The sequence below is a fragment of the Urocitellus parryii genome, chromosome 4 (assembly GCF_045843805.1).
Source record: "Urocitellus parryii isolate mUroPar1 chromosome 4, mUroPar1.hap1, whole genome shotgun sequence".
Classification (NCBI taxonomy): domain Eukaryota; kingdom Metazoa; phylum Chordata; class Mammalia; order Rodentia; family Sciuridae; genus Urocitellus; species Urocitellus parryii.
In genome coordinates this window covers 4,189,856-4,328,723 of record NC_135534.1, presented here as the reverse complement: position 1 = coordinate 4,328,723, position 138,868 = coordinate 4,189,856, and the positions used below count along the sequence as shown (strand labels likewise).

General features: G+C 54.3%; 3 protein-coding genes across 9 annotated transcripts in view; all 3 read left to right on the top strand.

Moving 5' to 3' along the window:
* Positions 1-11,874, top strand: part of Ano1 (anoctamin 1) — a 140,351-nt gene extending 128,477 nt beyond the window's left edge. Inside the window, 4 exon segments of the mRNA XM_077797374.1 lie at positions 3,902-3,954; positions 5,596-5,780; positions 8,402-8,507; positions 10,255-11,874. Of these exon segments, the coding sequence (XP_077653500.1) occupies positions 3,902-3,954; positions 5,596-5,780; positions 8,402-8,507; positions 10,255-10,509 (599 nt within the window). The 3' untranslated portion in view covers positions 10,510-11,874.
* A 6,347-nt stretch (positions 11,875-18,221) lies between these two features.
* Fadd (Fas associated via death domain) lies at positions 18,222-24,584 on the top strand. Of its 2 annotated transcripts, XR_003303074.2 has the most exons (3): positions 18,222-18,572; positions 20,973-22,970; positions 24,270-24,584. XR_003303074.2 is itself a non-coding variant. In XM_026414151.2 (2 exons), the coding sequence occupies exons 1-2, from the start codon at positions 18,287-18,289 to the stop codon at positions 21,311-21,313; spliced, it is 627 nt and encodes a 208-aa protein (XP_026269936.1). In that variant the 5' UTR covers positions 18,222-18,286; the 3' UTR covers positions 21,314-23,044. The 2 variants fall into 2 exon arrangements, 1 of the variants encoding a protein (XP_026269936.1); XM_026414151.2 differs by lacking the exon at positions 24,270-24,584 and having other exon boundaries at positions 20,973-23,044.
* Positions 24,585-47,552: 22,968 nt separating this feature from the next.
* Ppfia1 (PPFI scaffold protein A1) lies at positions 47,553-135,866 on the top strand. Of its 6 annotated transcripts, XM_077797885.1 has the most exons (30): positions 47,553-47,635; positions 48,321-48,584; positions 81,719-81,820; positions 82,147-82,311; positions 82,709-82,783; positions 83,100-83,201; positions 83,635-83,856; positions 85,017-85,163; positions 86,580-86,714; positions 87,855-87,929; positions 88,261-88,344; positions 89,729-89,860; positions 91,018-91,080; positions 92,359-92,438; positions 95,159-95,294; positions 98,201-98,424; positions 100,161-100,392; positions 104,529-104,680; positions 106,149-106,321; positions 106,611-106,704; positions 119,649-119,730; positions 119,828-120,028; positions 122,195-122,257; positions 127,541-127,716; positions 127,796-127,893; positions 129,428-129,603; positions 130,360-130,428; positions 131,486-131,651; positions 133,925-133,994; positions 134,637-135,866. In XM_077797885.1, exons 2-29 carry the CDS (start codon positions 48,321-48,323, stop codon positions 133,981-133,983), a joined length of 3,747 nt encoding a protein of 1,248 aa, XP_077654011.1. In that variant the 5' UTR covers positions 47,553-47,635; the 3' UTR covers positions 133,984-133,994; positions 134,637-135,866. The 6 variants fall into 6 exon arrangements, with proteins under 6 accessions (XP_077654011.1, XP_077654014.1, XP_077654013.1 ...); XM_077797888.1 differs by lacking the exon at positions 87,855-87,929; XM_077797887.1 differs by lacking the exon at positions 122,195-122,257.
* The last annotated feature ends 3,002 nt before the right edge of the window (positions 135,867-138,868 follow it).

The window sequence follows — 138,868 nt, the reverse complement described above, 5'->3', positions numbered from 1 at the left end:
CTGGGTCCTGGGGTGGCCGTCAGAGCCAAGGACATAGGTGAGCGGCTGCGGGACAGGAGGGCGGGGGTCCTGGGGTGGCCGTCAGAGCCAAGGACATAGGTGAGCGGCTGCGGGACAGGAGGGCGGGGGTCCTGGGGTGGCCGTCAGAGCCAAGGACATAGGTGAGCGGCTGCGGGACAGGAGGGCTGGGTCCTGGGGTGGCCGTCAGAGCCAAGGACATAGGTGAGCGGCTGCGGGACGGGCTGGGTCCTGGGGTGGCCGTCAGAGCCAAGGACATAGGTGAGCGGCTGCAGGACGGGCTGGGTCCTGGGGAGGGCGGTGGCCGTCAGAGCCAAGGACATAGGTGAGGGGCTGCGGGACAGGAGGGCGGGGGTCCTGGGGAGGGTGGTGGCCCGGGAGCTGGAGGCTCCTCACGGCCCCATCCTCCACCGTCTCCTAAGATGCTTGGCCTCCCGGGCACTGGGGAAGTGTGGGCGCCTCCAACCCACTGTCACCCACCCAGGAACCATGCCCGTCCCTGCATGACCCTCCACATAGGTCAAGGTCAAGTTCGCGGCTGGGGAGGCACGTGTCAGGTCCCCACAAAGAATGGCCTCGTGGGCCGGGTCAGGGGTGGTGAGTGCCCATCCCCAGAGAGACGGGATGTCAGAGGAGGCAGGGACAGGTCAGGGGAGCCAGTCCTCGGGCTGCAGACCCCAGGCCCCCAGCCGCACCGCCACTCACCTGACCCTGCAGTGAGACGGGTCCTCCCCTGAGCACACAGGTGCCCAAATCGTCTCACCTTTGACAAACTCACAGAGAAGAGCGTCGCTGAGTCTTGAGACAAGCAGGATGGAGTTCCTCGGGGGATGCTATTTCTAATGTTGCCAAAATAAAGCTGGCACCGCGGTGACAGCCTGTGGGCGGGCGCTTGTCACCCACACGCCCTTGTAGAACCACGGAGGGGCCCCTCCAGCCCTGGACGTCAGGCTCGTTCTCCATGGAGGACCCTCAGGTCGCGCTCTGCTCGGGGTTCTGTCCTGCAGTGGGTGGACAGCCCCTTGGTCCACACTTTGGCCTCTGGTGACATGGCCACCCTCTGGTGTGGCCAACCCCCACCAGTGGTGACCTGATCTGTGGGTCCCCACCTCCCGACTCCAGGATAACGTGGTCACTGCATCTCAGAAGGAACCGGCCACATGTTCAGTTCCCACACCCTCAGCTCGGCCATTGCTCCCGGGTCACCAGCAGCCCCCGTTAGTGCTGTGGGGTCTGTGCGAGACTTGGACCCCTGTCGGGCGGGAGATCAGCCAGGGGCACCCCTCGGAGCCCGGACACTGCGGCGTCCTCGTGCCACCTCGTCTGGATGGCGGGGACTCGGCAGACCGCCCCTCATTTTGACCACCCGAGACTGTGTCTACCTCAAGCCCTGTCAAAGGCCAGAAAGCGAACGTCCTAAACTTTGTGGTCCAAAAAGGCGATGGACGCCTCAAGTCTTGGAGCCACCGTTCCCCACGACGTCCCTTCCCGGGGCCCATGGGAAACAGGCTGGACTTGGCCACAGGTGGCGCCCGTCAGGAGCGCAGTAGGCTTGTCCCCAGGGCTCCTCAGCACCCCACCCTGAAGACCAAGAGCACTGTGTCCCAGGTGCACCGTGGGGTCCTCCCGGGAACCTCGGGAGGAAGCCTGAGCAGATCCTGCCTGTCCCCACCCGGGGACACGAGACCCAGGGGATGACAGAGCTTCGCCAGAGAACTGGAGCCACAGCTGGCCTTGTGACCGACCGTCACACCAGAGGCCCAGAGAGGAGCCCTGGGTGCACCCTGGCCGTCCTGGGGACTCTGCAGCTCTGTCCCCCGTGAGGAACGCCCTTCCGGGCCACACTCCTCCCAGCAGCGCCCTCCCGCTGCCCGGGGCCCTGCTTTCCTTTTTCCCAGGGCTCCCCGGCCCACGGTGTGGGGTCCACACAGGGCACCCCCTGGCCAGGGCTGCAGACCTACCTCCAGGAGGCCGGGGGCTCCTCGCTGGCCCGCCCCACCCGGCCCTCCTGCCCACCGCTTCCTGTTGTCATGTATTTGGGCCTGTTGGGTGACCACCTGGGCTGACCACAGGCTGACCCTGGGTTGCCCAGGGACACCCTGAGCTCCGAGCCACCTCCCGGGGAGCCGAGCCCAGGGGTATCCCCCCCAGCACCCACCTGAGGTCTCAACAAGGGCCCGGACTCAGAGCCCAGAGGCCTGTGTTCTTCCTGGACCCAGAGCTACAAGCCCGTTTACGTGTCTCTTGAAACTTGGGAGCCCTAAGTGTTGTATCCCCAGCCTGAGGGGATCTGGTTGGGAGTGAATGCTCTTAAAGGGCTGAAGGGATGCGGCGGGTTCCCCAGGTGCAGAGAACAGAGCTGCGGCGCTCATCCCGGCCTGCAGAGGGCGCCACCCTGGGCCACAAGCTGTTGTCATGGAGACCTGTGGTCATGGAGACAGTGGTGCCCGCCACCTGGACCAGGGCTGAGGATCTTTCAGAAGCAGCAAGTCTGCATTTTTAAGTCATGGGCGAGGCTGATGGAGTGGGCATGCAGCTGGACGGTCCCACCAGCCCCTGCGCTGTCCGTTGGAAAGGGCTTTCTACGCTCAGGCCACTCGGCAAATGCTGACCTGATGGCGCTGACCTGTGGACTGGACGCGGGGTGAAGTCCAGGAGACGCGGGGTGCACTGTCCACAGCCTACCTGGGCCCCTTAGCGGCGGGTGCTGCTGTGTTCCCGCCCGTGACCAAGCGTGGTGACATCACGAGCAGGGCCCAGCCCCCGTGCCGTCCGGCTCACTGCCCCGTGGCCTCCTGCAGGGTGGGTAGCCTAGTGCCACCCCACAGGGCCCATGGCTGCTCCCCCTGTGCCATCAGGAAGCTAAACCGAGGGCCGCCCGCCAGGGGAAGCAGACGAGCCTTGGCGGGCGTCGCGTCTCCAGTGGGCTGTGGCCCAGCCTGAGGGCTGGAGGGGGCGGCAGGGAGTGGGACACTCTGTACCCAGACTGCTGGCCACGTGTGGGCCTGGAGCACCCTGCCCATCACAGAGAGGACCAGGATGGCCCAGCCACTGGCCAGGCTGGGAGGGAGCCCTCTCGGCCCCTCACACGGTGACCTGAGCCCATGGGACATGAGAACCGTGACACTGAACTGTCTCTGCAGACCACCAGGGTGTACCCCAAAAACAGGAGCTGGGGCTGCCGAGCACGCGGCCCCCTGCAGCCTACGCCTGTCAAAGCCGCCTCCCACCTTCTTGTCCACTGGACAGTAACTGCCGGCATGGCCCGCCCAGCCTGTCCGAGAGGGCTGCTCAGAGGTGTCCAGCGCTGGCCCGGGACACGGACCTGGCCTGCTGGGGTGGAGTCGGAGAGCACCCTGGGTGGAGGCGCAGTGCCGGGCCCTGAGCGGGGGCCCTTCCTGGCTCATCTCCATGGGAGGCAGAGAACAGGGTGTCCCCCGCCCTGTTCTGTGGTCCTGTGGTCCATCTGGGACCTGGGGTGACAGAAGCAAGATGGTGTCCAGACGGGGACAGCTCATGCTGCAATGCTGCAGGGTCCTTGGCTATGATCCTCACCCCAAAGCCACTTCGGGCCTGTCCCTGACACCTGCACTGCCCGCGAGCCACAGATCCCAGCCCTGTTGGGTCCTGGCCTCGGGGTTGGCTGGGTGTGGCCCTGGCCCCGAGGGGCCCTGTGACAAGCACGTCTCTCAGAGGCCTCAGTGGCTCAGGGACAGTGGATGGCACCGGCACAGCATGGCCGGCCGTCCCTGGGCTCCCCGGCCTCCCAGACGGTGCCATTGCCACACGCGTCCCTCTGGGTGCCTTGGGGAGCCGGCGCCTGCGTGGCCGCCTGGGCGCTGCCTGTGGGGAGGGGTCTTGAGAGCCGGTTCCTCTTCCCCAGGCATCTGGTACAACATCCTCAGAGGCGTCGGGAAGCTGGCCGTCATCATCAACGTAAGTGACGCTGGGGACCTTGCACACCCAAGTCCTGCCCAGCCGCGGCAGGCCCTGCCCCCCCGAGGCTGAGCTGGGCCCCCACCCCCGGCTGCAGCCCTCGGCTCCTGGGACAGGGTAGCCTCTCTGGAGATGTCCCTGGATCTGGGGCTGGGGACTGTTTCCTGCAAACTTGCAGGGAGGTCCCCCCCCGGCCCACCCTGCCCACCCTGCGCCCCGCACAGACCCGCCCCAGGGTCCTGAGAACAAAGGACCAAGAGGCAGCAGGGAGGCTCAGTGACTGAGACCCAAGATGGAGAGCCAGCAACCTCGCTGCTGCTTTGTGGGGCTGATCACACACGCGCGCACGTACGCACACACACTCACGCGCACACACACGCACACTCATGCACGCACATTCACACACGCATGCACGCACACAGTCACACACGCACATGTGCGCACACCTGCGCACACACACGCTCATGCCCGCTCTTTAAAGAAGGCTGGGGGCAGCTGAGACTGGTGAGGGGAGAAGCCCCTGGGCGTCTCCCCAGCTGTGGACGTTGGTGCCCCTGGGCCTCCTCCTGGCGTGGTGGACCCTCCCTTCCCGGCACACGGTGTGCCCTCCTGGCTTCTCCCACAGAGCCGGCCTGTGGGTGCCGAGTGGCACCACCTGGGTCCCCGCAGTCCTCCCTTTGGCCTCCCGGGAGGTCGGCCGGACCCTGCCTGGGGATTCCCGTGCCCCAGGTCTAGCTCTGTCCCGCTGGCCAGCACCCGTCTCAAAACCCGAGACTGAATCCCGGGCACATGACCCAGGCAGCCACTGAGTGTCCACAGCAGAGGCGCCCAGGGCCCTCGTCCTGCACCCTGCAGCCAGTCTGCCCAGCAGCTGACACCTTGTGAGGGGGAGGGTGCTCCAGGAGCAGGGCCTAGGCCTCCATCCCCACCGGGCGGAGGCACTCTAGCCTCAGAGCCCGGCCTCCCTCCTGCCAGCCGGCTGCTCCCCAGATGGCGGCTTCGAGCCTTTGTTGAGGGGAGGTGAGCACAGGGCACACCGGTGGCTGTCTGTCCCACCTTGGCGAGTGAGCGCAGGGCCCGAGCTTAGGGCTCACCTTGATGGGGCTGGGACCCTGAGGTGCAGCCCGTGTGCTGGAGGGGGTGCTGTGAGCAGGTGAGGACACTGGACAAGTGTTAGCATCTACACTCAGTGGGCTACTAGAAATTTCCAGACCTCTGTTCTCTTTCCCATGCCCACCCACCAGTGCCCACACAGCCCCTGGAGGTGGGGACTATTAGGGCCTATCTGTCTTATAGGAAATACAGCGAGGGCACAGAGAGGGCAAGTGACTTCCCCAGAGCTACACAGCCTATCAGAGGCTGCTGGGCTTCGGGTCCTGCTCTTGGATTACCACGAGAGCAGGCCGTGACGGACTGAGCTGGGCAGAGTGGCACCCAGGAGGCGGGGGGCTGTGCTCAGGGGGTGTCCTCTTTAATAGGAACACAAGAGAGGCACGGAGAGGTTGGGGGATTTGCCACACAGTGGAAGGCAGGCAGCGTGCCCTTCCCTGTGCCCTCCTGCTGCGCCCAGGAGGCTGGCAGGGAGCCGACAGGGCACACCGACCCTCCTGGGGCCCTGCTCACCCGCTGTTCCCGGGCCAGGCCTTCGTGATCTCCTTCACGTCCGACTTCATCCCGCGCCTGGTGTACCTCTACATGTACAGCCAGAACGGGACCATGCATGGCTTCGTCAACCACACGCTCTCCTTCTTCAACGTCAGCGACTTCCAGAACGGCACAGCCCCCAGCGACCCCCTGGACCTGGGCTACGAGGTGCAGATATGCAGGTACCACTCCCAGCGGCTCTCTTTGAAGAGCCAGTTCAGGGGGTTTCTGGGAAACCCAGGTTTGAACCAGGACTCTTTCAGAAGCAAGTCACAGAACCACTCAAACTTGTTTAAAAACACATGCCTGGGGGACATTGGAAGGGGGCAATACACTAGTTAGCTATAATTAAGAGGTCCGTGATAGCTTCAGGTGTGGCTGGATCCAGGAGCTACAGTCTGCCATTAGGCCCCACACTGGCACAGCCTGCTGGATTTGCTTCCTCTGTGTCAGGGTCAGTTTCTGGCAGGCAGACACCCTCCACCAGCAGCTTCTGCCTTACATCTGTCTGCTCGCAGTCCCCACGGGGAGACCTGTTCCAATAGAAAGCCCTGGTGTGAGTCTTGCAGCCTGTCTTGGGCCACATGCCTATCCCTGAACAATAGCCATGGCCAGGGCTCCAGGACTCTCGCTGGCCAGGCCTGGAGAGGGGTGGCAGTCAGGAAATGGGGATCTTAAGGAAACCTGGGGTGTTGTGGCTTGAACAAGGCCCCCTAGGAGGGGCAGGGCAAAGCAGGGGCGTCTGGACAACAGGCTGCCGCTCTTGTTCTCCAGGTCAGGTGCTCAGGGCTCGAAGGGAGAGCAGCTCGGGATGACTGAGGCAGAGCCCAGATGCCCTGCACCAGTGCTGGGGACCTCAGTGCCCGCCCGGGGAGGGACAGAGGGTCCCAGAGGTAGCTTGGCCCCTCTCCTGCCCCTCCTCTGGGGCCTCCGCCTCCACCGCACGCCCCGGAGCTGGCTCTCCTGCCCCCGGCCGTTGAGCACATGGAAGGGGCTGGGAAGGACCGCTGGGGCCCGTGGTGCTGGCAGTCACAGAATAAAATGGACATGCTTATCCCACGTGCCCCTGTCAAGGCAGGGCCTGTGCACTTGGGACCCCCCAGCTGGGTCTGCCAACCAGGGGACCATTTCCAAACACCCGCCCGCGCAGCTGCTTCTGGTGCACAGAGGCGGGTAACGCCCCACGGGCTCTTCAGCCACGCTGGGCCTGTGGACAGCCTTTCCCCAGGATCCTGGGAGGGCTGGGAGCAGGTGCCCAGCATCACCAGAGTCGGAGCCCATGCCGCGGGGCAGGGGAAAGATCAGATCCCGGGCTCAGCTTCCACAAAACGTCCACAAACCGTCAGAAAGCTGAGAGATTTCAAGGGGAGCCGTCTTTAGGCAGGCCTGTCTGTAGGCGTCCAGGGGACCTTAGTCACAAGGAAGTCCCAGGATGACTGGCACCAGCTCGCCACCTGCTGGCCTCCTCCAGAACTGCACCGGGGAGCTGGCAGCCAAGGAGGGCTCTGGGGACCCGGGCACCTGGGTGCAGGAGCTGACTGCAAAGGCTGGCCTCCTGGAGACTGCCAGGGCCACCCTGTCACATGGCACAGCACCTCTTGTGTCCCCGTTGAGATCCCATGCCAGCCGACGCTCAACTCTAGTAGAAGCCCGCTCTAGGCCCGAGGCCTGGTTCACCCATTTCCGTAAGATCAGGCGAGGCGGGCAGCAAGCCAAGGAGGCCAATTTAAAAGGCCACCGAGCGAGGCTTTTTTAGACTCACTGGATCAGTCCACAGAGTGGACAGGAGAGGGTCTGAGATTTTATGGGGCTCACGGCAGGAAGGCGGGGGGCTTGGGAAAGGAAAGAGGATTTTTAGGGTCCCTTGTCTGGCTGGAGTTGGTCAGGGAGCTGGCTGAACTCCAGGATCGGCCGGGGGTCCTGCTGATTGACAGGCGCTAGTCAGGAGATCTCGCTGATTGACAGGCGTTCCGGCCGGCGCCTGACTGATGTTTCTTTCCCTTGCGGGCTGCTTTGTTCTAAGTCACCGCCACCCACCTGACAACTTCTACAAACCGCTACGTGGATGACTGTTTGTGAGAAACTAGTAAGGGGGTGCACCTGGAGTGCCGGTTTCTTCCCGGCCAGTGGCACGTAAGATAGGGCAACAAGAAGACAGGGAGTTTATCCACGTGGACTCTTGCGACAGTCCTGACCGTGGTGAGGATTTCTGGAGAAGCTTAGCTAAGGTGTCTTTTGGGGGCCCTACAGACACAGGTCCCCACAGGCTCGGGGCATCTCCAGGTCTCTGTAGACGAGTTGGGACCGTGGTAGGGCCTCGGGGGACCTGTGTGGGGGCCGGCTCTCCCTGTGGGACACCCAGGGGCACTGTCTGAACCCGACCAGGCGGATGGGGACACGTGTGACTCAGAGCTGCTGAGGGTTGTGCCCCCTGTTGGGGTGCTGGGCCGAACCCTCACTCCCTCGGCCTCAGAGGAGAAGTGGTTTCCAAACCGTGTTCCGTGGACACCTCCTGGAGTTTGGTGGAGGTCAAGGGTGGACTCGAGGGCAGGCCACCCCACTCCCACGTGGGGCCCTGAGGTTTCAGGAGAGATCACTTTTTTTAAAAAGGCTCAACTGTTCCCAAGTCTGGACACTTCTGAAGCAGAGGGACACGGAGCTTACCTCTGGAGGCCACAGCTGGGCCCACAGGGGCACATCCTCCAGCAGGCACAGACGCCCCAGGCCGTGAGCAAGGCCCCCCACCATCCCTCCCGAGCTGCCCAGAGCCCGCGCCACGCCTAAGACCTGCCTCCCCCGACAGGTACAAGGACTACCGCGAGCCCCCGTGGTCGGAACACAAGTACGACGTCTCCAAGGACTTCTGGGCCGTCCTGGCAGCCAGGCTGGCCTTCGTCATCGTCTTCCAGGTGTGTGGCCCTGCCCCCTGGAGGGTTGAGGAGGAGGCACTGGGAGAGGGCCCTGTGCCCACGGTCAATGCCAGGCTCTGGAGACCCCTCCAGGCAGGCGGAGATGCTGCTCTGGGACGCCCGAGAGGGACGCCCGGCCAGCCTCGGCACTCGCAGCCCCCCTGAGGGAACCGGGAGGGATGTGCGCCTGCAGGGCTCTGGGCCCAGCTGGGAGGGTGGGTGGTCCTGAGAGCCTGCAGGAAGGGGAGGCCGCACCCCGTCCTGCCTTGGTCTCCACATTTCAGCACAGTGGCCAGGAGACCAAGGGCTCTCATGACCCTACCCCCAGCAGTAAAGGGACCTGGCCCCTCCAGCCAGTCTCTGGGGAGGGGGACAGAGATGACCCCTGAGGCCAGAGGGCCGTGGAGCAGGCCCCAGACTGGGAGCAGCCAGAGGACTGGCGGCTAAGGTGGCACGGACGCCCCAAGACACGTGGGCACCTCTAAGACTCTAGCCACCTGCGTCCTCGTGGGAGGATGGTCCGGCCAGGAAGGTGGTGGCCCAGAGCCCAGAAACAGGAAGCTCCAGACCTGGGTTCTGCCAGCCCTGCCCTCCACCTGCCCCAGGGTGGGCAGAACCTGCCCTCCACCTGCCCGAGGGGTGGGCAGTCCCTGCACTCCACCTGCCCCAGGGTGGGCAGTCCCTGCACTCCACCTGCCCCAGGGTGGGCAGTCCCTGCACTCCACCTGCCCCAGGGTGGGCAGTCCCTGCACTCCGAGCTCAGAGCCCGTCCCGCCAGAGCCCGGGGCCAGGGTTCCTGGCTGTGGGAGGCCCCTCAGGGAAGGGGCTGAGCAGGAGGCCTTGTGGCCACAGTGGGGGCTGCAGCTGCCAGAAGGGGGGCAGCTGTGGGCCACCGGCCTTGTCCCAACAGGGGCCACTTTCTCAGCTGGAGGGACATTCAACCAACAACAGGATTTCTGGTTTTTCACAAAAACCAACTTAACCCACATCCTAGTCTCCAAAATGTCCCATCCCAGGCAGCCAATGTCAGCCATGGTGACAGTGCAGGGCCGGGGTGCAGCAGAGCCCCTTCCCTAAGGCCCCCAACACTCACGGTTACATTTAGTGGCACGTGAGCCATTTGAAGCCTTCCAGCCGAGGCACCAGAGTTATTCAGGGAAGTTTTCAATCCATATTCACTCAAGAAAGTCCACCCAAGCGGGGCACAGTGGGGCACGGAGGTGCACGCCTGCAATCCCAGCAACTCAGGAGGCTGAGGCAGGAGGATCACAGGTTGGAGGCTAGCCTCAGCAATTTAGTGAGGCCCTGTCTCAAAAAGAATAGACGGGGATGTGGCTCAGTGGTCGAGCACCCCTGAGTCCAATTCCCAGTAACACCGCCCCCCAAGAAAAAAAGTTCCACAGGGATTCCTGGAGGGCCTGTGGGTAATTATTGCCTCACTTAGACCTTCTGGGAAACTGACACCCAGAGCAGCCAAGGGCTGTGCCCAGGCCAGGAGAACAGGGTGGGGCTCTGCCAGGTGGGAGCAGGGAGAGAGGTGGGGCAGGTGACAGGTAGGAGCAGGGAGAGGGGTGGGGCAGGTGACAGGTAGGAGCAGGGAGAGGGGTGGGGCAGGTGACAGGTAGGAGCAGGGAGAGGGGTGGGGCAGGTGCACAGGAAGAGCAGAGAGTGGTCAGGCGGGGCGGACGGGTGGGGCGCCCTTCCCAGTGGCATCCTTCCCGCCCTGTGGTGACGGTCCCCCTTGCAGAACCTGGTCATGTTCATGAGTGACTTTGTGGACTGGGTGATCCCGGACATCCCCAAGGACATCAGCCAGCAGATCCACAAGGAGAAGGTGCTCATGGTGGAGCTGTTCATGAGGGAGGAGCAGGGCAAGCAGCAGCTTCTGGACACGTGGATGGAGAAGGACCGCGACGGCGAGGAGCCCTGCAACCACCACAGTGCCACGCCCCGCCCCGACGGCCTGGGCCCTGGCGGCGCGTACCGCGGGGGCATGCTGTAGCTGCGGCGCTGCGGGCGGCGGCTTCCCGACGGGGGCGCCTGGGGTGGGCGCACTTTGCCCCTCCAGGGCCCTGTGGCTCCCAGGAACATGGAGGGCCACTTTCTGATGGGACATTTTTCTCTCTTCTTTCTGTTTTTCTCCTGTTTTTGCACAAAGCCATTATGCAGGGATTTTTTTTATCGTTAGTATTCAAGGTGAACCCACGTGATGGCTGGTGGTGGGCAACAGCGGGCCAAGGCGGGCGCTTCGCAGGGCCCTCAGCGGGCCAGGGTCCCCTTCGCAGCAGGGAGAGAGCAGAGGCCCTAGAAATCATCTGTTCCTCTGACCGATGCCTTAAGACAGGTGAAAGATGGTCTCCACGGCCTCCGGCCCGAGCTGGAGCCAGGTTTGGGGAAGAACAGAGAGGCTGAGAGGGACTGTGGGCCACAGGTCAGAGAAGCCCAGGACTGTGATCCCGACTCCTTCGGTGAGCACGGAAGCTGAGGCACTCTGCTCAGAGAGGTGCCTGGCCCTGGCCACACAGGGCATGGGGGCTCCCGTCCATCCTTGGAGCCCAGGGGTGCAGGTGTCCTGATTAAGCCATAGCTGACCGGCACCCCGGCGCCAGCCTCACACCCTGGGGTGCTGGGCTGACATCAGTCGATGTCCTTTTGTGAGATGAGACCAGGGTGACAGGGAGGTGGGCAGGGGAGATCACCTCCAAGGTGATCTGAAGGAGGTTCAAGGGCATCACCAAGTCCTAAGGCTTCTGAGAGTCACTCAAAGCTTTAGAATACTTCTTGGTTTTGTTTAGTTGTTTAAAACTAAACTGCGGGATGTGGAGGATTTTTTTTTTTCTGTAGCTCAAGGTGGAAGTTTATTAGTTAACCAAGTATCATTGAGAGGAATTTCAAATACTGTTACTACCAAAGATTTTTATTAATAAAGGCTTCTATTTTGGTAACATTTCTCTATATTTACTCACGGGAATGTCTCTGATGGACAATGATCATTTTAAAAGCTTGTAGATAAAAAAGTTCTCATAAATGATATGAGTGATCTAAATTTGCACTGGTTATACTAACCAATTATCTGAAATGTCTCAAGCACCAAGAAACAAAACGTTTCATCAAGGCCAAGGAGAAAATCTCCATGGTGTGTTTGAGCGTTTCCTGGTGGTGAAATTGACATTCCTGCAGTTGACTGGCGGTGATCGGAGCCCCTCCAGGGGACAGGTCTTCCTTATTTGCTAAAATCAAACTGATGCTTCTATTTTCTCTTGTACAGTAGGAGTTTCAGATGGAGTTTTTGTATATAAATATTGTGTTAAGAATTAGGTGACTACCAAAATTCCTTTTATGGAATCCATTTTTTAAAAAACTGAATGTACACAAATCCACAGAGGACTGTGGCTGAATATTCATTTAAATAAATTTGAAAACACAATGCTCTCCTTACTTGAGTGCTGCCTTCATGACCTGTGCCCCAGGACACTCCAGAGGCTCCCCAAAGTCGGCGACATGTCCTCGCTTGAGGCTGCACGTTTGGGTGTGATTGACCAGGAAGGTGTGTTTCCTGTGCAAGTTGTCCTAGGTGTTCCTGGGACTTCAGCTCCTGCGTGTGTGTCCGCGTGCGAGTGTGGCTGCTCATGTGCGTGCCCAGGCCTGTCTGTGCACACATGTGTGAGTGTGCACCCGCTGGCGTGTTTGTGGCCTTGCCTCTGCTGGACCCGGGCGTGCGCACACGTGCTCGCCTGCACTCTGGGCCTGCGTGCAGCGGCTCGCGTTTGCTTTCGTGGTCTCAGGCTTCGCACCGTGGAACCCACACACCTGCCAGCACTGAGTGCGCACGCACGTCCTGGTGTCCGCTCGCGGGAGGTGTCACGCCAGCTCACCAGGCTCTTGCGGGCTCCTGAATCCACAACCCAGCACTTTGGTACTTAACTCAGTTAAATTTCCCAAACCTTTTGGGGAGCCCCCTGGGATTGCCAGGGTACTCACGAGGGCAAGCGAGGACACTTTAAGCGCCACCCGTGGCCACCATCATGCCAGTAAAGCCTGGCGACGTTTACCCCCAGCACCCGGGAGCCCCGGCCCCGCCGTGGCCTCCGGTGCCCCATAGTACCGGCGCGGAGCTCAAGTCCAGCGCGCCACAGGGGAGGACACGCCAGGTGGGCACTTGCCAGGTAAGGCCGGGACGCAGCGCTCGGGGACACGGCCCTGCGCGGGGAGGGGAGCTGCCAACAGGCACGCCCCTTCCCTCTGGGATGACCCTGCGGAGCGAGTCGGATGCTGGACCAGAAAACTAACCCTGGAACCGAAAGATTGGAGACCGAGGAAGGGATGCTCAGGACAAAGTGGCAAGGGCTCTGAGTGTCAAGAGAGTGGCCTAGTTGGTCAGCAAAGCCCTCACGACTGAGCAAAGAGGGGCCAGAAACAAAGCCCTCAGGTCTGACCTCCTGGGTTCCCCCAAAGAACCGGGTCAGGCAGAGGGAACTGTCGTGCAGAGGTCCTGAGGCAGAGAGTAGGTTCCAGGAGTGGGGGGTGCGGGTGGACGGCTTGCTGATCCGTGTGGCAGCGGGTGGAATAGGAACCGTGGGCCTGGCCGAGGGTTCGCTGCCTTGGCAGCTGTAAGGTAGCCCTTCAGCGGGAGGCAACTCGGAGAAATGTGTAGAGAAATGCAGGCCTGCAGGAGGGCCAGGGCAGAGAGACCTGGGACCTGGCCATGAAAAAGCTTCGGCCAGCCAGTGCCATCATTTTAGATGGGAACAGAGATGGCCAGGGCTCTGCTGCCCACATGGCTACATGACCTTCCTTCCGTCCAGACTCGGGCACCAAGGACCACTGGAGTCTCTACAGCGGGTCCTGGGGCCTCGTGGGTGGGAGGTAGGTCCCAAGGCCTGGACTGGCCCAGCTGCACACAGCCCCGGAAGAGGGATTGAGCCCCAAGGGTGGAGGCTGCTGCAGGAGGCCACCTCCCAAGGTGGGCTCAGCACTTGTTAATTTTTTTAATTTCCCACATATTTTTTAAAATCCAAGGAAATATACATCCAAAATCCAGATTCGCATGTTCTACTGAAAAGCCACCTGATTCTGCCCCCCTGCCATGGTGTCACTCTGGTATCTGACAGCTGTCCTCCAGCTGCCCCACTGCCACCCTCCCCCCCGCCGCCAGGCATGACTGTCCACAGGCTGGGGGACAGCTGGGGCTGGCCCTCCTGGAGTCACCAGCCTTGCTACATAAGCCTTGGGCCAAGGTCCCAGTCCTTGGTTCAGGACCAGCTGTGAGAATCCCTGGAACACCTTAGCCAAGGTCTGTGCCTGGGACAGGGCAGTCCCCACCTAAGGCCGAGATCAGAGCCTGCCCCACACACCCCAACTCCCACATACACTCATCTACAGGTCTCCAGGAACCACGCGTGAGTCCCTAAAATGACCCCACCACAGGGGGTCTGTCACCATGCATCAGACAGTACTCGTGTACCTGTCCACATTGTGTGGACACCACAGGAAAAAAGGAGAATGAACACTTGACAGGCCAGGAGGGGGCACCTGGTACAGCGCCAGGCACAGGCAGGGCCAGGAAGTGCTGGGTGAATAGGGAGGGAGCAGGTGATGGGTGAATGGGTGGGTGGGCGGGTGGATGGGCAGACCAGCAGTGGGTGGGGGTGGAGGGATGACAGATGGATGGGGGATAGCTGGAGGATGGGTGGGTGGGTGGGTGGACAGATGGATGGACAGACAGGTGGGTAGATGGATGGATGAGTGGATGGGTGGATAGATAGATGGATGAGTGGATGGACAGGTGGATGGATGGATGGATAGATGGATAGATGGATGGGTGGATGGGTGGATGGATGAATGGGTGGATGGGAGGATAGATACATGGATGGGTGGATGGACAGGTGGATGGGTGGATGGGTAGATGGACAGGTGGATGGATAGGTGGATGGATGGATGGATAGATGGATAGATGGGTGGGTGGGTGGATGGCTAGATGGGTGGATAGATGGATGGATGGACAGATGGATGAGTGGATGGATGAATGGGTGGATGGACAGGTGATGGATGGATGGGTGGGTGAATGGGTGGGTAGCTGGAGGATGGGTGGATGGGTGGAGGGGGGATGGGTGGATGGATGTATGGGTGGGTAGATGGGTAGATGGGTGCATGGATGGATGGATGGACGGGTGGAAGGCAGACAGACTGGCAATTTGACCTTCCGCCCTTCAGCTGAGTGGACCTCAGGCTCAAGCTAGCCCACGAGCCAATGGAAGGAGCATGGGGGCACGTGGAGGGCTAGCTCCATGCTCACACAGCCCTGCTCGTCACAGCCTGTGGAGAAGGGGGTGTCTGGAAGCCCTGGAAGCCCTGCCTGGGCCAGCACAGGCTCCTTCGGGGTCTCCAGGTGGGACGGTGCGTGCTGCCCCTGCCAGAAGCCTGCCGGGAAGGCGGCCACAGGCAAAGGATGTGTCCAGCAGGCGCTCAGGTCTGACCCCCTCGGTCCCACCAAGGAACTGACTCTGCGGTGTTTGTTCCCCGCTTTCCTCCCCCTCCCCTCCCCTCTTCCCTCTGTCTCCCCCTCACACTTTATCGGTGAGTACAGCAGTCACCAGAGTGTGGCAATTAACTTCTCTGCAACGCAGCGTCTGCAGCCGGGACTGAAGCAGACCGCCGGGGTCCAGAGGTGTCTGCCCTCCCTGTCCCTCCCAGTCACCCCCATGCTGATGTCCAGGGAAGAAACGACCTTGCCTGCTTCTTCCTGCTGGTGGCTGCTGCCCCCTGCTGGCAACCTCGGGAGCTGCTCTTGGGGAGGGACGAGGAGTCGGCAAAGGACCACAAACCCCACAGCTTAAGACAACCCAAAAGCATTACCCTGCGGCTCCGTGGCTGGGATGTCCCGCGTGGGCCTCGCTGGGCTAAAGTCAAGGTGTCAGCAGGGCTGGTTTCCCTGGAGGTCCAGGGTGCAGCCTGTGCCTAGCCTTGCCCAGCTGCGGGGAAGCCCCTCCAACAAAAACCAAAATACTTTTGAAGGAAACGGAGGATTGAGGATCCGTGGATTCTGGAGGCAGTCCCTCTGCAGGAACCAGAGAGACCAAAGCAAACAGAGAAAGAGGCAGGAAGGTCACCCTGGGAGGGGCTGAGGCGGAACGGGGGAACCCGGAAAGGGAGACGCCCGCAAGGTGCTCGCTCTCCTGTCTGCCTTTCTTGGAAAGGCACCAAGTGAGAGAAAAATACACAAACACAACCGTCAAAATCGCGATGTGCAGGCCGGGGCGGAGACCTCTGTGGGGCAGCTTGTGAGTGGCCTTCAGTGACTCACGAGCCCCGAGCCCTATAAAAGTCCCCCCTGCACAGGGTCCACACACTGGAACCACCAGTCCCCCCAGGCTGGAAGGAACCTCACCTCAACCTGCACCTTACCTTAAAGACCAACGTAAAGGGGGTCATGGATTTATGCAATTATACCAGAAAATAGAGAAAAAATGTGGGGGTCTAAGGTTAGGCAAAGAGATCTGAAACTTGCTACCACAATCCATAATGGGAAACAGCAATCAGTCAGACCTTGTCAAAACAGGGAACTTGCACTGTGGAAAGCCACCGGGAAGACAGAGCCGAGCCACAGAGGTGGAGGCCGGGGGGCCGACTGAGGAAGGGGTGTGCCAACAGAGCCCCATCACAGTCCTAGCCTGCAGCTTGTTTGAAAATGTCTTTGAGCGTTGCTTAAAGGCCAGCTGGGTGCTTGGAGCCTCTCCCCTCACAAGAGGCTCCTGGTTCACCTGCTGCCTCCCAAGGCTCGCTCTCAGCCTCCTTCCCGCACTCTTCCACGTCCCACTGCCCCTTAGTGGTGGACACCCTGGACCGAGCCACAGGCCAGTTTCTCTGCCTCTCTCATGGATGACCTGATTCTGTAGGTGCTTAAAATACCATTTATCTGCAGAGGACTCCCAAAATTCAATCTCTGGCCCAGATCTCTGTCCTAACCCTTGACCTGGGCAGCCCCTGCCCAACAGCTCTACCGAAAGGTCTAATAGGCACCTTGTGCCCCTAACCAGCCCTTGCTCTTCCTCCAAGCCTGCCCCACCCCACCCCTTCCCTGCTTCAGTCCAGGAAGGCACCAGCCTTCAAACCCAGCAAAGCCTCCTACTTCCTCTTGGTTACACCCCTGCCCCAAGTGCAAAGAAGACTGGCTGCTGCGTTCTCAAGCTCCTGCTGTGCCTGCACCCCCTGGTCCGGGCACCCGCATCTTTGGTGGGGGTGATTGCAGAGTGTCTTGACTTCTACTGGCTGATCAGAGGGACTCTGTAAAGACGTAATTCAGTGTTCAAAATCCAAAAAGTGGCCAGGCACGGTGGCACACACCTGCGGCTCGGGAGGCTGAGGCAGGAGGATGGTGAGCTCAAAGCCAGCCTCAGCAAAAGTGAGGTGCTAAGCAACTCAGTGAGACCCTGTCTCTAAATAAAATACAAAATTGGGCTGGGGATGTGCTCAGTGGTCAGGGCCCCTGAGTTCAATCCCCAGTACCCCCTCCAAAAAAAAAAAAAATAGCCAAAAAGTGGAAACAAATTAAATCTTCCCCTGAGAGAAATTGTGACTGAGCATGAGTTCAGCCTGGAGAAGGAGGTTCTAAGCTGAACCCGGAAACAGCCGGTCCTCTACCACCAGCAGGCAGATTTACAGACAGAAAGGTCAGCGGTGCTGGGCTGGAGCAGGGAGGGCCCCTGACAGAAAGTGCCGGAGGGGTTCCTGCTGGTGATGGAAATGCTCCAGGATTAGACCACAAGGAACACCTTGAGCCGAACCCTCCCAAGGGGTGAACTCTATGACCTGGATTTTAACCCCACTCAGAAAACGTCAGGGTAACTCAGTTGGTCTCGCCCTTCTGTCCACACTCTGCAGGGAAACTGAGTCCTGGGCCAAGGCCCCTCCTCACTGACACCCTCCTGGCGCCCACCACCTCTCCCCACAAGGCCTGCCTCTTGCTGCTCCTGGGACCTCAGCCCTGTCCCCCTTGGCCGTGTCCCACAGGGAGGCCCCCTCTGCCCGCTGGCCACCATTCTCTCCGGTGGCATTGGGAATGGACACCTAGTATCGGCATGTTTCCGGGGTCCGCTGCGCTCGCTGGCACCTGGAATGGGTGCTCAGAGCAGGGCGACACCTGTGTTGGCTTGTCGCTGGGATGAGGACACTGCACCTCCTCTCTTGTCATTTCTAACCACAGCCACCCCATGTGCAAACACCGCCCGATTGCCTCCCTGGTCCTCAGCTGACCTGGTGCTAGGACAAACCTTTCCCCAGCCCCGACAGAAGGCCTCAGGGATGCTCTCGTGAGTAGCCCTACCTTCAAACCAAAGAAACCTCTCAGTAGTGTTCTTTGGGTTTTCCCCCCACACAGATGTCCCCCGGATCCCTCCAGAACGCACTTCCAAGCTCGGTGAATGTTGGTGTAGAACGGTAACAGGTCTGACGTGACGTGGCCTAGCAACCCTACACCCGGGGCTCGCGGTTGCCGTCCCAGCACACAGCAGGGTTGCGCCGCGCTCGGCAAACCCACCACCTCCCAGACTTGCCCGCGCAGGCTCTCAGGGACCCACAGCCACCCGCAGGGCGCAGGCGCAGAGGCCGCCGCCAGCCCAGGCGGAAAAGGCTTCGGCGCGCGCCCTACGCCTGCGCCAAGCCTAGAGCTCTCGCGAGAAGTTGAGCCGGAAGACTGACGGCGACTTCCGGGTTCGGATCGGAAACCCGAGTGCCGGGGGCTGGGTGGGCGCGGGGCGTGCAGGCTGCTCGCCGGCGCCGCCATGGACCCCTTCCGGGTGCTGCTGCACTCGGTGTCGGCCGACCTGTCCAGCGGCGAGCTGACCGAGCTCAAGTTCCTGTGCCAGGGGCTAGTGGGCAAGAGGAAGCTGGAGCGCGTGCAGCGCGGCCACGAGCTCTTCGAGGTGCTGCTGGAGCAGAAGGACCTGGAGGCCGAGCACACCGGGCTGCTGCGCGACCTGCTGGCCTCGCTGCGGCGCCACGACCTGCTGCAGCGCCTGGACGACTTCGAGGCGGGGGCGGCGGCGGGGGCCGCGCAGGAGGAGGCAGGTGAGCGCCGGGGCCCCGCCGCGGGCGCAGGGCCGGTTCGCCCCTCAGTGGACTCCAAGTCTCTTGGCTCCTGCTCTTTGCCAGGTGTTCTGGGAACCACTCTGGGGCAGGGGTGGCAGATGGGCAAACCCAAACCCAGAGAAGTCAGCCCACCCGAGGTTGCAGGGCCTAGATGCCCACCCCTGGCCTGCAGTGTTTTCCCCACCCCACTTTTTCCAGGTGAATTAGAAAACTCACTGAAGAAAAAGGACCGTGAGTGACCGGGTGGGGTAGAGTGGAGAAAATGGGCAGAGGTCAGATAGCCTGCTGCATCCGGTCGTCCGCCTCCGGCACGGTGCCCCGCTGACCCCCTTCCTGGCCGTGGGAGACCAACACCACCCCTTGGTAGCTCTGACCCAGTGTTCCCACGTGCCACCGACGGCACACTTGACTTGTTCGTTTGTGAGTTAGATACTCTTATTTCCCATCTTTCTAGCCATCTTTCAGAGGAGAGGACAGTGGCTCACAAGTGTAAGTTCTTGCCTAAATGCACAGCTGACAGCAGATCTGGGATGCACCTAAGGCCGTCTGGCCTGGGGTGGGAGGTGCAGGCTGAAGTCTGAAACTGAAACTGGAAGTGCTGTGAGAGCCAAAATGTTTTGAGAAGCCACAAATGGAAATTTTCATGCACAAAGTTATTTACAATGTTGTATAGAGTTACCTTCAGGTTTACATACGAAGCATAGATATGAAAACAAGAATTTCATGTGTGTACTTGGGTCTTCCCCAAGATACCTCATGACACTTACGCAGGTACTCAGAAATCAGATAAGGTTTTTGCCCTACACCGCCTTTTCAAAGGAGTCCGCTCTGAGCAGCCCCTCTCCATTCTCCCCTTTGGCTTGCTGGGGTGCCAGGAGTAAGAGACCAGTGTATACCTAGGGTCCCTCAGCCCCTGAGCCTGGGAGTTTAGTGCTTCAGGGACACCCTGCAGACTACAGGCTGTGGCCTGGAATCAACGGATCAGTCAGTCTGCCTGACAGTGCGTAAACAGGTGACACTGTGGTTGCGCTGCGCTGCGGTGCGCTGCACTGCACTGTCGAGGGCTATCGGTTAGAATTTCATACACACACAGTGTTGGACAAACAGAAAGGATCAGAAAAAATGATGTTTTCAAGGATATTTAGCAATGAGGAAAGTGTTGATAAAGGACAGCCTCAAAAATAGACTCGGTACCTTTTTAGATGACACGTATGTGTCTGTGTTTGATGTTAACTGTAGTCTTGTAATTACTGTGTTGGAGGAAACATACCAGGTCGACAGCAGTTCAGAGTGGGTTGATGCTGTGTGTGGTGCACTTTTTCCTACAAAAGGCAGTTTAACATCATGGACTCTGGCACAGGGTGACAGGGTTTTGAACTGCAGCTCAGTCAGTTTCTAGCTGTGTGACATCAAGATATTCACTTAACATCCCTGTGCCTTAGTTCCTCGTCTTTCCAAATGATCACAGCAACAAGTGCTTTCAGGGGGCTGGAGGAGTGGGCTCACCTGCTGACAGTGAGAGCAGCTGTCTGGTACCCTCCCGCACTGCCTTGTCCTGCCTGCTCCCCTACGCACACACTCCTGAAGCTGCTTATTGGGCTCATAGCGCTCTGCTTTCTGATCTCAGTAGTGGCTTTGCAGCAGGGAGTGGAGTAGCCAGGGACCAAAGTCTAGTGGTCAGTTGGTGTAGCTTCCAAAATAAGAACTAGGGTGTGCACTGTTGTCCCGGGACTGCCATGACAAATTTCACAAGCTTGGAGGGTTAAACTGTAGGAATCTATTATCATGTAATCTAGAGGCCAGAAATCTGCAAAGGTCAGGTGTCGGCAGGGGTCACCCTTGCCTCTCCCAACTTTGGGTGACCCGTCCCTCCTTGCCTCTCCCAACTTTGGGTGACTCCCAGCATCTTTAATCTGTGGCCGCGTCCCTCCAGCTCTCCCTGCATGGTCACTAGATGTAGGGCCCACCCAGATACTCCAGGTGAACTCCTCTCAAGATGTTCCCTTACATCTGCAAGGATCTTTTTTTCCAAATAACATTTTCAATTCCAGGGACTTGAGTAGACATAGCTTCAGGAGATTGCCCTTGGACTCGCTGCAGATTAGGACTGGGAACAGCCCCACTCTCTTCCCAGCTCTCCGCCCCTCAGTTCCCCTGTCCTAAGCAGGCAGCTCACTGAGTCCCACGGGGGCTGCCTTGGGAATTGAGGTCCATCTCAGGCTCTCTGTGACAGTCCCTGAGCTTCTCGGTGGCTTTCACCTCCGTGCAGGCCTTGTGTGTAGGTGATCTGCCTGCTCAGAACTCGGGTCAGCCCAGGGAATCCTGTGGGGGTCAGGGGTGCTCCCCAAACCTCCAGTGAGTCTTGTTCTTTCCCCCCAGATCTGCACGCTGCCTTCAGCATCATATGTGATAATGTGGGGAAAGACTGGAGGAGACTGGCTCGTCACCTTGGAGTTTCTGACGCCAAGATCGATGGAATTGAGGAGCGATACCCCCGCAACCTGGCAGAGCGGGTGCGGGAGTCGCTGAGAGTGTGGAAGAGCAGCGAGCGGGAGAAGGCCACAGTGGCCGGCTTGGTCGAGGCGCTCAGGGCCTGTCGGATGAACCTGGTGGCCGACCTCGTGGAGGAGGAGCAGCTGGCCCGGCGGCTGCAAAACGGGAGTGACGCTGTGTCCCCAGTGCAGTGGGACTCAGACGCTCACACCTCAGAAGCTCCTTGATGGGGCTGCCGTTCTCCTTGGGGACCATGGGAGGGACTTGATTCTCTGTACCATGCCCAGCACTGGGCAGTCCCATCAGGAGCCAGGCAGAGGGCTCCCCCTCAGAGCCATGCTGCAGCTTCACAGTTAAAGCTGCGTTTCCTGAGCCCCTCCTCTGCCAGGCAGAGCCTGGAGTGCGGGTGAGGGAGGGGGCTTCTGTATCTTCACTCAGTGAACGCCAACCAGAGACTCGCAGCTTTGGGCACAAAGGCACTCGTTCAGATTGAGTCCTACCTGTTCTTCAGGTGAGGAAACGGGTTAGAGGGAGGTCAGAACCGGGACAGCGCATCTGGCTCCGGAGAAGGGCCTTCTAACCAGCGTGTCCCACTGTGACTCCACCGTGGACAAAAGGCACATTTTGTCCCATTCTTTGAGGCGACAGGGTAGACCTGGACACCAGCACGAGGTGCTGTCCTGGTCCAGGAGTCAGGACACCTGGCTGACTCACAGAGCGGCAACAGCAGGGCCGTGAGGGTGACCACAGTGACGCCTGTGGAGTGCTCCCAGGAACGTGCACAGCCGAGCTCCGCCAAGTCAGTTCTCGTGAGGAGCCGGTTCCCGGGTCGCAGGTGGCTGTTCTGTGTCAGAATTACCATCCAGGCGGTCATGGCCTAGCAAGGGGCAAGACCCTGGACCTCCAGAGCCCTCCACTGAAGCCAGTGCCTTTACCTGGAGCCCTCCAGGTGCCTCTGGAAACCAGTTAGGTCAAGAGCCTGTTTCCTGAAGAGGTCACGTCACAAAGAACTCCCACTCCCGACGATGACTTTCTCACGTCACGTATTCTGAGGGGGTCGGTCCAGCTCGTGTCAGCAGCTCGTCCTGGGCTCTCCCTGTGGAAATGGCGGCAGGATTATCTCATAGCTCACTCACCACTAGCCAGAGTATTGACCTAAGCCAAAGGTGATCTGCAGAAGGCAGGTCTGCCACCTGTGGGACCTGCCTGTGCCTGCCAGGCATGGTTATGGTTCTGGAATGTTCCCCAGGAGCTCCCACGTTGAAGACTGTTAGCAGTGCCCAGGAGTGGTGCTTTTACCAGGAATGGGTCGGCCAGGCGTGTGGCGCAGGCCTGTCATCCCAGGGACTTGGGCGGCGGAGGCAGGGTTGGAAGCTTGAGACCAGCCTCAGCAACTGAGCAAGGCTCGAAGTGACCGAGGAAGACCCTGTCTTGAACTCAAAGGGTAGGGATGCGACCTGGTGGTTAAGAACCCCGAGTTTGAGACCCAGCACCAAAAAAGAAAAGTGGCACGGATCACGTGGCTTTAACCTCACCAGTGGATTCACCCGTTTAGCGTGTCTAATGGTTGAGGTGTGAAGTGCCCCCAAGCTCCTACGTGAGACAGTGCAGGGAAGTTCAGAGGTGAAATGCACCTAGTCAGTGTGTTGATCCCCTGATAAGGGTTGACTGGGTGGTGACTGTGAGCGGGTCGGGTGTGACAGGACAGGTGGGTCCCTCGAGGTGGGCTTCTGGTTGGTCCTTGGTGAAAGAACTTTCTCTCTGCTTCCTGACTGTCCTCTCCTGAGCCGCCTTCCTCCACCACACTCTTCCACCACGATGTCCTGCCTCACCTCCGCCCAAAGCAGTGGAGTCCGCTGTCTATGGACTGACACCTCCTAAACCGTGAGTGCCAAATAAACTTTTCTTCCTCTAAAATCGTTCTCGTCCCGTCTTTTGGTCGCAGGGCAAAAAAGCTGGACTGAAACACGTTGGTACCGAGAAATGGGTTGTTGCTGTGATTAATGGTTCAGAAGCTTTGGAGCTTTTTGGAATTTGTGGGAGCAATTTGAACAGTTTAGAGATGCAAACTGGAGAAGTTTTAGATTGTTGTAAGCCAGGCTCAATATGCGATTCTGGTGGGAGCTCAGAAAACCAGGATGCCAAGAGGCTGCAGGCAGTGAGCCTGCTCAGGAGGCCTCAGAGCAGGAGGAGGACTCTTGGAAATGGGTCTAGAGACCGTTCACAGGACGCCCTGGCTAGGAAGACATCAGCCTGTGTTCCATGTCCTGAGACTTGGTGAGGTTGAATTCAGTCTGGCAGTAGAAATCTCTAGGCAGCACAGCTTTCGTGTGGAGGCGTGGGTATTGTCGGCAGCTTCTAGCAAGTTTATTGTGAGAATCGGGAACAGAAAGCAAAAAGATTTTAAAAACTTGCAATTTGGCCAGAAAACTTTGAGTAAAACCGAGGTCAAGGAAGGTGTGGTGTTGAACACAATACAGCCGCTAAACACTAAATATTTTACCTAGAAATACTAGGAAAGATGGTTCGAGGGCATCTTAGGAACTGGCAAGATATCACCCATCTGAGGCTCAAGGGTGTAAGAATAAAAATTCCTTTGTTTTGAGACCAGTGGACACCCTGCCTGTACAGGGGCCCTGGGAAGTTTTTCAGCATGCCCAGCCCCCCAGCACTCATGCTGCTGCCGCCAGGATCCCCGGAGGCTTGGCTGCTGCTCGAGGTGGTGGCAGACCTTGGTGTCAGCACGGGGTGCTGGTTCTGCAGGATGCAGGATGCTAGCGTTGGGGTCCTGCAGGCTTCTGCTGAGCTAGCACGTGGGAGGCCAGGCAAGGTGCTGAGGTCAGAGCCCTGTCACTGAGCAGGGACGAGAGGGAGGCTGTGGAAGTGAAGCCAGCGCTGCAGTGAGGACCCCAGGGTAGGCCAGGAGTGGGGACTGTCTACTGAGAAAAGCTGCAGGCAGTGGATAGAGGCAGCCCAGAGGGTCCCCACAGGCTGCGCCTGCTAAGGCCAGGAGCCGCGCCGCACTGGCCCTGTGGAGCCCACATCCTGCCGCCACATGCCTGGGTGCCAGGCGTGGACTCCAGGGACTCGCTTGGTCCCCATCTCTCTGCATCCTCACTCTTTTCTTTGCCATTGTGTATGGGGAGCATTTGACACACTTTTGATTTTTTTTTTTTTTTACAGGCTCACAGCCAGGAGTTTGCCTTAAATCTCCGAGATGCTGAAACTATTAAGAGTGGGGATTCACCAGATGTCGGGGTGCACACCTACAATCCCAGCAGCTTGGGAGGCTGAGGCAGGAGTAGTGCAAGTTCGAGGCCAACCTCAGCAATTTAGGGAGGCCTTAAGTAGTTTAATGAGACCCTGTCTTACAAAAAAAAAATCAAAAAGGGCTGGGGATGTGGCTTAGTGCTGAAGTGCCCTGGATTAATCCCTGGTCCTAAAAAGAAAAAATAAAGCAAAAAGACCTAGGATTCATGGGAGTAGACTGACGTTGCGTTGTGGGGTGAGCGTGCCCTGTTTTTCAGGGCAGGGAGAGTGTTACAGTCTGAACCTCACTAGGTTGCTAAGGCTGACCTCAAACTTGGAATCCTCCTGCCTCAGCCTCCCAAGTCACCAGTATGACGGGCATGCGCCCTGTGCCTGGCCTCGGAGACGGTGTCCGTCCCTGGCCCCTTGCTCTCGATTGCTCCCTCCTGCCTCCCTCCCCGCTGCCCGGAGCTGAGAGCTTTCCCCCACTGTGCCCTCCCGCCATGGTGTTCCCTGGGGGGCAGGTGTTGGGTCATCATGGTAAAAAGCTGACGGACACAGGTGGTGCACCCTGCGGTCGCGCAGTCAGTGAGACCCTGTCTCAGGACTGAAAGGTGGGAGCACCCCGGGCATAGTGCAAAAAATTTTAAGAAGCTGAGTGGCCATTCTTTGTCCCAGTTGTCCATGTATGACCTTGGGGAAGCCACATGTGCCATGCCGTGCCACCTTGGCTTTGGAGGGCTGAGATCTCAGCCAGGGTCCTGCCCCACTAAGCTCTGGGCTCCTGCCCTTGCCCTCTGGGCCTCCCAGGATGCAGTTAGCCCAGGGGAGGAGCAGGACTTTGGAGCAGATCCAGGCTCCCTCCTGGCCTTTGGTGACCTGTCTTGTGACTTGACTCCACCCAGGATGAGGCGTAAGGTGAGTCCCCACACTCAGGTCCTCTGCTGGGCCACGCTGCTGTCCACACTCCCAGGACGGGGAGGAGATGGGCCAGCTCCTGGCAGCAGAGCAGGGAGCTTAGTGACCTGGGGCAGGCTTGCAGAAGACACTGCCCAGGAGGTGGGACTTGGAGCCAGACGGGAGCTTCCCCTTGTGCAGCCACCACCACTGGGTGCTGCAGACACAAGGCTGCACTGAAGGTAGCTGGGCACTAGTCCCCCGGAGGGCGAGTGTTAGGCCCATGTGGCTCTGTGGCAGAGGCTGGCCTGCCTGCCAGAGGCCAAGGGTCCCTCTCCAGAACGGACAGGGAAGCCTGGGAGAGTGTTGACGGGTGACGCTGCCTGCTGCGTTCTCATTCTCTAGAGTGTGCACCACAGGTGGAGAAATCGGTGGCACCTGGCCGGTGTGGGATGGGAGCCATGGCCTGTGGTCTGGCCCGGTTCAGGTCCAGGCTCTGCCCTCGGGGGTCCTAAAGGGCCGGCAGTAAATAGCAGTTGCTTCCCACAATCTGTACGCCTCGTTTCTCAGACACCTTAAAAACGAGGGGTTGGGGGGGCTGGGTTGTGGCTCAGCGGTGGCACTTGTCTTGCCTGTATGAGGCGCTGGGTTCCATCCTCAGTGCCACATAAGGATAATAAAATAAAGGTACTGTGTCCATCTACAACTAAAAAAATAATAATAAAATGAGCAGCAGGTTCTCCCCTGACCCCCGTGGTCAGCCTGGGCAGCTCTGCCTGGTTCTTCAGCCCGAGTCCCCCTCCGTCTGCACCAGCCTCTGACCCACCTGCCACCGTGGCTCTTGTGATTACTTTGAGCATCTGAGTGGCCCAGGATCCTCTCCCCATTTCCACATCCATGACTTTACCCTGTCCCATCAGGCCCTGCTCACAGGCTGGGGACTGGAGCCTGGGCATCGCTGGGGGCCACCAGGCCTCCAACTCCGCCCCTCCCCCCAGTGCCCAGCCTGTCCCCGACCCCGACCTCACCTGCTGCCACACAGGCCTTCCTCTCCTTGGGCTCACTCACTTCCCCCTTGGCAGCAGGGACCCTGGACCTGTCCTCATGGTGGCCTTCCCACCTCTCCTGTCCCCACCACCACCCGGTTCCCAGCAGGGCCTCACCCCTACTCCACCGTCTTGGGGAGGGGCCTCCTAACCCTTCTCCAGTCTCTGCTGCCCTCCTCGATTCCCGCTCATCCCCTCTGGTGGCCAGGACGCAGACCCCTGCCTCGTTCCTGGAAGCCCCCGGCTTCCCCTGCACATTCTAGCTTCATGTTCCTCTTCCCACGGTCACTGCCGAGCCTTCCGGCGGGCCGCTTTCTCACCACATCGTCCCTTGTGGACCAAGTTTGAACCAGATGGTAACTGTGACTAGGGTGGCATGTGCATGTGCCACATGGCCGGCCACTCTGCAGCTGCTGACGCGGAGCCTGCGGTGAAGAGCCATTTCACCTGGGAAGCCCTCCTCTGGAGTCGCGCACTCCATAGAGACCCTTTGGGGAGTCGCAGGTGCCCACCAGAGGGGTCGCCACCAGCAAGAGGCCAAGCAGAAAGCCAAGTGACAGGGTAGCAGTGTGTGTGTGTGTGTGGCCGCCTGAGCCCCCCGGACTCCAGGCCTGCCGGTGGCACACAGTGGGTACGAGGCTTCGATTCTGTCTCACCAAAGTCAGGTTGTGAGCTGGCACAGGGGCACGCTCCCTTGACCCCAGCACCTCAGGAGGCTGAGCAGCAGGTGGAGCACTTGAGGCCAGCTGGGCAGCTGAGGGAGACCCCAGTCAGATAGAATTAAAAGGCACACGGTTAGCAGGCCCGAGGCCCGGGTGCCACCCTCTGCACCACAGAGAAGGAGTGCAGCACTAGTGGGGATAGCCGCCTGGCAACTCGAGTGTGCAGAGCTGGGGACCCATGCAGAGAGCAGGAGGGGGCCGCACCCTGTGCTCAGTCATGTCAGCTGACACCTTCCACAGGCTCCCTCTGCTGCTGGGTGGCTTTGTTGGTGACCGATGGTTGGCGAGGGCCGGAAGCCTACACCTCCTGGTCTGTCTGCGGTAGTGAGGTGTCACCATTAACAAGCACCTGGTCGTCACCAGAAGCTGGGACCATGCTGCTCCTTCCAAAGGGCTTCTGGCTGGAGGAGCCGGGCTGCCCAGGCCCCGCGTCCACCCAGATGAGACCCTCGGCCAAGCCCAGCCCCCTGTCTCAAGATGCCGCTGTGGCGCTAGCCTTGCCCGCTCTGCCCAGCTTGAGGCCCTGGGGCCGTGCCCAGTGCTGCAGCAGCCGGGGGAAGGCACTCTGTCTTAGTGAGGTTCGGCTGGTGGTAAAAAGGTCCTCGGACGCCTGCGCTGAGCTCCCTTCAGGCAGGAAGAGCAAACAGTGCCAGCTTTCACTCCTGGCCAGGAGGGCCGGCCCGAGCACATCCCACAGTGTCTTGGTCCCCAGGGACCACAGTGGCCAGGTCCAGGATTTGCCCTCCACGCTGCCCAGCCCCCGTGAGGCACAGCCAGCCACCCCAAGGATCCCACCTTCCAGGTGGCCTTAGCCCCTCGAAGCCACACCCAGGCAGGGGTGCTGCTGGGTGCCCCGCCTCTCATTCATTCCATGGGTGAACTCTCGGCAGAGGGCACAGGGCACGTAGCCACCTGGCACTGCACCCCTGCCCTCTGGCTGGCCCCTCGCTGGGCCCCTGCTCCAGCGCCACATTTCCTCGCCTCTCAGCCTCCTCCTCCTCCAGGGCTGCTGTGGAGAGGCCCGGGGTGACCAGCCGTGGTGCAGGCCACGCATGTCGTCTGAGGGGCTGCAGGTTTAAAACAACCGACCTTCCGCCAGCCGGGTGTGACGTTTAGGGGCGCAGCTTCACCCCCGGGTCTTGGGAGGCGTCCGATGACTGGGAACCCCCTGCCCTCCCTGAGGAGCCGTGACCAGCTGGCCATGAGTCTGGGGCTTCATAGGGCAGTGGAACAGGCCCCCGTCACCTGGCCCCAGCAATATCCGCAGCTCGGACCAGGGTAGACTCACCTCCGCACAGATCGGAACCTGTGTAGCCAGAAACCTAGATGGCGGCAGGGGAGCCCGGGGAGCAGGAAGGGGCTGATGGGGGTCTCACGGAAGGTGAGCTGGGCTCCGGAGCCTACTGCTTGGGCGGGTCCAGCTCAGCCATGCACCTGGGACAGGTGAACTCCAGGCAGGACTCATCTGAGGAGAGGCCAGAGAGGACAAGAGAACCTGAGGCCTTTTAGCCCAATGACACGGGGCAGGGGAGGGACACGGGGCTTTGGGCCAGGAGGCGGCTCTGGTGGGCACAGTGCTCGGCCACAGGTGCTTTGCCCTTTGTCCCTGCAGGCCCCGTGGGGGTGAGCGGGCGCTGGGCCTGGCTGAGCCCCCTGCCGGGCCGCCCTCCTGTGTTCCTACTGTGTCAGCAGTGGACTCGACTGGGAAGATGTGTTTCCATTAGGTCAGTCCCCAAGTGGGGAAAGAGCCTCCTCACCTCCCTGCCGCCAGAGTAGGCTCCAGACGCACACCAGGTGGCACACCAGGTACGTACGACGGGAAAAGGAGAAGGCAGGACCCGGGAGGAGGAGGCCGTGAAGAACCCGATTCCCACAACTGCTGAGGTTGAGAGGCGGCCCTGGGTTCCACCCCCGGTGCCAGAACCAGAAGGTCACTTGTCAAAAGTATTAAGATTAAATTTAAAGAAAGACGGCCACCCGTGGAAGGCTTGACCACAGACTTTTGGTTGCCAGATGGGGGCAGGAGATCTCCACAAGCACCTACTAAGTGCCAGGGCTGGAGGTCCTCCAGGGCCACAGGACCGAGACATCTCCCTGTAAGCACACAGGCAGATGTGTGGCCACCCGTGGAGGGAAGGTGCCCAGGGCTATGGGGAGACCTGGCCAGGGCTGGGAGTGCTGGCGCTGAGATGCTAGGGCGGGCGGTGGTAGTGGGCAGAGCTGGGCTGGGCAGGAGGAGGCGCTGTCTTTCTGGTGGAGCAGGGGGTGCCCGACCCTGAGCCCAGCCAGGAGGGAGCAGGACCTCTGAAGGGCCCGCAAGGCTGGGCCGTCCGGGGAGGGGCAGGATGGTGCTGGCGCAGCAGGCTGGAGGGCCCCTCCACCGGCTTCAGGAGCCCTCCTCCTCCAGGACTGAGGCGGCCCCCCTCATGGGCACCTTCTTCCCGCTGGGCGGATGCGCCACCCAGCTTGTGGCCTCTGGTAGCTGGAGTGGCCCAGCCAGAGCACCAGGCAGGGCTTGAAGTAGTGGTCAGACAAGCTCTTGTCACGGGCTGGCAGCAGAGATGCCCACTGCCCAGGGCAGCACAGCAGAGGTCTCGAGGTGGCATTTGGTGGCCAGCTTCTGTGGCCAGCGTCAGTGCTTGTCCTGAGAGCCGCTGGAACCAGGGCAGGCCTCCTGCTCTCCTTCCCCAGGGGGCAGCTGCCGGGCATGGGCTCCGTCCTCGGAGTCAGCTGGGGGCTGCGGAGGCTGCGGTGGGCGTGCGAGTCGAGGTTCCTGCGCTGCTGGCTGAGGACGAGGGGCCTGGGGCCTGTGGGAGGCGAGGAGTGGCCCGTGTGATGGTGGGGAGGCTTGGAGTGGGTGTGGGGGCGCCTGGGGCCTCATGACGGAAGGAGGCCAGGACCCAGCCCCCTCCCGGCCTGTAAATGACCCAGGGGACTGCAGCCTGGGCGCCTCGGCCTGCTGGGCCCTTCCTCTCCTCCAGGTCGCCTGTTCTGATCCGATCTGGCCCACACCCTCTAGAGAGGGCGCTCCCCACCCCCGGGCAGTGGCAGCCTTCCTGTGGGGACAGGCCCCGGCCCAGCCCTCCTGTGGAGGCACCTGCACTGGCCGCTGCACAGACCCCTACCTTGCCCCATCTTCTCTAGAAATCCTCCAAGTCACTGGGGCCTCTGTGCCAGGGCTGAGGACAGGTGCCCAGGTTCTGGGTGTGGCTGCCCTGGTCCAAGCTCCTCTCGGGCTTCCCACGGTGACTGCTCTGCTCGGCTTTGGGAGCAGTGGCCAGACCTGATTTGTTGGATCCCTGGGTCGGGCCTCCGGCCCAGGACTCCGTAACAGAGGCAGGTGAGGACAGAGAGAGCCTGAGCAGAGGCCGGTTCCTGACGCGCGGCGTGTGCAGAGGCCCTGCTCCTGTGGGAGGTGCTTGGTGGGTGAGGAGGTGCTGGGGGGTGCGGAGGGTTTCCCGAGTGCGGGCGGGACTGGAAGAGGACATGAGGACCAGGGCCAAGGCAACGAGTGGGGCAGTGGTGACTGGTCCTGCCTGTGCCCTCCCCACCCCACAGCACATGCACCCAGGTTGCCAACGTGGAAAGCCTTCTGGAAATATGCTCAGAGATACCCAGTCCCTCCTCCAGAGTGATTCAGTCCTGGGTGGAGCCAGGACAGGTCACCCACCGCCCTGGGCAGAGGGCCCTTTCCACGCCTCTGCTGAGCACTAGAACTAATTGTCCTGTGTGGCCTCCCACCACCTGCTCAGGCCAGGCCCGCCTTTCCCTCTTCCTTCTTCTCAGGTGGGGGGAGGTGCCCATCAGGCCTAGGCCACAGGGTGGTCTCCTCCTCAGCAGGGTATGGGTGTGGCTCCAGCAGCCACTCCAGGGAGTGCTGAGTGTCTGAGTGAGCCCTGGGCTTCAGCCTGCCTCCTCCAGGGGCCTTGGCATGGGCAGTAGAGCCGTGGGAGTGAGGGTTGGAGCCCATCTGTCTCCTCAGTCTGCTGGGCGCTGCCTCGATTTGTGAATCCGCATGATTCCCAGTCCCCACACGGTCTCACACGCAGCCTGCACCTCCTTGGGGGGCGTGTGCCCCTCTGTGTTCCTGGCAGGCCTGCGGCCCTCACCAGGCTTCCCTGCCCGCCGGAGGGATGGCACTCTGCTGGCCGTGCTGGTCCCACCCCCATTTCCTAGGGTGAGGCAGAGTGCGCCTGCCCCCTGCGTCCTGCTGCCTTGGCACAGAGCGAGGGCAGAGCCGGGCAGAGAGAGGAGCCCGGTGGCGGCTGGCGGTCCTGGTCTGTGCGTGGTCATGGAGGGTGGGGGCGGGGGGGTAAACAAAACTTGGCTCCCAGGCCTAAAGTCCAGGTCTGGAGGGAGAGACCAGCAGGAAAACCATCACCAGCATAGAACAGTCCCGAGAGCTCAGGGGTCTGTCCAGTCTCAGGTGGGGCCCATTCCATCTCCAGGACACCAAAGTGCCTTTTTATAGAGGACCATCGAGTGGGGTTTCACGGTGGGAGCAGGAGTTCTCCAGCTGGTCCAGTGCAGGGAGCCGAAGCGTGGAGGCCAGGGTGGCCGGCCGGCCAGTGGGAAGGGCTCCAGGCAGGTCCAGGAGGAGGTTTGGAGCTGGAGCTGGGAGGGGTCTGGATCCCATCTCTTAGACAATAAGGAGCCATAAAGACATTTTAAGCGGCCAGGGACGGTCGGGCGTGCCCATTCTTCAGGGTCCAGTGCGTGTGTCCTTCTTCAGAAAAGGAGGGACCACGCAGCAGCTTCCCGGGGCTGCGCTGGCCTCCCGCCCAGCCTGGACTCTCGTGTCCTGGGAGGCCGCCCCCCGGTGGTGTGGTTCCCAGGGTTCTTGGGGGCTCGCCCCTTGCTGCAGCTGCAGGACCTGGCCCGGTCCTTCAGGAGGCTGTTTCCCCGCCCGATGGACACAGCAACGGAGGCCTGCGGGGGTCGGCGGCGGGCACGGAGCCACTGTGGGTCACCTGCACCCTCGGCCAGGCCCATGGCCTGGGGTTCCCAGACAGGCATGGCAGGCCTAGAGGGGGCGCAGCTGGGGAAGGGTCACGGTCCACCCAGGCCATAGTCCTGGCAGCTTCCCGTCCCCTCCTGAGGGCCACCCTGGCTCCCACAGGGGGGAGCAGCCTGAAAGCTGGCTGCCGCGTCCATGTCCAAGGGCATCTGCCTGCGACTCCGGGTGCGGGAGGTCAGCCTGCCTGGTCCCCGCACCCGTCCACCTTGGGAAATCTGCCCCTGCACCGTGGCCTGTGGGGGGATGGCTCGGGCCGGCCTCACTCCTTCCCCCAGGTGAGTGCCGGGCACGTCTGCACCCACACAGAGCAGGAGCGGCGTCCCCTCCAAGAGGGAAGAGTGCGGCTTTGTGAGCGGCGGGGACGAAGGGCGCCTGCAGGTGTCACCGACGTGGGGGACTCTGGGGCGCCCCAGCTGAGCACCGGCTGTGCACAGACTCATCCAGGCCAGAGGGTCACCACCACCCCCGGCCTTCAGCCCCTCACAGGCCTGTGCCCCTCCGTCCTGTAGGCAGGGCCCTGCCCAACCTCCTGCCCCCCGAGCTTTCCTGGGTGGCCTGTCCCTGCGTCTCTCCCGAGGCCACGTGCCCAGCCTCCTGGCCTCCCAGGGCCTGCCTGGCTCGGGCCGTCCCTGTCTGTCTCTGGACCACCTGGCTTCCTCCTGGGCTCCTGCTGGGGCTCTCCCTCCCAGACCCCCGCCTTCCAGGGACCAGAGAGCTCCTACCAGTGACCCCTGAGCTGGCCCCCACCCGGGCAAGCTGCCCCTGTGCTTCCCAAACCCTGGGAGTGGACAGTCAAGGGGCCACTTTGGCCTGGACCAGGCCCCCCAGGCCTTCACTCACGTCCTCTCTTACTTAATCTTATTAATTTAACTCAGGTTTCGTGGGGCAAGGACCCAGGTGTCACCCACGCTGCCCAGTGCCGTACCACTGAGCTCCACCCCGGCCCCAAGTTAAGTTAGAAAAGTAACTCTCCATCCCACAGGGAAGGTGCTCTGGGGCAGAGACACCAGTGTCCTGTCCCTGTCCAAGGCTTCCTGCTCCACGCCAGGTCCCCAGGGCTAAGTGGAGCAGACGGCCCCCAAGATTCAAGGGGTGTTCCCAACTTCCCTTCGCAGTGTGGTGTGGCCATTTGACCGAGTTCTAAGTGAGCTGAACTGGTGGTGTGTGGAGCTTCCCAGAAGTGCCCTTAAAGAGAGGGGGTGTGCCCTTCCAAATCCCCTTCTTCCCTTCTACTGGAATGCAAGCATGAAAGCTGGAGCACAGGCAGCTCTGTTGAATAAGGAGGAGGTAAACCAACGAGAAGGTGCCTGGCTCCCTAAGGACCACAGAGCCGCTGTCAGCCCTCGAAGGCCACAGCAGGACTGAGCTGTGCAGGAGAAGGGCAGTTCTTTTACTGAAGACACTGCCTCTTGCGGATTTCAGACGCTTGCCACAAAGCTGACCGTGACTGAAACACAGTCTCCCCTGCAGTGAACGTAAAAATAACGATGGTTGTCATGAAAAAGTGGCGTTCTGGAGCCCTCGGGGGCAGCTTGTCAGAGGGCACAGAGGTCATCCGCCCAGGTGGATTTCCTCAGTTTGTTCTGAGGGACCAGCGGGGGACGGAAAGGCAAAGATGTCCTCACCGTGTGGCTCAAGGTGACAGCGCCAAGCTGCTCGCGGCACTGCGGCACTGCGCCTGTTGTCCCCACTCCCAGGCCCTGCTACCCGCCCATGCCTCCGGCCCCAGCCACTGTGCACCAGTCTCCCTGGGGCAGTAACGAGCATCCGGCGTCCACCAGCAGATGGTGTTGGTCACCGCGCTCAGCCTCTGGGACTCCGTGTCCGGCTTCTCTCTCTGCTCCTCAGCATCACCCAGCCTCCCTGTGGGCCCTCGCCCTGGCCGAGCGCCACGGTCAGCTGGCCGGGGAACCGGGCGTGTGAGCGCCTCAGCTGCCCGCGGTCCTCCTCCCTGTGAAGTGGGGGCACGAGCGCCTTCTTCCAGGGAGTCCACGTGCGTCCAGAGCTTCACGGCCACCACGTCCCTGGGCCACCTGAGGGCAGGGCCGGGAGCTGGCCGCCTGCGACTGCTGCCGACGGAGCCCCAGCCTTGTCCCCTTTATCCAGCAGGTCCCTCCCGCGTCGGGTGGGATGCTGGCCGGCTGTCACGGCCTGACTTCCTGGTGGACTGGCCACCCGTGGATTCACCTTCTGCTCCCACACCCCAGGAGGGAGCTGGGACCAGCTGGGCTCAGGAAACGGATCGCGGGAGGTGACGAGGTGACAGCGAGACAAATGACGGGCACCCCCTGCGCCCCGAGCCACACCCTCGTCTCGGGGCGTGCAGGCTCAGGGTGGGGGACCTGGGACCCGCGCTCTTGCGGCCCTGGAGCTGCACAGCTGTTCCTGATGCTGGCGTCCTGGGGACGGGCCACACCAGGCTCTGAGCCCCGACCAGGAACGAGGCCTCCTGATCCTAGGCCAGAGGGCCCGGGCCCTGCCCCTGCCCCAGCCCCACAGGCCCCGTGAGAGTCAGTCCCAGCCTGGGCGCCCGCGTGTGCCAAGGCCAGCAGGAGGAGTGGCCTGGCCGGCTGTGTGGGCAGGATGGCGTGTTCCTTCCTGGAGCCAGGGAGTGACTAACGCCCTGCAGGAGGACCAGCAGGTAGAGCAGGCCCGTCCCGGGCGGGGCCTCACCAGCTCTCGCTGCACTGCGGCCTGGCGGTGCCACCCCGTCCCAGCACCCAGGGCCTCTCAGCGCCACCCTCCCCAGGCTCCTCCCTGGCCCCCGGACACCTGTGACTGGCTGCCTTCCCGCCTGCGACCCTCCCGCGGGCTGCCCTCCTCACCCCTCCTCCTGGGCGACTTCCCGAGCCTCTTTGGGCCTCCTGTAAGATGCCCCCGGGTCCAGCTCTCTTCAGTGAGCTCCCACCAGGTCTGCGGCGTCTCGGGAGGAGTGGTGGGGACGCTTACTTGTCCCTGTCTGTTCTCTTGTACCTTGAAGTGTCCCGCCATGTGTGAGGGGACATTTAGATTTTATTAGGAGAATAATGACCAACCTGTCACCCCAAGCCGTGAGGACCAAGGGTCAGGCCTGGTGCCCAGGAAAAAGGAGTGCTCACTGAACTCCACCACCTGGGCCGCTGTCCCCCGGCTCCTCCCGGGGCCTCCCCCGTCCAGCCTGGCCTCCTGGAGGGCCCAGGCGACCTGCTGCTCCTCACGCTGCCCACCGTCCGTCCAGCACCCTCCCCTCCACACTCTCGCCCACCCCCTCCCACCGGCGTCCGTCCATCCTCCTCCCCCTGCCGCCCACCGTCCTCCCTGTCCATCACCCACACTTCATCTGCCCAGTCGTGCACCTGCTGTGTGCCGGGGGAGGGGACACAGACCTGCGCCTCATGGAGACCACTTTCAGGTGATGTTCGGGTTCAGATGTGAGTGTCCCCAGAAGCTCCGGAGCCTCAGCCTGCTCAGTGCGTGGGTGGCTGTCAGGGACGGCCGCGGTGACTGTGGGCAGGTGGGGTGTGGCTGGAGGAGGCGGGTCACTGGGGACCTGCCTTGGGGTTTCTATTTTGTCCCTGGTGAGCGGAGCGCTCTCTGCGTCCTGGTGGCCGTGGCCTGAGCTGCTTTCCTCCGACACTGTCCCCCACGGCGTTCTGCCCCGCCTTGGGCCCAGAGCACTGGTCGGCCTCTGTGGCCTGAGACCTCTGACCCGAGACCCCTGAGCCTCTCCTCCTCCGCACTCCTGCTGTCAGGTCTTTGGGTCCCAGTGCTGAGCCCCAACGTGGCCGGGGAGGCCATCAGAGGACCTCTACTCCGAAGTATGCAGCTGTGTCGAGGCCCAGGGTGGAGGAGGCAGGGGCAGGGTGGCAGGCCAGTCTGGAGCGGGGAGCCGAGCAGCGGGGAGCCGGGAGGACCTCAAGGTCCCGGAGGGAATCTGAACTCAGTCCTCAGCGCAGCCTTGGGGCCTGGCACATTCAGGGGTGGGGGGACTGGGGACGTGCCCTGTGTGTAAGGCGCTGGGGAAGCCAGCTGGACAGGAGGTGGGTGTGGGGCACCGCGGGGCCGCGGGCCAGGCCATGGGGGTGTGGGAGGCCCCCAGCTGCTGGTAGATTCTGGGGAGACGGCACCCTCCAACAAGCAGCAGGCCGCGGGTTTCCTTTCTCGGAGCCATCTGAAGGTCATTGCAGACACAATGCTTGGTCCCTGAGGCCTCGGTGTGCCTCCCAAGAATGGGGACGCTTTCCTCCCAGCCACAGAGTGTCACACGTTGGGAATCCAACAGGACGGCATCTGCCCTCTGACCGTGTGGCTCCCGGTGTGTCCTGAGGAAGCTGGGGTCCCTGGCCACCCAGCACCACATTCCCTCTGGCTCCAAGACAGATGGAGCCGGGGAGCCTGAGGGCAGGGCGGAGGGCAGCAGGAGTCTGGTGGCAGTTGGTTCAGTTTGGGCCCCGGTGGTGCCACCCCCCATGAGCCCTGCTGTGGGGGGAGATCTGGGGGGGTTCTGCAAGAGCCCAGTGGGAGGCAGGGTCTGGCAGGCGGGAGGGGCTGCAGGTGGGAAGCTCAGGAGACTGTGGCAGAGGGGACAGAGTGGGGGTCCCGCTGGCTTTCCATGCCACCGAAACAGCGCCCCAAACCAGGAGGCTTGCAGCAGGGATCTGTTCTTTCAGATCTGGAGACGGGTCCCAAATCGTGGAGTGGCAGGCTCCTGGCTCCCTGCAGAGGCTCGGGTCCAGCTGCCTCGTCCACTGTGGCAGCTCTCAGCAGCTCTTGGCAGGCCACTACAACCCCTGCCCCTGTCACGGTGGCCCTGGCCTGGTCCCTGTGTGTTTACCTGGTCCTCTTACAAGGCCACCAGTCGCCGAGTTGGAACCCACCCCTGTGCAGCGTGGCCTCGGCCAAAGCTCTCTCCGCAGACCAGCTCATGTCTGATGCTCCAGGTGGATGTCACGTTGGGGGACACACTCTTCACCCCGGCACAGGGGCCGCAGCATCTCACTGGTCATGGCCACTGGAGAGAGCAGATGGTGGGGACAGGGCTGGTGGCAGTCCTCAGCAGTGTGTCAGGGGTCGCCAGAGGATCAGGCGCCCCACAGGTCCAGCTGACCTGGACTCCTGGACCCCAGGCCTCCTGGGGCACCTGTGCCCAGCCTGGCAGCCTCCCCGCCTCCCCTGGCCGGCCTCCACTGGGCCAACAGAGCCCCTCACTGTACGTGACAAGCGGAGCTCAGCTGGCGGCCTCTGCCCCTTCAGGTGTGCCAGGCCTTCCCCAGCCAGGCCCAGGTGCCCGCAGGTCCAGCCCACAGCACCCTGCTGGCACTGAGGCCTGTGGTCACTCCTACATCACAGGAGAGAAACCTGAGGCCCAGGAGGTGGGGGTCCAGGGTCAGACCCGGAGGGCTGGCCCCTGGCTAGTCACTGCGTGGCTCCAGCACCACCGGGGGACATTCAGGCCAGGCCTGGGCTCTGCTCCCGGGCTCCCTGAAGCTGCCCAGTCTGGCCCTGCCTGGGGCCGTTGCCTGCGCTGCCCTCTGCCTCCTGGGACAGAGCAGGTGTGGGCCTGAGCCCTGGGCCAGCGGCAGGAGGTTCCCGCTGGGATGGCTGCCACTGTCTCCTGCCTGGAGCTCTGCCCCAGCGAGGCCCCCCAGGGGGTGAGCTGCAGGCCGCCTCGGATGCCCACCTGCCCTGCCCTGCCCTCCCGGGGGCCACGCCCGTCCCGCCCACCACTTGGAGGTTTGCTGCTTTGGGTCTGGGTTTTCCTTAGCGGTCTGCATGTCCTTCCCAGGAGAGCCTGGAGCCCATTATTCTTGGGCAAGTCCCTGCGAGGCCAGCGAGGGGCCCTGCCAGCTCCGCTCCCACACAGCCCTCCTGCGCTGAGGCCGCGGGGCGGACACGCCTACAGGTCAGGCCGGGGGAAGGGGCAGGAGGGCTCTTCTCTGTGTCCCCTGGCCTCCCAGAGGCCTCAGGCTGCCCCTCAGGAGAAAGGTGGGAGGGCGGGCTCCCTTCTTGGTTCTTCGGGGCTTTTTGTCTCTGGCTGTGTGAGTCCTGCCCCCAGGACGGGGCCTGGCAGCCTCTGCACTGGCTCGTCCAGCACCTCGTCACATGACCGTCCTGATCCCTCCTCACTGTCCCCCTTGCAGGAAGACCACCCCCGCCCCGCCACAGAGGGCGCCTCCCACTGGGTGCTTCCAGGACCCTACCTCCAGCGCGTCTTCCTCGAGGGCCACCTGTGTGCTCGGCCCCTGGCCTCACAGACCGTCCCATGTAGTGGGATGGGAGAGAACCTGGTCATCTGGCTCCGGGCCCCCCAGGTCTAAGCTCACTGCCCAGGGCCCTGCTTCTCCCTGCCCCACCTGCCCCTGGGCAGGAGCACCCGGGAGGGAGGGGGAGGAGCTGGGCTGGGGCTCCTGGCAGGAGGAGGCCTGGGGAGGAGGCCTGGGGACCCACCTGCCGGGAGCCATCAGCTTCACGGAGGCCGGGGCAGGGTGCTCTGGGCAGGAACAGTGTGGCCCGTTGGAGGGCCACGGGAGGCCCACGCCCGGAGCTGTGAGCTGCAGCTGCCCTCTGCGTGCTCTGGAAGCCTGGGGGTGACCCCACTGGGCCAGCAGCGGCCAGGGAGGTTTCCGTGATGCAGGCCGCCTGACGAGCTGGGCTGAGGGGCAGGGCTCTGGAGACCAGGACCCCCGCCGCCCAGCCGCCTTCCCGCCTCATGGACGCTGCCAGGACTGGGAGGCTCTTCTGGAACGCAGAGGCAGGGACGCAGCCCGTGTCCAGGCGGCAGGAGCCTGCCCCGGCCAGTTCCCGCAGTCGGGCGTCAGTGGTGGAAGCGGGCCAGGGGCCGGGAGGACCTGTTTTTCAGCCACCAGGGACGCGGCAGGGCACCCTGAGCTCTGGCCTTTAAGCAAAAGCCACATCCCCCCGGGGTCCGGGTCACCCACACGGAGGTTCAGGGTGTGTGCAAAATGGTGTCCGGTGCGGCGACAGGACGGTCACTTGTTTCCCTCTGGAAAGGACTCGTCCCCACTAGGACCAGCCGGCTGCCCATCCAGACGGTCCCACGGTGGGTGCCATGGCAGGGACACCGAGGCTCCAGAGCTCTTGGGGAGCTCCTGGGTCCCAGGATGGCACCTGCACAGCTGGCGGGGACTTCCGGGACAGCAGCAGGCCCCTCGATATGCCTGGGCACCTGCTTCATGCCCAGGACCCACACGGATGGACACGCAGACGGACAGACTGTGCCCTGGTCCCGCTCGTGGGGGAGGAGGGGGTCCTGCCTCCAACCCAGGCGGTCCCTGCTGGGCCCCTCTTCTGGGTCCCCTCGCTGGCTGTGTCCTCTCGTGTGCAGTCCTGAGGAAGGCCACGTTTCATCAGAGGCTAAAGGGTCCCCTCCTGTTCCAGAAGCCCCAGCTCCCCGTGCCGTGACCCCCCGGGACAGGCCCTCCGTCGAGTGGCAGCACTGGGTCACCACAGCGTTTCCCAGCTGTCCCTCGGGCCCTGCAGGAGGGACTGTGGCTTGACCCCGCACGGCCCGCACTGCCTCTCCATCCCGGGACCAGCTTCTGGTCTCTGCCTCTGCTGGCCGCGCCCACCCCTGCTTCTTTCCAGGCCTGTTCAGACCCACCCAAGTACAAAGAGGGGCCATGGGCAGCCTGGTGCGTGGACACCTGAAAGTGTGGTGAAGTCTCGGGCCCCAGCAGGCCCCATGTGAGCGCCCCAGGTGAGGAAGCCACTCAGGCCCGCGAGGGCCCAGGCTCAGGCTCAGGCTCTGTCGGTGTGGAACATCTCTCACCGGGTCTCACCAGGGTCGCGCCCTGTGGTGCTGGCTGACGCTGGTCTGCTGTCACACCTTGGGAACAGGGATGTCGTCGGCAGGCGGTGCTGAGGGCGGGCAGGCAGATGACCACTGTGTCCGTGTCAGAGGTGGCACGCCCTGGGCTGCCCCTGTCCCCGATCCTCCCACCTCAGCCTCCCAGTCCTTGGGATCACAGGTGTGTGCCCCTGTGCCGGCTGGAAACAGGGTCTTCCAAGAGGTGACTAGGATAGAGTGAGGTCAGGAGGACGGCCCTCCTCCAGCAGGACTGGGGTCGGTGGAGGAAGAGGCAGCCAGGACACAGACCACAGGGGACACCACGAGGACACAGGGAGACACAGGCCCGTCCACGGCCGGTTCTCACAGGGAACCCTCAGCCTGGGACTCCACCAGCACACGGGTGGCAGAGAGGACCGACACCCAGGCCCAGCGCCACGGCCGGCTGGGCATCGGTCCGTCCAGCCCAGCTGGTCTGTCACCCCCTCTGGTTCCCCCTGGGGGACATTCATCTCCTCCCCTGAGGAACCAGAGGCCATCCTCCTAGGACGCCTCTGGGCCTCAACGGGCTCCCGCCCAGGGCACCTCGCTGGGGGCAGATGTGGATTCCTTGCCCGCTGCTCCGCTCTTCCGCCTGGACCGCGCGTTCTGGCGCCTGGACTTATCGATGTATTCCCAGCGTCTGGCCTGGTGCCCGGCACGCAGCGGCAGCGGCAAGTGAATGAAATGTAAAAATCACTGTCGGAGCTGCGGCTGCCAGGGGAGCTCCGGAGCATCCCGGGGACCTTTCTGCTGCCCAGCGGCAGCCCTGGAAGCCCCCGGAGGCGCTCAGAGCACCTGCACGGGGTCCGCCCCTGGGGGGTCCTCAGGTGGCTCAGGAGGCATAAGCCCCCCTCGCTCTGCCTTCAGAGTGGCTGTAAGCTCGGCTTCCCAGGAGCCAGCGGAGGACTGGGTGTGGCTCGGTGGCCAGTGCTTGCCTAGCAGGTGAGAGGCCGGCGTTCTGTCCCCAGCACCGAAAAAATGACACTTACAGTCACCCAATTCCCAGCTGATGTCAGCCTCCCAGCCGGGGAAAAGAACCGGGTTCTACAAACCTAGGTCATTCCACAGGTTTTCAATACACGGTTGATGGGGACTTTTAAATAACAATGAGTGACCATGAGAAGCGGGTTCGGAGGTTTTCCTTGAATACACACATCGTAGGCGTCTCGTAGGTACGTGGTTTCTACTTACTGCAGACCAACGCATTGTGTAATATGGTATGCTTTCATAACATTCGAGAGCCATGATCTGCTCTAGCATTTGATAATACCAGACATTTAAATAAGGGGACAGTTGCAAAAGAAAAAAATGTCAACTGTTATGAAAATTTAAATGTATGTGATTCTATAAATATCTAATGTTTAAAAGATTAGTTGTCCAATATAATAGTTTTTTTCTTTTTTTTTGTTATGTTTTGGGTACTGAGAAATGAACTCAGAGGCATTTTGCCACTGAATTACATCCTCAGCCCTTTTAAATTTTTTAAAAGAGAGAATATGAATCTTTCTTGTAGATGGACACAACACAATGCCTTTATTTATTTATTTATTTTTTGTGGTGCTGAGAATCGAACCCGGGTCCTGCCCGTGCTAGGGGAGCGCTCTACCGCTGAGCCACAATCCCAGCCCCCCTCAGCCTTTTTAAATTTTTGTTGTTAGACAGGGTCTCACTAAGTTGTGGAGGCTGGCCTCAAACTCACAATCCTCCTGCCTCAGCCTCAGTCTGTGGGGTCACAAGCGTGCACCACCACGCCCGACCCAATCTGATAATCTTGATTTTTGTTTCATGACAAATATTTCAGCTGCAGAAAAATTCCTTAGGAGCTTCCACAGGCACGTTTGAGTTGGGCAATAGGGAGGGTCTAGGTACCTATTTTAATCGTGGTGAAATCCCACCACAAGCATGTTCAGGCTCACAGCTGGTGGCGCTTAGAGCATCCCTGGCCTTGCGCAACCCACCCCAGCTGTCTCCCCCGCCCCCAGCCAGGACCCCCCCACCCTCCTTCAGAGTGGGGACTCCCTCCACAGGAGACCACTAGGTCTGTCCCCTGCTTTGGCTGCTGGGGCTGGAGGTCCGAGGGCCACCTGGGGTTCCTTTTGTAATGCTGAAAGGATTTCACCTTCGTCTGGGAAAGGCCCAGAGCGAGGCTGGGGCTGGTGGTGCCTGCCACTGGGTGTGGGCAGGGCAGAGGCCGGCCTTTCCAGGACCCCTCCTGGACTCCTCTCCCTGGTGGCGCACACACAGGGGTTTGTTTGGTTGGCAAGAAGGGCTCTGAGGCCAGGCCAGACCGTCACCTGCCACAGGGCACGCCCAGGAGCAGGCTGGAGGCTGGCCGGGGCTCTCCAGGGGCTCTTCCCAGCGTCCTCAGCCTTGACCTTGAATGCTGGTGACAGCGTTTTCCAACCTTGTATTTGACTTGACGTCAGTGGATTCCTTTGAACCAGTGACCTCTCCGTGTCCATTGTTAAGTTTAGGTCTCCAAGGAGAGTGGTAACACCTCTCCCTCCCTGCCTCCCTCCCTCCCTCCCTCCTTTTATGGTACTGGGGAATCAACCCAGGGGTGCTCTATCACTGAGCTGTACCCCAGCCCCCTTTTCTCAATCTCTTGCCTTATTTTTTATTGTGATTAGGGTTGGGAAGAACGTAAATGTCCTGAGAAACAGTAGGAAGGAGTTTTATGGAAAGATAAGGAGCAAAGTCGTCCCTCATGATCTCAAGATGGCTGCCACAGCCCCAGTCCTCAAGGGCAGCGTTCCAACGAGAGACTTTCTACTGCTCCCTCTTTTATCAGAGATTAAGATCCCAGAACACCTGTACATTTTCCCTTGGGTATCTATCACTCATGAGAACAGGGTCTCAGCTCCTAGCCTACCAAGGGCAAAGGGAATAAGATGCTGGTGGAGTGGGACAACACTGGTTCCCTTTGGGGCGGGTGGGATGAGCATGAACCCGAGAAACAGGGCTTCCTCTAGTGATGAGCGTCCCACCCCGTAGCAATCGGAGAGGGGCTGCCATCCCTGCTTCACAGCCCGGAGACCGCGGCCACTTGCCTGAGAGGACACAGCCAGCGACGGAGAAAGATGCGGAGCCCAAAGGCCAGTCAGGCAGCTGCCCTCCAGAGAGGTCACCACTGAGTGGACGGCCCCTCCAGAGAGGGCGAGGTGGCCAGAGGGAGCCAGCGGGAGTGCCCCGGAGCCCACAGTGAGCGCTCTTTGACGGGGCGGAGGTGGGGGCCCAGGGAGAGGTGAAGGACACCCAGGTTGGGCCAGGCCAGCTCCACCTGGCCTTCCCTGCGGAGGCTCCTTGGTGAACCCAGTGAAGCTGCCCTGAGCAGCAGGCGGCAGCACGGTTATAGGTAGAGCGAGGCCAGTGCAGCGCCCCCCACTGGGGGCTCGGGGGGCCCAGGAGCGGGCATCTCCTGGCACCGGGCGAGGCACCTGGCGGTGGGTGACAGATCAGATCAGGTGGCGGGAGCCAGATCCGCTCCCCACGGTGGGCACCGGGTTCGGTGCTTGGCAGCTTTGAGGGCCTGGAGACCCTGATGGCTGGAGCCCCTCCCTGCTCCCACAGTCGTGAGCTTGGGTGCAGGCGCTTGGCCCCATCTCCGCTCCGTGGTCTCCCTCGAGAGAGAAGGCAGCTCCGCTGGCCAGGACGGTGAAGCGCTGCAGATGTGCTCTTCCACCCCGCCCAGGGGTGCCCACGTCCTGGGACTGACCCCAACAGAGCCAGGCCCTGACAGATGCCCATGACCCCTGTTCCCACTATTTGACTTACCATGACAACAGAACAGCCACCGAGACCAGGACACTCGGGCCCACGATGTCCCCGGCCCAGCAGCCACCAGGACCTCTGATCCAGGGCTGCCACGTGGGAAGAGTCGAGGACAGCTCCATGGAGACTTGTGCCCGTGACAAAGCGGGGTGAGACCACTCCCTGGTCACTGCAGAGGGCTAGCCCGGCAGTGAGGGACCCCAGGTTCGCTCAGAGCCCCAGTCCCACTCTGCCACACAGTGGCTGAGCCATCTGTCCCCTGAGAGATCCTGTTTGCATCCCTGGGCTTTGGGCTCCTCCTCTTAGGGGCCACATTGTCCAGTGCCCACCCCACTGGGCTTTCCCAGTCCAGAGCAGCGTCACTGCAGACTCCTGTGAGGGAGTTTCTCGGTTCTGGTTGGTCGGTTCTGCATGGTCGGGCCCCTCCCCAACCTCAGCACGGTCCTCCTTCTTGGGCTGCTTATGTCTCAAGAAGGGAGGAGCCTCCTGTGTCCTGCAATGCTCTCGGTTGATAACTGCATTCAACCCTTTTCTGTTGCTATAACAACATGCCCGAGGGTGGATATTTTGTAAAGAAGAGAGGTTGATTTAGCTCACAGTTTCCGAGTAAAGATCTGTAAAGGTTTCATAGTGGGTGGCATTATAGTGATGGGAATGTGTGAAGACACCGCCGGCCAGCCTGGAAGCCAGAGAGTGGGGAAGGGCTTACTCTTTTTTTTCCCCCTGGTACTGGGGGTCAAACCCAGGGCCTCAGGCATGTTAGGCTACGGAGCTCCGTCCCCAACCCTTTCTAAAATTGTATTTTGAGACAGGGTCTTGCTAAGTTGCCCAGACTGCCCTCCCACTTGCCATCCTCCTATTTTGGCCTCTAGAGGAGCGGGGATCGCAGGTGTGTGCCACAGTGCCTGGCTGCTCTTGCTCTTTTTTGTAACAACTCACTGTCTTGGGAACCAACCAGCATCTCAAGAGAACGATGTCACCCCTCCAGCCCCCTCCCCACCTCATCTCCTCCCACTAGCCCCTTTGAAAGATTCCGCCATCTCTGAAGACCACCAGGCAGGGGACTAAGCTTCCAGCACATGACCCTTTGAGGGTCAGACCAAACCAAACCCGCCGTAGCTACACCACCCAGAGGCCTTCCAGAGAGCAGCTGGCGGCCTCTGCGGCAGCCCCTCTGGGAGATGGGACTCGGGTATGTAGTAGATCTGCTTCCTCCGGCCCTGCTGTACAGCGTCTTGAACAGAAGAACTGGACAGAAAGCTTCTCCATCTTCATTGTTTTCTGATAGAGCCTTCTGAGGCTACCACCCAACTCCGAAATGTGCTTCAGACAAAAGCTTTGGGAAAGTGGTTTATTGGGTGGTGTGGAGCAAAGCCATTTCAGCTTCCTGAAGGCAATTCCTCCCCATCTGTCTCGCCTTGGCTTTATCAGAGTAATGTGCTTGGGAGGTTTTCCTAAGGATAAAAATAATGCACATTCACAATGAGGTATCTGGAAGACAGATCAGCATGGAGGAAAGGAAAACTCTAACCACAATTGTGTGCGCTCTCGTGTGTGAGTGTGGAGAGAGGAAGAACTGGAGAATGAATTGAATACAGAACACTATTTTCATCTATAGATATGGTTTTCTTGACAAATTTGATATGAAATTTAACTTCACTTTTCAAAAGTATATCATACAAAACTTATTTTGTTAAAAAGTTCTATTTAATTAACAAGTCTAGAGCTTCCAAATACAAGATGATAAATTTTAAGCAATACATTCTTTACCTCAACAGGCTGTTTTTTTAATTTTTCCTGTTTAGTTGTAGATGGACACAATACCTTTTCTTTTATGTATTTTTATGTGGTGCTGAGGATCAAATGCAGTGCCTCACAGCTCCTAGGCCAGCGCTCTGCCTGAGTCTGCAGAGGCTGTTTTCTGAATTAGGTACACACTGTGGATACTTGTTTTGATCTTGATTTTTTGCAGGATTTCTCTCCGTTTATAAAAACTAGGGCATGCTTTACATATCAGCGTAGTTGGGTGAGTTTTGCCAACAGTACACAATCGAGTCACTCCCACCACGATCAGGATGCAGAATTATGCCTGTCATTAGGCAGTTATCTAAACTATGACCGTGACAGCCAAATTTTCTGTGGCTTGCAAGTGCATGATTTAAACCATCTCTTTTTGTGGGACATTTAGGTTGCTTACAGCTTTCCTCTTACTGATTTGCAATCTGGGGGAACAAAAGTTCATGGGAATGAATGATAGGGCTTCTCCCTTCTCTGTTGGAAAAACTTGAGTGTTCTTCTCTGCGAAGCCCCCATCATGCGGTGAATGAACAGTTCACTCTGTTCAACTACATTTTGGCATTGTGCCACCTTCTTAGGAGATAGAGCCTGATAGAACCTTCTGGGCTCTACGAGGACATGGGCAAGATGATTAAGCAGGTACCTGTGAGAACACCTGGGATTCTTCTTCCCAGGCCCTGGACCAGGGGAACTGGGGACTTGTACAGACTTGATTGGAGGCACAAGGGGTGCCTGCAGAACACCTCACAGAACATTTGTACAACTTAAAAATAGCAAAAAGCTGAGGGCCGGAAGTGCATTTATGAATGCACATTCATGCAGTCAGTCAACATATAATGAATAAAATATTCCATAAATATTGAACAACAAAATGGATGGAAGGAAGTGCACGCGAGCCTGGTGTGTAGGAAAGTCAAGCACACTCGGTGCCTGTTCTTGGCGAACTCGCAGTGTGGGAATCACGAATCCACCTGGGAAGGGATCACCTCCGGCCCTCTCACCCCACGCTGCCTTCCTCAGTTCAGGGGCTCTGGCTGCTCACCACCAACTGCACACAGTGACCCCTGGTGAACAGCAAAGGTGCCTTGACAGTTGGGTTTGCAAAGAGTGTGTGCTCTTCAGTTTATTAAAGGTACATGTATTCATCTCCGTGCCTGCAAGATTTAGCCCAGGTCTTGGCACACAGTAGGCGTTTAGAAATGTTTGCAGGGAGGATAAAGACGACCCGGACGCGCAGAGGCCTCCAGCCAGGCTGTCAGCTCCTCGGGTTTCACTTCCACCTCTCAACACTGCGTCGCAGGCCTGGGTCACTTTCCCATCCTACAGCGGAGGCCCTGAGTCCCAGGCGAGCTTCCCGAGTCGCCCAGCTTCCTGAAGCAGGGGAAAAGGAGCGGCGGGCAGGGGAGGCCGCTGGGCCTGGGCCCCGCAGCCGGCCTCTCCACACCCCGCCAGGAACCTCCAAATCGCGCGCCGCTCATCTCTGCCTCCCGAGGTACAGCAGGCGGCGCCCAGTGAGTGGGTCCTGCGTGGACACCGCGTCCTTCCGAGCCTGAAGGAGCAGTTCGCAGGAGGCTTGGCTCGGAGGGATGGCTCCGCGCGCTCCCGACTCTGCGCAGCGGACCGCAGCCCCGACCGGCTCTCGGTACCGCTCGGGAGAGCGGGGTGGACGCACGTTTGCGAAGTCTGTGTCAGCGCCTGACGCCCGCAGACGCTGGCTAAGTGCCTCGTGACCCAGCGGCCGCCGGGGCAGACCCGGGACAGCGCCGAGCGCCCGGGCTCCGCGGTGCGAGGATCCCAGCGACCACCTGAGTTCGCACCTGCGGCCCCGCCAGCCACCGCCGGGGCGCGGTCTTAGGGCGGGGCTCCGGGCCAGCCCCGCCAATCAGCGCACGCGAGGCGCAGCCCGCCCTCTCCCGCGGAGGCAGCGCGTGCGCACTCGGGCCGCGGTACTCCGAGCCCCCCCGGGGCGGCGCTGACGCTCGCGCCGACGCGCCCGACGTCGGGCACGTCGACGCCGGCGACGCGCCGCCGGGCCCGCTCCTCTGCGCTCGCCAGTGTCCGGCCGCGGGCCGGCCTTCGTGAGTGGGGCGGCGGGCCCGGGCCGCGCGTGGGGGCGCGGACGCCGGCCGCGGGCCGCCTTCGTCGGCCCCCGAGCTCGTCCGGAGCGCGCCGCCGCCCGCGCCCGCCGCGGAGCCTCCCGGCCGCGCCCGCCGGCGAGCAAGGTGAGGAGCGGGAGACCGAGGCGGCGGGCGGGCGGGCGCCGGTGTCAGCGCGGACGGCGGGACGCGAGGCCGCGCACCTGTGGCCGCTCGCGCGCACCTTCGGCCGGCGGGGACGCGGAGGCCCCGCCAGGTGCGCGTCCCGGAGGCCGGGCGCCCTCGCAGCTCGCCTTCCCCGGGGCGCCCTCCGCGCCGGCCCGGCCCGCGGACCCACGGCTCCCGGAGCGGACTCGGTCCTTTCCGTGGCCGGGAGCTTACGTAAGTCGGGCCGCCGCGGCCGTCGGAGAACACCTCTCCCGGCCCTCGGCCAGTCCCGGCCCGTTGGAGCCACCGAAGTCCGCCCGAGAGTCCCGGGAGCGCCGGTGCCGGGCCGTGCTCCGCCTGGGAACTGCCTGGGCGGCGGGTTCGCTCCCCGGGACGCCGAGAGCAGGAGGGCGGAGGCGCGCTGTCTCCGGGCACCTGGGGCGACGGGCAGTGCCCAGAACCCCGGGGCGGCCCGCTGGACCTCCTGCCTGGTCGGCGCGGGGCTGGGTGCTGCCGCGGGAGCCGCTGCTCACTCAGGTGCGCGCCGCTTGGCCGCGCTGGGAACGCGGCTGCCACTCGGGACGCGCGGCCGGGATCCTGCAGGTGCACCTTGTGGGGACCTTGTTCTGCACCTCGTGACTCTGCTCGGGTCTGTGGTCCCCAGATGATGTGCGAGGTGATGCCGACCATCAGTGAAGCAGAAGGTCCCCCCGGAGGAGGCGGGAGCCACGGGTCCGGCTCCCCCTCGCAGCCAGACGCGGATTCCCACTTTGAGCAACTCATGGTCTCCATGCTGGAAGAGAGGGACCGGCTCCTGGACACGCTGAGGGAGACTCAGGAAACCCTGGCGCTGACCCAGGGGAAGCTGCACGAGGTTGGCCACGAGCGAGACTCCTTGCAGAGACAGCTCAGTACCGCACTGCCCCAGGTAGGCCCCAGCGCCCGGCTCCCTTGGTGGTGTCTTCTTGGTGAAGGCGGTAGCTGAGTATTCCTGCGACCTGTGGAGTGGTGTTCCTGGCGTTCCTAAGCACACACAAAGTCCCCAGGGATTAGACTGCTTAGGGAGAGCAAACTGGTGTTCTCCGAAGTCATGTGCAAATACCTCATTGCTCTCATTCCTGTCTTGGGGAGCCGCCTAGATTTGGAAAAATGCTTGGAAGTTTTTATAAAAAAGGCATGAAGCAACCAAGCTCTGGGTTCTTCCGTCTGTCAGGGCCTTTTCTCCCTGAATGTGGCTCTCTGTGGCTTCTACCTGAGGGACTGTGTGCGCATTTCCATGGGTTTTTTCCAGTTTCTAATGAAGTTGGATGGACAGCCGAGTTCACAGAGATGTTTTCACAGTCCACCTTTGTCAGACATTTGTGCTTTGTTTATTGGCACTGGGGATTGAACCCAGAATCCAGGGGTGCTTTGCTACTGGACTGTGTCCCTGGCCCTTTTCATTTTTTGTTTTGAGACAGGGCTCTATAATTTCCTGAGCCTGGCTTTGCAGGGGCATTCCTCTGTCCTCAGCCCCCGAGTCGCTGGGATCACAGGACTTTGCATTGCCTGGCTTACCTTTGTTTTTGTAGAAGACCAGAGGTTGATTTCTTAGGATTTCTTTTTTTTCCTTTGCAGGTGAGAATTTTAAAGCTTGCCACAACTGAGGTTGTTGCTTTAAGAATGTTACATTCAGGCTGGTGTTTCAAAGCCTTCTCTTACAGAGTTAAATGAGAATTTAATGATAGGAGAAGGGAGAGAGTGTTGAGGAGAGATATAAGGTGTGTGGCACGTGGCACCATGGGAGTTAAGTAGGCTGCTTGGGTGTTTGTGAGCTGCCTGGGTGCCATTTTACTCATTCATAATAGGTGCCTTTATGGTGTATATGGTAGACCCGAGCCGGCATAGGCTGGTGCTCCCGCTGCAAATGAATGATTACTAGCCTTAATGTGTTTCTTGGCTGTAGTCAAGTCTCCTGAAAGATTCATAAGCCAATGAACTTCCTTTTTAGAAATGACAATTTGATGTGAGTGCTATATGTTCCCTTTTTGTGGGGTTAGAGAATCATTAAGATTTTTCTGACTAAAATCTTATAAATTAAAAATTTATTTAGGTCAGATTTGAAAGTGTAGTTTTTGGTGGGGAGTACTGGAGCTCACACCACGTGAGTACCCTACCACTAGGCTACATCCCCAGGGCCTTTTTATTCTTAGAGGGGGCTCACACTTGGGATCCCATGCCTCAGTCTCCTCGACAGCTGGATCACAGGTGTGGGCACCACCTGCAGCTTTGTGTTTGTTTTAATGTCATCTGAGGTGCACACACTGAAGCATTTGTCTAATACTTGTGTAATTGGTAGGGTACTTTTGGGGAAAAATAGGTGCCTAGGACGTGGCAGGGAAGTGACAGGAGTTTTATAGTCTCAGGCTGTGGGCATTTCTACACCTGCTGGCGAGATGGTTGCTCACTGTAGCAACCTGGAAATGCCAAGCTGGGTAGATAATGTGATGATGCCAACAGTTGATGTCACCACCTGATTCCAGCATTTCAGAAGCACAGGAACCATGAAGTAAATTTCCTGAAATTGGGCTCATCTTTGGATGGCTAATAGAGTGACCACGTAGGTCTATGCGTCAAGTGACTGCATGTGTCTCTCCGCATGTCAGATGGGGAAGTCAGAGTGTACTGTAAAACATCACCTGAGCTATAATCCCAGAAATGTGGGAGCTGAGGCAGGAGGTTTGCCAAGTTCAAAGCCATCCTAGGCAATGTAGCCAGACCTTGTCTCAAAGTGGGAAAAAAAAAAAAAAAAAACAGCTGGGGATGTAGTTCAGTGGTTAAGCTCCCCTGGGTTCAAACCCTGGCACCAAAAACCAAAAACCAACCAAACAAAAAACCTGGGCATTCATCAGAAGCATTCACAGATGTGAGTGTACATCTCAGTGAACTTTCCACAAAGTTAACTCTGTGGATCAGTAGGCAGATTAAGAGGTGGGATGTCACCAGGCTTCCTGCAAGTCTCTCCCGTTATTCCAGTGACCCTCCCCCAATTCTAAAAAGGATCTTGACTTTTTTTGTTTGGTACTGAGGATTGAACCCAGGGATGCTTTACCACTGAGCCACATCCCCAACCCTTTTTATTTTTTATTTTGAGACAGGGTCTTGCTAAGTTGCTGAGGGCCTTGCTAAATTGCTGAGATTGGTCTCAAACTTGGGATCCTCCTGCCTCACCCTCCCAAGCTGCTGAGATTACAGGCCTTCACCACCCCACCTGGCAGAATGATTTTGACTTTTTATTGTTGATTACTTTTACCTGCTCTTGGTTTTTCTATAAGTAAGATGACATGTATATTTTCATTTATTGATTTGTTCACTCAACATTATGAAATGCACTTGGTCATTTCCCGTAGCATGCTTGTTGTCAAGAGTATGAATATACCCATGATTTGTTCTTTGTACTGTTGTGCATGTTTGGTTGTGCTTTTATAAATGCCTCCCTGAACGTGCTTGTTTTGTGTGCAGGTGTGGTAAATTTCTGTGGCGTGTATATAGGGAATGTACTTTAGAGTGATGGTGTGTGCTTTGCTCAGCCTTGGGATATACTACCAAAAGTGGCAGTGTGACTGTTTGCTGTCACTCGCAGTGTGAGCAGGCAGCTGTCCACAGGTTGGTCACACTGGGTGTTGTGTGTTCCTGTGGGTCAGCTGTCCTGCAGGTGTCTGGGTGTCTAGCTCACGCTGCCTGGATCTGCTGCTTCCTGGTGAGCAGAGTGTGCAGGGGGCAGGAGCTCTGCAGTGGAGTAAGTTCAGTGCTGTGTTGTCTGAGCTGTGTATTTTGTTTGAAGGAGTTCTTTACGTATCTCAAAACACACACCAGACTGTTTTATACTCTTGTGTTTGCTTTTTCACTCTCAGTAGTATCTTCTGAAAAGCAGAATTTAAGATTTTAACATGCTTTAGTTGATCTTTTTTTTTAGTGATGTTTAAGAAGTCAGCTAGGCTAGGTTTGTGAAGATACTATCCTGTGTTGTCTTGTAAAAGCTCCACTGTTTTATCTTCTGTCTGAAGTTGATTCTGTTTGTGTTGGGAGACGGGCCAAAATTTTTTTTCACCTCTGGATATCTGGTTGACACAGCTTTGATTCATGAAGAAGACCATCTTTCCCCCAGTGCATCACAGTGCCATCTCTTTCACCTCATCAGGTAACTGTGAACATGTGATCTCTTTCTGAACTCTGCTGCATTGACCTTTTTTGTCCTATTTGCACAAGTACCATCCTGTAAACTACTGTAGATTTACGTGGTCTTGAGAGTTGGTCATTTAAGTTCTCCACCTTTACTCTTCAGGATTTTCTTAGCTGATCTTGGTCCTTTGCATTTTCAGATATATTTTATAATCTTCTTGGCAATCTCACTGCAAAAAAAAAAAAAGTGCTGGGATTTTAATTGGGACTGCAGTTAATCAGCAGACCAGTGGGGGAGAAATGACATCTTTTTAAAATATTGATCCTGTAATCCACAGACATATAATAGCTATGTAATTATTTATTATTTTTATAGAGAGAACTGATTCTTTGCATGTGGGAAGCCATTCTAACACGTGATTGGGTGACTCCCGTTAAGGGCCTGAGGCACTTTGGCTAAGTCAAAGTTTTTCCCGACCCTTTCCTGATGAGAGAGCCCATCCGTGTGGGGGTGTGCCTGACCACTGACCCCGGAGACCCAATCACTGACCCTGACCTTGGAGTGCAACCCCCCCTCAACGACTTCATTGGATGGAATTCTCCCCTGAATCTCTTGTTCCCTAATAAAAGGCTAGTCCCCGGCGTGCTCTCTCTCTCTCTCCTGCTAACCCTGAGTAATCTTTGCTGCCCTGCTGGGCGAGGGAACCAGAGAGGGGAGCCATCTCGGACCTAGCAATAGAAATAAGGTAACTGAGTCTGTGTTTTTATTTCGATCTCTCCTAACTAACTTTATGCCTAGAACCTCATTAATGAAACCACTGCGCAGGCCGCGTGGTAGATTTGCATGTTTAGCAATTTTTTCCCCCCATGTGCTATAACCATTTTTCTTTTTCTTTATTATACTGGCTGAGAAATTTAGTAGTGTTGAAATGGTGAGCATAGTGTCCTTGTCTTCTTCCCAATAATCAGGGTAAGCTTTTACTATGTCACCTGTAAGCGTGATCATTATTGTAGGGTTTTTGTAGATATTCTCTATCAAAATATAAAAATTCTTCTTTATTCTTATTTTGCTAAGAGTTTTTTATTAATTATGAGTGGTTATTGAATTTTTTACATTTGTTTTTCTGCATCTTTTCAAACAATTGTGCTTTTTCTGTTATTTGATGATACAACTTTTTAAAAATTTTTGCAGTGCTGGAGATTGAACCCAGGGCCTTTTATTTGGCAGGCAAGTGCGTTGCCACTGACTCCCAACCCAGTTTGACGTTTTAAATGTGCAATTCTAGAACGATTCCAACATGATCTCTAGCTTGTTTCTGTTTGTGTTTTTGTTTTTGCTTTGCAATACTGAGGATTGAACCTAGGGACACTCTACCACTAAGCTATATCCTTAGCCCTTTTTAATATTTGTTTTTTGATACTAGAGATTATACCCAGAGGTGCCTTACCATTGAGCTACATCCTTAGCCCTTTTTATTTTTTATTTTGAGACAGGGTCTTGCTTAGTTGCCCAGGCTGGCCTTGAATTTTCAGTCCTCCTGCAGCCTCTTGGGTAGCTGGGGTTACAGGCACACGCCACTGTGCCCAGCTTGTAGTCTTCTTTGCTGGGTTTGTTTGGTGAGAACTTATATAGGATTACTGCCTCTATACTCATGAAAGAGACTGACTGATGATTGTGCTTCCTATATAGTCCTTGTTTTGTATCAAGCTTATGCTGGTCTCATGAAAAAAAGGTGGAACATTTCTTGAAAGACTTCCTGTGAACTTGGTGTTTTTCTCTACAGATTTTTGGAAGAACCAGCTGGTATAGCCGTATGAGAAAGAAAAATTTTAGAATCAATATTATAGGTAGAGGTCATTAGTCCTACGTATATGCAGGACATTTGTCATTTTAACTTATAGGTCTTTTCACTGTATCACTGGGTGTGATCATATATGGCAAAAAGTCAAATTAGGAAAAACTATTGTCATCATCTCAAAATATCTCAAAATACATTTAATGAAATACAAACATACTTTTGTGTGACAAAAGCCCTTTACCAAAAGGATGAATATAAGTATGTTATTTCCCAACATAATGAAGGATATGAAATCCAAGTCAGGAGCTTTCTCATTTAGCAGGGCATGGTGGCGTATGCCTGTAATCTCAGTGGCTTTGGGCCTCTGAGCAACTTAGTGAGACCCTGTCTCAAAAAAAAGGGGGGGGGGAGGAAAGAAGTGGGGATGGGATGTGTCTCAGTGGTTAAGTGCCCCTGGGTTCAGTCCCTGGTGTGGGGGGGTAGGTAGGTTGGTTTCTCGAATGAAATGATGATCTGTGGTAGGTAGAATTTGAAGATGAATTCCAATTTAATTTCTCTGGTATGAATATCTCATATAATTCCCTCCCATGGAGTGTAAGCCTGACTTGATATGACGAGATTCTGCTTCTCATGATTGTTACTAATCATTTGACTTAGATAAGTAGAAAAGGGGGTTATCCTAGTAAGAGTGGTCAGTAGAATTTATGATCTTCCAAAACCAGGAGATTAATAATGTCTATTACTATAGGTTGTTATTTGGTGGTAATATTTTATGCAGAAATAGAAAATGGAATGGACTATGTAATATTATCATTGACATAAAATAAAATAGTATAATTATAGAAGAAAAGTTCTGTCATGGGCAATTGCTATGATTTTATGGTTCAAGTATGACCCAAAAGTTTTTTGTGCTGAACGTTTGGTCACCAGTATGGTAGAATTGATGTGGTAGGACCTTTAAGAGGTAGGGCCTACTGGGAAGAAACCAGGTCACTGGGGACATCAGCCTTGGACAAGTGCACTGTAGTTCCTTGGGACTCTGGTTAGTTTCCATAAAAGTGGGCTGTTCTAAAAAGAGCATGCCTGGGCCTGAATCTCTCCTCCTGTCTCATACATGCTCTTGCCATGGTGCCATCTGCCTTGTAATGTAGCTAGAAGGCCCACACCAGAGCCCAACCACACCAGTGCCATGCTGTTGGAAATACCTTTTCTTTACACATCACCAACTTCAGGAATTTTTTATAGGAATAAAATACTGTAAGTGAATATTACTTGAACTAGCTTGAGTAATAATACATATATATGTGTCAAAATTAATAAGCTACTAAAGAACCCAATTTGTGGCAGCAATAAAATATAAAAATATGCTAATTGAATAATATATATTTTTAGTTTAAAAAATTATAGGTAGCAATCAGATTTTTCTGATATTTCTTCTTATGTCTGTTAGGCAAGGCATTTTTCCCACAGAGATTTGTCCATTTGTCCAGACTAACCAGTTTATAAGTGTAAAGTGGTTTATTTATTATCTGCGAGATCTGTAGTGACGTCCCCTTTTAATAATTCTTGATATTGGCAATTTGTACCTTGTCTCTGAAGCGGCCTTGCTAGGAGTTCGTCAGTTTTATAAACTGCCAGAGAACCAATGTTGGCTTTATTTTTCTATTTCACGTTTATTGTCTCTTTCAGATTGTGTATTCTTTTCCTTCCTTCCGCCTTGTTTTTCATTTGCCATTCTTTTTCCTAATTTCTTGAGTAGAAACTTCACTGATTTCAGCTTTTCTTCTTTTTTTGTGTATTCAAGACTGTAAGTTTCCCTCAAGCACAATTTCAGCTTGTGCATTTGACTTATCAAAAACTTGTGCATCCCACAAGTTTTTGATAAGTCAAATTTCACTATTTGTTTGCAAAATAGAGTCTGATTTTCACTGTGGTTAAGTTTTTTAATTCGTAAAAAGTTGTAGAAGTACCTTGCTTGGTCTTGTGATGTGGGGGGTTCTTGTGGTCTGCTGATTTCTAGCATGATCCCTGAGTACACCTTGCAGCCCTTCACTGCCTGGCTCTCCTAATGGCCAGTCCCCGTCACTTCTGTTACGTGCTTCCTGAGCACTTGAAAGTAGTGAGTGTTGATGCACAGCCTTCTCTGCTGTGCCTGATCAGCTGTGCTAGTTGTGTGATTCAGAGCAGTGGCCTCATTAAAGCCGAAAGAAATAGGTGAGATTAAGTTTAATAATATATTTTATTTAGCCCTCAAATCCTGTCATTTCCACGTTGTCAACAGTAAGCACAGGCATTTTGTGCTACCTCTTTAAAACCTGGTGTGTACTGTGTCTGTCGTGCAGCTTCAGGTAGAGCAGCTGTTTAGTGCGTGTGTGGCTGCGCACAGGCAGCACGGTCACACTCGACTTTCTTGTGTATTCATTCTGTTAGTTACCGAGAGATGTATTACTGTGATGGTGGAGCTGACTATTTCTCCTCTTAGCTCTTCATTATTATGTGTCTTAAGATTGTTCTGGGTACAAACTCAGAACTTTGATCCCCTTGGTAGAGGCAGCATGGTCATCCTGAGGAGTCCCCTGTCCCTGGCACTGCCCAGCGTTTGCCACATCAGCTTTCTTCTGTGGGTGTTTGCCTGTGATCTTGTAAGTAAGGTGTGCCCCTGTGAACTGTGGGTGGGTGGTGTCGTGGTCATTCTGACAATCTTTGTCTTTTAATTAGAGTCTGCTCCACTTAAATATAAGTGCCCCTGGTTTCCTGTCTTGGTCCTCGCCTTCCTGTAGAAGCGCCAGGTGTTTTACAGCTGCTCTTCCCTGTTGGGTTGGGGTGCCATGCACTCTTGCCTAGGTAACAGTACGCGCTGGATTGAAGCTTACCTTCGCCTTCCCTCCTCCCTCCTTAGGCACTGCAGGCAGTCTCCCACACCTTAGTGTCGCACAGCTGAGCTTTAAATGTGTTTTGGCACTGTCGGGTGGTTCCTTGCCTCCTCACAGTTGGCAGGTGACGTCTGCGGGGACTGCCTCTTCCCCCGAAGGAGGACCTTCCTGTTTCTCAGTCCTGTCTGTTGTTGCCTGAGTGGGTTCTTTTTTATGCATTTTCCTCGTTGTTGTTTGAGTTCCTCTCTGGGTGTCCCCGCTCTGGCTCCCACCCTGGCTCCCCGCTGTCCTTGTGGGCTTGAGCGTGCTCCTGGGGTTGTCCCAGTTAGGTAGAGCCTCCCTCCCTGGCTTTCAGCATTTTCTTCCTGGAAACAAACGTTTTGACCATGGACTGTGGACACTTCCTACTCACGTTTTGGCTCTGCTGGTCTGAGGGTGTTTGTCTCTGTGTGCCCCGGGCTTTTACCCTGTCCAGTGTGCTTCCTGCGCTCCTTCCCATATGTCTAGCCTTTTCTCACACTTCTGTTTAGACACATTTTTGGTGACCTTTCTTCCTGCTAGCCGATCCTCTCTTCAGCTGGGTCCAGTCTGTCCAATTTAGCCCTAGGTTGAGTTTTTAAATTCAGTTCTAGAATTTTGGTGCTTGTCTCTTAGTTCTCTAGTGAAACATTTCCTTTTGTCCGTTTAATTTTGAACATTCATAGTTTGTACCTGATAACTCTGATATTCTGTACACCGCTGGGCCTGTGTCTAGTTCTTTCCCCAGTCCTATTTGTTGATACATACCTTTTTGTATGCTGTCTTACTCCTGTCACCTGAAGCCCTGGAGTAGGGATAGAAGACCCCAGTTCAGGCTGGGACTGAGCCTTGTGAGGCTGGGATTCAGGTTCTGTGAGCCGCAGCCTCAGCCGTCTGCACCCCATTACCTCCAGATCTCTGAGACCCTGGGGTATTGCCCCGTGGGCCTCCTGCTGGGGGTGCTGAAGCCCAGTTCTCATCTCCCTGGCCTCATGAGACACCTGGAAGCCTGCTTCCCTGCCAGGTTCCCATAGGATGGGGCCCGTTTTCTCCGTCTGTCTTCCCCTGGAGTCCTCTAGCTTTGGCTGTCAGCCTGTGCTCCAGTTTTTGTCATCCAGCTCCTTGAGGTCATCCTGTGCTCTCTTAGCCACTGCTTCCTAAGGCTTTCTGCTGTTTTGTTCCCAGCTTATTGTTGTGCTGCCCCATGCCCTGAGTGTGGACTCAGCCACAGTAGGCTTCCCTGTGGTGTGGACACAGTAGGCTGCCTAGGGAACGTACGCTTTGGATTGAAGCTTACCTTCTCCCCTCTGGTTTGTGGCTGCCTGTCCAGCAGACTTAGCAAGTGCATTCAGCTTTTCTACTCCTTGGTGGGTTGACACGCCACCAGCTGGCTACCCAGCGCGTTCTCCACCTGCAGCCGTCTGTGAAGGTCCCAATAAATCTGTCAATCATCGCCATTCCATATGGGAGCAGTGCCAACCCGTACTTGGCACTCATTGTTCAGTTTCCAATCATAATCCTCACTTACCCCATCAAAGGACTGTCACCAGGGGGCCCAGCGCAGGTCCTTGGCTCCCCCGCTCCTTGGTTGTCCCCTGTGTGGGATGTCCCGACCTGTTCCCCTGCCCGCCCAGGAGAGGGCTGCAACAGCAACTTGTCAGTGGCAGAGGAAGAGCTAGGGACCTAGACAGGTTGCCTTGTGCTGTCCTGTGAGTCGGTCACTTGTGGAGTTTTCTTAAAAAATTACTCCTTTTAGGTTTTGCTCCAATTTCAATTTGAAGTTTCAGCTGTATTGTTTTTATTTTTTGTAGTTGTAGGTGGACATAGTGCCTTTTTAAATTTTTTTTTATTTTTAGGCGGTGCTGAGGATCGAACCCATGCTAGGCAAGCGCTCTACCACTGAGCCATAGCCCCAGCCCTCAGCTGTATTTTCAAATGTAGATCTTATTCTTGAAGTCTAGTGCAGTGGCTTTATGGTCTTATTGAAAGTAACAAATGAGTTTTTTTTTTTTTTTTAAAGAAAGATCTCTCGCTTGGAGATTCCAATATATAAAAACAAGAAAAGACGATCTGTTCAGGCTCTGTTGTAGATGGGGCCCATCTGGGTCTCTCACAGCGTCTGCTCATCCTCGAGACAGGAGTCCACAACTCACAACTGTAAGGAATAAAAATAAAGAGCAGTCTACTACGTCAGTTGTGTCCACCGTCCTAGTGGTAGTGGGGGTGTGCTGGTGGCAGTGTGGAGTGTGCTGGGCAGGCTGGAAGGGCATGCAGGCAGAGCCTGCTGAGAGGTGCTGTCCCAAACTAGGACTAGCACTGGTGGGGGGACCCCAACAAGCACTGCACAAGCGGGCAGGAGTGAGGACGCTCTGGCGAAGCGCAGTGGGAGGCCAGGGAAGGTGCTGGTGGTGCTTGGAGGTGTTGGGCTGCCCAGCTGAGGCAAGGGTGTTCCCCAGCACTCCGCAGTGGTGCTCCCACAGCGAAGACTCATCTGCCCCAAATGTGGGGAGCAGTTCTGGTGTGAAGAGCCAGAAGCGCTTCTCAAGCATGCCTGCAATTCAGAGTTGGCTGCAGCACTTTTTCATAGTTTAATCCTCAAGTGTTGTTGTCACTTGCCACACTAGATTAGTGAATAATGTGGGGAGAATCAGGTAAAGGTAGCTTACTCTATTACTGACTCTTCCCTGAAGGTGGACACTGATGACCACCGTGGGTCAGAGGGTGCCCTGCAATGTGCTTGACTACTGGCTTTCAAGACGTAGTTGGCAAAACCCCTCTTAGAATGCCATGCTTCTTGCCAAGGTGTTGGGTTTATGAAATAATTAAGTACACCTTTTGAAATACTACTGGCCGTTTACATCCTTGGTTTTTGCACATACTCAGCTTGCCATCATTTATGTGGTGGCCCTGCACCTCTGCTGGTCAACAGAGAGACAGAGTTGTCCATTCTTTGTCTAGCCCTGTGTGCATGTGACTGTTACAGGCTGCCAGAGAAGTGGTGGTGGCAGAGAGGACCCTGCCCTCAGCGGGCTCTCACAGCCCACACCTGTCTCAAGACATGTGCAGACTTGGGACAGCCTGACGGGAGGAGATGGCTGGAGGATGGATGATGTTGGCTGTGTGGGTGACAGGCCGTTCTGAGGGGTTGCTTGCCACTAAGCTGCACCCACAGCTCTTTTCATTTTGTTTTGAAACAGACTTAACAAAGTTGCCCAGGCTGGCCTGGAGCTTGCCATCCTCCTGCCTCAGTCACTGGAATTATGGGTGTGTGCCACTGTATCCGGCTTCCCCCAGCCCTCTTATTTTTTATTTTGAGAGAAGGTCTCACTGGCTTGTCCAACTTTTGATCCTCCTGTCCCAGCCTCCTGAATAGCTGAGATTACAGGCGTGCACCCCCACACCTGGCCCCGAGGGGTTCGCTTTCAAGTTGAGATCTTGGGGCCAGGAAGAGCAGGGTATGGGCATAGGCTGCAGGCAAGGAGGAACTTACCTGATTCAGGTCCTGGGAATGGAGCCATTGTTCTTGACCTGGACAGAAGGTAAGCTTGCAGGGGGAGGTAGGATCAGACAGCTTCCAGGGCAAGGCCTTGTCTGCTTTCTTTCCGAAACCTGGAGGCTTCCTTCCTTTGTGCTTCATGGGAGGTTGGGGACAATGGGAAGGGACGAGTTTTGTGTGGATGTGGTTGAGGGTGGAGGCACAGGATTGGAAGCCGCTTTAGGAGAGAGCTGTGTCCCTGCGAGCTGAGCTGCACTGGCCGTGCTGTGGGCGAACATCTGGACCCCTGAGCATCACTGACCCCAAAGCACAGAGTTGCACACACTTCTGTGTGCCATGCATGTAAATGCATGGTATTTTTTTAAAGATTTGATTCAGTTATTTTGTGGTACTGGGGATTGAACCTAGAGATACTCTATTACTGAGCTACATCTTCAGCCCCCATCCTCTTTTTTTTTTTTTTTTTTTTTTTTTTTTTTAAATTTTGAGACAAGAAAAATGTTGCTAAATTGCCCAGGCTGGCCTTAAATTTGTAATCCTCCTGCGTGGTTGCAATTATAGGTGTATACCACCATGCCTGACAACGTATAGCATTTTGATGTGATAGACATAATGTTTCTGTGATGTGAGTGAGTGATTCTGCATATAAGCATATTCTAGTATTTTACTGAGGCCTGTTTTGTTTCAGGAACGAGGTACTGAATATTCAATAGGTAATAAGGGTGACATAGCCCACATATTTTAGTAGTTGTGTAAAGAGGTGGAAGAAAAAAAAGTGCAGGGCTCATGCAGCGGTGGGAACCCTTGCCACCATCTGTGTGTGTGAGGGGGGGCGCAGAATTTGGGCAGGTGGCTACCCACTCTCCCCTACTTGCATAGCTCTAGCTGCCCACTACTGGACTTGTTTGGGTGGCCTCTAGACTCCTTAAATTCAACATGACCAGACCTGTGTTTCCCTCAGATCTGTCCCTGCTCCTGTGCTATTTCTTGCCTGGTCAGGAAGGCCAGAATTTGGGGGGCAGCTGTACCAACTCCATCCTATCAGTCCCCAGGTCCTATGGTATGGACTTTGCCATCTCTCTGATCACTTCAAGAGACCCCTGGTGTGATCTGGGCACTGGTGTCCTGGGGTCTTCATCCAATGACCTTGGGTAGCTTCTAAATGGAGGTATCTAAAATGCAAATGTGCCCTTTTTCAACTTAAAGTGCTTGTCTCCATTTCCCTGAGGCTGAACCCCAGTCTCCTGGAGTGGTGTACTGCATCTCTGTGACTTTGTCCTGGACTGGCCTCTGCCAGCTCTCCCGTTGACCAGGGTGGTGCCTTCGCCATAGGTACCTCATGTCTTACAGCTGGCTTCTGTGCCAAAACATTGCTGTCTTAGGCTAGGCTTCCTCGTCCCATTTTGTGCTTTCTAGCTCTTCCTGTTAGCTACTGCGAAGTAATTTGGCACAGCCCTTGTGAAGAACCAGTTTTGCCCTGTCTAAAGGTCCTCAGAAGTGCTCCTGATGTGGCTGGGGTGTGACTCAGTGGTGGAGCCCTTGCCCAGCAAGCACAAGGCCCAGGGTTCCATCCTCAGTACTAACAACCAAACAAGCTCAGATTTTAACACAGAAGCTTGACTTCTGCTAAGGAAAGAGTTCTTACCTGGAGTACTTTGAGCTGTTCCTGCCTCGAATGTGAAATGTCCCTGGTCCCTTTCAGGATCCTGTTCCAGGGTCAGCGTCTTCAGGTTCCTGGTGGCAGGCTGGAAAGAGTGATTACGGGAAGAGCCATCCTGATTATTTCTCACTTGAGTTCATTTAGTTAGCAGCGCTTCGTCCTTTATTTTGTATATATATTTCTTTTATTATCCTGACCGTCTTGATTTCTAATTACATTAGCATCATTTTCTTTATCCTATGGTGTCTGTAAAGTGGTTTTGACATTTTAATACCTTGTTTTTATAATCAACCTTTTGAATGAAGCTTTTGGATTTCTTAGCAATTCTTTTGGGCCGTAGAATAAATGCATCTTAAGAATACACAGTTAGAGGGGTTGTGGTTGTGGCTCAGAGGTCGAGTGCTTGTCTACTGTGTGTGCAGTGTGGATTCTATCTTTAGCACCACATATAAATAAAAATAAATAAATAAAGGTATTGTGTCCAACTACAACCCCCCCAAAAAAAAATACAGTTAGAATAATGGGGTTTAAAGCAGTTTGATGTAACAAAACCGTATAGATAAAATAATTATCAATTTGGTATATATATTTAGGTTTGTTTGTTCCTGTTTATTTTTGAGTCTCATCGTGTTGCCCACGCTTAAGCAGTCCTCTGCCTCAGCCTCCCAAGTAGCCAGGGCTATAGGTATGTGCCACCAAGCCCAGCTTGTTTCTGTTTATATTTATTTTTATTTTTTTGGGGGGGTACTGAGGATTGAACTCAGGAACACTCAACCACTGAGCCACATCGCCAGTCCTATTTTGTATTTTATTTAGAGACTGGGTCTCACTGAGTTGCTTAGCGCCTCACTTTTACTGAGGCTGGCTTTGAACTCGTGATCCTTCTGTCTCAGCCTCCCAAGCCACTGGGATTACAGGCATGTACCATCATGCCTGGCTGAGTTTTTTCTTTTTCAAATATACATCACACCAGGCAGAACTGAGTAAATACGTGTGCTGAGAAGTCTCTTTCCAGCCCTGTCCCAGCACCCACTGGAACTGTGGGTCCCAGTTTCAAAGGAGTATTCCTGTTTGTATGCGTTGTCCAGGAGCAGCTGGTGATAATACCCCTTCCCTCTCAGCTGATGCTAATTCAGAAATGCGGACAGAATGTTTCCACTGTGTAGATTTTTCTCTGTAGCTAACAGTGAGGACTCACTGGGTTCTGCGGGCTTGTGGAAGGCGGCTGTCTTGGCAGGGGAGATCCATCCCAGAGTTCAGATTCTTGCTTTTCACAGAGTCTCATTCTTATTCAGAGGAGGAAATTTCATTTTGCTCCAAAAATAAATTTGGGAGCTTGAGGCATATCCTGCGTTTCCAAGTTTTTCTGCTTTGCTAGTGGGCTAATTATCCCTCCTGCCTGCAGAGTTCTGAGTCTTTGCCAGGACTAATGAAAAAACTGATTTAGTGTAGTGGCATTCTGACACTGGTGACTCTTATAAAAAAGTTGAAGCTCTGCTTGGGATGAGTCAGTATTTCTGAGCAGTTGATTTCTTAAAACCTGAAGGTGCTCATAGGGAGCCAGTGCCCTTTCTCTGTCCACCTCAGAAATGGCTTTTGCCCAGTTGGAGCCTAGAATCCCATGGAGATGTGGCAAGACTTCCTTGTTTAGAGTAGTCAGAGCATGGATTTGAAAAATCTGTGTGGTATTCCTTATCATGCACATTAAGCTAGCTGGGTGTGGTGGTGCACACCTCTTAACTTAGTGAGACCCTGAATCAAAATAAAATTTATAACAGGCTGTGGACAGCTCAGAGCTAAAGCGTCCCTGGGTTCAGTCCCCAGGACTGTAAAATAAAAGGGACTTGGTTTGTGACTAAATGTGAAGTCTAGCTGGCGCCCAGAGGTTAAAGAGGCCTGTGTAGAATTTTGCTCTGCTGTGTTACGCTGGCTCCTCGCCTCTTCTAGAGGCGCTGGCTCCATGGGCTCCCGCTGCAGGGAGGCTGGAGGCTGGCTTTCCATTCTTCATGCTGTTTGAAGGCATTCGGCCCCCACCACGTCTCTATCCTTTCTGTCTTTAAGATGCAGTCCGCCACCCTTGCCTCCCAAGATCCCCATCCCCTGGTCACTGTGGAGAGCACTGGTGATAGGCTGGGTGGAGTTTTCACTGGGAGCCAGCGGGATTCACAGGCCAGCTTTCCCATGTCACTTCTGTCATTTCATCTCATCTCTGAGCTCTTGGTCTTCTCATTACTGATTGAAGGATGATAACTCTTGGTTTTTATGTAGTAAATGTTCATTGAATGTTTGCCATGAGTTAGGCACTGTCCAGGGCGTGGTGTGTGGGTGATTGGGAGAGATTATGAGGTGAAGGTTAACACTGATGCCTTCAGGTCTCTATGAAAGTGGTCTCATTGACGCCTCATGGAAGGACTCCTTAAAACAGGGCGACATCAGTACCTTTCACCAAGACAGAGGTCTGGGCACTTACTCAGCGTCTGGCACGTACTGAGTAGTGGAGTCTTCTTGGAACCCGGCAGAGTCACTACCGAGTTCTTCAACTGCGGGGTAACACTGGGCACGGCAGTACCCCTCAGGTGCTGGTTCCAGAGCAGAGGCTCCTTGTTTCCCAGCCTGCTGCCTCTCTGCCTCTCCATACAGTGGCAGGAGTTTCCTCTGCTCCTGGGACAGGGGCCTCTGGCTAAGCAGGCACCTTCCCACGAGGCCGGGCATTGTTGGGTCCCCAGTCCTGAGCATAGTGCCTGGCGCATAGCGCCTGGCGAGGCACTGTGGAATGATGGACTGTTGCAGTGTCCGAGGTTGGTTTCTTTAATACCCAGAACCTTTAGCAAGCACCTGTTCCTAGATGTCTTGTCTAGTTCTGTTTCTAGCCCTTCTGCTTGATTTAATCCAGATATCTGCTTTTCCTTTCTTGCTTGCTTTTCCCAGAAACCTTTTCCCAGTGCAGAATAAGGGGACTTGGTGTGTTGTGCACTGGCCATACACCAAGTGTGGATCACTGTGGTTTTGTTTCTGGTTGGTCAGCTCTTGGCTCATCCTAAATTAAAATTTGTAACCTGCAACCCTGACAGTATGTTTAAGATAACAACATTACATAAATCAAAGAAGAAACAGATGAAAGTAGAGGTGACACTTGGGAATGGGACAGATCAGCCAACCCTGGTTTGCCTGTGGCGGTGGTCAGAGCCTCTCCCTCGTTCCCTGCTGTTGTCCTGCACAGACTGCAGAGCCATGTGTAGAGGCCTGTGGCCTGGTGCTGGAAGGTAGACGAGGCTCTGGCTTGTCACAGTTAACCTCTTGGGGCCTGGGGTACTTCGAAGAGTAAGGGAGTGGATAGGCCCTGCCGTTTAAAGCTGTTTGGAATTAGCCATCTCTGAGGGGTCTTAAAGCAGTCAGCACAGCTGGTCCAGAGCCTCTTGGACTGCTGCTATACCCCAGCCCTTGAAGGGGTGCTAGGAGGACAGTTAAAAGCCCCAGGACCTAAGTGATCTTGGACAGTGCTTCTGATTTTGTGCTTGGGGGATGATCTGGAGTCCTGAACACTCTTTTCTGCAAGTTACAGAAAGGCCAGCATTGAATTCCAGAATTCTCCTGCAGAAGATCTGAGCTGGTGGCTGGAAAAGGTTGGCAAAGGTGGCATGGGAGGGACACTGGGAATGAAATCCAGCCTGCGGGTGCTGAGGTCTGTCCTCTATGGCATGTTCTTGCTGGAGTGGTGTGTCCTTGTCATTTGGTTACTGACAGTGGGATTTGGTGCCCTTGGATGAGGGTGTAGTTCCTACATACCTAGTATGAGGAGGACTGAGAGTCAGAAGGGCAGTTGGAAGACTTTTCTTCGTGGTGTTGGTTTCTGTGGTGTCTGGGGAGTGGCTGGTTAGTGCAGAGTAGCTGTGAAGGTGTGCCTCGGGCAAAAGCCCTGAGTCTGGGTTGCCCCCTCCACTCACCTCTCACCAGGAGACCTGCCTCAGGAGTTGTGGGGAAGACTTGTGGGGAAGCCGTGTGAGATTGCCTTCAGGAGGCCCTCTGCAAGGGGCCTATGTGTCACAGGTGTGGCCATTTTGGTGTCCCCACTTGAGCTAGGGAATGGAGGGTGGGGATGGGGAAGAATGCTTCTCCTGTGATTCCAAAGCTCATCATGACCAATGGAAGAGAAAAGGAGAAAAATGGGGGGAAGTGCAAACACCATGGAATTGCCTGAAGTGCACCTGCTCCAGGAGCTAGGTCCACAGTCTCAGGTGGTGTCTGAGGAGTGCATTCATACTGTCTGCTGAGAGTGGACGAAGGTCTTGGCTGTAAAAGTGTAAGTCGTGAGGAAAGCACGCACGCCAGCCAGGGCTCACTTCACACTGCCTGTGGGATCTGTGGGAAGCAAGTTCCGAAGGATTTCAGTGGCTCCCAGTGTCTCTGGGAAGCTGGGAGAGCCAGGCTTGGGGCCACATGGCCCCATCATGCTGAGCAGGTTTGGGGAAGCTGCTTAATCTGGAAACTGGTGTGGGCTGGGGCCACTTTCACCCCTCAGTCAGTGCTGAGGGTGATTGGCAGATGCAGGCAAGACTGAGAGGACAAGTGCCGGGCGCCAAGTGCCGGGCGCCGGCAGGGCTGCCCTCCAGGCCGCTTGCTGTGCTTCAGGGCTAGACCACTGGCTGTGGGCGGGGCTCAGGTGGTGGGAATAGAAGACCTAGCACAGCTGTAGTTTTCCACAGGCCCGTGGCCCTGAATGAAGCAGGTCGGCCTTGCTCCCCTTGGTGGGTAGCACTGCTGCTTCTTGCCGGTGATGGGCCTCGTCACTTTCCCCTCTGCCAGTTCTCCCCTAGAAACCCTATTAGCTGTTTGGATTTCCTTTCTTCTTTCTTTTTAAAAAATATTTATTTTTAGTTGTTGTTGGTCACAATACCTTTATTTTATTTATTTTTATGTGGTGCTGAGGATTGGGCCTCACATGGGCTAGGCAAGAGCTCCACCATTGAGCCACAACTCCCGCCCTGGATTTCCTTTCGTCCATCAACTTTCTGTTGATCTTTGGCCCATCTCGAGGAGAAGAGTAGGAGAAATGTCAAAACAAGAAATGTGTGTGAGTCTTTTGGGTGCCTCACAGTCAGTAAGAGGTAGAAAGGCCCTTAAAATAAAGGTTTAAAATTGGAAGTATGTATGTTCCAGGGTTATTTTCTTGTGCAAAACTTAGAAATGGTTGTTCCAGATGTTGTTTAGCGATGAATTAAGAGGTGACTGGAGGCCGGGCACGGTGGTGCACACCTGTAATCCCAGCGGCTCAGGAGGCCGAGGCAGGAGGATCACAAGTTCAAAGCCAGCCTTAGCAATTTACCGAGGCCCTAAGCAACTCACTGAGACCCTGTCTCTAATAAAATACAAATTAGGGATGGAGATGTGGTTCAGTGGTTGAGTGCCCCTGAGTTTAATCCTTGGCACACCCTCCGCAAAAAAAGAGAGGTGATTGGAAAGTGCGCTCTTCTGCTGGACTTTGGTGTGTTTGTGTGTCACAGGTGCCTGCTGCTTCTCTTCGTGCACCGCAGCATTTCTGCTGTTTGTGGAGATTGCAGAGCGCCAGATGCTGCGTGGAGCGGGCTTTCCCACAGTGTACCTGCTGCACACCATGGGGGCCTGAGCACTGCTGCTGCTCCTCGACGGCAGCACAGGCACTGTGATGGCCACTGTGAGGGTCACTTGGTGTCTCCTGGTAGAAGGCGTGTGTTTTGTGCTTGACACACAACCTATGGTGCTTCCGTTAGAAGTCCATCTCTAAGAGCCTGTTGGGTGTGTTGCAGTGCCACTGCAGGAAGAGATGTAGACACATGCAGTACTAAGTCAAAGTCACTCTGAAAACTGTCAGCAGTGTGTCGGCAGGTGTCTAGATACTGTTGTTCTTTCTTCTCTCAACAGGTGATTTTACTATTGCCAGCCTGTTTAAATAAACAGGTTCTGGGTAGGCCCCTAGACGCCAGAGTGGGACGGTGGCGGTCCATTGGTGCCCTCCTTCCTGGCTCCCTGGTGTACTCTGCTGCTGGATGTACTTGGAGGCTTTCTCCACATTAAGAAAACTCTGGGGAGAGAACCGAGGGCGAAGCAGCACTTGCTCTTTGGAGGTGTGTGGCCTGGGGCTGGGGTGCACCTGTGGTGGAGTGCTCGCCTAGCAGCAAGGTCCCGGGTTCCGTCCCGACACCACCAAAGAGCAAACAGAGCCCACGTGTTCAGGCGGTCGTCTTCATGGGAACAGAGCAGCGCGACCAAGAAGGCCGTGAAGTCAGCGCCACACTTGCCTTGCTCCTGTGGTCCTGACCCTGCGGTTCCTTCCCTCTTGTCCATGGTGTAGCTGCCTCTCTGTCTTCAGCCCCTTTTGAGCCTGGCCCCACATTCTGTAGTGTCTTCCAGACCCCGCCATGCAGATGTCCTGCTGTGCCTCCCTCCTTTGTGGTGCTCACCTTCCCCCTGGGCCAGCCCCTTCCTCCCCGCCTCCCTCCAGCCGCGGTGTGCATTCTCAGTACCACCTGTACCCCGCACCCATGTGTCCTTTGTGTCCTGGCCTCCTTCCACCATCTGCACACCTCAGACTGCCCCAGCTTGACCTCTACCGTTGCCTGGAGAGCTGTGCTTCTGTGCTGCTGGAGGCAGGAAGGCTGGAGCCCCATTCTACAAAGAGAAAATCCCCAATGAAGGACCTTCAGTGAGTTTTGTACATAGACTGATCCGTTCGGAGAGACTTGCTTGTTAAAGTAGAGGGGAAAGCGGTGTGTGGTGAAGGCTCTCGGGTCACACTGCATTGCAGAGCCATGGAAGTTGAAGGAGACTAGTGCAGTAGCATTAGCTGCCACCGGTGGTGGGATATGCCTGACTCCTATACCCACACACTGTGGGGACTCTTGAGCTGGGCTGGGTTCTTTGCCAGGGCACAGAGTTTGAACAGCCATGGAAAAGTTCTTTTCCCTAGGGAGCATAGAGTCCAAGTAAACTCAGAAGGGTGCCATAAAATGTTGGCAGTTACGGCTCCCGTGGACAGAGTTCATGTCTGCCTGGGGAGGACCTGACGGGGTCTTCCTGGCTGGAAGGGCCAGAGTCTTCCCGAGGACGGGGAGGTGAGAGCTCAGTCTGTGAGGTGAGCCCTGGCATGCAGGAGGTCATGGTGTGGGCAGCAGTGGGGAAAGGACCTCAGCTGGAGGAGCAGGTGAGGGCTAGCTCCCTGGAAGGGGCTGCTGCCCGGGAAGCAGTGGGAGGAAGAGGGTTTTAGACCAAGGGCTGTGAGCTCACAGGAGTGCAGTCACCAGGGGCTGGAGGGGCCTCTGAGAACCTTCTGTGGGAGGATGGCTGGGGAAGGCAGCGTGGGGCAGGGAAGCGGGCGTGTCCAGACTCTTCCTTGGTTGACAATAAGCCTTTTCTTTTTATCATTTCCACCAATCAGTTGTGTTGCTTTCGGGTAGGCAGGCAGCATCACTCTTGTTATGAAAACTGCATGAGACTGAAGCGCCTTTCCGCGGGTGGCTATATTTATTCCATTCAGCCTCAGCTGTGTGCTCTGAACACTGGAGTGCCTGTGTTTCTTTGATGCATCAGCAGAGCATTAGGAAGTTGCTGTCACTGGAGCACAGGTACTTGGGAACCACTCGCTCTGGGCCTTTCCATTTTCTAAGCTGTGGAGCCCATGAGGACGTCCCTGACATGCCTTTCAGTTACAGCTTCATGCCTAGACCTTTGATTCATTCCGGAATAACTGCTTGTCAAGTTAGACAGCTTCCTTGACTCCATGCTTCCAGACTAGAGATCACAAGAAAAGTGACCACCCAGTCCCCCTCGCCTTGTATGCTAAGGCTTGAGTTTTCAGTCCTGGTCTTCCCGGCTTGTTGAGGACTGTCCAGCAGCCTCCACCAGTTATTGAGACCCGGGGGTGGGGGTGAGGGGGCTGCACTGTGGCTCTAGAGCCTCGTGGGATATGATGGGGGAGACCCTGTTGTGTGTTGGGTGCTGTCTTCAGTGGCCCCTGCCGGGGACACGTGGTCATATGATTCTGTCAGCAGGCACTCATGAAGTGCACGGGTGCCAAGTCATGTCTTCAGAACCTCTTCTGGGCACAGGCATTTGATGAACAGCCTTGAGAAGGGTCAGACTATACTACAGCTGGGCATTTCTGGCCTAATATTTTGCAGGTTTCTTAATCATTTGCAGAAGAGATGATTGTGGCTTCCTTTGCAGATTTGAAAAGTGCAAACTGAGCTGGGCACAGTGGTGCACACCTGTAATCCCAGCTACTCTGGAGGCTGGGTAGTACAAACAATCTCAAATTTGAGAAGTTGGCAACTTAGGGAGACCCCATCTCAAAATAAAAAGTGGGCTGGGGATGTAGCTCAGTGGTAGAGCACATCTGGGTACCAAAATGGGGAAAGAAGAAAACAAAAGAAAACTGAAGCTGGAACTGAATTAGAGAAATCCTGTGTATACCCGAAGACTTTTTTCTAGAGCTTTACTAACCTGTAAACTGTAAGGCAGTTCCTGAGTGGTGCCAGTGTGATATTGTGATATAAGCTGGCAAGTGGTGCACACCTGTAATCCTAGTGGCTTAGGAGGCTGAGGCAGGAGGATTGCAGGTTCAAGGCCAGCTTGGACAACTTAGTGAGACCTTGCCTCAAAAAAAAAAAAAAAAAGAAAGGAAAAGAAAAAAAAAATTCAAAAGGACTGCAAATAAGGATGTTGCTCAGTGCTAGAGCAATCCATGAGTTCTATTCCTAGTACTGCCCTACTGTCCACCCATATATGTGTATATATTAGGGACTCTGCCCTGGCCTACAGCTCCCCAAATCCTCCTAAAACTCTCCAGAGTGGCCAGAGTGTCTTTTCTATGAGTTGACTGGTGGCTGAGGGTCCCTAGATAGGTTGAGGAAGGGATGGTCACCCAAAATTCCAGGGCAGAATTAGAAGGTTGAGAGTTTCAGTCCTACCTCCCAGACTCCAGGGAGGGAAAGGGGGTCATAGGCTGAATTGTGACATCCACATAATGAAACCTCCATTAAACTCTAAAAAACAGTCTTGGAGGAGCTTCCAGACCACTGGACACGAGAGAGGCCAGCTCAGTACCCCTTCCCAGGCACCCTGCCTTGCACTCTTCTGACTTCATGTGTCCCTCGTGTTGTCCTTGATGATGAATGGGCAAATGTGAGCCTTTCCTGAGCTCTGAGAGCCACTTAGCAAATGGATCCGATCCATGAATGAGGCGTGGGAACCTGATTCATAGCTGTTTAGTAGAGGCACAGGCCACAACCTGGAGCAACAGTTGGCACCTGCCTGAGGGTGGGGCAGTATTGTGGGACTGAGTCCTCACCTTGGGGGGCCCAGCACCGCCTCCAGGTTGGGTTAGAGGAGGCTGCTGGAGAGATGCGCTGTGCGGGAATGGTGTGGGGAATGGGGCGGCCAGCACGGCCTCATTCCACCAGAGCAGGGTGCCTACCTGAGGGCCTGCTCCGCCCTCAGGGTGGCTCAGCCCCCAGATATGAGGAGCTGAAGGTGCTGGCACCTCCTGAGTTCCCATGCCTTGCTGCATGCTGCGAGTGTCCCCTGCTGCCAGCATCACAAGACACAGCCACCAGGTAGGACATGGCAGCAGTGTTGAGGCCTGGTGTCCTGGAGGTAGAGCAGATGGTTCCCTTTCAAGGTGAGGATGTGGTGATGGTACCAGCGATGGTGTCACAGGATGCCCAGATGGCTCACCAAAAGGTGCTGTTGACACAGCAAAGAGGAGAAAACAGTGTAAGGATTTCTCGGAGGTGTTTGAAATGCATGAAGTAGGCGCTTGCCTGGCACGCCAGGGCCCCTGGGCTCGGTCCCCAGCACCCCTGCCCCCACACAGGGTGACACACACAGTGAGTTAGTACACTACTGGGACAGAGGGCTCCGTCTGCTGACCAGCCTGCCTGTTTTTCTTGCTCAGCATTCAAGGCAGAGTCTGAGTCAGTGTGACCGCTCAAGCTGTGTCCCACATTTACTTATTTATTTTACACAAATGGAGCACGGCTTTTCATCTCTGGTTGTACACGATGCAGAGTCACCATTCATGCAGGCACACACGTACGTAGGATAATAATGTTTGCCTCCTTCCACCCTCCTTCCCACCCCCACTCCTACTCCATCCCCTCCCCTTCAAGCTGCATTTCTAAATGTGCATATTAAAGTGGCCAAAAAGTGGGTTTTTTTCTTTTTTGGTGTGGGGGAATGCACTCAGGGGTACTCGATCACTGAGCCACATCCTCAGCCCTATTTTGTAGTTTTTTTGAGAGACAGGGTTGCTTAGAGCACTAAATTGCTTAGCGCCTCACCATTGCTGAGAGGGTGGCTTTGAACTCTCTATCTTCCTGTCTTAGCCTCCCGACCCACTGGAATTACAGGCGTGTGCCACCACACCCGGCTCCAGAAAGCTTTTTTGGTAGTTGTTTTCATAAGAAAGTAAGAGAATTACTTCTTATTCAAAATTGTTTTGTATGTGGACTTAGGTATTATATATGTGATGTTTAAATAAAAGGAGTTGTAATATCAAGCTAACCATTTATAGGTTTATGGTTATTTTTACTGTTGTATGATAAGATAATAAATCTCCCTTTTTGCCACAGGAAGATTTAAAAAGGCAAAAATTTTAAATGGAGAGAAATTGTGTGGACATTTGAATGAAATAACAAATAAATTTTATGTTTAAAAAGTAATAAGGCAATCCTGGTGTGGTCACACATGCCTGTAATCCCAATGGCTCAGGAGGCTGGGGCAGGAGGATCATGGGTTTGAAGCCAGCCTAGCAAGTTAGTGGGGGCCTAAGCAACCTAGTGAGACCTTGTCTCAAAATAAAAAAATTAAAAAGCCTGGGGATGTGGCTCAGTGGTTAAGTGCCCCTGATTTCAAGCCCTGGATTCCCTAAGGGGGGTATACCTAGAGAAAGAATTCCTTGATGACCCAAGGAATTCTGCCCTCGATTTTATTTCATTTTTTGATCTCCCTGTCCTCTAGACTGTTTTAAAAAATTAGTTATAGATTATTTTTCATGTGGCTTTTCCCTGAAATATACATTTATGCTAATATTTCAGGTTATTTTGAAACATACATGCATAGTCATTTTTAAGTACTGAAATGCTGGTATCAAAAAATGGTTGAGTTTGCTCTTTAGCAGAAAAATGGAAGTAAGCGAAGCAAAACTTAACTCCCATGAAGAAATTGCAGTCTTGCCTAAAAGAACAGCCTTGAGAGGACCGGGAACCAGGGGGGAACTGCACGGGGCTGCACTTTCTGAGCACCCAAAGCTGGGTACAGAAGGCGTCACCTCCTGTCCAGTCCTTTTCTGGAAGGTCAGGGCAGTTGGGGTGGAAGCAGAGGCAGCGGACATGGCCTTGGTGGTGAGCTTTCTGAGGTGGACAGAGGTGTTGGTAGCACCTTAGGGTGTTCTAGAGACCCCTGAGCCTTACACTTTGAAATAGTTAAGACGGTGATGCTTTGTCTTTATGAACATTTTAAATAATAGAAACAGTATGGCTATTATAAGTTTGAGGAATGTGAGTGATGCAGACTTCAAGTACTGGCATTAAATATTCACATCCGTGTTGCACTTCCTGTGAAGTAACGCGGCTCCCCCAAGAGTGAAACACGGAGATGTCCAGCAGGCTGCAATGCGGGGCCACAAGCTGGTGGCTCTAAGCTGTGCATGGCTGCCTACTGGCAGTGCCACTTCAGTGGGCACATCAGGCGGAAGAAGCTTTTGGGCAGGCCCAGAGCAGGGCTGTGGGAGTGGGAACCCTGCCCTCTTTGGTTGTTGGGCCGAAGCCCCTCAGCTCACCCTTGAAAACACCCAGGGCTCTTAAAAACTTTTTCCTGCTCCAAATGAAAATTCAGTTTTTGACAGTAAATTCAAGCTGCTTTTGGCCTCGGTGGACTCCTCAGCATGTAGCCAAGACTGAACCAGTTCTGGTAGCCCAGGCCTGGGGCCGAGTGTGGGTGGCCATCCTCCCACAGGTGCAGGAGAGTCTGGTGCACAGGCGCTCAAAGGCGCTGGGTTCCTTCACCCTTGGGAGCAGGAGCACCCAGGAAGCCAGGCCATTCTGGGAAGACTTGCTTAGCCAAGATGGGTCAGGGTGAGGGTCGGTTGGAAGTCCAGAGAGTGGCCTCTAGACTACGAGGGATGGGTGCGTGGGTTGTGTGTTGGAATGCATTTGTTTAAAGAAAATGCTGCTGTGAAGAGTGGAATTAACACTTGAAGGTTAAAGTGACTTCATCCTAGCAGTGTGGCAGAAATCACCAGCATGTCCCAGCCAGTGAGCCACCGGGCTCTGGGAGAGCTGGTGGAACTCCTGCTGTCATGGCCTTCCAGCACACCACCTTTCAGTTCCACGTCTGTGACTTCTTCCTTTGACACTAGGCAGAGTGAGGTACTGAGGTCATAGAAGTCATTTGTTTCCAAACGTGCAAGGATGGTGACTTACCTGGGGAGCTTTGAGAAAGTACGCATTTCCAGAAAGGTTGGTTGAGGAGGGTGAGGCTGGGGCTTGCATCTGCACCCACTTGGTGCAGCGCGTCGCTGGGCGTGGCCATGCCCTGCTGCCTGTGAACCTGAGTGCCCAGGTTGAGGCTTTGCTTGTCTCCTAGACAGTGTTCTTCCTTGGGAGCGCACGTTCCTTGCTGCCATTGCTGTCTCTCGGCACACATTGGCTGGGTACACCCTTGTCAGGCACTTTCCTGTAGACCTGGGCTTCTGCCGTCAGGAGCCCCCATCTAGCGGAGAAGGCAGCTCCCTGCAGCCAGTGAAGGCTAGACTGCTGCTGGGGAAGGGGGCTGTGTGAGTGCCTAGCAGGGAGGCTGCAGACTGGGGAGCTGGAGATTCGTGGGTGCACGTCAGTAGGAGTGACCGTATATGCAAGGGCAGCAGAGGAACAGAAACTGGGTGTCCTTGACAGATGTGCTGAGTGTGAGGCCCAGTGATGAGAGAGAGGCGAGGCCAGCATCCAGGGGTGCCTGCTTGAGTGCTGCTCTGACGTGCACTGGGGGCTCTGTGTGTCCCCTCTGACCCTCTTGGGGGTGCATTTGGTGAGCTGGTCTGTGCAGGTGCTCCACAGGTGTGTGCTCTTCTCATTGGTGTCAGGGGCCTTGGGCTTGACCGTGAGGGCAGTGGGAAGTTCCTAAAGGATTCTGAGCAGGAAGTCACAGAGTATGGTTTGTTTCAAATGGTGTAGAGGACAGATGGTCGGGAAGCAGGATGGAGGCCGGGTGAGTAGGCAGCTCTGTGGTAGGCTGAGGAGCTATGGGGGCTGGCGGAGGAAGGGCAGGGCCACGGGAAGCACGTGGTCCCCACTCGTGGGGTAGGATCAGCAGTCCCCAGCTGTCGTTGCTGGGAGAAGGAGGAGGCAGTGTGCCCCTTGGGCGCCTGACTCATTCAGTGGGGTCGGACAATCCGTGGTGAGGCCTTAGGAGTTGGCGCCAGGGTCAGAGTGAGCAATGAGCTCAGGTAGGGAGAGTGTTTGGGGCCCCTATAAGAACTGTAGCTGGGCATGGTGTCCATGCCTGTAATCCCAGCAGCTTGGGAGGCTGAGGAAGGAGGATCATGAGTTCAAAACTAGTCTCAGCAATGGCGAGACACTTAAGTAACTCAGTGAGATCCTGTCTCTAAATAAAATACAAAATAGTGCTGGGGATGTGGCTCAGTGGTCCAGTGCCCCTGAGAGTTCAATCCCGGTAAAAAACAAACAAACAAAAACAAAAACAAAACAACAAACGAGACCTGAGCTGTGGGGTGAGTAACACCTTGGAGAAGCCCAAAGGCTCCTGTGTTCCTGCTGCTGTTCCCTCTCAGGCCAGTTAGGGGAGGCCAGAAACTGCCCTTTGGGTGTAGCAGAAGGGAGTGAGGTGGTTGTCAGTCATGGGTCCTGCAGCCAAGGCTGCAGTCAGACTACAGAAGTGGGCAAGGAAGCAAGGGAAAGATCTGAGGCCTCAGGGCTGAGAATTGGGGGTATTTGTGAGCAAGTTATGTGTCCATGTGGTCAGTTCCTGAAGTTTTAGAAAGGAGGATGTGTAGTTACTGTTTTCATGTGTTTAGAAATTAAATAATAAAGCGTTATAAATGATCTCCCAGCCCCTTCCCCAGCTGCAGTGTAGCAGTGTTAGCAGCTTGGCCTGCATGTCTGTGTTTCATGTATGAATGTCACAAAAATACAAGTGTGCATTTGCTTTTAACCAAAAGGGGCTGTGTGCAACACTGGGGTGTGCAGGGCTTTTACTCCATGTGTGTGAAAGTGTTGGTTGTGTGGAGTGAGTGTCCATTCACTCAGTAAAATGATAGCATGCCAGAGTTTTCTTGTTTTGTGGCTGAATAATATTCCAGGCAGTGATGTTTTCTTCCTGTTTGAGCGATTGAGTGATTAAAAGCAGTTGAAACTGAAATGGAGTTACTACTGATGAGGAATAGATTAGAAATGTCCCCTGTTGTGATCGTGGGAGAGAACGGGAGGAGCCAGGGTCCACAGAGGAAGGGGGTGATGAGTCGCTGCTACCTCTTCCCATAGGAGCACCTGGAAGCCATCGGAAGTACAGGAGGGAAGGTTTTCACCTTTGGAGATAAATGTCACATGTCATCTATGAGACTTAACTAAAAAATTGGCCTGATTGTGGATTTGATCAATCATGTGGGGTTAATATAATCTGTATCCATTATCCAGATCTGAACCTTCAGGTCAGAAATACCCATAACAGATAAATACCAACATTTTTAAGCATTATATGAAACCAGGTTCTCGAACCAGTTTTTGTGGTTAATGTTATTTTCTCTTGACCCCAGATGAATTCAAATGGAAATACTAACTTGGACTTCTCAGATTTAGATTTTTAAATGAAGAATCCTAGTGATTATTATGTCTGTTCAATTTAAGAAAATACTTGAAATTTTAATTCCAGAAAATATCAGTAAATACAGCATCACCTTAGACTAGTGGTCTGCTTGGCATACAGCATTGTTTTAGTTGACATTTTTAATTTAGATTCCTGTACAGTAATAAAGTGGGTTGTTGGTTGTACATAGTTGAGTTCATACCCATTTTTCCTGCAGTAATAATTGAAGCAAATGTGTAGAGGAACATTTTTGGAATCCTAAACTTTGGAATTTCCTGTTCAGTGTTTATCTCAACTCCTAAGTTAAAATTGCTTTGATGCATTTTTAGCTACTGAATTCTTTTGAGCAAAGAGAAAGGTTTTCCTTTGAGTGAAATGATTGTCAGTGCTGTAATGTGTTTCCCTGGAGTAGTCTCCACTGTTGAATCCAGTAGGTGAATGAAGACAGTTTGCTGGGCGTGCGCGATGGTGGTGGGGGTCCTCAGGAAAGTCTTCAGGAAACTTGAGGAAAGGGGCTCTCATCTGGGGATGAGAGACCCTGAGGAGCAGAGGGGGTGCTGTGGGGAAAACGGGAGCCCATGCCTGTAGCCAGCACACCACCCACACCCAAGTGCTGTCCCAGCTTCCAGGTCCTCCTGCTGTGCCTGGACTGGGTGTTTTGTTTGAAGACAATGGTGTTTGTTCACAGTAGACTTTAGAACAGAGCTGATGCTCAGCCCTTCTGTGACCTGTGCTCCTGGGACCCTGCTACCTTGTGGCCGTGCCTCCCGTTCTTCTTGCCCACCCCAGTCCCAGTGCCTGTCGTGCCATCACAGCCCCGGTGCCCTCTGTGCTGCCTCCTGCCCCAGTGCCCAGGCCGGCAGTCCTGTCTTTCCCCAGGCCTCCTGCCCTCCCCAGGCAGTCTCAGGCCTCCTCTTCCTCCACTCCCCCGGCCCAGGCCCAGGCCCGTGCCTGCGGCCCTCTGTTCTCTCAGGCAGCCCCTGTAAGCTCCCCACGCATCAGACCTGCGCTTGTTCCCTGCCTTCTTCCCTTGCTCTCTGTAGAGGCTGTGCTCCTAGAAAAGCTTGTCGTCTCCTCCAGGCCACTAGATGCCACTGCCTGCACCTTCTCAGAGCCACCACTCTGTCCTTTCCCCTCGCCCCTGGATTCTCATCCACATGCAGACATCTGCCTCATCCTCCCAAGGGTCTTTTTTGTCCCCACATCTCCTGACACCCCCCCTTTTGTCCTCTACTACCAAGGTTCGTGGGGGGACCTTCTGCCCGCATCTGTGCTCGCTTCTCCCTGTTCTCTCTTGCACTCAGTCTGGCCAGCGTTTTGCCTCCCTGAGCTGAACTGCTGCTGTTGTTGAGTCGTGGGCACTGTTGTCCTCCACTTCAGCACCTTGTTGTCGGTGAGAGTTCAGATGGCTTGACGTGCCAGTGCTGTGCGTGACGGTGATCATCTCCTGGGACAATCCCAGTGAGGTTATAATGGCTTTTTATGTTAGCCTGTCCAGGCCTTGGCCCTGAATGTTGTCCACATCTGGTGCCTGGGTGATTGGCGTGGAATGACGTTCATGCTGGCCTCCCTTAGCGTAGCACCTCACTACAGGAACCCAGTGTGGGGATCAAAGCTTCTTGTGGCTCTGCTACTCGCGCTGCTCCCTGCGTCTGGCAGGTGTCAGGGGGTGTGCTTGTTTTGAGAACTCTCTCCTAGTGGCTGTCCTGTTGCAGAGCTCAGGTCAGACCCTCTCCTTCCGTGGGACCTGCAGCTGTGTGCACGCCCTTCCTCACCTCCCGCCCAGCTGCAGGCTGCTCCTGCATGAGAGCTCTGGCCTAGGCCTTCGTAGTCTGGCCCACTCCAGTTCAAGGCCCTCAGTGTATAGAGCAGGCAGCTCCTGGTGCCCCCAAGGCTCAGCCTCCTGCCTGTGTTCAGGGCCTCACCAGCAAGCCCTCCCACTGTCCCCACACCCTGCCCATGGCCCAGCAGCAGGGCTCTTCCTGCTTTCCTGAGGGAGGTTCTCACTGGCCAGGTGGCTGGTCCAGACTGGTGCTGGTCCAGAGGGAGAGGTGCTCAGGGACCTGGCACCTCTCCCTCTGCGTGCCCTCCCCACAGGTACTTGCCAGCCTGTTGCCTGTCCTGTAGAGTGCCCTCAGGAGTGGGCAGCCCAGTGGCTGGTGTAGGCTGGATGTGACGCCTCCTTGAGTGAATTGTGGCTTCCTGCCAAGAAGGAGGTGGAACTCACGCTGTGACTGACAAACCTGGACTGTACACAGTAGTGACCAGGCAAGATTTAGAGAGGCAAACTGGCCATATGCCAGCCAGGCCCCAGGTAAGATGAAGTCCCTCTAGAACTAGAAGCAGCTAGAAACCTGTGTGGGCAGCAGGAGGTGGTGACTCCACAAGGCCCCACAGGCAGTGCTGGCAGGCACCTTGGACCCTCGGTCAGGATGGCAGGGTTGAAGGCTCTGTGGGATTGGAGCTTAATGGGGGCGCTCTCGTGCGTGCGCGCGTGTGTGTTGCTGTGGACTGAACCCAGTGCCTTGTGCCTGCGAGGCAAGCACTCTTCCAACTGACCTGTATCCCCAGACCCCGAGGCTTGCTTTTTGAAGTTGGGTTTAGATGAGGTTTCCTCAGGGAAGGTCACTTGGCACCGTAGACACCCTTGGGATTTCTAGGGAGAGTGGACAGCCACATTGTCCCATGGTTCTGTGACAGAAACACGTCACCATAGAACATTTAGTTTGGACTAAGGCCTGGGAAATTGTGGAGGACAGCAACCACAGAACACTATGCTGTGTCCCTGAGGGTCACTTTGAAACCCTCACCCCAGGTGATAGTGTTGGCAGGGGGGGCTTTTGGAGTGATGAGGCCTGAGGGTGGAGTCATCCTGAGGGGTTAGTGCCTGGTGGAAGAGACCCCCTGTGAGAAGTTGGCAGTCAGGCCTTCGCCAGACACTTGATCTGCCAGTGCTAGGGCCTCAGACTTCAGCCTCCAGAACTGTGAGAAGCGCATGTCTTGTTTCTTGGCCACCCACTCGCTGGTAAGTTATTTTTTCATGTTTCATAGTAGTTGAAAGTGGCTAAGACAACCAGGCAGATGAGGGGTGCTAGCAGATGAGGCCTCATCAGGGCGATCCTGCAGCTACACTGCATGGAGCTCGAGGGCGGATCATGTGAGGTGCTCCACAGGGTTACCTCCTTAGAGAGGTGCAGTTGCTCCATCTGAAGTGGGTGGAGAGTCTGGCAAAAACTGCCAAAGTCAGTCTGCACGTGATCGTTGAAGATAGACGTTATATACCTGAACAGACAGGAAGGCGTCCAGCAGAAACAGAAAAGGAAGAAATGGCAGAAAACCAAGTTGAATTCTAGGAAATGAAAAGGACGGTAGCCGGGATGACGGACTCTGGTCTGGACACAGTCAAAGGCAGGATTCCTGAGTGAGCGGTAACTTCACAGAATCGACCCAGACTGCAGCACCAGGGGACATAGTGATAAAATAAACATTCAAGGTCTTGAATTCAGGCAGGCCCAGAACCAGCTCTGCCTTGGACGTGAGTCATGTGAGTAATAATAATAATTGCCTTTTGGCTTAAGCTAGTCACAGGCCACTTTTCTTTCACTTGCCTCCAAAAGAATCTATTTTTCGTGCAAGACCCTGTTGAGGAGAGTCGGTGCCCTTCTTGGTGGTGGGCTCCTGATGGTGAGCTGGAGGAGCTGCCAGTCAGAGGGCTTCCCACAGGACAGCATTGGCATCTACAGGAGAGATCCCACGGAGGGGCGCACTTTGTGGGCACATGGAGTGATGGTGAATGCTTCCCATGCGTGGGCCTCTGAAGAGTCTTGCTGCCTGGCCAGGTCTGTGCTAGGCTGTAAGGCACAGAGGAAGCGGGACCAGCAGTGTTGGCTGCCAGAATCTGGAGGAGCCTTATCTCTGAGCTGGGAGGGGGAAGCTCTCGTTCTGCTCCTCCTGAAGTAGTATTCGAGGCATAACACGTAAATCTTCCTCTTTCCCATGTTGACGGTGGCAGTGCTGCATGTCTGTGTCCCTCAGGAAGAGGGTTTTAGCTCTCACTGTGGCTCCAACAGGCATCTGTTGCCAGCAGGTAGAAGCAGACTCCCAGGGGTGGCAGGTTCCTGTGGGAGGCTGAGCTGGAGTGGGAGGGTCCCGGGAGTGCCCTGGAGCACCGCCTGCTTACTGACTTCCAGGACCACCCCCTCAGGCTCTTCCCACTGTGAGCAGCGGAGGCACTGAGTGTTGGGCTCATCCCAGAGACACTATAAGTGACTTGACTGAGTTTCAGCTGTTTTGCCCCATGTGATGACTGGCAGGAGAGTGTGAATCCCACTCTCTGGGCTCAGCTTGTCTGCAGCATCCATGGAGTGCCCGGTGTGGCAGTGCAGAGCTAGCCCAGATCAGTGCTGGGCAGATGCTCAGGGGCACTTGACCCCAAGCCACATCTTCAGCCCTATTTTATATTTTTATTAAGAGATAGGGTCTTGGGGCTGGGGTTGTGGCTCAGCGGTAGAGCTCTCGCCTCGCCCGTGCTAGACCTGGGTTCGATTCTCAGCACCATATAAAAATAAATAAGTGAAACAATGGTCTTGTGTCCAGCTACAACTAAAAAATATTTTTTTTTTTTTTTTTAAAGAGATAGGGTCTCACTGAGTTGCTTGGAGCCTTGCTAAGTTACTGAGGCTGGCTTTGAACTCGCGATCCTCCTGCCTAAAAGTTATTTTTACAGTTGACTTTGAGCAGTTGACATTTTTACAGTTGACTCCCCAGGGGAGTCTCCGGGGTCCTGTGATCTTCCCAGGGGTGAGCCTGCCTAGGCAGGAGGCGGCCAGCATGTAGGCCTGTTTTCCCCTCCCCCACAGTGTAGGTCATGTTGCTACAAGTCATTTGAAAATGTCGTCTGCTTCATCCCAGGTCCCCAGGTCCCCCGGTCCGTCCCCCCCCCCCCCCCCCGTTTAGGACACGTGTGACCTCTGTGGGTGCGGAGGCGTGGGCTTCCATCAGCACTGTGCCCCCAGCGATGGTCTGGCCTGGGCTCTGATCCATGAGGGCACCCCTGGTCTCTGGAGGACCCCAGGGCTCACTCCTCCACACCCCATACGTGTGGACCGTGTGGACCGAGGAGGTGATAGAAGTCCCCCAGGAGGGCTTGCTGTTCGCTCATGTGCGCGGTCACCCTCTCTTTGCCTTCCCTTTGCTGCTTTGCAGGAGTTTGCGGCACTCACGAAGGAGCTCAATGTCTGCAGGGAGCAGCTCCTGGAGAGGGAGGAAGAGATCGCTGAACTGAAGGCGGAGCGGAACAACACCAGGGTGAGTCAGTGGGCACCTGACTGCTGTCTGCCTCTGGCCACCGTGTGGGGACCTCCTGGTGCTGCTGTCCCAGAACTGCAAGGCCATCTGTGCTGCCTTTAAACCCGTTTCACGCTTCTCATGCTGAGCAGTGCGTGCTCGGTCGGCCCAGGAACTGGAGTTGCTTGAAACTTGCAGTGGGAGCTAATGATGCTGTGGTACAGCCGAGGGGGGAATTTCTTGCTTCCCACAGAGTGGAAGGGATTCTGACTAGCTTAGTGTGACATTGTAAGGGACTCACTTGTGAAAAGTGAGCTCCCACATGTCTCTCTGGCCTTCTACTTCAGCTATTGCTGGAACATCTGGAATGCCTGGTCTCCAGACACGAGCGCTCTCTCAGGATGACAGTGGTGAAGAGACAGGCACAGTCTCCTGCAGGTGTGTCCAGTGAGGTGGAAGTGCTCAAAGCGCTGAAGTCACTGTTTGAACACCACAAGGCTCTGGATGAGAAGGTACTGTTAGCCCTGGACTGACGGTTCATCCTGTGTGTGCCAGTGCGTTCATTCTGTTCTCATGCTACAGAGATGGCAGATAGCTTCTTGAATTCTAAGGGCTCGCTGGCCTAAGTGTCTTAACAGTGATTAGTTCTATGTGTTAATTTTCTGTTAAGAATTAAATAAGCTGTTTATTTAGAGGCAGAATTTTACTGGGATTTCTCTCTCACTGAACTACATCCCCAGCTGTTTTTTTTGTTTTTAAATTTAAAGCCATTAAAAAGGTTTTCTTGATAGCAATGGCAGTGAAAGACATTATAGGTCCTCTGTTGTACGCACTAACATTAGGGTGACTGTACCCTAAGAACAAAGTGAATGCACTGGCACACACAGGAGCCCGTGCTCTGGTTCACAGGTGAGAGAGCGACTGCGAGTGGCACTGGAGAGGTGCAGTCTCCTGGAAGAAGAGCTGGGAGCAACACACAAGGAGGTGAGCTGTGCCAGCACCGTGGTGCTTGGCCTCACCCTTCAGTCTGAAGAGGAGCATGGGGCCTGTCTAGTGGGAGTCGGGTTTTATTCACTTCTCTGATTGAGGACCAGCGGCTGGGGTTGTGTGAGGACCAGGCCATGAGACTTGGTGCAATCGCAGGATCTCCAGTCCTCTTTGGTCCAGCAGATGCAGATTCTGATCCTGAGGCTGCCCTGGGTGCCATGGGGAGCGGCTGAGGGTCATGCTTTTCCAAAAGGCCTTTTGCTGCTGTCACTTTTCTTAGAGTCATCATGTTCTTGTGTCTTTTTGGCTTCAGCTGATGATTCTAAAGGAGCAGAATAATCAGAAGAAAGTGGCGGCAGGGGGAGTGCCTGACGCAAGCCATGAGCAGGAGAGCACGCCCAGCACCAATGGAAAGGCAAGTCCTGCGTTCCCTGCTGTGGCCACCGCACGCAGGGCTTCTGGGAGGCTGTGGCCAAAGTGCCACCACAGCTTGAGCAGCAGGAGGCTGTGCTGCCAGCAGAGTGCACGGCCCCTCTCTCTCTCTCTCTCTCTCTCTCTCTCTTTTTTTTTTTTTTTGCTGAGCAATGCCTGGGACTGAACTGGGATTTCTCTTCCACTGAGCTGCACCCTTAGCCATTGTTAGTTTTCATTTTATTTGAGGCAGGGTGTCACTGAGTTGCCCAGACTGGCCTTGCACTTGTGACCCTCCCACTTCGGCCTTCTGAGTAGCTGGGGCTACAGGCCTGCGCCTGGCTCGTAAATCGGTTTCGATGGTCCCTGTTTCCTGGAAGCATTTTATTTCACAGCACACCAAGCAAGGCTACTTAAGGGCGTGGGTCTTCCTGTAGAGATCTTCTGACGGCTCCTCCAGCCACGAGGAAGACCTGGCTAAAGTCATCGAGCTCCAGGAAGTCATAGACAAGCAATCACGGGAGCAGAGCCAGATGAAGGAGCGCCTGGCCACCCTCTCCAGCCATGTGGCGGAGCTGGAGGAGGATCTGGACACAGCTAGAAAAGATCTCATCAAGTCTGAGGAGATGAACACGAAACTACAACGAGATGTCCGTGAAGTGAGTGGTGCTAGAAATGGCAGTGCTGCCGGCACCTTTGGGGCGTGTGGGACACTTGGTTTCTCTCTGCTTCTCCCAGTCCCTTCCAGCCTCGGGGCTGGTGTAGAGCAGTAGGGATGGAAAACAGCATTGTGTGCCTGGCGTCCCTCTCCTGATCCACTTCCTTTAGCCACTGCTTAGCCGGTGTGCGCAGGCGCTGCTGGTTGTCTGCAACTGGCCGGGGAGGGCTGCGACCACTCCCTCCTCTCCCCACCTTCCCTCCGTCTCAGGAGGTCGGAGGCCAAACAGTGGTCCCACTTGGGTCACGTTGGGATCATCGTGTGAAAGCTCATGCAGCTACACTAATTTCTGACAAACGTCTGTGTCTATGCACCCGTGAGAAACCAGGGACACTTATAGATCAAATGAGGGCTGGACACTCTGCCGTGCCACCTTTTGTCATTTCCTAACATGCTCTTTGTGCCTGCACACGACCATCTGACCATCTTGACCCTTGAGTGTGGATGTAAGAACAGGGATCAGTGAGCGACTTCATGGAAGGGTTGAGAACAAAGGAAAATATTTGCTCGTATTAGATCCTACTATATTTTGGCTACAGTAGAAGATTATGTGGCAGAAAGAGTAAAATTCATTTTAGATTTTTTTTATTTCTTAATTTTTGGTCAGTCCTGGGTATTGGGAGTTGAACCCAGGTGCTCTCTACTGCTGTCCTCTGTTCTTTTCATTTTTATTTTGAAACAGGGTCTCGCTAAGTGCCAGACTGACTCCTACTTCAGCCTCCCAAATTGCTGGGATTGTAGGCTTGTGCCACTGTGTCTGGCAAGACCTATCTTTTAAATATTAAGACTTTGTCATCATTAGTGTCTTAGTAAACAGGGAAGGACCTAAAAACGGTGAGTTTGTTGGCAGTATTGTGTGAATAAAATTGTGGTCCTGGTCTCAGCGTTGGGCAGTGTGTAGGGTTCATTTTGCTACACACTCTGGGTGGTTGCATCCAGTTAAATTAGCCTGTGATCTCTGTTTGCATTTGACAACACAGTTGGATTTTGTAGTTACCTGAGGTTTTATCCATCTAGTAAAAGATGGAGAAGGAAGGCTGTGTGTGGCTTGACGCAGACGCTGTCCTCATCTGCCTGCCTCCCTCTGAAATGTCTCTGTAGGCCATGGCCCAGAAGGAGGACATGGAGGAGAGAATCACGACCCTCGAGAAACGCTACCTCGCTGCACAGCGTGAAGCCACATCTGTGCATGACCTCAATGATAAGCTTGAAAACGAAATCGCAAACAAAGACTCTCTGCATCGGCAGGTAATGGGTTTCACAGGCCTTCGTCTGGCTTTAATTATTAATGAAGACAAAGATATTTTTCCTAATTTTCATGTTGAAAATATAAAGTCCAAATATCACTTTTCATGATCTTACAATATTGCGATCAAGAGGGAGGTTATTGCAGCCTACAAGGAACTGAGGCTGCACCACTTCATGGAGCGCTTGATTCTGCTGTTCCCATGACAAGCTGACCTGGTGCTTGCGAGCTCATCTCATAGGAAAGAGCAGAGTGTTGGACAACTCCAAGGCTCTGGCTACCAGTTGATAACAGGGGTTGCTGGCAAACTTAAAAGTGAAGTGCATAGAATCAGTGTCTCCTGTAGTTTGAAAACCTTATTTACTCCTGTTTCTCTGTAGTCCCAGGGAACTGAGAGCTAACCAGAAAATCCTGCATCAGTCTTCTTGAAAATAAAGTATCCGGTATTTAATAAGGAGCATTGTTTAACCAAAAATAAAATATCAGGCTGTTATTAAAAGGGATATTAGGAATAACTTTTACCAGGCTATGCTAGTGTGATATATTTTGAGGGTTTAGAGCATGTATGTATGTCCATACGAAGGAGATGTGGACAGATGTTAGCTGCTTAGCAGCTAAAAACTTTTAGGTGTTTTAAAAAGTTTCTTCTATGTTCAAGTTTTTAGAGTTAAGAAGTTTTTTTTTTTTTTTTTTTAACCTTTGTTCCATTTATTCTATTTTTTATGTGGTGCTGAGGAGCGAACCCAGGGCCCCCCACATGCTAGGTGAGCGCTCTACCGCTGAACCACAACCCCAGCCCCAAGAAGGTTTTTAAAAAAGAAGAAGAAATATGCCTTTAGAAACTCTGCTGAGCAGCTCATCTGGCTCACACAAGAGCCCTCGGCCACACACAGGCGGCTTGTGGCAGGAGGCACAGCCTCCAGGTGTGGGCTGGTTGCTTTTGGTGAGGTTGGTACTAACCCCTCCCACCTTGATTTGTCACTGAGAATGAGGGGGCTTTTAGAGAAAACTTGTTTTCCTTAAGGTCAGGGACCTTCATTTGTTCTTAAAAAATCACTTTCTTAAGAAAATAGCATGGGGCTGGGGATGTGGCTCAAGCGGTAGCTCACTCGCCTGGCATGCGTGCGGCCCAGGTACGATTCTCAGCATCACATACAAAGATGTTGTGTCCGCCGAAAACTAAAAAATAAATATTAAAATTTTCTCTCTCTCTCCTTAAAGAAAAGAAAATAAAATAGCAAATAGGTTGTCAAGGGAAGTTTGGGGCTTGGAGGTCAAACCTGATAAGCAGGGCCAGAGAAGCCTGGCCTGAGCGGGCCACCTGAGCAGCCGGCGTTCCCTCAATAGCCCAGTCTGCCAAGTGGTGACAGAAAGCACTAGACGATCCCCATGTTCTGACGCTGGACTCTCTTCCACAGACAGAGGATAAAAACCGGCAGTTGCAGGAGCGCCTGGAGCTGGCGGAGCAGAAGCTGCAGCAGACCCTCAGGAAGGCTGAGACGCTTCCGGAGGTGGAAGCGGAGCTGGCCCAGAGGGTGGCGGCACTCTCCAAGGTGTGCAGGTGGCTCTGGTCCCATGGCAGGACTGTAGCTGTCAGTCAGTGCAACTGGACCCATGTGTAGCTCAGATTTGCTCTCAGTGCCTTGCCTGGACGGGATGCCTTTTAAATGTCAAACCTGTCCTTCTTTGTCATCTCCTGAACCTCCCTCCAGTTCCTTCAGGTACATACCACATAGGCTAGAGGTTTTCATAAAAGAGGATAGTTTTTTCTCAGAAAAAGAAAAATGCCATTCTCTTTAAAGACAGACTTGTCAAACTTTTAATTTTATTCTTTTGGAATAAAAGTATAGTTTTTTGTTTGTTTTTGAGGTGGGGTCTCATTGTGTTGTGCAGGCTAGCCCTGAATTCCTAGCTCAAGTGATCCTCGTGCCTTGACCTCCCCAGTACCTGGAGCTGTAGCCACGGGCTACCATGCCTGTCTTTAAAAATGACTTTTTGCTGGATGTGGTGCCTGTAATCCCAGCAACTCAGGAAGCTGAGGCAGGAGGATCACAAGATTGAAGCTAGCCTCAGCAACTTAGCAAGACCCTGTCTCAAATGGAAAAATAAAAAGGTTTTAAATATACTTAGTGGTTAAATGCCCCTGGGTTCAATCCCCAGTACCAAAAAAAAAAAAAAAAAAAAGATTTTTGAGTAGCAGCCATTCCTCTGTTGACCAGCTCTTGGCGAGGCACATGCAGGAACACTCCCTGCCCTTGGTCCTCAGGTCCCTGGGAGAAGCAGGCAGTGAAGAGGCTGCTCCAGAGTGATGTAGTAGGTGCTCAACTCAGGCATCTACACAGGCCCTGGGAGGCCTCCCTGCCAGACCCCCGGCCTTCCTGGGGGTAGGAAGTACTTAGTGCCGTAGGGCAGGAGGCACCAGCCAGCCTTGTCCCCTGGCAGGGATCCTGCTCGCCTTGGCTAGGAGGCAGTCTCCTACTGGGGAGAGGTGGGGAGAGGGGTCCTTGGACAGAGGTGCAGTGTCCTGTGGCTGAGGCAATCTTGAGGCAGGCGGGTGGCAGCCAGACTTGCCTGCCTGTCCCATGAAGCAAGAGTGTTGGGCCACTGTGACCACCTGCTCCCTTGGTGATCCCCTTTTAAATTCTCGGTTTCTTCTCTTCCTGCTTTCTTTCCTGTCCTTGTCGGCTTTGTAGTCTGACCCTTTGTCTTCTGGGAGCTCTGCTGCTAAGGAAGCTAAAGTGTTGGAACTTACTTCCAAGCTTAGGAAGGTAGACGTGTGCCTTGCTCCTTCCCGTGCTTGCTGCTTTCTGCTTTACATGCTGACTGACCAGCAGTCTGAGGATGGGGAAGTCACGGGTCGCTGAGGTCAGGCACGTGGTGGGGGGCACTGAGTCGTCGTCAGCACCGCGGGCTTCAGAGACAGCGCTCAGGGCCGGTTGTCTCACGGTTAGCCCTCGCAGCCGCGGGGACAGTGTGCACAGGGTGTGCCTCACGTGAGGCCGCCCCACCGAGCATGCCACGCTTGCTGCTGTTGCTGCAGTGGGACACAGCATGCCACCCACAGAGGTGCGTGTGCGACACTCACGGCGTCTCTGACAGGCTGAAGAGAGACACGGTAACATCGAAGAAAGGCTGCGGCAGATGGAGGCGCAGCTGGAGGAGAAGAATCAGGAGCTGCAGCGGGTGCGTACACGCTAGAGCCACGAGGGGCGCAGAGGCTGCCTGCTGATGTGTGCAGCCTGGCTGGCAGCAGGAGCCTGTGCCCACAGGCAGGTCTGCGGAGGCAGACTCTGCTTCTCTCGCCCACTGGGAGCTGCTCCAGGCACATGTGGGCTTCATGGGAGTCCCTCAAAGCTGTGTGCTAGCTGGGGGTGCCTTGAAGTGTAGAGCCAGGTCCCCATCCAAGGTGAGGCACACCTGCTCAGGGTGTGACACTGAAGTCCCCAGTTCAGGTCAGAAGCCTGACCTCTGTCCCAAATCCCGGGTTATCACACAATGGTAGATGCCGGGGTGGACGTTTCAGGGCAAGAGGAACACCAAGATGGCCTGTGGTGAGAGCGTAAGGACACAGTGCCGCAGAGGTGTATCTCTGAGTCCTGAGTTTTCCTGGAACTGGGCGGGTGGCAGGGAGTGCATGTAGGGCAAGGTCAGGACGCAGGAGGCCCGAGTTCAGGCTGGATTCTACCTGTGTAAATGAGTGGAGGAGGCACGGACATCTGAGTGTTGAGCCGATGCACCTCACTTCAGCCAACTTTCTGACATTAATTTAAGGCAGTTAGGTTTTATTTTCCCAAAATTCTGTGTTCGTGGCCGTGCGCTTTAGAGCATTGGAAGAGCTTCCAGGAGATGGTTTTGATGCCTGCCTAAAGATTGCATCCTAGGCAGCCTTCTCCTGCCACTCACGTGCACACTGTGATCCCATGGGCAGAGTGACATTATGTATTAGAGGACATACATCATTACTGTCAAAACCAGTTCATGAAGTTGTGAAGGATAGACCTTGGGATCGGAATATTTCTACCAGTTAAAAATAAACATTAAGCTGTTTTGCTTTAAAAATACTCAGATGTTGTTAGATGCCGTGGTCGACACCTGTGATCCCAATGACTTGGGGGCTTAGGGTTTCAGGTTTAAGGCCAGATCAGCAATCTATCGAGGCCCAGTCTCAAGATAAAAAGGGTTGAGGAGGTATCTCATTGGTAAAGCATCCCTGGGTTTAATCCAACCCACCCCACCCGCCCGCCAAAAGTTAGATGCTGACAGGAAACAAGCATCTACCAACAAGGAAGCTCAGGTATTCTGTATCCTGTGAGATGTGTCCTCCTTTAGATAAGGACTGTTGCTCTATGTGAGGCACAGTGTGAGGGCTGTATATTTAAGATTTGTCTCTGAGTTTTCCATATCCATGAGTTGTTCTGATCGGCACATGGAAGTCCACAGGATTGGCAGCTGGAAGGAGCAGCTGGAGCGTGATAGCAAGTGAATGGCTCACTGTGGTCCTTGGTACTTTTAAAGTAATGCTCCTACGTCTGCTCAAAGTCTCAAGTCTTTGTTGGTCCTATTTTAGGCGAGACAGAGAGAAAAAATGAATGAAGAACATAACAAACGTCTCTCAGACACTGTTGACAAGCTCCTTTCAGAATCCAACGAGAGGCTGCAGCTCCATCTGAAGGAGAGGATGGCTGCGCTGGAGGACAAGGTGGGTGCTGGGCAGGCCCTGCAGGGCCTCCCTTCCAGAGCAGCCATTACCCTCCTCTCCAGGAGAAGGCAGTGGGGCTGGGGGTTCTGCTGTGGGGGGAGGGCACGACAGTCTCCGGGCTGCACACAGCCTTACTCAAGCATGAGTGGCAAGTTGTCTATCACTCTGGCTCCAGGACAGGGGTAGGTGAGCAGTTTCTATAAAGGGCCAGATGGTGAGCATTTTAGGCTAATTTTAGTAATCATGAATAATTTAGTAAAATAACTTCACACTAGTTAGTAATCAGCACAGAAGCAGCCGCAGACAGCTCACAGGTGAACGGTGCAGCTTTTTTCTGATTGGCTTGTATTGGGCGACAGGCCTGCACTGCCATCTCACTGAGCCCCACCTCTCTCCTCTGCTCTTCTGTGGAAGTTGATCTGGTCTTGTTCATACACACAACGCATGGCGTGGTAGGAGAGATGGAATCAACTAAAACCAGACACTCCCGTCCCAGGCCCCGCCTTCCGTCTCCTCACCTGCTTGGAAGGGGGTTTCAGCCTTGCCTCTGGGGCTCACATCTCCCAGGAGCTGTTCCCTGTGTCTCCAGCTGAGCTGGGATTGGGTGTGCTAGTGGACATGTACGTCCCTGGAAGTGCAGCTGGGAAGTGTCCCTAGACTGGCACTCAGCTGGGTCATGCAATTTGAAAAGATCAGTGGTAATTACTCCTCATTAGGGGACACGTTTATTTTACACAAAACTAGTTACAAAACGCATTATTAGATGCCGCACAGAATGGCTCACTTTAAGGTAGAGCTTTGATTCTAATTTTACATTTGAAACTTAACTTCAGGTTTCAGTTGATCAGTAAATCGCACAGCCTCGTAGTCAGTGTAAACTAGTTTATCTGATTAAAGTGAACTTGCCCATGAACCTGGCTAGGAGCCTACCTACATTTAGCATCTGGATCAGAAAAGGAGGGCATTTACATGGCAAGAAGGATTATCAGGTGCCGTCACCTTGGAGTCAGCATCCAGCCCTGGGCCTGGGCACTGCTCCCTGGCACACCCAGCAGTTCCTTCCTTCCCAGTGCTGCTTTGTCTTTTAGACAAAGGCAGCTGTAGTGTGTCACCCGGGACATTTTAAAGTCTCAACTGATGGATGCTCTCTCTTTCAGAATTCTCTACTGCGAGAAGTTGAAAATGCAAAAAAGCAATTAGAAGAAACACAACATGATAAGGTACTTAAATGCTCTGATTCATTGAGAAACCCGTTAAGAGCTGAATTGAGTTACTGTTATCACAGATATGTGGTGCAAGTTGAGAGAAGCTTAGCTTACAGCTCTCCTAGGCTACTAACACAAGATGTGTGCCTTTGAATTTGAGATACAAGTGTATGAGGCTAATAGCAGAGACCTTTCATCAGGAACAGAACTGTTGCTGGGTATGGTAGCACATGCCCAGAATCCCAGCAACTCAGGAGGCTGAGGCAGGAGGGTTGTAAGTTTGGGGCCAGCTTCTGCAACTTAGTGAGACTCTGGCTGAAAAGATAAAATAAAATGAGTTGGAAACATAGCTCAGTGGTTTAGTGCCTATGGGTAAATTCAGCTTCTAGAACCAAAAAGAAAATAAAAATATACAGTGTGGGCTGGGGTTGTGGCTAAGGGTAGAGCCCTTGCCTACACCTGTGAAGCACTAGGTTCGATCATCAGCACCACATTAAGAAAATAAAGGTATTGTATCTGTCTACAACTAAAAAAATTAAAAAATAAAAAGTGCTGTTAGGGCTGGGGGGCCAATTTAGTGGTAGCATATTGCCCAGTGTGCTCCAGGCCCTGGGTCCATCCCCAGCACTGAAACAAACCAGCCGACCACACTGCTGTCCAGCAGAAATACAATGTAAACCACTTATGTGATTTTCAACTTTTTAGTATCCACGTTCGAGAAAGTATAAATAAATATGTAAGAGTAATTTATTTAATAGTGTGTGAGAATATCACGATTTTGTTTATTAATGGAAAACATTAGTGAGCTACTTAGGTTCGTCTCATGTTCCGCTTTGAATTCTGGACCCCACGGGCACAGCAGGTCAGTTGGGGCTGTGTTTTGAGGGCTCCGTGGTCACATGCAGTCAGTGGCCACTGTGTGGCAGTGCAGAACTGGAAGTGAGAGAAGGCCTGCAGGGGTGGCCAGGCAGAGTCCTGGATGCCCCGCTCCCTCCTGGGAGTCCTGCTCTCTCTCCTCAACCCTCCTCTGATGGTCTGCTGTTTATCCCCTGTGTGACTTTGTAGTCACTGAGTGTCATTTTCTATTCGTTAGGGTTTACCTCACAGACCATCTCCGCATTCACATTTACTATGGAGCTCATGGAGAAAATTTTCCCCGAAGGAAAATGTTAGGCAGTTGTAACTAGTAATTTAGCCCGTTAGGGTTGTGTTTGATATCTGAGCACATTTGTTACAAGTGGTCTGAAAACCTGAAAGACATCCTTGCAATGTGAGTCCCTGACTGTTTTATAGGACCAGCTCGTCTTGAACATCGAGGCCTTGAGGGCTGAACTAGACCAGATGAGACTGAGAGGTGCTTCACTTCATCATGGGTATGGTATTGACAGACCTGCAAGTGTGTTCTAGCCTGTCCTGGCCTGTGGGTAGCCGAGCTGGGTATAGCGCCAGCCTCACTGCAGGACATTGGTGGCTTAGTAGCAGCAAGAGTGCAGAGGGACTGTGTCTCCAGAGGTGGGGCTTGAGCCAGGAGACAGGGCCCTAGCAAACCTGGACACACAGGAGGCGGTTTGGAAGGTGGGGAATGCCTGGTTCGTCTTTGGGCATATTAACTTAGGTGCCTCAGGGAGGGCGGCACTGATGGTGTGGGGACCGGAGGACAGAGCCCAGGGTAAGAGGTGAAGCACTGCTTTCCCTGGAGCAGAAGCCATTCACACAGGGAGACGCAGCCGAGGGAGGAGCTGATCCAGCCAGAGCTTGGGTTCTTTGACCTTCGCGGGTTTGGTGGAGCATTTCTATTTATTTATTTATTTTGGTACTGGGAATTGAACCCAGTGTCACTCTACCGTTGTACTACATCCCCAGCCACTTTTATTTGATTTATTATGTAAAAAAAAAATGTTTTTAGACGTTGGTGGGCCCACGTGCCTCACACATGCTAGTCAAGTGCTCTACCACCGAGCCACAACCCCAGCCCCAACCACTTTTATTTTTTGAGATAGGGTCTTGCTAAGTTGCTTAGGGCCTCACTAAGTTGCTGAGGCTGGCTTCAAATTTGTGATCCTCCTGCCTCAGCCTCCTGAGCCACGGGGATTATAGATGTGTGCCACTGTGCCAGCTGGAGCTCTACTTGTTTTGAGGCACTGAAGTTGTGAGATACAGTCATTTTAAAAGCACTTGAGATAGGACTTTGCTTTGGCCGGTAGAGGACTGGGTCACCTGTCTTGGGAATGACCCCAGTAAAGTGCTCGGCACACAGAGCTTCTTGTCTTTTTCTTTCTCGTCATTCAGAGGCAGTCTGATTAAGAGTACCTTCTTTTGGTCATTGTTTCTTTGAGGAAAATGGTCATTGAGTGAAAGTTAAACCTCAGCTAAAGTTTCTGAAGCGGTCAACTGGTGTCGGGCAGGTGCAGGAGACAGCACAGTGGTGGTGTAGGGGGAGCGCGGAGCCATTGTGTACCATGGCCTGGCCCACAAGACACGATCAGACAGAGCCAGAACATGCTGTGTGGAAACCAGGGGCTGGGTGTCCAGGACGAGGGCCGCCTACCCACAGAGGGACATGTTGTGGTCACGACAGGAGTTGCGGAGAGGTGCTGTTGCTGGTTGGAGCCAGTCAGCAGTGTCTGGTGCCCGCACGACTCTCCGGAGGCCACTGTGTGTGTGCCGCTTTCTGGAACAATGGAGGGAAGCAAAGAGGTAGACAGGCAGTAGAGCAGGCAGTGTTTCAAGGTGGAGAAGGTGCCTGTGTTTGACAAGGGAAAGAAGATGGGGAGAGGACATGTTTGCTCGGGAGCCCAAGGGGACAGGCAAGGTAGACCGCCTCACACTGAAGAGGCGAGGCAGAGAGGGTCCCGCTGTCCCCGGAGGCTGGCCTGCAGAGTCCACACCTGTCAGCTTAGAGAGGAGCGGTCACAGTGGTGATGGTTGGGCCAGGAGGAGGGGTGGGAGAGTGAGCTGAGAGTGCCTGCCCGGGGAGTGTCAGGCCCTAGGGCTTCCCCAGGGGCCTGGGAAGTGCCTGCGGTGGGCTGTGTGGAGGGGAAGGTGAGCCAGGAGAAGGGCATCGTGATTGGGAGGCACGGTGGCTCCCCAGGATCTGCGTGCCCCCTAGAACCGCCGGCAGATTGCCTGCAGAAGGCCTGTGAAGAAGGAGCAGGCCGATGGTCAGGAGCAAGGGAGCAGGTGAGAAGCAGCTGCAGGGCTCGACGTCTTTCCAGGATGTCAAGCAGGGAGAGGCTGTGAGCCCTGAGAGGAGCTGGCCTGCCTTTCAGGCCCTGTCTGCAAGGCTGCTAGAGGGTCCTGAGGCTCGCCTGCATGACTTCCTGTGAGCAGATCTTTGCCTCTGAAGGATTTCTGCAATGATGGCACAATGCCTTTGTTTGACAAGGATCCAGAGGTTCCGAGGATGCAGCCTCTGGGCTGCTGCAGTGAAGGCAGTGGTGGGCTCTGTGTGGTTGACCCCTGATGCTCCCTCCTCCTCTTCAGGCCTTGGCCAGTGGGCACAGCGAGTCTCTTAGCTGCTTCACCCAGTCACCCAGCCTGCTCCTTCCTGAGGACTCTGCAGCCCAGAGTGTTGGTTTTGTCACCAGACCTGTCACAGGTCTGGAAACAGACACACAGCAAGCTAGGCCACACAGATGTGCAGCCAGGGCCTCCCAAGGAACGCTTGTGTCTGACAGCTGTCACACCATGGATCTTGGCACGATTGGGGAAGCCACAGAGCACTACAAGGCCAGAGTGGTATCCAGGTGCACCTCTTGCCAGCAGTGAGAAAGTACGGTGGAAATGCAGCCCCGTGGCCTTGTGCTGGAGAGGGGTTCTCTCTGCAGACAGTGGCTGGAGGCCTGTCTTCCTCCATGCCAGTGGCCTCTGTGTGGGTTTTCCTGTGGTGATTGACGTCTTTCACACAAGGCCTGAAAGACTGGAGTGGAAATGCTGGCTGGGAGCAGGCAGCATGCAGCTCTGAGGGCACACCAAGGAGGTGCCTGCCTCAGTCCGCCTGCTGACGCCTTGTGTTCTGACGGGGGTGGGTCTGCTTGTCGAGAGGCGCTTGCTAGGTCCCTCCTCTAACACCCTCCTTTGTTTCCTGTTTCAGCCGCCCCCACCTGGGCAGTGTCCCAGACTTCAGGTTCCCTGTGGCAGATGGGCACACAGATGCCTACAGCACCAGTGCAGTGTTACGGCGCCCCCAGAAAGGCCGGCTGGCAGCGCTGCGGGACGAACCTTCCAAGGCAAGGCCTGGTGGGCGTGCCTCTGCTCACAGGGGCGCCTGCTTGTCCTGAACCGGAGCTCTCCATAGGTCTCTCTCTCCCTCCCTTTTCCTGCCCCACTTTCCTCTTTCTGGCTAAGAGTCTACTTTTAAGTCCCTTGTGCCCTTTTTCTTTCTTTTTAAATATTTTTTAGTTGTTGGTATATCTTTATTTTTTATTTATTTATATGTGGTGCTGAGGATTGAACCCAGGGCCTCACACATGCTAAGCTAGTGCTCTGCCACTGAACCCCAGCCCCAGTCCTCACCCCCCCCCTTTTTTTTTAAAGAAAAAAACAGTCTACTCGCAAGCACAGTGCTGATGCTTGCCTGTTGAAGGGTGATTGAGAGTTAAAGGGTGCACTTGTGTTTCTGGTAGTGTGCTGCCTGGGGTGATGGACTCACAAGAGAAAAGGGGTACCTTGGCTCATGGTCTTGGGACTTTTAGTCCTTGGTCCTTGGCCCTGTGGCTTTGGGTGAGGGGCACATCACAGCAGGAGCGTGTTGGAGCAAAGCCACTCACCTCAGGAACTGAAAAGGAAGGGCCAGGTTCCCTCAGTCTCCTGGAAGGCAGCCCCCAGTTCCTGAGTTCCTCCCACCCAGCCCACCTCCCAGAGGCTCCTCCACTGTCCAGTGCACCAAGCTGGGGGGGCCCACACCTTCATTCTGTGGTCTGTCGCACAGCCTGCCTCTGTGAACTGCTGGTAGTTGAGCACCACTCCATGGACCCCTCGACACAGGGCTGCTGTGTGCACAAAACAGGCACAGTGTCCATGACAGGGCATAGCCCAGTGGGGACATGCAGGATAAAGAGAGGTGTGGCGGTGCTGGCCTTGCCGTGCTGTGTGCGGGTCAGTGCAGAGCCCAGCGGCTTAGACAGTGAGCATTCCTTGCTCAGTTGTGGGGCCAGGCGCGGCCTGGCAGGATGGCCTCAGCTTGGGGGCACGTGTGGTCACAGGTTGCTGTCTGTACAGGCTCCAGGGGGGAGCCTGTGCTTCCAGGTGCCCACACAGCAGTGGGTAGAGGCCTCAGACCCCTGCTGTGTGCACCCTGGGGTCCTCAGAGCACCTTGCTGGTCCCCTCAGAGCCCATGCTCTTTCATGTTGTGGGAGTCTCACATCATTGCTTCCCACTTTGCTTTCCTCATTCCCGTGAGTTACTGAGTCCTGCCCTCACTTGGGGGTGGTAGGAATCATTGTCTACCCCCTGCAGAGAGGAGCAGTGGAGAGAGTGGGCGTGTTCCTGAATTGTGTGAGCATGCTGGTGGCACGGGCCAGAAGCAGGGAGGGGAGCCAGGCTCTCCTGAGTTGTAGAGTGAGAAAGGGAATTCTAAATAGCATAGCCAGGGCACTGTCAGCAGGGCTGTGGAGGAGGAAGGAGGAGAGAGGCCCTCCTGATGTGTCATTAACACCAGCAAGGTTTGCTGAAGGGTGGGGTACAATGAGGGAATGAGGAGAGCCATGTGTCCCAAGGTCTGGGCTACAGCACTGGGAAGGACGGGATCTATTTCTCAGGTGAGAAAAGCTGCAGGTTTCTGGGGAGGCTCTCTAAGTCGAGCCTTGTGGAATTCAGGTTGACAGACCTGTCCTGCATCCAGGAGGAAGTGTGGGGCAGGCCATTGTGGACAGCCTGGAGCCCAAGAGAGCAGTCTAGAAGTAGAGAGAAAAAGTTAGGGGCTCGGGCTGGGGCTCAGGGGTAGAGCGCCTGCCTAGCATGTACGAGGCCCTGGGTATCCTGAGCACCACATGTGAAAAAAGGGTATTTTGTCCACCTACAACTAAAAATATTTAGCAAAAAAAAAAAAAAAAAAGACCTTAGGTGTTGTGAGCAAACAGATGGTAGAGAAAAGGCATGAGACAAGTTGAAGTCATACTCAGAAGCTCTCAGGTCGCGTCACTATCCAGGGATGGACCATGGCATGCTCCAGAATGACAGGTTGAGCAGGAGCTGCATGGGACAGAGTGGCTCAACAGATGGGGGTGTCCCTTACCACCTTGCAGGCTCCAGAGGGGAGGGGTGGGGCAGTAGAAGTGGCTAGCTGGGGAAGCTTCACTTCAGTGGGGCACAGTGGACTGGGGCCACCAGGACTTGGGGATAAAGGTCTCGTGGCTTCTGTTTGGCATTTTCAGATGGGAGTGAGAGAGAACTTCCTGATGCTGATGGGGTGATCCAGAGCGAGGGCGCAGTGACGGCAGATGTGCTGTCTGGGTGGGGACAATACTTCAGAGGAGGGTGGCAAGGGAGGGATCTGGGCTTTGTGTCTGGGGCTGGAGTGTGTGTATGGGGATGACGTTATCACACAGAGGGGCATGACATGCCCGGTGCACATGCTTACCCTGTGTTCTGGCAGCAAGAGCCTTTTCTAGGTTTTCCGGAGAAAACCCCACCCTCTGCCTCACCACAGCCTGGGTGCTGGGAAATGGCACCTGCAGGGCTTGCTACTTTCCCCCTGGGGTTCTTCCCTCCTTGTGCTTTCCCTGGGAACTCAGATCCACTCTGTCATTAATGCCACTTGTGAAGTGTGAAGGCTACCGACTATACCAGCTGCTGAGCATTTACATCATTTTCTTCCCATAAGCTGTTTGGGGCATTGATACCACTGTACTCTTAACTTTCAGTGTCTGTCTGACTCCGCCATCTCTCACTTGTGGGTCGTCATAGAAACACCCCCCACCACACACACACACACACACCTGGACCTTAGTAGCCCCAGGCAGTCTAGGGAACAGGGTGTCCTCCTGCTCCCCGTTTCTCTACCATGGGCATGACCTATTGTTCCAAACAGTTTGGGTCCTCCATAGGTTTTTAAGTTTCTGTTGAGTGTCTTTCAAGTTCCTTGATGAGTGTGGTTGCCCTCGGTCTGCTGAGCTTCACTTTTCTTGCTTACAGGTACAGACTCTCAATGAGCAGGATTGGGAGCGTGCCCAGCAAGCCAGCGTCTTGGCAAATGTGGCACAAGCATTTGAGAGTGACCTTGATGTGTCTGATGGGGAAGATGACAGGGACACTCTGCTCAGCTCAGTGGACCTGTTATCACCCAGCGGGCAGGCTGATGCGCAGACACTGGCCATGATGCTTCAGGAGCAGCTGGATGCCATCAACAAGGAGATCAGGTATGTGAGGGAGCTCGTCAGCTCAGAAAAGCCAGGGAAGTTGGGACTGGCATCTTGTAGGTGTTCCGCTTTAAGAATTTAAGTTGTAGCCTGGCTTGCTTGCTGTGGGAGGTGAACGTATTAAATCTCTTCCCCAGATACCCATGAAGCACCTGGAGAGAGCCGGGGTGCAGGGTACTCAGTGCCCCTTGGTGGGGGTCCTGAACTGGTCTGCTCCCCTGCTGTGCAGGAGTGTGCCTGACGGATAGATCTGCAGTTGTGCAGGGGCTGGGTGTGCCCCGGGGAGGGAGGAACTGGAGCCTTCTGTTGCCTCATGCCAGGCAAGAGGGGCACTGGGCAGGAGCAAAGGCAGAGAGTGAGGCTGGTCGTGAGAAGCCTCTCCAGCCTGCATGTCCCTGAACTCGGGATACCTCAGTGCTGAGCAGGTGCGGGTGCCCATCGTGTCGCTAGCAGGCAGTGGAGGGCTTGAGGTTGTGCATTCCCACTCCTTGCCTTTCCCTGTGTTGAGTTGCACAGCACATGAGGACGAGGTTCAGTGGCACCCTGAGGTACACCATTAGTGTCTCATCACACATCAAGTTAGTGGTGGCAGCAGGAAGTTTACAACCCAGCGGCTGGAGTGGAGTCCAGGAACTGCCCCTGATGATGCAGCTCCAGGGCCCTCTCCGGGACTCAGCAGTGTCAGGGCCCACAGCCTGGCCACGGTTGAGATGGAGAGCAGCATGAGGCCCTGTTGGGGAGGGATGATGTCCTCTTGGGTGGTGGCTGTCCTGCTGCCTGGACACTGGGCTGCCTGTGGTCTGGACACAGACCAGCCTGCAGGTGTCGTGTTCAAGACCAGAGGGCTCAGAAGGAGGAGCGCCACCCTGGCAGGAAGCGAGAAAGGAGAGTGGCCTTGACCTGGCAGGAATTGTGAAAGGAGGGTGGCCCTTACCTTTAATTCTTCACAGCGTGCTGCTGGGTGAGAGTGACTGTTCTCTCACTACAGGTCGGTCTGGTGTAAATGCTAAGGTCTCTCCACTGACTTGTAGATTTCCTTCTGTTGACAGTGACTTTTCTTAGAATACCTAAGAGAACTTGACTCTGGAAGGGTTACTGCAAGGTTTCTGTGTTAGCATAGTCTGGTACTAAAATTGCTACTCCCTCATGCACAGTGCTGTAGAGGAGAAGAACGTTAATCTTCACTTCCACATTAGTGTAGCCTGAGACAATGACACAGATCCAGGAACCCACACAAGGCTGATAGAGAGGTCCATCAGGCAGTGGTCATGTTCAAATTCAGACTTGAAAAGCCCAGCCTGTTCTTGTTTAGTCTGGTGGGTTAAATGTTGGAGACTCATTGCCTTGGGCACCAGTTCTTTTGATCAGACTTCCTGACTTCAGTGAGGGTGCGTGTGGATAAATGGACAGCTTCCCTCTGGGGACAGGGAGGTAAGAGCTGTGTCCAACTGTCTCTATTAGGGACCGCCACAGAAAACGTCACCAGCCAGCCTCCTCCAGAATTGTGGAGTGGATAAGTCAAATGACCCGTGGTGCCACTAGAATCAATCTAACAAGACTCAGTGGAAGATCTACCTTTCCTTGCTCTAAGTCCAGTATGTTAAAAGAGATAAGAAGTAGAGGATTCTGCCGGAGCCCCTTCCGACTGGCGGTGGCTCGCAGTCATCAGTGTATGAGCAGTTTTCATCTGACTGTTTGCTAATAGAGGGAGGTGACCACTTTTGTTTTTGTTTTAGGTTGATACAGGAAGAAAAGGAAAACACAGAGCAGCGGGCAGAGGAGATCGAGAGTCGAGTCGGCAGTGGAAGCTTGGACAACCTTGGTCGTTTTAGATCAATGAGCTCCCTTCCCCCCTACCCTGCTTCCTCCCTCGCTGGCTCCTCCCCCCCAGGCAGTGGGCGCTCCACCCCAAGAAGGGTCCCTCACAGCCCCGCTCGGGAGGTGGACAGGCTGGGCGTCATGACACTGGTGAGTGGGGCCTTCCGGGCTGCCCGCCCTTGCGCACCTGTGTGGCTATTGCTGGCTGTGCATTTGCCTCTTGTACGTCAAAGGAGGTCGGGTATGATTGTCACCCTAAGTGGTTCAGGACTTTTCAAACTAACTAGTACTCAGTCATTGAGCTTCATCGAGTGACTTTAATATTGGGTGGCCAGTTAGCCAGCCGTCGTGTGTTGGTGTGGCACTGGGCATGGGCTTTGTACAAGGCGGACAAAAAGGCACTTGTCCAGCTCTGGAGGTCAGACAGTTAACAAGAAAGAGGAGCGCAAGAGCCCAGCATGGAACCACCATGTTAGCACGAGGTGTGGCCCTCACGGTGGACTGCCTTCTGCTTTCCAAGATGCAGGTGGGCACCTTCTGTCAACAGCTGGCTCCCTTGTGTCCTGGAGGTGCAGGGACCTTGTGCTGTTGGCAACACTCATAGACCTGAAGAGTGTTAGTGGCTCTCCTGTCACCTGGGTTGCCTGAGGCCTTGCTCCTTTGTGGCACTTGCACAGTTTTCCTGTTGTCGGCCTTTCCATTTCAGTTGCCCGGGAGCCAGCAAGTGGTTAGCCAGTGGTGGGCTAAGGGCAGCCTGACTGGTGGTGTTTGACACAGCTTGCACACTCTGCAGCCCTGACTAGTTAGGGACATTTTAAACTCCTGACAGCCTCATCCGTGGTTCTTCTCAGCTTTCCCAGGCGGCTTGTGGCCTGCCTCCTAGTTCTGTAATCCAGAGTGCTGGCTGGCAGTCTCTCTGCCTCCCTGTTGGTTTTGATTTCCTGCGTCATCTTGCGCTGTCACATCTGTCAGTCTGTAGTGGGTGGGTCCATGCAGCTCTCCTGCTGGCCCATCCCTATGCCCTCGCAAGTGCATCTGTGCTGGACGAGGGTGGCTAGTGCATGGTTGGGCTTTCTCTTGTTTTTTAAAAAATGGGTATTTTTAAGTAGATGCAGGCATAGTGCACGTGATTTTTACTCAAACTGCTTAGGAGCTGCATGATTCATCAGTGAAGTGTCTCCTGTATTAAGAAGCAATCTAAGTGTAGAGTGAGTAGAAATTTTACAGGTACACTTTATGGCTGTGGTGGTTGTGTTCAAGATAGGAAATCTCATCAACTCACTGAACGCATCCCACTGCCTGTATTAGATGTTTTAAAATTAAAATATCTTCCATGAGTCATCAGATATGAAGATTCTACACAATACCATGCTAACTTTGGCTCTTATATATTTTCAGAGAATACCTTGCTTTAAATAACAGATTTATTTATATTTTAAATATCTTTTTAGTTGTAGATGGATACAATACCTTTATTTTATTTATTTATTTTTATGTGGTGCTAAGGATTGTACCCAGGACCTCACACGTGTGAGGCAGGTGCTTTACCACTGAGCCACAGCCCCAGCCCCCCAGGGTAGATTTATTTCTGAGAAGTTGTAAATCAAATTCTAGGTAAGGATTTTACATTAATGTCCAGTAGATGATTAGGTTTGTTTGATTTTATAATAGGTCTTGCAGTCACTTCTTGTCAATTAGAATAACACTTTTAATTACGATGTTTCTTACTAAAGAAAACTAAGTGGTGGGGAGATTTGGCTTAGAATAAGTGATTATCAGGGCCCTCAATATACAGAATGCCAGGTTTTAATAAATTGCATATGTTCAAATAGAATTTTACCTGGGATAGTAATTTATAATGTTTCTCTGATGACTCTCAACTGGTTTATGTTTGAATTCATGGTGGAAAATGTTCTATCTCAGCTGTTTTTCTCTGAATTCTCTCATGGATGCCTTTGCTATTATTCTGTCTTACTCTGTGCTAAACCTGGAGTCTTTGGACTGTGCAGTAAATCTGGCTTCTCTCCATTTCTTTGCACGCATCCGTCAGCCTAGTGACTTACGGAAGCACCGTAGAAAGGTAAATCACTTGTAACCTAAGGTGCCATGAAGAATATCACATTTTACTTGAGTGTGACACTCTGCTATTGTGTGATAATGAATAATTTTTAAAATATTTTTTAAATTGTCAATGGACTTTTGTTTATTAATATATTTATATGTGGTGCTGAGAATTGAACCCAGTGCCTCACACATGCTAGACAAGTGCTCTACTACTGAGCCACAATCCCAGCCCCCCCCCCCCGAATAATTTATGTTTTAATAGACATGTTTAAGCCAACCCAGCACTTCACATGGGACTGTTCTATTTGACATAGTCTGTGGGACCCTGGGAAAGTAGAAGGGTTTGCTGTTTTCCTAGTGTTTTGGGTCTAATTGTTGCATGCTTTGCTCTAATAGACATAGCAGTTGAGATTTAAATACACGGCCTGATGGGAGCAAAGCCGTAGCTCATAGATTTGGGGAGACTGGTTCACCGACAACGTTGCGAGGCAGCAGTCAAATTGGCCTCCACACTGTCGTACTAACCCTCATGAACATCCCTGAGAGGCAGGGACCCTGTTGGTCCCCAGGTCCAGCTGTGAAAACTGTGGGAAGGTGACAGAGTAGTTCCAGAGGGTGACTGCAGCCCATGGTGAGAGGAGTCACTTCTACTAGCCACCACACTGGAGCACACCCCCAATTCAGCTGATTTGCACTTGGGTTTGGGTTTTGGCAGCAGGACCTACTTAGTGAGGAAGCAGCACCCAGGGCACTTTAGTGTGCAACCTGGAGCTCGGAGGGGTTCTGAGTGGGTGGCTGTCAGCTCAGCCCAGGTGTGTGTACAGAGAGCTGGGAAAGGCCAGGCACTGCTCACATGGGATTGCTTCCTGCTCTGCTGCAGTGTCACTAGTCAGACTGAGGTGATTCCCACTTTCCTGGCGCTTGTAGAAGAGGCTGAGGTGAACTGGTGGGTGCTGGCACCGTGCCCTGCTGAGGAGTGCAGAGGGCAGAGTGCAGCCTGGTTGTGAGCCACAGTGTTCCATAGGGTGCTACTGTTAGCAGCTCTGCAGTGGGGCAGGCCTTGCTGAGGGACCTTGAGAGGCCATCATGTCCTTTCTTGGCAGCAGGGAAAGGGTGCTAGAAATTGAACCCAGAGCCTTGGGAAGGCTGTGCTTAGCCTATGCTCTGCCACTGAGCTACACCTGAGCCCATTCTGGCTTTTTCTGTCTTTTGATTACAATTGGAAATTAGGAAAAGATGCAGAGTTTACCAGGTTTCTGGTAAAGATCATGTCTTACATGAACTCAGCTCCATGTTGCCCTGATCCACTTGGTTTATTGGAGCCACTCTGGAGCTGTACTGGAATCGGTGCACTTTACCCAGTCCCATTATGAAAGAAGCTCGCTGTTCAAGTCCTGTTGTGTGAACAGACCTTGCCTTATATGTTCCACGGACTCTAGTCCTACTTCAGGCCCAGAAAGTACAAACCGCAAAGCAGGACTGCCAGGACCTCAAAGGGCTTCACCTGTCGCTATGGTCACCGCTCTCTGGTCTCTTTTGGTGCGTATGCACACGCAGTGGTCCACGGCAGGGAACCCTGTTGTTAGAGAGACCCTCTCTCATGACGTACCCAGGATTAGTTTACCTAAGCCACAAGGAGCCAGCGGTTTAAATTGCTTTTCGGTGCTTCTGGTTCCAGTGTCCAGTCTAGACCCTGAGAAACCCAAGCCACACATTGCCTGGGTCGTGTTCCAGGCTGTTCGTTGCCTTTTTTCCCCTCATAAACAAAAAGGTACTGACACTCGACACAAACGTCTTTCCCCTCCCTCGAGTTCCCTTGGACGGCACAGGGAGATGCTCTTCCTCACTGAGGGTGATGTTATCCTCTTCAGTGGATGAGGGTGTGGTTTGCAGACAGGGACCAGGTGATTGTCCTGGATGTGCCTCGGGCTTTGGGGAGGGCAGAGCCTGGGGCTGAGGGAGGAGGTCGTGCAGCCCTGTGTCTGCCTGGGTCCCCAGGCTCACTGTCCTGGAGGCAGGCTCTGAGTCAGTGGCTCTGTGCTGTGGGTGCTCCGTGGTCCCGCTTCTCCTGGACTGAACAAAGCCTTCTCTGCTGGGTAGGAAGTATAGCTGATGGGTTTTCAAGTAGGTTTAGGGTTATAATTTAAGGCTAAGGGCTCTTTGATTTTTTTCTTTTAAACAAACTACTGTTTACTAACCTTGCTCTTATTTTACCCCCTTAGTTACCGGCTTCCAGGGAAGAGGTACGAGATGACAAGGCCACTATCAAATGTGAAACCTCCCCGCCCTCTTCCCCGCGATCACTGCGGCTGGACAGGCTGCACCGAGGGGCCTTGCATGCAGCTAGCCAGGAGGACGTCAGGGACGTACGAAAGTAAGCAGAGAGCTGGGCACAGTGGCACATGCCCGAGATCCCATGGCTCAAGAGGTGGCGGCAGGAGGATGGCAAGCTCAAAGCCATAACTGCTAATTTAGAGAGGCCTTAAGCAACTCAGCGAGACTCTGTCTCTAAATAAAATACAAAAAGGTCTGGGATGTGGCCCAGGGGTTAAGCACTCCTGGGTTCAATCCCTGGAACCAAAAAAAAAAAAAAAAGGTAAGCAGTGAGGTCTGCAGCCACACCTAAGCAGGGTGCACTGCCTGGTCCTCGGAGCCTCTGCCCACCTGCTTTGCTCGTCATCCCTGACACGGATGCCTCGAGAAACCTTAGTGTATCCAGGTGTGGGGGCACAAGCCCACGACCTCAGCCGCTTGGGTGGCCCAGGCAGGAGGATGGCAAGTTCAAAGCCAGCCCTGTCTCAAAAAAAAAAAAGAAAGAAAGAAAAAGAGTAAAGAGGGCTGGGCATGTAGCTCAATGATAGGACACCCTGGTTCAATCCCCAGTATAAGAAAATAGGCCCACTGAAACTGCATGCAGCACATGGCATATGTGATTGTTATAAGAATACACTATAACAATCATGATATAGAAGCTCTGTTGATGATCTCCAAGCTCTTTTAAATGCCCCTGTGTCAATTTCATTGATAAAGTCACAGAATTGAAAATTTGGGACTTAATGGGTTAACTAATCTTTTCTTGGAAAAAAAAATGTGAATTTAGAGAATTACCAATGGATTCTAGTTGACAATTCTTACCTAAAAGCCATAGGCCCACCCAGCAGAAGAAGCCTTGTGTTTGGACAGAGTCCCCTAAGATCAGCACTTTTAGGAAACTTCATTTCTCAGATTCTAGTAGGCTTCTGTCCTGATGGAGTGTGCTAGGGAGATGGTAGGTTCTGGATGGTGCCCTCTGCACCCAGGTCGGATGCCACGTCATCCTTACCCTTGACTCAGTGCTTTCCGTCAGGAGGTCAGTAAGCTGGTGGCTCAGGCATTCCTCACACTACCATTTATGGAGCCTCTGCCCTGCGCCAGGCAGTGTGTGCCGGGGGCACACATGGGAGCCCGGACCACAGCCCCACAGGTAGCTGGCGCTGCTCCTGCTTTCTGGGTGGGGGGAGCGGTCCCCAGGGAGCCAGTGGAGCTGCTGGGAAGGTGGGAACTCACAAGGGTGTACTCTTCCTGCTGCTGCGCCCCCTTTCCCACCGGCCTGGGAGTGTCCTCAGTGGCTGGAAGGAGCCTCTGTGCAGGAGGCCAAGTGCCACATCACAGTGCCTCATGACTTTGCAGAAACGGGTCTCACGGAGCACCGTGGGGAGCCTACGTGACTTCGTTTGGCAGCTGAGTGGGAGAGGGCTGGAAAGGTTTCTGGGAGTGTGAGGAACAAATACTGCAAGTGCAGTGTGTGTGTGGAGTGCTGGGTCCTGCAGGTCCCTGATAAAGAGCCTTGTCTTTCCTTGAAGCTCCACTGGCTCCCAGGATGGCCCTGTGAGCAATCCCAGCAGTAGCAACAGTAGCCAGGACTCACTTCACAAAGCCCCAAAGAAGAAGGGCATCAAGTCGTCTATTGGCCGCTTGTTTGGCAAGAAAGAAAAGGGCCGACCTGGACAGACTGGCAAGGAACCTTCAGGACAAGGTTGGTGTTTGCAGCAGCCTTCCGCACAGCCAGGGGTGGGAAGGTCGGTGGGTGACCAGGAGCCCCACACCTGTCCCAGCAGAAGGTTCTCCAGGGAGCGGTGGTCGCTCTAGGCCACGTGCTCACAGAGACCAGCTTACCGCCTGGAGTTGGGTGCGCTGTTGGGGTGCGCTGAGAGTGCCTTCGGAACTCTCCACGTTTTACTTGCAAGACTCAGCCTCTTGGTGGGAACACGCAGCTTTGCCAAATGGACTTGCTCTCAATGCAGGACTTCTCTGCTTCCTTGCAGCTGGTGTTTCAGAGACAGAAAACTCATCTCAAGATGCACTGGGACTTAGCAAATTGGGAGGACAGGCTGAAAAAAATCGCAAACTTCAGAAAAAGTAAGGTTTTTATCATTCTCCATCTCACAGTTTCCAGGGTTGACAGTGTTTGTGCTTTAGCTTTATCAGATACCTGTAGCCGTGTGTGTGTGTGTGTGTGTGTGTGTGTGTGTGTGTGTGTGTGTCTTTTCAAGAGATCAGCCTAAAGCCTGTGTAAGCCACACTTTTTGAAGGACCGAGTGTGTGTGTGTGTGTGTGTGTGTGTGTGTGTGTGTGTCTTTTCAAGAGATCAGCCTAAAGCCTGTGTAAGCCACACTTTTTGAAGGACCGAGAGCATTTATAAAACTTTGAAAGAACTCACCTGTCAATACCCAGTCCACTTGGGAAGGTGGACTAGAGAGGGGCAGAGGAAGGGTTGGGCTCTGCCCTGCACACTTAGAGTCTGAATCACGGCCCTGCCTGGGTCAGCTCTGTGGCACGGGAAGTTTCTCAGCCGCATTGTACTTCAGTTTTCTCATCTGTAAGGCAGGATTAACCGGTGCTCATACCTCAAGTGGCTTTTGTCAGTTTGAGGGATGATGTACACACACCCAGGGCTCTAAACTCTGCCACCAAGTCCTTCAGGAGCTGCAATGTGGTATTGCCCCGTGACTGTTGCCATGGGTTGTGGGCAGTCTGGAGTGCCCTTGCTACACTGCTGTTTCTCCTCCTTTTGTTTTTATGCTCTAGATTTTGTGATTTAATCATTTAGTTTTATTCTAAACTTCAGTTTTGAAGGTCTGGATAGCTCAGTGGTAGAGCATTTGCTTTAGCATGCGTGAGGTCCTGGGTTCAGTTACCAATACTGCAAACAAACAACCCCCCCAAAAAAATCAAGCACCTGAATGTTATTTTTCTAGTATTAGGGATTGAACCCAGAGTGCTTTACCATTGAGCTAAGTCCTCAGCCATTTCTTTTTTTTTTTTTTTTTTGAGGCAGTGCTCACCAAGTTGCTGGGGCTGACCTGGAATTTGTGATCCTCCTCCCAGGATTATAGGCACTCCTGACACCACTCCTAACCATGTTTTCACTTTCTAGGTGCTTTTTCTTTTTTTCTATTGGGGAATGAACCTAGGGACACTTTAACTGAGCCACATTCTCAGCCCTTTTTATTTTTTATTTAGAGACAGGGTCTTGCTGAGTTGCTTAGGGCCTTGCTAAGTTGCTGAGGCTGACCTTGAACTTGCAATCCTCCTGCCTCAGCTTCCTGAGTTGCTGGGGTTATAGGTGTGTGCCACTGTCCCACCCAGTAAATTAAGTCTTGATTCAGAAAAGAAGAAATAGTTGGAATGGCTTTGGACAGAGGCACAGTAGTTATCGGGGTGCCCTAGAGCAAGGGCAAGGAGGAGCGGTGTGTTTGCAGCTCTGGCTTTTCTCTGATTGGAGCAGGTGTGTGTGTGCTGATCACGTTCAGAACCAGAGTCAGGTGGGTGTGCTGGCTGCCTTGAACACAGTGTTGCCATGCGCTGATGAGGGGAACGCAGTGAGACAGACAGTGCGACCTTGCATGTGCCAGGAGCTTGAACTGCAGACAGCCCAGCTGATCTGTCAAGTGACTGTCCCCAGGGTAGGTATAAGTGGAAGGAAACTGAAAGTGGGGTGGTCGCTCCAACCTTGGGACTTGGTGAAAGTTGACAGGTTCTTTGGGAAACATCATGTGGCCACTCCTCAGCGTCCTGAGGAACCCACAGTGGCCTGGTGCTCAGGGCCAAGGCCCCAGGATGGTGATGAGGCGTGTGGATCTGTGGCCTGAGGCCAGGTGGCCATTAGCCCCTAGAGTTTCCCGTTGTGGAATCTGCTTGCTGTCTTCCTGTTACTCAGAACTGGGAGGACTGTCACAACATGGATGTCACTGCAGGTGTAACAGCATTCTGCTAGCAGCACTGCAGGAATGCCCCTGTAAGTGGAAACTTGTAGAACCCCCTTGAGCACAGAGTCAGATTTGAACATTCTACCTTGAACTATGGGAGAATGGTTCTGCATCACCTAGATAGTCTCGCTTTGGCTATGTGAAGCTTAAAATAAATACTAGGTCTTTTGCCTCTGGAACTATGCTAGGAAAATTTGCCCCCTAGATTCTGCTCATGAGTTTCATTTCACATCTTCCTACTTACTGTAATAAAAATGGCAAGTCTGTGGTGGTGCCACTTGTCCATCCCCCTTCTGCCCTCATCCCACCCTCATGTTCCACATGCAGGAAATCGTATGAGTTTCCCCAAAGTTTTCACTGTTGTCTCAGTTTATTCTGTGATTCCCAGGAGGTGTGTCTGAGCACTTAGATTCAGGACAGCCTTGATCTGCACCAGTGTGTGCTTGCAGTTAGGAATATCAAGGTGCCGCAAGAAGTCAAGCTCTTGCTCAAAAGTGGGTAGGCAAGGTGAATCTTGACTCCTGCCAGAGGGCTAGCAGGTGCACCAGGGTGGCATGCCACCTGCTTACATCTCTAACCTAGAGCATCGCTGCCCTTCTTCCTGATTGGAGGAGTTCAGGTTATAGTCTGTGTGTGACTGGCTAATTTTAAAATTGTGGCAGGCAAAGGGAAGGGCTGTAATTAAAATGGCTATTGGATTAAATTAAGGCTGAATACTATATTCTGAAAATGGACCACTGGACTTTCTGTTTCTCACAGATTCCCCCTCCCCTCACCCCTCCACCTCTCTCCTCCTCTCCCCCATCTCTGTCTCTCTTTTTTCTTTTATACCAGGGATTGAACCCAGACTTGCTTAACTACTGAGCCAGCCTCCTCCCCCTTTTTGGGTACCAGGGATTGAACTCAGGGGTGCTTGACCACTGAGCCACATCCCCAGCCCTATTTTGTATTTTATTTAGAGACAGGGTCTTGCCCAGTTGCTAAGCACCTTGCCGTTATTCAGGCTGGCTTTGAACTCACAATCCTCCTACCTCAGCCTCCTGAGTCCCTGGGATTACAGGTGTGCACCACGTGCCCTGCAGCCCTTTTTATTTAGAGACGGGCTTATTAAGTTGCTTCAGACCTCACTAAGATGCTGAGGCTGGCTTTGAACTTGTGATCCTCCTGATCCTTCAGCCTCCTGAAGTGCCGGGATCACAGATGTGTGCCACCGCACCCAACCCCTTCTCTTTTTATACCTCTTGATTTCATTTTCATTGTATACTTTGGTGTTGCCATCCATCCTAGACTTTTAGGTGGAAATCATCCATGGTAATGAGCTCTCCTCTTCTAGCAGTTTGGGTAGCCATCTTTGATCAGGAGTACTTGCCAAGGTCCTTTCCAGCCTAGTTGAAGCTTCTCTTTCAGGTTTTGATTCAAACAAAGTCTCCAGGCTGGCAGTGATAAATTGCAGACTCCAGAAGGGGACTCTAAGCAGCAGCTCATAATAACCATACGGCGGGGTGGGGGACACACAGATGGGTCTCAAATTGACTCAGAACAGACTGTGACTCTGACAGAGCTTTTTGTGGTATTTGTTAAGCACCCATATTTAAAAACCCTTCCTTTAAACTTTCAGGTTTTACTTACTTTTGGGAGGACTGACACAAATGTACATCTCCAGTTATATTAAAAGAACCATTGTCTTTCCTTTTAAATGCCCATGGATGGATGTGCTTTGGTTATACCCAAGTGATCAAGACCAAGTTGGTCAACACTGACCTTGTCCTTATCTACTCTTAGGCTCAACTGAGATTCCACGGGGAGGACTCTTGGGACCGTGTGAGAAGCCTCTAGGCTCCTTAAGCCTTTCCTCTACCAATTGTACCATCTGCCAGGATGGATCAGGGTCTTGCTGACCACACATGGCTTCCCTTGGAAATGAGGGACATTTCCCCCTCCAGTGACCCTCCACTTTGCAGAAGCCACTGGTTGGCTTTCCATTCTTTAGGGTCCTCTTGATCTCGAGGTCAGGTGACTCACCAGGGTTATAGCATTCTCACTTTGAGGAGTGCCATCTTTCCCTGGGTCCTGGCTCACCTTAGAGGGCAAGGGCCAAAATATTGGATACTTTTTCCTTGGCCTTTTATCTCCTTGCCTTTGGTTCCCAAGTTTGGGTCTTAAACATCCAGCAGGTCTGTCTCACCATTGACTTTATTGTCTGTGATCTTGTAGTTATCTGTTCCATCTAACTGGGGCTAGGGTTCGTAAGGGAGATCAGCCTTATGTTCTGCTCTGTCCTATATGTGATGGCTTATTATCTTGAATTAACTCAGGTCGATCTCTTAGGAGAACCTCTTTCAAACCACTAACATCCAAAAGTTACAAAGTTCTATAAGGAAAGTACAAAATGAAATTAACAAGACAAAAAATATACTCAGTTTGTATAATAGCTTTAAACCAAGAAACATAATTTCTGTAATAACAGTGATATAGCTTTGGTATCTATTGTCTCCACAACGACATATAGATTTATCAACTCAATCACATATGAGACCCTTTACAAATTTTACTTTGTTTTAACACTCTCTTATCTTACAACCTCACATACCTTTTTATAATTTTCCTAAGCCTTTACTTAGTTTTGTATTGTATCCCTTGGTTATTTAGAAATCACAGTGATCTTTCTTTCAATGATCTTTCTTCCAATAAGTCTAGCCTCTTTACATGGAACCCTCCTGACACCGGGCAGGGTTCGAGGCAGAGCCTCATCTCAGGTCAGGTGGGGCTCTTGACAAATCACAAAAGATACATCTAAAACATGAATCAGAAACTAAGACAGCTCCTGATTTTATTTTTGTGGAAAAAGTGGCAAAATGCTTCTATGTTTTACAAGTTAGGCTCTTCTTATTACCTTTCAAAAATCCACTTAGGGCTGGGGACATAGCTCAATTGGTAGAGTGCAACTGGGTTCAGTCCTCAACAACACACACACACACACACACATAAATAAATAAATACCCATCGCAGTGTAAAGAGTAACACAAAAATTTATATATAATTTGATAACAGGTTACCTTTATCCAGTTACAGAACATGAAATTATGTAAATAAATATCAACCAAATTTGATTCTTTTATATAAATCTGAAGGAGGTCATTGCCACAGACGGTCTTAGTCTGGAGAGCACCAACTTGGTAAGTACTCTCATAAGCTTTACTTTTTTTGGTACCAGGGATTGAACCCAGGGACCCTTAACCACCGAGCCATACCCCCAGCCCTTTTCATTTTCATTGGAGACTTATCTCACTGCACTGCACTGCTGAGGCTGGCTCGTGCGAGTCTAGCTGTAAGATGGAGGTGGACTTTGTGCTTCCCTCAAGCCATCTCTCCCTGTCCTCCAATTGGCATTTGGGCTGGAATTGGGTATGGAAAGTTTAGGCCTTTCCCCAGGGTTTGGAGGTCAAGGCATCCGCGTCTGAGTGCTTGTGCCAGGTGGAAGGTCACCATCCAGAAGACAAGGGGAGGAGGCTTCCCTCCATCTGCTGTGGACTTCGGAGTTGTAGGTGACCACCCCTTGAGGCCTGACGTGGACTCTTACGTTGGCTGCATTAGTTGCTCCATATTGATGCAGCCCTCAAAGTCCCCTCACTCAAAAGTTTCCTTTATCTCCTGTGATCCGCAGGACACTAGCAGCCACAGCTGAGGCCTGACTGGGGTTTAGGCAGGTTAGATTTAGACAAGTCTTACCAACACATGACCTACAGTCTCTTTCTGGGTGTGGGTGTGGGTGTAGGTGTAGGTGGGCGGCCAGTGTTTCTTTTCCACTTAAAATGAAGAAACCCTGATTTTTTTTTTTTTTTTTTTTGTACTGTGTTTACCCTCAACTATGGAAGGGACTACAGGCAGAGTTGAGCATCCCAGAGAAGACAGGCCACTAGCTTTCTTGACTATTGTGCTAAGGCAGAGATGTGTTCCTGGAAGCCACATGCGCTGGACAAGTTTTAAGCCTTTCCTGGTGTTTCTATTTGCCATCACCCACATAATTAGGGCCACCAAAGTTCTCTCTTAGGGACTGGGATTGTGAGTCAGCGGTAGAGCGCTTGCCTAGGACGGGCGGGACCTGGGTTCGATCCTCAGCACCACATAAAAATAAAAGAATTGTGTTGTGTCCATCTACACCTAAAAAATAAATATTAAAAAAAAACTTCGGGCTGGGGATGTGTCCCAAGCGGGTAGCGCGCTCGCCGGGTTCGATCCTCAGCACCACATACCAACAAAGATGTTGTGTCCGCCGAGAACTAAAAAAATAAATAAATATTAAAAATTCTCTCTCTCTCTCTCTCTCTCTCTCTCTCTCTCTCTCTCTCTCTCACTCTCTCTTTAAAAAAAAAAAAAGTTCTATCCTAGTTGTTGTATAAAGGAATCTAATTTATATACCCAAGGATGATGACCTCATTGTAATAGAGCCAGAATTTGAGCCCTTTAACTTAGTACGTAGAAGGGCAGTGGACAAAGTGTCTCAGAGCAACTGAAAGGAGAGCTGTGAGGCGGTTCCATAAGGGAAACTGGCAGGGTCAGAAACCTAGGGATTCACTATTTTTCCTAGGAGATTAAGAACATTTTCCCCTATAGTCTGATAAAGTATAAGTGGGCCAAACCCAGGGCCAGGGAGGCAGGGTCTGAGCTGAGCTCAAGAGGAGGTTGCTGCAGAGAAAGAGAAAAAGAAGGGACGATTTGCTCACGCAGGGGTAGATTGATGGGCAAGGTCCTTGGAGTCGTCAGGTCCCTCTGAGACGCTGCCTCAGCCTGTGATCTGAGCAGCTGTTCAAGTGAGGCTCTCCCTCCACCACCCCGTGTGTAGCCTCCTGTGTGATCAGGTGGCGTCTCTGGAGACCCTGTGTTCACACCAGGGAGTAGTCTGGCCAGAGACTTGGGGTGCTTCTAGGAGAGACCTCAGCTTCTCCATCAAATGGATTGCCGTGAAAGGAGACTGAAGCAAGATGAGACCCACACTCTGCCTGTCAGAGGCACAGCCTTCCAGAGCCTGGGGCCTGGCAGCCGGCTGTCCTCCTCTAACTGGGTCCCAGCAATTTTGATGGAGACAGAACATACAGAATGGAGGGCAGGGCTCTGGGAAGAAAGCAAGGTGATGGCACACTCGCCCGCGTCACTCACCCTGCCCAAGACCCCGATGGTCTCCAGGAGGGAGCCGGGGTCTTGAGATGAGTCCCTGCTTCACCAATTTCCTCGTGAGTTCTTGTCTCACAAATTTGAAGAATAAAATGCATGGACAATAACAGAAGGGAATAGTAAGTGGAGTAGGAAGAGAGAGAACTCCTGCCACGTGGGAGGGGGCCTTGATACCAGGAAATAAAGAAAAAGAAGAACCACCCGTGTTGGTGTGCAAGCTTGGGGGCTGATATGGTTTTGGGGTGTGAGCATGGCTCAAAATTGATTTACACAGGCATTGAAAAAGGGTCAGGGCTGCGGTGTGTCCTTTAGGCTGCGTTTAAATCTTCCTGCACCTCCCATCTGGGCTCATCTCCACTTCACCCCCACCCCACCCCACCAGAGCTGGCGGGAGTGTTCCCACAGGTGGGCCTCATGGTCATCTGCGTTGAAAAAGGCCTTGATGGTGCCCATTAGTACTTCCACTGGTCAGCCTCCTGGTGTGGTCTCTGCTCTTGAGCCCCACCTCAGTTGTGGCCCATCACTTCAGATTACTGACCACTGACTGTCATTGTTCACCAGCAATTGGATGGCCACCTAGAAAACCATGTGGGTTACTAGTTTCCAAGACATCTTTATTCTTACTGACGTCAGTTGACCCTTTCTGTTAAAGCTGTGTTTAAGTCAAGTGAGCAGAAGGCATTTGGCTCCACTCCTACCTGAGGACTCACTGATCTCTTAGCTGGTTGGCACTGTGTTCGTGAATCGTGGCACTCCCACTGTTCATATGGAATCTTTCCATTATTCTTCCTTGTCACTACGCGTAGAATTTTTACTCTCCACTTTTTATAGGTTTCTGTAGTTAAATTTCCCTTGTGTCCTCAGCCCCCCCACCACCACTGGAGGGTCTTTGTACACACCCACTGTGTGCTCAGTCCCCCGAATGGGGAACTTCTTGTCCATTCCATTTGGTTCCCTGGATGTCCCAGCCACCAAGGTTGTGCTTCTCTCTCCAGCTAGAGAGCAGCTATTCCCACCGTGGTCTGGTCACAGTGTCACCTGGTCACAGTGGTGCTTGCTTGCTTGGGCCCTCCTGTATTGCCACTCCACTTTGGATTAGGGTCCCTTGCCAGCCCAAGGGATCACAGTTTCGTCCCCTGCTCCAAAGCCACAGGAACAAGGCCCCCCTCTAGGGAGGAGTGCCAGGACCCCCTGCGCACTTGAAGCTCCACGCTGGGCCCAGGATGGTGAAAAGTACCAGGGCGCCCCAGGGATCAACGCCGTGCTCAGCAGTGGTGGACCAGCCTTCACCCCTGCCAGCAGGACTGCGTGGAACCTGGCCAGCAAGCACACCTGGGCAGGTAGTCTACCTGCTTATATCCCTAATAGCACTGCCCTTCACCTTCACTTGGGGAGTTCAGGGTTACAGTCTGCACAAGTGGCTAATTTTAAGATTGGGGCAGGCCAAGGGAAGGGCTGTAATTAAAATGGCTCAGCTGGATCCAGTTAAGGCTGAGTACTGTGTTCTACAGTGGGCCGCCAGACTTCCTGTTTCTCACATTCCCTTCCACACCAGGAGTGTGCAGTCACGCGGGTGTGCCTGATGGTGGGCAGGCCACTTTTCTCTGGAGCTGTGCTCTTCAGATCTGTGCCACTGCCCCTGGATGCCAGGCTCTGTGGTGGTGTGCCTATGGCAGGGTGTCTGAGAGTGACTTTCTTTGTGTCCTGTGGTTAGGCACAGGGCATCTGTGTAAGTTCTGAAACGTCCCATCAAGATAACAGAATTTCAGAGAGCTGGGGCTGCTCATCTGACTACGCGGGCCATTGTGTTTCTGTTGGTGGACTGAGATGAAGTGGATTTTCGGGGATCTGCTCTCTTTATGAAGGTGGACAATATTTGTTATCCAGAGATACGTGTGATAGAGGGTATAGTTTAACACTTTATTGCCACTGGTTTTTAAAATTAAAGTAGCTTCTCCGAAGGGCTTCTTGTTAGGAGTGGCTCGACCCTGGGACCTGCTTCTCCCTGCTGAACCAGCATGCTGCTGCTGCTGCTTCCTCGGGTCATTCCAAGGACACTTGGCACTTGCTGGTGAGCTCATCCCATGCTGCCTGAGATGCTCGCAGAGCTCAGGCAGAATGGGCACTCGAGGTGCTCATCTGGCTATGTGCACAGCTTCCAGAAATCCCCATGTAGCATCACCAAGACTTGGTCTTGAGGTGCCCTTCCTGCTTTTCTGTGGCACTATAGTGTGCTCACCGATCGTAAGTCCTCTGCTCCAGGTTGCATGGTGTGGGCATTGGTGGTTGCCAGGCTCAGGCTCCAGCTGAGTTTCCCCAGAGGTGTCTCCTGTCATCTGAGCATTGCCTCTATCTCTTCCTGGGTGCTGTGGTGCCCATGGAAGTGCCTGTCACACCAAGAGCTGCCTCTGAGAGAATATCTAGCCTTTGTGCAGAGCACCTGTTGGGAAGGGTGTGTCCCAGAGTGGGGAGCTCTGCACGTAGCATGCAGCCCACCCAGGCTTCTTGACACAGACAGTTTTGCCATTTGGCTTATGCCCAAATTACAAAATGTGTGTTATTATCCAAAAATGATACGGTCTTTCTTTTTTACATGGTCTGTTCCCTGTAGAATTTAGCATATTTCTAAAACATCTGTCTCCTCCAACTGTAGGTGTATTTTTGTCTTAATGTTTCTTAGCACCACAGGAGGCTGAGCCCAGGCTGGTGCGTGGGAGGTGAGTGCCTACCACTGAGCTGCCCCCGCCCTCTAGCTCTCTTTGTCAAGCAGGAGGTCCTGTCGGGCTGCATTAGAGCACTGACTTTAAAAATCAGCCTCGGGGCAGGATGTGGTCCTGACAGAGAGGCTGGATCTCAAGAGAAGGATGCCTATATCCCTGGCCACGTGCCATGTGTCATGGGGCCTGGCAGCCTGGCACTCATCACCTGGTTCGGAGGGCCCTGGTGCGAGTCCTATGTTGAGCGCAGAAAGCGGGGGATGCAGGATCTCACTGTTCCGGAAGGAAGCAATGGCCGCAAGAACCAGTGCACAAAAGCTCCGGCACTTTGTTCTGGGGCCACAGAATGGGGCCAGTAGTAGCACCTCTTGTTACCACCCTGGAACAGTGGCATATTACTGAGTTTTTTTTAGAGCAGAATTGGGTGCTCTTGGCCTGAGGTGCAGAGAGAGCTGGGCACTCCAGAAAGAGTCCTGTTACTGTGTTCCAAGCTTTGGATCTAATGGCCAGAAGAGTCCATGTTTTCTTGAAAACTGAGCAGTAAAAAAAGAGTTAAATATTGATCATAATGCCAGGCATGGTGGCACTCACCTATATTCCAGTAACTCAGGAGGGTGAAGCAGGAGGAGCGCAAGTTCAAGGCCATCCTCACCAACTTAGTGAGACCCTCTCTCAAGATAAAAATAGAAAATGGCTGAGGGTGTGGCTCAGTGGAAGAATATCCCTGGGTTTGATCCCCGATACTTCAAAGATACAGGAACAATATCTGTCATACTTATTTTTGTAATTGTGATAGAGAAATGGGTAGTTTTGTTGTTGACACGTGATGGCGGACGTACGGGTGCTCTTACCTAGATGGGCAGTCATGTCAGCGGGGGTGCTCCATGTGTTCTGTGTGGCTCTTCAGCCTGTACAAGTCACCTTTGGGAAAGTCGCTGCCTGTGTTGGGGCACGCTTAGCAGCAAGTGACCCAGCTGCCTAGCTCCAAGCAGGGCAGTGGTTGTGACACCACCAGCACCACCAGGAGGAGTGGGCTGGCCGTGCCAGTGCCCTTCGACACGGGCCTTCTCCCTGAGAAAACCGGAGCTCTGCTGTTTCCACCTGGGGTGGCGGCGCAGGTCAGGTGCCAGTTTGGTTCAGGGAAGCCCAGCAGGGGAGGCAGCCAGGATGGCCAGAGGCCTGGGCCAGCACCCCTCTGGGTTGGTTCCAACTGCTTCTTGATGTCTGGGACCGTGGTGTGCAGTGTCCTACCTCCACTGCCTTCTCCTTCCCAGAGCTGCACTCTTTCCTTGATCCTGGTCCCTGAAACCCAGAGGGGCTGTGGCAGGGTGCTGTAGTCATTGCCTAGAGCAGCGCGTGCCTGGCCCCAGGGCTGGGGACTATTCTACCACCTGCTGTCTCATCAAAGTCACTGGCAGAGTGCCAAAGGCTTGTGACCTCTTTCGTCCACGTCATGAAGGACACATCCCAGGGAGTGACCCAGGGAGGCTCACCCAAGAGTGATCTGCACTGTGCAGTGTGGCTTCCCCGTGCCATTAACTAGGTTGTAGCCGCTGGCTTGAGGAGGTTGCCTACGCAGGACTCCTCCCCTCGCTGCTGCCAGGTTGGCTCCTGGGGGCCTCCACACCCTTCTGTCCAGAGCACCCTCCTGTCCAGCGTGCCCTCCTGTCCAGCGCGGCACACGTCTGCTGGCCTTGGTTTCCTCTGTTCATGAATGGCTTTCTTGTTTCAGTTCAGAAACCTTGGTGTTTGTTATTCTACCTGAGATCAAAACACTCACTGCTTTCTCTGGTATAATTACTGTTAGCTAATTTAACGCTTATTATCCCCCAGAAGCCTAATGGTGACCTCAGGAACTCTTTTTTTGAAATTTTCTCTGCAGCGTGTCAGGAAGGTGAACTGTGATTGTGCCTCTAGGGTGGAAGAAAAGGCCATGACTGTTGAAGATTATTGACAGGCCAGTGTTTATCTTTAGCAATAAAATAGTTTATGAAATATTCTGCACATATTATTGCAGAAAGATAGCTGACTAAAGGTAACCTAGGAATTTTTAAATGACTTGAGCCTACTGCAGTGGCACATGCCTGTAATCCCAGCAACTCTGGAGGCTGAGGCAGGAGGATCACATGTTTAAGGCCAGCCTCAGCAACTCAGTGAGATCCTGTCTTGAAATAAAACATTAAAAGGGGGCTGGAGTTGTGGCTCAGCGGTAGAGCACTCGCCTAGCATGTGCAAAGCCCTGGGTTCAATCCTCGGCACCACATAAAAATAAATAAAGGTATTGTGTGCAGCTATAACTAAAAAATTTAAAAAAAAAAAACACATTAAAAGGGTTGGGGGATGCAGTTCAGGGATAAATCACACACCCCTGGCTTCAATCCCCAGTACCAAAAAAATATGAAAGTAAGTCAAGGAGGACACTGTGTGGCTCAGTGGTAGAGCTCGTGCATGGCCATGGGTTCCATCCCTGGCACCAAATTAAAGGGAGAAAGCCGACTTGGAGGTGCCCTGCTGGCAAGCCCACACAGGGCCCTCCTCTCGGCTGGCCTGTTTCTAAGTGTCAGTGTAGGTGACCACATGAAGTCAGAGGGGGTTTCTTCGTGCTCCTAGAGTACTAGCTCCAGTGTAGACATGTCACTTGAAGATGGCAGCTTGGCGAGTCGGGACACGGTCCCACCACCCAGCATGCCTGCTCACGCCACCCTGTCCTGAGTGCTGGAGAGGAAGCCTGTGGGCCAAACCAGGACCACCCAGGGACACAATCTGGCCAAGGCTGCAGAGCCGCATGGCAGTGTGCAGGAAAACCGGCGTCATCGCTCACTTGCTTTAGATCGCAACGTTTTTAGTGTTAAAATCTGTGGTGTTCTCCATTTCTAAGCGTGGTTTCCTCTTCGTAGACATTTTTCTTCACTGTTTAGAGAATGGATAAGTGGATATGAGGACTGCAGTGGAAACTCCTGCCCACTGAGGAGACGGTGGCTCCATGGAATCAGGGGTCGCCTGCTGTTCCTCCCCCAGTGTCCTCGGTGGCACGTGCAGCTGGCTGGGGGGATGCTGCTGATAGCATCAGGCTGCGGGGGACTGAGGGGAATGAGAATGTCTGCTGCTGCACCTTTGAAGTGCTCAGAGAGGGCACTTGGCAGCTCGTTCACATGGGTGCTGGTGGTGCCAGTCTGTCCTCAGTGTCTCCTTGATCTGTTCGCAGGCATGAGTTGCTGGAGGAGGCCCGGCGGCAAGGCTTACCATTCGCGCAGTGGGACGGACCGACGGTGGTCGTGTGGCTGGAGGTGCGCTGGGCGTGGAGCCGAGGGCCTGTCCCGGACAGGGGCAGCTGTGGTGCTCATCCCCTGCATTAACACTCTGCCTTGCCCACTCTGTCTCCAGCTCTGGGTTGGGATGCCCGCCTGGTACGTGGCTGCCTGCCGAGCAAATGTGAAAAGCGGGGCCATTATGTCAGCCCTGTCCGACACCGAGATCCAGCGGGAGATTGGCATCAGCAACCCCCTGCACAGGTTGAAGCTGCGGCTGGCCATCCAGGAGATCATGTCGCTGACCAGCCCATCTGCCCCTCCCACGTCGAGAACGGTGCGTTTAGGGGGGTTCAAGGGAGGGTCCTCGTGTTCTCCAGGGAGAAGGAACCCTGCCCTCAGAGGTGCTTCCCAGTTAATAAGCACACTACCCAGGTGGCTCTGATTCAGAGCTGCAGTGTGCACATACCCCAGAGATGGCCATTGGGGAGCTGAGTGGTCCAAAGGAACTTGACCAAATATTTTTGTGAAAGCTCAGCTAGAAAGGCCTCATTTAAAAATAAACAAATGTGAATCTATCAAAATTGAATCAGTCTAAGGGCTTCTTGGGGAGGAAAAAAATTAGCATTTTAAGTACGTGCTTTATATAAAACTTGGAATTTCATTTTCTATTCCATAGTGGAAAGTAAATGACTAGCGTTTGCGCTGTACAAAAGGGCACTTGGGAAAAGCACATGGTGGGTGTGAGCCTTCTAAGGTGTTACTAGAGCACGCACATAGGGCAGTACCCAGTAATCCTGGGCTGTGCCCTCGAGCTCCTGCCCCTGCGGGTGGACGGCTAGCCGTGGACTGGTCCTGTGCTGCGTGCAGAAGGATCGGCTCCCTCATTCTCGTGTCTGGCTCCTCCCTCCGTGCCCTGTGTGGGAGCAGTAGGCCTGGAGTGCTGCCGGGCTGCTGTGGCGCCCTGGCACTTCCTGGCTCCTCAGGCCACCACTGACCCCAGCACATGCGTGACTGAGAGTGGGCTGACCCTCCACAGACTGACCCCAGAATTCTTCACTCCCTGCTTTCTCCCGTGGCAGCTAAGAGGCAGTGAGGGCATCCCCAGCCTGTCATTCTGGCTCTTGGCCTACAAGTGTTTTCCCCTGTGGCTGGGGCCAGCGCTCACGGCCCAGTACAGGTCGTGGCCTGTGGGTGTCTGACCGCCGTGATTGCTCCTCATGTGGTGGGGGGTGCGAGCAGAGTCCCCAAGCAGTGACCCCCGGGTTGAGGAGGTGAGAAGCCATTCTGCGGAGAGCATGGATGGTTGTTGAGTTCGGGGGCCGGCTCCTGATTGGCAGAGTTGAGATGTGGCACAGTGGCTGCCCTGCCCTGTACTTTAGCCTACCCTGGAGAGAGGACCCCTGCCCAGAGCCCAGGAGCCCGACTTCTGATGAGCAGACTGCTAGCCCCAGCCTGACTTGAGGCCACAGTTCCTTTACAGAAAGATGTTGAGATAATTTGCCTTTTTTAAAATCAAAGACCTTTGGAAATGAGCTGAGGAGGCTTGTTCTTGCTCATGGCTGAGAGTGCTCATCCTGGGGGAGCACTCTAACCAGATCCAAGTCAGCTTGTACGGGGACAGGGACTAGAGTGCACAGCAGGCAGACTGCACTGTCAGACTGCACACCCAGAAGTTGCCCTGAGGTACTCAGAGGGCCTGCAGCGTGGCCTCCAGCTAGCCTGATGCCCTGCGCCTCGTAGTGCCCACCCTGGCCCCCTGGCTCCCTCTGGCTTCAGCCATTGGGCTGAGAGCAGCTGTGAGCCCTTACAGCGAGGAGCCTTGGGAGAGCTGCAGCACTGCCTCCCGCTCTGTTGTCCCTTGTTAACTCTATCTACGTGGCACTGAGGTTTTTTGGTGGGTGGAAGTTGGTGTAGGGTTTCTTTTCTTTCTTTTTCTTTTTTTTTAATATTATTTATTTGTTTTTTAACAATACCTTTATTTACTTAGTTATTTTTATGTGGTGCTGAGGATCAAACCCAGTGCCTTATGCATGCTAGGCAAGCACTCTACCAGTGAGCCACAGACCTAGCCCCTGGTGTAGGGTTTCTTTTGGGGTTCTGGGGTCAAACCCGGGGCCTTGCACACCCAGCGTACAGTCTGCGTGGGAAGACTGTTGTGAGTACTTGAGTCAGTCGTCACTAGGGGACTTCAGACTCGCCAGAAGTGGCAAGTGGGTCTTCCTTTGCCTGTATTTGGGTACTGTTGGGGGAGGTGCTGGCATCCAAGCTCAGGAAATCCTAGGCTGCATAGTGTTGCTGACCAAGTGGGGCAGAGTATGGTCGTTCCTCAGTGGGAGGAGCTTGGGTGTGTGTCCTGCCAAACTTCTGTGGGCTTCTGAGCTGGAGCTATGCGAGGAGCCCCTGCTCGGTCCCTTCTCTGCCTGTGGCTTATGTGTGTGCCTCTCCTCTTTGTCACGCTTCCCCCTGCCCTGGACGTGGCTGGTGCACTGGGTCGCCTCAGACCACAGGAAATGTCTGGTTGACACACGAGGAGATGGAGACCCTTGCTGCCACGCCACACACGGTCAGTCACACCCTGCAGCTCGCACCCTATGGTGCGCTTGCCGCTGAGCCCAGCTGATTTTTGCCTTTTTGCTGAAAACTAAAACTATCAAATTTATTTTGTATTTAATTGTTTCAGATAAGTATTCCTCTTAGGTTATTAGTTAAACGTGTAAAGTAGAATTTTGTGCTTTGTTTTAGATTTTTTTTTTCTGGAACTTAAAGCTGGTAGCCTCACTCTGCTTGGAGTGATTGTAATTTCTCTCTGCATTTGGAGAGACTGCAGTTTAGCACCGTGGATCGTCTGACCCCAGCTTGCTCCTTTGACGGCTGTGGTGCATGAGAGTCTGCTCCCTGCATGGCTGGTGTTGGTGGTGTGTGCTGCATGATGTGTGATGCTGTGGACGTTTGCTCCCTCGTGCTGCACCCGCCCTGCAGAGCTGACGTGGCTCACTTCTACTAATGGTCATGTTCTTTTGCATTCCTAACCACGTGACGCAGGAAGACGAGGAGGGAAGCTGGGCTCAGGTTGGAGCTTTTCTATGATACCTTCTTCGCTCTGTGTTGGAGTACGAAAACTCATACAGTTTGCTTTTCCAGGGATCTTAGCGTCTTAATCAACTAGTAGTGTTTTTAATGATCTGAAAACATTAATCGAGTTAAGCATAGGATTAAAGAGTGCGTCTCATGGACAATTTTGAATGTCCCTCCTGAGGAGCCGTGGAAGCTGAACCTGGGATCTTTCACACTCAGCCCTGCAGGTGGCTCCTGAGATTGTGCACACCTAGCTCCATCCGGGGTAGCACTAGTCAGACCAACTGGCAAGAAACCATGGGACACAGTACAAAACCCCAGCACTGGCAAGGTGCCTCCTCCTCTCTTTCTGTTGGCATTTCACTAAGAATATCCTAACACTGTAGGTTTAAAGATTTTATTGATGATCTCAGAAATAAAGCCTCTTGGTCTGGGAGTGTAGTTCAGTGGAAGAATACTTGCCTAGCATTGGCAAGGTCCTGGATTTGATCTGCAGTACCAAAAAAAAAAAAGGAATAGAAATGAGCGCGAGCTGTTTCCTCCTCTGGTACTTATGAAGTATAACCAGTGACGCTGGATGCTACAGCCATGCCTGTCGTCCCAGTGACTCGGGAGGCTGAGGCAGGAGGATAGTGAGTTCAAGGCCAGCCTGGGCAACTAGCGAGACCTTGTCTCAAAGTAAAAAATAAAAAGGGCCGGGATGTAGCTCAGTGGTTGAGCACCCCCGGATTCCATCTGTGGTGTGCATGTACGTGTGTTTAGATGGACGTGGAAAGAGGGAGGTAGGAGAAGAGCACCCCGCTATCCCACCTTTCGTCCCTCTTACACCAAGGAGGAGTGGCTGTGGACACTGGGTTTCACCACCCTGGGCTAGGGGTCTGTGGCTCCCTCCAGGCATGACCTCATTAATTGTCATTTAGGTCTTTTGTGAGACCAATAAGGACTATCAGTGGATTAAACAGAACTCATTTCTTAATTGCTTAAATTTCAGGGCATTTTACGGGATGACACTGAACACTGTCAGCAGTTGAATGTGAAATTGCCAGCATCAGAGACATGCAGGAGACATTAAATAGCTTGACATGTATCCTTGGCCATGGAACCATGACTAGGGACTGTGCAGGTGCAGGGTGGCCCACCATGCTGTGGCCGGCCTCTGCTGGTGTCACTGTACTCCAGGCCAGGGCAGGCGCACAGCCTGCTCTCCCTGCTGCCCTGCAGTGGCAGCTGCTTGTTCTGTTTCGTTTTGGTGCTGGGGATTATACCCAGGGGTGCTCTACCACTGAGCTATATCCCTGCCCTTTTTATTTTTTATTTTGAGACAGGGTCTCACTAAGTTGCTGAGACCGGCCTCCAACTTGCAATCCTCCTACCTCAACCTCCTGAGTCGCTGGGATTACAGGCATCAGCTCTTAGCCAAGAGGAGATGTAAGCTGCCCCTGGATCCTCAGGGAGGAAGCACCGAGGCGCTTGCACTTAACAGATAGGAGAGTGCTGCTGTGTGGACACTGCCAGCTGCCAGGAGCCTCCATGAGCAGGACCAGCACAGAGCTCCGTCTCGCTGGGCACAGCTGGGCCTGAGGGTGTGAGTGCACACTGTGTGGGGGTGCTCTGACGAGAGCCCCTTCTTGCTGCCGGCAGTTCCGGTACAGCCATGCAGACTGTGAAGAGTATGTGCTACGAGACACCAGAGACCGTGGCTCCTGTGGGTTCTGCTTCCATGTACTGCCGTGGTTTGGTGTTTTGGTTTGTTTGTTTGTTTGTTTGTTTGTTTTGGGGTACCAGGGTTTGAACTCAGGGGCGCTTGACCACTGAGCCACATCCCCAGCCCCATTTTGAATTTTATTTAGAGACAGGGTCTCACTGGGTTGCTTAATACCTCGCTGTTGCTGAGGCTGGCTTTGAACCCGCAATTCTCCTGCCTCAGCCTCCTGAGCTGCTGGGATTACAGGTGTGCACCACTGTGCCCAGCTTGGGTTTTTTTTTTTTTTTTTTTTTTTTTTTTTTTTTTTTTTTTTTTGAGACAAGGTCTTGCTGAGTTGCAGAGGCTGGCCTCAAACTTGTGATCTTCCTGCCTCATCCTTCTGAGTCTCTAGGATTGCAGGCGTGGGCCCAGCTTTGCGATTATGTAGTAGACATTTTCTTTACTTTTTCTGCCCATTCAAGAATACATAGCCTGTAGAGTAGAAGACGGCATCCGGCCTCCATGCTGTGAGCAGTAGGCCCAGGAGGAGGGTGGAGAGAGTGAACTGGTGGTGAGACCACAGCGTGCCTGTCACCTCGCTCCCAGTTGTTCAGAGGAGCATTGTTTCCTGTTGGAATTTGAATCGCTCTTTCCAGCTTGACTGGAACAAATATCACATTGGATGGACGTGGTGGTGGTGGGGTGTGTGCCTGCAGGTTGCTGTGAAGGTGACCTGGTCTTTCTTGGGTGGAGGGCACCCGGGCTTTCCCTGCTGTGTATGTGCAGTATGTTTACTTTTCATTGTACAAACCTCACACACATTCGATTCATCTGAGAATTTTACAGAGTTGAATGCCATTACAAATGATGTGTTAGAACCTCAATTTCAACTTCATTGCTAGTTATTCAGAAACACTTCCCTCTCGCTCTTTCTTCTCTCCTTTCCTTCCCTCCCTCTCTCGCCCGAGCCACTGTATGACTGAGCCACATCCCCAGCCCTTTTTATTTTATCTTGAAACAGGGTCTCACAAAGGTGCCCAGGTGGGACTTGAACTTGGGATCCTTCTGTCTCCGCCTCCCAAGTTGCTGGCCCTGAAGGGGTGGCCATGATGCCCAGCCTAGAAATACGGTTCATTCTCACGCATCGGCCTCGCACCCTGGAGCTCTGCTCAGTGCGCGTGTCAGCTCTGACAGCCGATTCGTAGGCCCTTCCCCTGTCCTGACCCTGGAGTCGTGTCCTCTGTAAGGAGACTTGGTCTCTGCCCAGCAGTGTGCTCTCTCATTCTTTCCTTGCTCTGAGCGGTGGCCAGGCCTCCAGGGCAGCACTACTTAGAGCTGGTAGGATGGGCGCCACTGCCTGGTCCCTGCTCCCCTGAGGAGGAGGCCAGCTGTAGACGTCTGTGGCTGCCTGGCCTCAGGTCAGGGCAGTCTCCGTCATCCCTACCTTGCTGTGCTACACCTCTTTATTTTTATTTTGAGACAGGGCCTCAGTTGCTGAGGCTGGTCTTGAACTTGCCATCCTCCTGCCCCAGCCTCCCAAGTTGCTAGGATTGCACACGTGAACCACCACGCTGAATGGTTTTCTTTTCCAATCTCTTCATGTAGGGTAAACTTCATTGATTTTTTTTTTTTTTTTGTGCCCTCCAAATGTTGAACTAACCTTTGTGCCTGGAATAATGAACCCCATTAGTCATATCTTATTTTTTTAATATTTTGTTGACTTGCAAATATTTTGTTAGGGATTCTTACATGATTGTTAATTTTCAGCTATTTGGGCAGTTTCTAGCTATCTGCCTCCTTCCTCCACCTCCAGGTGGCTGGCACCGCAGCAGCACCACTGCATCTGACCTGTTGAATTCTGATTTATTTTATTAAAGTCAGAGGACACCCTTTGTGTGATTCCTGCTTCTAAATATGGTGAGAGGCAGTGCACCTCAGTGGTGGGCATGTGCACGGCATGCCCGTGCCCAGGGTTCAGTCCCCAGCACCATCTGAGGAGGGCTCCTGCTGCACCGGGCCTGGCACACAGCTCTCGGCCTGCTGCTCCGTGGGGCAGAGGTTGCTGGAGCCCAGCAGCTCCAGGCTGTGCTGTGCTGTGCCAGTCTGGTATCTTCATCGCTTGGCACTGAGGAGCCAGTGAGCTTATGCCGCTGCCCGACTCAAGCTCAGCAGCTTGGAAGGACCGTGGGGAGGAGGAGAGGAGAGGGCTCTGAGGTGCGACCAGAGCACGGGGTGACGTGGGGTCTTAGGTGCGTCCTTCAGAGCACTTCCTTTCTGTTACCGTCTTCTCCAGCCAGTGATTGAGAGAAGAGTGTCGATGTCTTCTGACTATAATTGTGTCTTTGTCCCGTTCAGTCCTGTTAGTTATTGGTTTATTTCTTCTTTAAAACTATTTTTTACTTTTTAGCTGCAGTTGGACACAATACCTTTATTTTATTTATTTTTATGTGGTGCTGAGGATGGAACCCAGGGCCTCACACGAGAGATGAGCACTGAGCCACAACCCAGCCCCTTAAAACTATCTTTACACTTACTTCCCCGGATTTTGAAATACACCGATGTTTTGCTTAGGAAAGAAAAGGGTTGAAAAATAAAGCTAGAACCAAGCGGTGGTGGTGGCACTGCCATCGGGGAGGGAGACACAGGATCGCAAGTTCAGGGCCAGCTGGGCAACATAGTAAGGCTCTGCCCCAAAATGGAAAAGGGAAAGGGCCAAGGATGCAGGGTTCAGTTTCCACCAAGACCAAAGCCCGCCGCCCGCCCGAGGTGTCCTAGCGAGCAGGGCTGCTGTCCTTCAAGCTTGTTCATGAGTCGTTACCTCCTCCCCACGGGGCTGCTGCAGGGCAGCTGCTCAGGGGACACTGCTAGGCCGTCACCATTTTAGTGTGGTTTGGTAAAGAAGTTAAATTTTTATTATAAATGAGTTAAATTTTTAAACTTTTTGTATGAAGTTTTACTAGCATATTTTAAATGTGGGAACAGGTCAAGTTATTTAGAAATTATATAGCAGTTTTGCCCTTAGTTTAGCTTTCAAGAATATGTAGCAGTGAGAAATCCAACCTGCTATCATCCGCTCGTTATGAACAGACGCTCGCCTATGGGGACATGAACCACGAGTGGATCGGCAACGAGTGGCTGCCCAGCCTGGGCCTCCCTCAGTACCGCAGCTACTTCATGGAGTGCCTGGTGGATGCCAGGATGCTGGACCACCTGACCAAGAAGGACCTGCGGGGGCAGCTGAAGATGGTAGACAGCTTTCACAGGTAAGCGGCACCACGGGCCCACTCCCAGCCCAGACTTGACGGCCACTGTCTCCTGATCTCTGCTGTTGTTGGTCACCAGGAACAGCTTCCAGTGCGGAATCATGTGCCTGCGAAGGTTGAATTATGACCGGAAAGAACTGGAGAGGAAGAGGGAGGAGAGTCAGAATGAAATAAAAGGTGAGTGTTTGTGCCCAGAGGATGAAGTGCATGGGCTTGGATGCCCCTGTGGCCCATACAGCAGCCTCAGTGATGAAAAAAATCAAGGGCAAGAACTTAAAAAGCCTGGGGCTCAGCAGCAGGCGCTGGCCGAGCATGCTCCAGGCCCTGGGCGCCATCTCTAGCACCCAGAGGAGGGCAGGGAAGGCTTCAGGTGCAGACTGCTGTGCCGGCCTCACCCAGGAGAGAAGGGCGAATGCCAGTCCCTGGAGAGCGCTGGTGCCTGCGTGAGTCTGGGCCACATACCTGGGGCTGGCTTTTGCCCTGGGACTTCAGAGGTCTGAGCCACATCCCCGGCCCTTCTTATTTTTTTATTTTGAGACAGGGTCTTGCTAAGTTGCTGAGACTAGCCTTGAATTTGCCATCCTCCTGCCTTAGCCTCCTGAGTCGCTGGGATGAGAGGCGTGCGCCACCACACCCAGCTAGTTTTCCTCCTATTGCCTCTGCCAAATGTGCTGCTGCTCAGCAGTGCTGTCCCCCCACCCCACCCTGTGCTGCGTCACTGGGGTGAAGAGTGAGGCACCCGTGCTCTGGGGTTCGCCCAGGGCCACATGCAGAAGCACAGACTGCACCTGCAGCTCTGCTCCCACAGAGCATGAGGCCCTGAGCAGCCTTCAGCCTGTTGGGGAAAGGAGTCAGGTCCATCAGCCGGAAACGGAAACGGGCTGTAGCCCAGGAGGCCCTGACTGCCCGTGGAGCCAGGAGGCCACTGATTCCAGCAGTGGTGGTGGGAGGGAACCAGCCACCCTGGAGAGCGGCAGCCCCCGCACTGCACTAGGCCTCCACGCCCTCTCTGCGGCCCTGCAACGGCCTTTTGCATCCCTGGTTCTCCCTGAGAGAGAAGCTGAAGTGCAGTTGGAGGAGGCCATTTGGATGCCACTTGCTCACAGTTGTGTCAGCACAAGTCTTGGGAAAGACCACAGGTTGGCGTTGGCACCGAGCAGGTACGCGCAGCCTTGTATCCAGGTGGCGAGCAGCGGACATGGTCCTCTGCTGTGTTCTTTGTGTCCCTTCTGCATCCCTTCACAGTTAACAAGAACGGCCTTTGTAAGTGGTTGGTGAGCATCTGAGTGGATTTCTAATCGAGCAGATTTTGAAATTTAATTTGCACAACCTGTCCAAAGTCTTTAATATGCTGGGTGGTGTCTTTAAGTCTCTCTTTTGAAAGTGGGAAAAATGTTTAGGATATTCACCATGAGTGGAAACTTCCAGTCCAGAAGCTGGGGTTTGTGCTGAAGTGAGTGAGGTGTCCAGGTGGTCACAGGGCTGGGGGTCTGTGTGTGAAACGTTGGTCCATGCTAGGGCCTGCTGGGGCCTGTGCTGTCTGGCCTCGCTCTGATCTGCAGAAGGAGCTTCTTCCTCTTGTGCTCAAGAGGAGCTCCAGCGGGAGCCCTCTCCTGGGGAGTCTCAGTGCCAGGCGTGGCAGTCCTCAGCGTTTCAGGGGTGTGGTGGAGAGGCTCTCTGAAGCCATAGTCACAGGGTTACTCTTTTGCAGATGTGCTTGTTTGGAGCAACGATCGAGTGATTCGCTGGATCTTGTCGATTGGACTTAAAGAATATGCAAACAATCTCATAGAGAGCGGCGTTCACGGGGCACTTCTTGCTTTGGATGAGACCTTTGATTTCAACGCACTGGCACTGTTATTGCAGATCCCAACCCAGAACCCCCAGGTATGCCAGGCCCTGGCCACGCCCCACCCACTCAGGCAGTGTTCAGTTGTTAATGGTGGAGAAGAAGGTGACCTCAGCCACTAGTGCTCTCTCTTCTATCACTGTCCCTCACCCAGTGGTTCAAAATCAGCAGATGCTTTATTAATATTTTTGTTTCTCATCCTTCCATTTTCTGATGCAAGCATTAGATTCTTGAAGTAAACAAAAGAAGATTGTTTCATGGTAGGGCTGGGAGTGTAGCTCAGTGGTAGAGCACTTGCCTGGCATATGAGGCACTGGGTTTGATCCTCAGCTCCACATAAAAGCAAATAAATAAAATAAAGGTATCATGTCCATCTACAGCTAAAGAAAAAAAAAGAATATTTTATTATAGTTCTGCTTGTCAACGCAGAGATACACGCAGTTGTTACATCTCAGAGAAATATCGGGGTGTGCCTCCTGGAGGTCTTATTGACCTTTGTCAGTCTTTTTGACTCATGAGCCCACTTGAAAATGGAGATGTTTGTGTTCTACAGAACGTCGAATGCTTTTGTCAGCCGCCTGAGCAGTGCACACAGCACACTTCCTGTGCGCTTCCAGGAGGTGGCAGGTCCCTCCCTCTGCCCTGACAAAAGCCCTGATGCTAGACATTACCCTGGCTCCGTGTTTCCAGGAGCTCAGTTGAGTTTTCGAGTCTCAGTTTCAAAGATAATTGTAATATGCAAACCTTCTTCAAACTAGAATGATGAGAGTTGGGTGGTGGTTTTGTCATTCCAGGCTCGAGCGGTCCTGGAAAGAGAGTTTAACAACCTTTTGGTCATGGGGACCGACAGAAGGTTTGATGAGGTAAGTCCTCAGCTGTGCAGTGTGTGCTGGGGCTGGGGTGGAACCCAGGAGCACTGTATCACTGAGCCACATCCCCAGCCCTTTTTCTGTTTTGAGACAGTGACTTGCTAAGTCGCTTAGGGTCTCACTAAATGGGTGAGGCTGGCTTTGAACTCAGGATCCTCCTGCCTCAGCTTCCCAAGTTTCTGGGACTCTGCATCCAGCTTCACAGAACAGTCTTGTTTTTGTTTTTACTATTTTTGATACTCCTCAAAAATGGTTTTCACATCATAAAACTGGTTGCAATCTAGGAATGTAACCTATAAGTTGTGTTTCAAGGACAGATGGATCTCCCACCCGAGTCCAGAGCCCTGTGCTTTGCTGTGCATGGAGGCACGTTTCAGGAGTATATCAATGCCAGATGTGAATATCCTCTCACACAGCCGCGGCTCGTTCATTCCCACACGTTAGGTGCTCCTCACTGGGCCTTAGGAGAGCTCAGTGGGGTGGGGGAGAAGCCACCTCCTGTGACAACGAGGCTGGTCAGCAGTGGCCTGGCGTCAGGCGGGGCTGCTTACAGCTTGCAGCTCTCTTTATGATGAATCAAGGTGCACCCCACAGCTGGAGAGTGACGTCACACACGGGCAGTGCAGTGGGAGCAGCACGTCCCCTGGGAGCTCAGGGCACGCCCCAGGAAGGGGTGTGCTACCTGGGGACCAGGATACACTCACAGGTCCCACTTTCCTCCCGAAGACAGTCACTCTGCCAGCCGCACCTGTCCTTTATTTGTGTGTTTATTCACTCATTCAGGCAGGTGGGCAGATACAAAGGTAGGTGCGGGGGACTGGACCTGGGACACTATACCCCTGCACTACATCTCCAGCCCTTTTCGTGTTTTTATTTATCTTTTATTTTGAGATAGGGTCTGGCTAAGATGCCCAGGGTCTTGCTGAGTTGCTGAGGCTGGCCTGGAACTTGTGAGCCTCCTGCTTCAGCCTGCGGGAAGGCTGGATCCCGGCTGTGCTGCCTCGCCCCCCCTGTGCTTTCACTTAGAAACGAAGCTTGTTTTTGGTCGCAGGATGATGACAAAAGCTTCAGGAGAGCACCTTCGTGGAGGAAGAAGTTCAGACCAAAGGACATCCGGGGCTTGGCGGCCGGGTCAGCAGAGACACTTCCGGCCAACTTCCGGGTTACTTCTTCTATGTCCTCCCCCTCTATGCAGCCAAAGAAGATGCAGCTGGACGGTAGGTGGTGGGCCGCGTGACCCACCACTCGCTGGAGCATGAGCATCCCTCTTACCTAGAATGGCCATCTCGTGTGCTACCAGACGTTTAAGTGTGGCTGCATGCCCAGTTGTCAATGTTTTAAAATCAGCCCTAACAAGCGTTCATAAAAGTTCAGCAACAATAGAGGATTTTTAAGAACATCTTGTCTGGTTGAATCTGAGCATATTCTCTCAACTAATAAACTGAAGCCCCGGTGGTGTGCTCAGGGCTGTGGCTGCCCTCTTGACATGGCATGTGGGTGTGGCAGGCGGCCCTGGCGAGCAAGTTCTTGAGATTGCACTGTGGCAGCTTTCAGACCACAGTGTTTACTTCTCTCTACCCTGGGAAAAACGGTGGAGTAATTTTAAACCTGACAGAGTTTTCAGTTTCTGCCTTCTGCCCACCAGCCATGGCCTTTCTGTGTAAGCCCACCTATGCCTGTCAGGAAAGGGCTGCCAAGGAGATGGGACCCTGCGGGAGGCTGGGTAGAGCCAAGCTGGCCAGCCCCAGGCTTCCCAGAGGGGCCTGGGCTGCTCCCTGGGGTGTCCTCTCTGGCCCCAGGACTCAGCTGGTTGTGTGGCTGGGAGGTTCCTGGGAAGGCCTTGCTCTGACCTGGGCTGAATAATGGGAGACGGTGCGGAGAGGAGAGCCACCCTAGGGCTGAGCCTAGTTCCACTGCTCGGAGGTCACGACCTTGGCAGCATTTAGCTGTGCCCTGCTTCAGCTTCCCTGTCTGAAGCAGGTGAAACGGGTGTCACATGGATTCTTCTCACGGAGGCTTGGCTGACTGCAGGAGTCGGGTCATTGGCAGCCCCTCTACCGGGCGTGGGCTTCGTTTGCTCTGCTTCTTGGTGCAGACGATGGGCTGTGGAGAGCAAGTGGCTCTCAGAATGTCCTTTTGGTCTTCTGTCATTAGCACCTCCTGCAAGGAGGTTTTGCTCTCACGCCATACGTACAAATCAGGGAAAAGCACGTGTATAGGGAGTTTTATTAGCTGGACACTCTTGGTAAGAATGGCTTAGCACAGCATTTTTGGTAAAAGCTGGATTTTCTTTTGCCAGAGTTTAGTAATATACTTAAAGGGCAAAATCCAGTGTGTGTTTTAACTGGCAGCTTTTGGAAGATGAGCGTCTTTCTTCTGAGGAGCATGCGGATGGCTAACCCATGCCCACTGTGTCGTGGCCCTTGGCTGCTGGTCTATCCACTAGGGACAGTCCCTATGGGCGCTGGGCCTGTGTTCTCATTGTACGTTTCCTCCTCACACTGCATTTCCTCTGTTAAATGTTAAGTGCAACAATAAGAACAAGAGTTTACACTGACTAGAAATAAACTGAGGAGACTTTGTCTCCCAGGAACACTGAAGGTGTTGCAGCTGGTGAGATGGGTGGCTGACTGACTGGGGAGGGAGAGCAGGGGCCGATCCAGCAGCTTTCCTGGGCTCGAGATCCGGACGCACAGAGAGAGCCAGTCCCATCAACCATAGCAAGATGTTGCTCAGAGTGGTCCCCATGTACCTGTGGGAAACCAGAAACTGCAGCTGGGGCAGCCGAGCCTGCTCTAGGTGTCCTACCTGCCTTATGGTTTGCGAGGGGCTGGGCTCACCCCTGGGGCCTCGGGGTATGTTTCTTAAACAAGAACTCCGCTCTGTGGTCTCCATCGCTTCTAGTTGAAACACACTGGAGTAAGAGAAGTCATTGTCCTAGCCTGCGCCCTGGCTGGACACCCCGGACCTGCTCTTTACCTCTGACCCATCCCATGAGCAGCGAGTGCTGGGCAGCAGGTTCCACCCCTGTCCTGGGTGGAGTTGGTCCCTTTCTGGCAGCCCCGTCCCAGGGCAGGGGCCGTCCCACAGGAACAGGTGCCGGTGCACCTCCTGGGGTTCTTGGAGGTCAGTGCTAGGGCCAAAGGAGAGGTCTGTTTCACTAACCATGAGTGCAGAGATCGAGGAGGAGCCAGGTGCCTGCTTCAAGTGCCGTCCCTTCTTCATGCACATGTGTGTTCTGGAGTCATTGTCTGTGTGCACAGTGCGCCCTTGCTGTTGGAGAGTAGGTGCCAGTGTCCTCGGGCTCCTGGGAGGTGGGGGGGACCCTCTTGAGCCCCCTGGTGCTCTTGCCCTGGCCACCGCCCCACTCCAGCAGGCTCCCTCAGCTCCCGGGAGGCCCCACCCTAGGCGAGGAGATGTGCCCTGTGTGAGGTCTCAACACTAACTGCACGCTGTGTTTGCACGCTTCCTGCTGTGGTGGTCGGAGCAGGCAGTGTATCGGGAGCACAGAGGTTGGATTCTGCTACAGTCAGGACTTACTCCTGCTGAAGCCTCCTCCGGTGAGTAGAGAGCAGCACCGTCCCCGGGAATGTTCCGGGCACACATTGGCAGGCCTGGAGCTCAATGCCAGGCGAGGCTGTGGGCACTGGTCCTTGAGAGCCATTCTGCTGCTGTGGAAGTCCACCTGTCAGGTGGCACTGGTGCTGCGGCTGTCAGGAGGAGGGTGTGACCTTGTCCCTCCTCACGCCTGCGCGCAGGGGCCTGCTGGTGGGGAGCACATCCTCGGGAGCGGGCCAGAGCCCAGTTGGGAATGCGCCTCATGAGGCTGCTGCATCGAGTGACACCAGAGTCGTCCGCCCAAAGGTTGACTTTGAAGCACAGAGCCAGTCTCTGGGCCAGCTCTGGTGACTGGGATGTGTCTGTGTGGGGGGTCCTGTCCCACAGGTCCAGGGTGCTGCTGGCCTCAGCCTGCCTCGTGAGAGCTCTCACAGGGGGGAGCTGCCTGCTTTGCTAGGCTGGGCGTCTTAGCTGGACTTGGGTTGGCTTTGGGTCTTGCTTGCTTAGTTGGTGCCTTCTTTGCATGCCCTCGGGGACAGTGCAGACCCTGGTGAGCTCATAGTGATGCTCTGGCCGGGCAGGGGTGGCAGGGGCGGGGCTGCAGGAGGGCGTGTGCTGAGCGCGGCCTCTGTTCTCTCTTGCAGTGTACCCGCACTACTTCTACAGATGACCCAGCCTTCTGAATCCAGCAGACGACAGTTTAGAATTCAATGGATCTTTAATCTGTTGATACTCCTTATATGGACCCTAAGATATTTTATTACAGAGTTTTTAACTAGTTGAAAAATTCAAGAATATCATAGAGAAAATATTTTAGAATTTACTGTTTCTTATATTTATGTGAACTCGGCTCCTCCTGGCGTAGTTACTGCTTCCCCCCGGGTCCAGACTCTGGGTGCCCTCTCGTTCGTGGCTTATCCTAATGGCAGTCCTTCACGTGAATGTACTGTAATGCTTGTATGTATTGATCCTATGAACAAATGTAGGGCTTTTGTAAATTATGCACTTATTGTAATTATACTGTTTAATTTTTTAATGATAAACCAGGACAGAGAGAAGGATTTTACTGCGTTTATAAAATCATCGTGACACAGCAGTGTCATAGCATCATCCTTTACCAGCTCACACAATCATTTTGAAATAAGCAGACTTAATTTCAAGAGATTACTGTTGGATTTTAATGACCAACCTTAACTATACTTTTTCTATCAAGAAATCTCAGCTTCTGATAAACTTGGGGCTGAAGGGTTGAGAACACTGTGGAAGTCCCCAACCCTGGCTCAGCTTCCCCACCCAGTCTCTGGACTTGAAGGCTTGCCCTGGCACTGACTGCAGCTGGGAGCCGCAGGGAGCCGCTCAGCGGGACCTGGGGCCTGGGGCGCCTCCGTCCAGGCAGCAGGTGGGGGCGCCCTCCAGCTGCTCTTGAGGACCAATCCAGCACTGTGGCTCGCTGGCTCCCAGAGGTGGTCTCCTGGCGAGGGCGAGGGCAGGGCTCCTGAAACCGCGTACAACTCTAACAAAGGCCTTATTTTTCTTGTGTAAATCTTGTTTTTACATTTGTTTGTACACATGTTTAAAGAATGAACCTCGTGGTGCATTTTTAGACTTGGATGGTGTAGCCATTTTGCATTGTCTGAGTAGCAGATGTAACTTACTTTTTAAACGGCACATTAAAAGCCAGCCCGGAGAGTCAGATCATGGTGTTATTTATTAGCAGCTGATGTGCAGATGGAGGGCGCTGTCTCTTTACATTTGGCTTCTGCTTTTGATTCACTTGTACAATTCATTGTTACTGTTGTGTTTTTCTATTAATCTTCTGTGGACTTCCTGATTATGTAACAAAGTATGTACAGTCTACTTTTGAACTATTTTTATCACAGTATTATTTATTGCTTTCTTTCAATAAAGTACTGAAGCATTTTCCACTGCCAGTGAGGAATGCTGAGAGTAAGCCCTCATCACGCTGAAAACGGGCTGTGGCAGTGTCGCCATCTGAAAGGGACATTGAAGGCCAGAAGAGGGCAGCGGAGGAGCGGGTGTCATCCCACATGAGCATCCTGACATGCACGGAGAGTCCCCTCTGTCCTTTCCAGCCGCTGGCTCTGCTCTCCCACCCACACCGACTGCCTCATCTCTGGCACCCTTCCAGATGCATGGGTGCTGGGCACCAGGACGCCTGCTGCCCTGGGGGCTCACACGGGTCCTGAGTCACGGAGCAGCCCAGTGAGGCAGAGGGAGCCAGGCTCCTGGGAGGGACTGTGGGGGGTGCTGAGAGGCTACTCAGTGGCCAGCCAGGCAGCCAGAGCAAGTGCCCGTGCGGCTGGGGATGGCATCATATCTGGGGGTGGCGCGGCCAGCACTGCTGGTGTCTGCCCCGCTGAGGCCGACGGGCTTTCCCGGAGGGCACCATGCTGTCTTGGGACTGAGGTACCTGGCTTGTCTCTGTTGGGGCAGAGCTGACCAGAGTCTGCGTCCTGTCTGGGGCCTGTGGGCACTGGCCCGGTGTTCAGGACCTGTGGTCTCTGGCTGGACTGAGCCCTGCAGGCACTTCATCCTGTCCGTCACTGAGGGCTCAGTGCTGCACCTGCCCACGGCAGCGTCGGCAATGCTGGCTTTGGGCCTTCCCGAGGACGCCGGGCTTGCCCTGCTCTGCTGTGTCCCCCGGCAGCTGCCGCTGCTCACTCACCCACCACGTGGCCCATCAGCTGTCCCGTGGCCTAGGGGCCCTGTGCTCAGCTGAGTGCACTGCTGCCACGCGTGGCAGCCTGCTGCCCAGGGTGGTTGTGGGCCTCTCCCCAGTCAGGTTTCCATGGTGGTGGGGGAGCCTCTCTTCCCTCATCCCTCCTCCAGGCAATGGGTGGACGGGTGTGGTCACTGCTGCTATTCTGGACACCCACATGAGACTTACTGCAGTTCCAAATGTCTGAAATACTTCTGTCTCCTCATTACCTGGGCTCCTTCCTTGGTGAGAATGAGTAGCCTCTTTGTTCCCTGGACTCAAAGTGCGAGCCTTTCCAAGTACAGCTGTGCCCGTATTCACAGAGTACTGTCCCCAGACTCGAGCACCGGGTCCACAGCTGCTCGAGTTTCCCGGGGAACCTCCCTGTGCACGCTGTCTGGCGTGCCGAGTCCTCCCAGGAGCTCTGTGCAGTGAGGTGTTTCCTGTGTCATCGGGTGTGATGAGAAAATGCGCACTCCTGAACGTCGTCGAGATGCTCAAACCTGTGATGCGGAGCCATGATACAGAGGGCTGCATCACCCAGGCAGGGCTGGCTCACACAGACGCAGCACAGTCACCCTGGGAGGAGGAGGCAGGACCCTCCTGCTCCTACAGCTTCGGGGGGTTCCAAGCATTCCTCCACTCTGGGTCACAGCACTGTGGCCTCGGCTCCGCCTGCCTCGGGGTCTCCTCTGGTTGTCTTCCCTCTCTTCCTCTGGGGGCACTTCTTCTGGCCCACTCATGCAGTTCATTCAGGGAGGTCTCATTTCAAGATCCAAACTTAACATCCACACAGACCCCTTTTCCAAATAGGGTCACATTTGCAGGTTCAGGATTTGGTCATTGACGTGTCTTTTGAGGACCCCCTTCTGCTCTTCGCTGTTTCTGGTAAAGATGGCTCACCCTGCCCTGCCCCACCACCTTGTGGGATCAGAGGCCACTGATATCGCATAAAGGCAAAGTAGGCCAAGAGGGGCGTGCCCTCAGTGGCCCGCAGTGCTGCTGGAGAGCACCCCTGGGCTGGAGGGAGCTTCCAGACCCTGCTGAGGGGCGAGGTGAGGAGAGGCCACTAGACTGACCCATGGGACCAGCAAGAAAACAGGACATTGTAAAGTAATTAAAACAGCACTTGGCTCTTGGGACCATCTGGGGTGAGTGTGCAAAGCCTCCCTGCAGATCCGGGCCCCCTGTTCCTGTGCAGCAGCAGCCCGGGGCCCACTTGGTGAGCGCCTGCTGTGTGCCACGTGTTTCAGGTGCTGGGTGACCGCCCTTCCAGGAAAGGGTAAGATTCCAGATTCCATCCGGGTGCAGCCCAGGACCTCATGCTGTTGGGGAGGGACTGGGTGGAGGAGCTGCCCCGGGAGACCAGCTCCAGGCTGTCTTCCCACTCAAGTGGCATGCACAACCACTTGGGTAACACTGATGCCGTGCCCAGGACTCGGGGCCCTGGTTGGTGCTCGCTGCCCTGTGTCAGGACGAGCTCCTTTTCCCATCTGACCTCTTAGGCAACAGATCCTGTGCCTTGACCCTGATGGAATATTTAAATAGGTCTCGCTGTTCACCTTCCCTTCCAAAGGAGCCAACAGAAACCAGTTCTTGACTCTTTTTTTCTTTCAATATCCAAAAATTGAACCCAGGAGCCGCCACTGACGACTCACATCCACAGCCCTTTTAAAAATGTTTTTATTTATTCTAATCAGTTATACATGACAGCAGAATGCTCTTCGATTCATGGTACACAAAATAGAGCCCAATTTTTCATTTCTTTGGTTGTACAGGACGTAAGGTCACACCGTTCATGCAATCACACATGTACCTCATTCTACCGACTTTCCTATCCCCATGCCCCCTCCCCTCCCTCTTGCCCAATTCAAAGTTCCTCCACTATCCCATGCCATTCCCCCCCCTCTATGGATTAGTATCCATTTATCAGAGAAAACATTAGGCCTTTGATTTTGGGGGGATTGGCTTACTTGCTTAGCATGATATTCTCCAGTTTCATCCATTTACCTGCAAATGCCATGATTTTAGTCTTATTGTTGAGTAATATTCCATTGTGCATATATGCCACGTTTTTTTTAAATCCATCTACTGAAGGGCATCCAGGTTGGTTCCACAGTTTAGCTATTGTGAATTGAGCTGCTATAAACATTGATG

Coding starts and splice junctions, on each gene's coding strand:
- Fadd (XM_026414151.2), top strand. CDS start 18,287: ATGGACCCCTTCCGGGTGCTGCTGCACTCGGTGTCGGCCGACCTGTCC. Junction 18,573..20,972: donor GGCCGCGCAGGAGGAGGCAG/GTGAGCGCCGGG, acceptor CTTTCCCCCCAG/ATCTGCACGCTGCCTTCAGC.
- Ppfia1 (XM_077797885.1), top strand. CDS start 48,321: ATGATGTGCGAGGTGATGCCGACCATCAGTGAAGCAGAAGGTCCCCCC. Junction 83,202..83,634: donor CGCCCAGCACCAATGGAAAG/GCAAGTCCTGCG, acceptor GTCTTCCTGTAG/AGATCTTCTGACGGCTCCTC. Junction 87,930..88,260: donor TTACTTCCAAGCTTAGGAAG/GTAGACGTGTGC, acceptor CGTCTCTGACAG/GCTGAAGAGAGACACGGTAA.